Raw genomic sequence first — 137,755 nt, 5'->3', positions numbered from 1 at the left:
TATTATAGTGAAATGATACCAGTTTGAATCAGCAAAGGGAAAGGTACAAAGAGATGAGTCCAGAAGAGACCAGGCAAGAGTGGAAGAAACACGGACAATGCTTAATTCTCCCATCAATTACACATGACCACATGCATGAAGTATTGCCAACGAGGGAGGCTCCCTGGGACCTTGATGGCCAAGGTTTTTATTGATCACTCACCCACATGGCTGACTTCAGCAGATCACGCTGACACCATGTCACCATAGCTGTTACCACAAACCACATGGTTACACTAAGCATCCTGGAGAGGCCTAGATGCCCAGGCAAACAAAGACACTCTTCTCAGGTGGGATGTTCTAAGGACTCAGAGGTCACCTCCCTGAGGATGTACAAGGGCCAGATCTTTTTTTTTAAGAATGTGCAGGGTGTGGACAGCCCAGGCCTGCTGAGTTAACTGTGTACCACATAGTTGTGTTGTGGGATTGTTTATTCGCTGAGACGCAAGTGCTCTAAACATCAGGAACGTCCCTCCTGATCATGGTGGTGATGATGATGGTGATGATGGTGGTGATGATGATGGTGATGATGGTGGTGATGATGATGGTGATGATGGTGGTGATGATGATGGTGATGATGGTGGTGATGATCATGGTGATGGTGGTGATGATGGTGGTGGTGATGATGGTGGTGATGGTGATGATGATGTGATGGTGGTGATGATGGTGGTGACGATGATGGTGATGGTGGTGAGATGATGGTGGTGATGATGATGGTGATGATGGTGATGACGATGATGATGGTGATGATGGTGGTGATGATGATGGTGATGGTGGTGACGATGGTGGTGATGACGGTGGTGATAGTGGTGATGGTGGTGATGATGGTGATGATGGTGGTGATGAAGATGGTGATGATGGTGGTGATGATGGTGGCGATGATGGTGATGATGATGGTGATGGCGGTGACGATGGTGGTGACGATGATGGTGATGATGGTGGCGATGATGGTGATGATGATGGTGATGGTGGTGACGATGGTGGTGACGATGATGGTGATGATGGTGGTGATGATGATGGTGATGGTGGTGATGATGGTGATGGTGGTGACGACGGTGGTGATAGTGGTGATGGTGGTGATGATGGTGGTGATGGTGGTGATGATGATGGTGATGATGATGGTGATGATGGTGATGATGATGGTGGTGATGATGGTGGTGATGATGGTGGTGATGAAGATGGTGATGATGGTGGTGATGATGGTGGTGATGATGGTGGTGATGGTGGTGATGACGATGATGGTGGTGATGATGATGGTGATGGTGGTGACGATGGTGATGGTGGTGATGACGGTGGCGATGATGGTGGCGATAATGGTGGCGATGATGGTGGCAATGATGATGGTGATGATGGTGGTGATGATGGTGGTGATGGTGATGGTGGTGATGATGGTGGTGATGATGATGGTGATGGTGGTGATGATAAGTCAGAAAGAAACTCACAATGGACCATACACCACTGAGTCACTCAGTGCTCCCCCTTGATTCAGATCCTGACATCCAACTCCCTGCTGGATGCCCCCATCTGAAGTTTCCACCATGAAGCCACTAAACATGGCACAACTGGACCCAGCATCTCCTATTCCCACTCTGCCCCCTTCATGGGCTCCTCCTATTTCTCCAACTCTGGGAAGGCACCAACATTCTGGCATTTTCTCAGTCCTGAAACCCAGTTAGCAGGGGCACCTCCACCTGTCTGCACCCACAGCATCCAGTCACGGTGGTCTCCTGGACATTCTGTCTGCATCTCATTGTGCACAGAGGTCTTCTCCTATTCTAGAAATTCTTCTGCTTCTGGGATTCCTGAGACTGCAAATGAGGGAGGGGGGTTCTCCTGTGGCCACCTGCACCACGCAACACCCCGTCAACACTGTTGACGCACCAGGCCATAGGTGGCCCATCCCAACCCATGGCTGCTGTCAGGGTGGCCTTGGAGCCCAACCTCCATTTGAGTATTTCTTCTCATGAGAAGGTATCTGTAGCTTCCTGTGATGCTCGGATGCCCAAGAGCTCCCACTCTGAGCTCTAATCCTCCACTGAGACTTAGCACATCCTCTGTGGTCCAGATCAAACGCAGCCTTTTCCCCAGCCTGCCCCCACCCATAACCATGTGAGAAGGCCCCTCCCCGGGGGAACCCTGGATGATGCCCTGGCCTCCGTTGCTTTCCTACTCAGCCTGTCCTGCTGTGAGCTGCAAATCTGCCTCCTACCCTCTCTGCAATCCCTTGGGTGCTTAGTGAAGGTCTGATGAAGGGAACTGAACAGTAGTGGCCCTAAGTTGGAAGTGAGCCACAAGGTATGTGCCACTGAAGCCAGGAAGACCCACAATGGCACCCTGGCTGAGCAGCCTCAGTGAGTGTATCTGGTTGAACTCTTGGGAAGATAAAATTCTCTAAACCGATGGTGGAAGTCAGCAACTGATATGCACCATTAGGGGCAAGAAGACCCAGCATGGTGCCCAGACCGAGCAGCCACAGTGAGTGCATCTGGTTGAACTCTTGGGAAGATAAATTTCTCTCATCAGTGGTGGAAGTCAGCAACTGATATGCACCATTGGGGGCAAGAAGACCCACCATGGTGCCCAGGCCGAGCAGCCACAGTGAGTGCATCTGGTTGAACTCTTGGGAAGATAAACTTCTCTACAATGATGGTGGAAGTCAGCAACTCATATGCACCAGTAGGGGCAAGAAGACCCACCATGGTGCCCAGACCAAGCAGCCACAGTGAGTGCATCTGGTTGAACTCTTGGGAAGATAAACTTCTCTCATCAGTGGTGGAAGTCAGCAACTGATATGCACCATTGGGGGCAAGAAGACCCACCATGGTGCCCAGGCCGAGCAGCCACAGTGAGTGCATCTGGTTGAACTCTTGGGAAGATAAACTTCTCTACAATGATGGTAGAAGTCAGCAACTGATATGCACCATTGGGGGCAAGAAGACCCACCATGGTGCCCAGGCCGAGCAGCCACAGTGAGTGCATCTGGTTGAACTCTTGGGAAGATAAACTTCTCTACAATGATGGTGGAAGTCAGCAACTCATATGCACCAGTAGGGGCAAGAAGACCCAGCATGGTGCCCAGGCTGGGCAGCCTCAGAGAGCACATCTGGTTGAACTCCTGGGACGATGACTTTCCCTAATCAATGCTGGAGAGAAGCCGCTTGCTACTGTTTGGCTATGTTTCTTGGGCTCTGCCAAGTGTCATGCTGAAACTTGATGCCCAATGTTGGCTGTGGGGCCCCGTGGGAGGTGTGCGGGTCACGGGGGCGGACCCCTCATAAGTAGCTTCCTGCAATTCTCCAGGGAGGGAGTGAGCTCTCGCCCTTGGTTTCCACAAGCACTGGTTGTTGGAAAGAACCTGGCGCCTCCCACTTCTCTCTCTGGTTTCTCTGTGGCCACGGCACCTCTGAGCGTGCCGTCTCTCGTTCCCCTTGTGCTGTGAGTGGGGACGGCCGGGGTCCCTCGCCAGAAGCAGACGCTAGCGCCACACCTTTTGCGCAGCCTGCGGAATGGTGAGCTGAATAAACCTCTTTCCTTCCTCTAGTACCCAGCCTTGGGTATTCGCTTATAGCAACACGAGTGGTCTAAGACACAGCTCCTTCAGGGATTAGGACGCTGGAGGTGACATAGTCTGTGCAGCCGCCTTTTCCCTCAGCTGTTGTCACTGTCCCGGCATCATCTTCGAGCATGTGTCCACGGAGCCCTGTGCTTTGTATAGGTGTCAACTGTTTGCATGTCAACACACCTCTGCTTGGTTCTTCTTGGCACTTTGTAGACAGCACAGGAGGCTGTGTGTGGTTCACACTTGAGCTTTGCGATGGGCACTCTTGGGAGCAGACGCTGAGACCATGAACTTGCTGGTCATGGATTTCTCAATGTTATGTAAAATGAGGAAGCGCGAGGTTAGGAGGGGGAATTCAAGGAAAAAGGGAAGGGCCCGGCCTGAGACTCTGCAGCCCTGGAATCAGTGTGCTCACTTTCCGGGGAGGGAGAGCGTCCGAAAGGAGGGCGTGTGGATGCCGGCGAGTCGGGCAAAGGAGGGAAGAAAAGTGAGTTGACGGCGGGCGGACGGATGCCGCCGCGGGGTAAGCCGCTTCCTTGATTCTGTGGCCCATGAACATGCTGAGTCGCGGTGGTGGGTCTTTCTGCTCCGGCGGGTCCGTGGGGACCGGAGGGTGGGAAACTCGAATCGCAGCAGGAACAGGGTCCGCACAGGGATGTCATGGGGGAGCTGTCTGCTAAGGTCCGTGTCAGCCACGGGAAGGAGCCGGCTGGCACCTGGGGGTGACGCCAGGCACCGTGACGTGGCCTCGTGTGTTGTCCGAGTTCAGCAAGCGGGTGCCTCCCCCAGACCTCAGGGAGCCCCACCACCCACTCCCCAGGGGGTCGGCCCGCAGGCCAGCTGCGCCCGGAGCATTTCAGAAATGACACATTTCAGCTCCGACCTGTACCGTCCGAGTCAAGATCTGCTCTGGAACCGTCCGTCGGGGGTTTCCTGTGTGTGTCCCGTTGAGGAGCTCAGTCGTTCAGTCTTCGCTTTGAATCTGAGAAGCCGTGAATCAGACGTGCTCCGAACCTGCACGAACTCGGCAGCTCCTACCGTCAGGGGAACCGGAGTCTGTAGAAAGGGGACAAGAAAACTCAGGCTGTGGAAACTGAAAGAACAGAAAGCAGGCGGGGTGTGGATAAAAAGGCCAGAATATCATATGATTCTGTATTTGTATAAAACATCTAAAACTGGTAACGCCATAGAGACAGAAAGCAGATCAGCGAAACTATTGTGCATGCCTCCTTTGGGCTGTGGATGATGGCGTTGGGTTTCAGGGTTTTTTTTTTTGTTTTTTTTTTTGTCAAGTTTAAAGAAGCGTGTGGTGTTGCACCATCACAATAACAAGAAGGAGGCCAGTGGGCGCTCGGTTCTGAGGAAGCGAAATGGGGAACTCTCTATCTTAACAAATTTAGAGAGTCACAGTCCCCCTAAAGGGGGCCCATCTGCCGGCACCAGCTCCACACCCAGCCCTGAAGCAGCGTGGACGGGGCGTCCGCAAGGAAGGGAGATGAGCTCGTGAAACGGCACGGCGAGGACACGGGTCTTCTCCTTCCAGTCTTCTGGCGTTTGCTGGCTGCAGCCCCTGTGACAAGAGGCGGATGAACAAGAGAAGAACAAGCTCACGTGTGGGAACGGGCGTAGGAACCCTCACGTATGGGTAGGAGTTGCCCAGAGAAGAGTGAGTGGGGCTCAAAGCCAAGGCTTGGAACTGAGGATTGAATATCGTCTGCAGCTGGAACCGAAAACAAGGGTGTGGGAAGGTCCGGCCACGGGGAGGTGACCGGGAAAATCGAGGTACACTCCGGTGAAGTTTGAGATCCAGATTCAAGCCAGCGCCTTGTCCGTTGGTTGCAGCCTGCCATGAATTAGAGATGCCTTAATCGGGGTGCAGAGCGGGAGGCGATCTTGGAAGTGGAGGTTCCCTTGACAGACGACAGTGTCTCTTGTATGAGACGGTTACATCAACGCAGTGTTTGGATATGTTTTTAAATGATCAGCTCAAAATAATCCACATGCCAACGGGGTGTGTTTTGGGGCGGTGTGTTCTGGTCTCGTGGTCACATTTGGGGTGGCGTATTCTACTCTCCCACAGTTGTATTTGGGGTGGAATATTCTAGTCTCATAGTCATACTTGGGGTGGTGCATTCAGTTCTCAGAGCCTCATTTGGGGCGCTGTGTTCTGGCCTCCTATAAACCGTACAGCAGAGCTGGAAAGACAAGGAGAGGAGGCGCAGAAACCGCAAACACCTAAGGCGTCTCGCACTGTGACCCGTGCCTACCCCACCTGCCCACTCCCTGCTGAGTGGCAGCTCAGCTCCAAAGCACCGAGGGCCCCTGGACACGTCACAGACATCAGCAGTGTGGCAGGTGCATGGTGCAAAGAGAGGGGAGGAAACCACTCGGTCAGGCTCCGGCAAGGAAGCACCTTCCCCTGGAGCCTCCGGCGGGAGCGCGGCCCTGCCCGCACCTTGATCTCTGACGTCTGGTCTCCAGGACCAGGAGAGGAGAAACGCCTGTAGTTTTAAGTCCCCAGTTTGCGGTACTTTGTCATGGCAGCCCCAGGACACTCACACGCTAGGTGACGGTGGGAGAAGAAGTCAGCCCCAAGAAGAACGTCATTGCCCAAAACGCTGAACGGCCCAGCGGAGAGGGCTAGCGAGACCCAGTGGGGTTCTGCACCTGTCACAGTCACCTGGGGCCCCACTGCATCTGCAGCCCAGGCTGCACCAGGCAGACCGAGCGTCTCTTGGGTGCAGTGTGGGAGCACCGCTCCCCACCCCCCAACCCCCAGAGCAGAGAAAGTCTGGAAAGACCCAGATGAAGTCTCAAGGGACCTGGATGGAGTGAGATCCAGCCCTCAGGAGGGGGAAGCTGGGCTCATCCCTGTTGCACGCACACGGGCTCAAGGTGGGTGGGGAAGACACAGGTCTGGCCCAGTGGCTTTTACTTCCCTTCCACGGCAAGTGAGGCTCCTGCAGACAGTGACAGCTCAGGGAGGTGCAACCTCTGATAGAACGTCGAGTGCATGGACCTCAGGTGGGCGGACGGTTCCCCCAGGTGCACCCCACGGCCCAGGTGTGCGCACCTGAGGCTCAGAGTTGGCCGCCGTACTGTGGGGCGGATGTAGAGGAGATGAGGTCACAACGGTCGCAGCCCACTGGGGCTTGGGGAGGTCTCCCAACTAGACACATTCAAACCTGCCCTTAAAAAAAAAAAAATACAAACTGTAAGTCTTCATTTATTTTTGTTTTGGGAGGGCAGTTTTATGTTTACAGAAAAATACAGCGTTCTTACATGCACGCAGTTTCGGTTAGCATGTCGCACTGGTGCGCTACATCGTTACAAGGGCCGAGCCTGTGTCGCACTGGTGTGCTACATCGTTGCAAGGGCCGAGCCTGTGTCGCACTGGTGCGCTACAGTGTTGCAAGGGCTGAGCCTATGTCCTATTGGTGCGCTACATCGTTGCAAGGGCCGAGCCCGTGTCCTATTGGTGCGCTACATCGTTGCAAGGGCCGAGCCCGTGTCCTATTGGTGCGCTACATCGTTGCAAGGGCCGAGCCCATGTCCTATTGGTGCGCTACATTGTTGCAAGGGCCGGGCTTGTGCTGACACATTGTTACTAAGTAAAGGAACAGTTTACACTGGGGTTTACGCTGGTTTTGTGCATTCTACAGGATTGTCCAAATGTCTAATGACAGGGACCCACCCCTACAGTGTCACACAGCAGTTTCACTACCCCAAACGTCCTCCGTCCTCTGCCTGATCATCCCTCCCACCCCGTAATTCCTGGCAACCTCTGACCTCTTGATGTCTCTATCACTTTTGCCTTTTCCGGAATGTCCCCATGTTGCAGTCATGCAACGTGTAGACTTTTCACCCTGGCTTCTTTCCTGCAGCAATATGATTTGAACACAGGGACTGCCACACTGGAAAAAAAAATAATTTTTTTTCCCTGGGGCCATGGTGTCTTATTAAAACAAAACGATCCTTTCTAATTTGTTATTTTTTCTTGTTTTCTGTGAGTCAGTTCTATGCAAAGCAGTCCATGTTTTTAGAATGAAATTGTCAATATTCACGGGGACAATAAGAACATCACAAGTAAGATTTCCACCAAAGAGCAGCAGGGTTTGCTTCATACGGCCCCGGGTTGGAAACCAGCCCCAGTTAAATACAATTCACACAGCAGTCAGTGTGCTAAGGTGCCCCTGTGGTTTTTAGGTACTTACCCCTCTTATTCTTCCTCTTCCTTTTTTCACTTACCCTTTTTCATTATAGCAAAACTCAAGGTAAAAAAAAAAAAAAAAAAAAAAAAAAAAAAAAGGCCGGGCGCAGTGGCTCACGTCTGTAATCCTAGCACTCTGGGAGGCCGAGGCGGGAGGATCACTCCAGGTCAGGAGTTCGAGACCAGCCTGAGCAACACCGAGACCCCGCCTCTACTAAAAATAGAAAGAAATTAGCTGGACAACTAAAAATGTATAGAAAAAATCAGCCGGGCATGGTGGTACCTATAGTCCCAGGTACTCGGGAGGCTGAGGCAGGAGGATCGCTTGAGCCCAGGAGTTGGAGGTTGCTGTGAGCTAGGCTGATGCCACGGCACTCTAGCCCCGGCAACAGAGTGAGACTCTGTCAAAGAAAAAAAAAAAAAAAAAACTTATTATCAAAATGGAAACGTGACCCATCATTTCTCATTCTATTCTCCCCAAATCCACAGTAATTATTAAGAGAAAGTGGAAGCAGTGAGAAACTAATGCGAGCCATGGCAGTTTGCCCAGAGCACCTTGGGGTCAGCATTTTGCATCATCTGTGGCCTTGGGGTCACCTGCACCAGGAAGTAGCAAAGGTTCACATAAGTCAACCATCTTGAGACCCCAAAGATGTCCACGTCCTAATCCCATGTGGGAGACAGAATAATGTCCCCAAAGATGTCCATGCCCTAATCTCATGTGGTAGATAGAATAATGTCCCCAAAGACATCCATGTCCTAATCCCATGTGGGAGACAGAATAATGTCCCCAGAGATGTCCACGTCCTAATCCCATGTGGGAGACAGAATAATGTCCCCAAAGATGTCCATGTCCTAATCCCATGTGGTAGACAGAATAATGTCCCCAAAGATGTCCATGTCCTAATCCCATGTGGTAGACAGAATAATATCCCCAAAGATGTCCACGTCCTACTTCCATGTGGGAGACAGAATAATGTCCCCAAAGATGTCCCCTTCTTGATCCCATGGGTCACATAGATTGACGTTTCTGTGGACCCTCTGCAGCCAGTGTTGGTCCCCCGGTGACAGGTCACCCCCTGACCACCCCCCTGGGTTTGTTTCTCTGGACCATGTCCCTGGAGGAGCACCCCATGTGGCCCCCTGCCAGGAGTCCCCTGGCAGAGCTGATTCTCAGCCCGTGACACTGTCTCTCTGCAGCGCATCCCTGTCCCGTGGGCAGCCCCATGGTTCTCCTGCCGATGGCCCTTCTACTCTCCGAGCTGCTGGCCCCGGCCTTCCTGCTGACTCTGGAGCACCTGGGTGAGTGTGGGGACTTCGTTGACACTTCACCATGGGCTCCATGTAGATGTCCGTCGTGTCTGGGGCCATATCCCGATGCCTGGGTCCAATTTCATTTCACCCCAAAGTTTATTGGGGACCCGGTGTGCCCCAGGTGGCCTGCTAGAAGCCTCAGGGCTCCTGCTGTCCTCTCCCCCTTTGGCGCTGTGAATGCCCATGCACCCATCCTACAGATGAGAAAACTGAGGCTCTGACATCTGCATGGTTTAACCCAATAACCACCCGGCAAGTGATGGGGCCGGGATCAAGACCTGGGTCTGCACAGCATTTCCGTGTTTCAATCCCACGCCGTCATCGTCACCCACACTAGAAGCACAATGCGCTTTGTGGGCACTCCCTGCGGGTGAAGGGACATGGAAGGTCTGTCCGGCAGGGAGTACTGGATGGCGAGCACATCCTCTCACTGCAGACACCCATGGAGGGGCGGCCCCGGCATAGCCGTGTGGCTCCTGTGCCCGGCACGAGGCAGCTCTTCCCGGGCTGCAGCTGGAGCCTTGGTTCCGAGGGTCACAGCCACCCACGGCTGTGTCCACAGCCTGGACAGTGGCTTCTGCTCCTTGTGCTCCTGACATGGAGTGAGGACAACAGCCTGGAAGCCCCCAGGGCCCCTCCGTGGGGAGCAGCTTCAGGGCCACCTGCTCGGAGGGGGAGGCCAGGCAGGTTCAGGGCGCTGGTGGCAGGGAGGGGGCAGAGGTGAACCGGGTCACAGCTGAGTGTTGGCTTGAGTCCTAGGGAGGAGATGTATCTTGGAGACCCCTCCTGTCCTGACGATCTCAGGAACCTAAAAAGACCAGAGCGTGCGTCGCCCGGGGGTGAAAGGATGCTGCTACGAGCCATGCACGTCCTGTTCCCGGATGCAGAGAGGGGCTGGGGTGTTACCGTCCGCATCAGGGTGGCACGGCGAGGCACGGTGTGCGTGTGCGTGTGTGAGAGACCGGGTGTGAGTGTGCAGGATTGCTTCTGGGAGAGTATATTGGTGTGTGTTTGTGAGGAGGTGTCCTCAGGGGCATGAGAGTGTGTGACAGTGTGTGCTGCATGTGTGTGTATGAGCAGGTGTGCTCACGTGTGGGACTGTGTGGGCTGATGAGTGCGTGTGAACGAGCTGTGTCTCCACGGTCAGGGTGGACCAGGTGTGTCCCCAGGGTGAGGGTGGACCAGGTGTGTCTCCACGGTCAGGGTGGACCAGGTGTGTCTCCACGGTGAGGGTGGACCTGGTGGGTCTCCACGGTGAGGGTGGACCAGGTGTGTCTCCAGGGTGAGGGTGGACCAGGTGGGTCTCCAGGGTGAGGGTGGACCAGGTGGGTCTCCACGGTCAGGGTGGACCAGGTGGGTCTCCAGGGTGAGGGTGGACCAGGTGTGTCTCCAGGGTGAGGGTGGACCAGGTGTGTCTCCAGGGTGAGGGTGGACCAGGTGTGTCTCCAGGGTGAGAGTGGACCAGGTGTGTCTCCACGGTCAGGGTGGACCAGGTGGGTCTCCAGGGTGAGGGTGGACCAGGTGTGTCTCCAGGGTGAGGGTGGACCAGGTGTGTCTCCACGGTGAGGGTGGACCAGGTGGGTCTCCACGGTGAGGGTGGACCAGGTGGGTCTGCATGGTGAGGGTGGACCAGGTGGATCTCCGTGGTCAGGGTGGACCAGGTGGGTCTCCAGGGTGAGGGTGGACCAGGTGTGTCTCCACGGTCAGGGTGGACCAGGTGTGTCTCCAGGGTGAGGGTGGACCAGGTGTGTCTCCAGGGTGAGGGTGGACCAGGTGTGTCTCCACGGTCAGGGTGGACCAGGTGGGTCTCCAGGGTGAGGGTGGACCAGGTGTGTCTCCAGGGTGAGGGTGGACCAGGTGTGTCTCCACGGTGAGGGTGGACCAGGTGTGTCTCCACGGTGAGGGTGGACCAGGTGGGTCTCCACGGTGAGGGTGGACCAGGTGGGTCTCCACGGTGAGGGTGGACCAGGTGGGTCTCCACGGTGAGGGTGGACCAGGTGGATCTCCGTGGTCAGGGTGGACCAGGTGTGTCTCCAGGGTGAGGGTGGACCAGGTGTGTCTCCACGGTCAGGGTGGACCAGGTGTGTCTCCAGGGTGAGGGTGGACCAGGTGTGTCTCCAGGGTGAGGGTGGACCAGGTGTGTCTCCACGGTCAGGGTGGACCAGGTGGGTCTCCAGGGTGAGGGTGGACCAGGTGTGTCTCCAGGGTGAGGGTGGACCAGGTGTGTCTCCACGGTGAGGGTGGACCAGGTGGGTCTCCATGGTGAGGGTGGACCAGGTGGGTCTCCATGGTGAGGGTGGACCAGGTGTGTCTCCAGGGTGAGGGTGGACCAGGTGTGTCTCCACGGTGAGGGTGGACCAGGTGGGTCTCCAGGGTGAGGGTGGACCAGGTGTGTCTCCACGGTCAGGGTGGACCAGGTGTGTCTCCAGGGTGAGGGTGGACCAGGTGTGTCTCCAGGGTGAGGGTGGACCAGGTGTGTCTCCACGGTGAGGGTGGACCAGGTGGGTCTCCATGGTGAGGGTGGACCAGGTGGATCTCCGTGGTCAGGGTGGACCAGGTGTGTCTCCAGGGTGAGGGTGGACCAGGTGTGTCTCCAGGGTGAGGGTGGACCAGGTGGGTCTCCAGGGTGAGGGTGGACCAGGTGTGTCTCCAGGGTGAGGGTGGACCAGGTGTGTCTCCACGGTCAGGGTGGACCAGGTGTGTCTCCAGGGTGAGGGTGGACCAGGTGTGTCTCCAGGGTGAGGGTGGACCAGGTGTGTCTCCAGGGTGAGGGTGGAACAGGTGTGTCTCCACGGTCAGGGTGGACCAGGTGTGTCTCCAGGGTGAGGGTGGACCAGGTGGATCTCCATGGTGAGGGTGGACCAGGTAGGTCTCCATGGTGAGGGTGGACCAGGTGGATCTCCAAGGTGAGGGTGGACCAGGTGGGTCTCCAGGGTGAGGGTGGACCAGGTGTGTCTCCAGGGTGAGGGTGGACCAGGTGGGTCTCCAGGGTGAGGGTGGACCAGGTGTGTTCCCATGGTGAGGGTGGACCAGGTGGATCTCCATGGTGAGGGTGGACCAGGTGGGTCTCCAGGGTCCAGACAAGCCTCTCCAAGAGCTGAGGGCTGGCGCATGTTGGCTGACGTCCCTGAAGACACCTATGTGTTAGCCCCCTAAGCACATAGCATCCCAACCCTCACATCCTCGTCACACACCCTCAAATTCACAAGTGTGGGGACACGACCAGAGCAGTGCAGCAACCTGCCCCAGGCAGCACAGCCCCTCGGCCACAGCAGGGCTGAAAACCTCAGTCTGGCAGCTCGGAAGCCGTTCTCTCTCCCTGGCATGCTGCGTGAGGAGGTTTAGGGCTATGACATCGCAGCCAGAGACAGAATGAATGAGGTGACGCCATGTGACATTGGTTCCAAAGCACCGGAACGTGCTAAATACCCTGTTAATTAGCAACAGCTGTTCAGGATTTCAAACCATCACTGTACCACCTGTGCACGTTGGGCATCAGCCTACTGCCATTTGGGGAAGGTTACAGGTAAAATAACACACTTAGGTCTCAAGGAAACACGGTAGGGGCCTTGGGTGTAGGTGACCTGGTTCTGGCGTGTTCTCTGGGCTATGAGTGGGAAACCGACGCTGTCAGATGTTGCTCTAGGTTGAACTCACCTGGCCCCAGGCCGGCCAGGTACAGAAAGCTCCCTGGTTCCCGGGCCTGGACAAGGAAGACCTTGTCAACCGCCTCCGCCCTCCCCAAGAACGGTTCTCAGGGGCCCCTAGGGGTGTCTGAAAACCACTTTTGAAAACTGCCCAAGTCCAGTTTGCTTTTGAGGCTTGTAACCAACCTTCTGAGGGTGGAGACGTCTAGGGATCAGAGAGGTGAAGCCATTTGCAGAACGTCACACAGCTGGAGGGCGGCAGCGCTGAGACTCAAGGCTGCCTTTGCGTTTCTGAAAGTCACTGTGATTTGCAAAGAGGGTGGGGACAAAGCCCTGGGTTTGCCCAGGCCACAGGGGGCAGCGGGTCCCTCTGTCCACAACACTAGGATCCTGTGAATGGCTCAGCTGGCACGAGGTCTATGCCGCGTCCAGCCTGGCCTTTCTCTTGCGGGCTGCCCGTGGACCAGCATGGATTTCTCTCGCCCTGGGGTTCCTGGGTCCATTGAAGGCTGAAGCCGGAACATTGTCCCAATGAGGAGACGTCTTCTCCGTGGAGCTGTCCCGGGGTGGCCTGCAGCACAGTGGAGAGTCCACCACCTGCAGCCCCGAACCTCACCTGCCAGTTGTTTGGGTAAAGAGTCATTTCTGAACGCAGTGGCCACTCCTTGCAGATGTGCCGACCCCGGAACCGGAGCCCGCTCTCAATGTGAAGTTCGACCCCAAGAACATGAAACTGACCTGGGACTGCAAAGAAAACACCACTAGCATCATGTGTGCCCTGGTCCCCAAGGAGGGAGACCGCGCCGTGAAAAAGGTGAGCCGGCTTCACACGCTCAGCACCGTCTGTCGGGCGGCCCTCTGCAAAGCTGGAGAAGGGCAGAGATGAGTTGAAGGCACACAGATGGCATTTGGAGAGACGCAGGATGGGACGCTGGGGGGACCGGGGCGGTGCCGGCTCCTGGGCCAGGCGTGTCGGAGGCCTGATCCCGTGGGGCAGGAGCGTGCTGTAGCTAAGGGGAAACTGATCCCGGCAGGTGCACGTGGACGGGGGCCTGGGTCCGTGGAGAAAGGGGAGGAGCAGTGGGGTGGCGTTATCTTTGTCACTGTGTCCTCCCCCTCCGTGGACTCAATGTCAGGTTTAGGGGGAAGGAGGGTGGCAGAGATGGAAGAGTGGAGGGGAGGAGGGAGAGGAGGAGGGAGGGGAGGAGGGAGGGAAACGCAGATGATAGACAGATACATACAGGATATGTGTATAGTGACCCTGGGATCATCCCGGCCCAGCTCTCAGGGTCCCCTGTGCAGACCAAGGGCCCCAGGCGTCCACAACAGGGGAGAAGCTCCCAGCCGGGGCCATCTGCAGCCTCAAAGCCAGCAGGGCTGCCCAGAGCCACGGGGGACTCAGGACCCCAGCAGGACCTTGGGGACATCCAGGAAGGGGACCTGTGGCAGGCTGGCCAGACGGGGAGACAGGCACAGGTGGCAGAGTCCCGTAGGCATCCAAAACCTCCCAGAATTTCTAGGGATGACTTTTGAGGGGAGTAAATGTCCACCAACAGCCATAGGGAAGATGTCAGTTCTACTGTGTGACTTTCGAACTTGGGGAGTCCTTGAGGCAGGTGTCGCTTGGAGAAACCTCCGTCCCTTCCTGTACGGAGCGACAGCCTTTTGCTTGTTCGATCCATGTGAGAGGGTCCAAATGGTAGACTTAGTCCCATCATCAGCATTGGCTGTAGTCCCAGCTACTCGGGAGGCTGAGGCAGGAGGATCGCTAGAGCCCAGGAGTTTGAGACCAGCCTGGGCAGCATAGCAAGACCCCATCTCTACAACACAGAAAAATTAGCTGGTGTGCTGGGCGTGCACCTATAATCCCAGCACTTTGGGAGGCTGAGGTGGGAGGATTGCTTGAGCCCAGGAGTTTGAGGCTGCAGTGAGCTGTGATGACGCCACTGCACTCTAGTCTGGGCAAAAGAGTAAGAGTCTGTGTCAAAAACAGGTTCCCCTGTGTCTCTGTCCCCTATAAAATGACCCAGGAGGTTGCAACTTTTTTCAGCCCAGGACGAAGGAATGTTGGTGCAACTTTGAGGACACTTCTGTGCATCGAGGCGTCCTGCTGGAGGTGCAAGTCAACACCAGCGAACGATCGTTTCGGGAAAAAGTGCTCTATACTAACCCAGGTAGGGAGGGCAGCGTGGGGACCCCCTGAGACCACCCACCATCCACCAGCATCAACGTCCACCCCCTTTTTATCGTCGAGTGAAAGTTATCTTGCATCTGCGTCTTCCCAGGTGGGGAGGGCACAGCTGCCCACAACTTCTCCTGTTTCATCTACGACGTGGATTTCATGAACTGCACCTGGGTGAAGGGTCCCGTGGCCCCGGGTGACGTCCAGTATTTTTTGTACATACGAGACTCAAAGTAAGTGTTGACTTCATCTGCAATGTGACTATCGGGGAGGCAGTGAAGGTGGCAAGCGAATAATGCTGATATTTTTTTCCCCTGGTTGTGTCTCTGAACACGCTGGACTCTTCCAGGAGAAAAAGGGAGCGAGAATGTCCTCATTACATCCAACACTTGGGGACCCACGTGGGCTGCCACCTGGACAGCCTCTTGGGGCTGACTTTTCGCAACTACTTTCTGGTCAACGGGACCAGCCGAGCCGCGGGGATCCAGTTCTTCGATTCCGTTTTGTCCACGAAGGAGATAGGTGAGAACACACCTGTGGCTTCTCTGTGGTTTATTAGTCAAACAGAATTGGCGTGGAAATCCGAGTAAGTGTCCCGGGCTGCCTGTGTGACAAATTAGCACAGACTCAGCCCATTTAATGCTTACACACACACACACATATATATATATAAAATATAATCTGCATCACGGCGGTGAATGAGATAGTTTATATAGTGTCTGTTCTGAGCTTCCAAATCCAGCGTGCATTTCTCAGTCAGACAGGACCCCCGGCTGATCCAGCATCTCACTCCGGGGTATTTACCCAAAGGAAAGAAATCAGTGTATCAAAGAGATATATGGTCTATGTACACCATGCAGTTCTACTCAGCCACAAAAAACAATCTGGCACCTCTCGGATTATCCTGGATGGAGCTGGAGCCCATTCTGCTAAGTGAAGTGTCACAAGAATGGAAAAACAAGCACCACATGGACTCACCATCGAATTGGTACTAACTGACCAACACTTAAGTGCACATATGGAAGTAACATTCATGGGGTGTCGGGCAGGTGGGAGGGGAGGAGGGGATGGGTATATTCACACCTGACGCGTGTGATGTGCACCGTCTGGGGGATGGACACGCTTGAAGTTCTGCCTCAAGGGGGGCAAAGGCAATTTATGGAACCTAAACATCTGTACCCCCAGTATAAGTTGAAATATAAGAAAACATTAAAAAGAGAGACACCTGCACCCCACGGTCATGGCAGTGCTATTCGCAACAGCCACGATGTGGAATCCACCTGGTGTCCGTCAACAGGTAAATGCATGAAGCAAATTCAGTACATGCACAGCAGAACACTATTCAGCCGTAAAAAAAAAGCATGAAATCCCATCATTTGTGGCCTCACAGATGGAACGGGAGGACATTATGGGATGTTAAATAGGCCAGGCACAAATTTTGCACGTCCTCAGTCATGCGTGGGAGCTAAAATAGTGGATGTCATAGAAGTAAAACATAGACCATGGGGTCCCGGAGGCTGGGAAGGGTAGGGGGAGGGGACTTGTTAAAGGAGGTAAAATCACAGCCAGACGGGAGGGTGAGCTCTGGCCTCCTACAGCACTGAGGGACGGCTGTGGTTCACCCACGATAACCCGTTACATAGTTTCAAACAGCTACAGCGAGGACGTTGGATGTTCCCCACCCAAAGACATGATAAGTGTTTGAGACGATGGGTGTGGTCATTACCCTGAGCCGATCACCAGGCATTAATACGTATCCAGACGTCACTATGGGCCACGTAGATAGGTACAGTCATTTGGTGTCAGTTTAAAGAGATAAAATTTAAACATCTTTTTAAAGAAAAGAAAGTTAAATGGGATCAGATATGCAGGCAGATTTGATGAGATTTATAGTAGCAAGAGAAGTCTCACGCCGACCAGTTGTCCAGACATACCTTAGGCCTTCCCTCCTTCCTTCCCTCCCTTCCTCCTTCTTTCCCCCTTCCTTGTTTCCTTCCCTCCTTCCTTCCCTCCCTCCCTCCTTCCTTGTTTCCTTCCCTTCTTCCTCCTTCTCTCCCTCCCTCCCTCCCTCCTTTCTTCCCTCCCTCCTTCCTTCCCTCCCTTTCTCCTTCTTCCCCCCTTCCTTGTTTCCTTCCCTCCTTCCTTCCCTCCCTCTTTCCTTCCCTCCCTCCCTCCTTCCTCCCTCTTTCCTTGTTTCCTTCCCTCCTTCCTCCTTCCCTCCCTCCCTCCTTCCCTCCCTCCCTCCCTCCCTCCCTCCTTCTCTCCTTCCTTCTCTCCCTCCCTCCCTCCCTCCTTCCCTCCCTCCCTCCTTCCTTCCCTCCCTCCTTCCATGCCCAGGCGAGACACACACTCAGTCAAACAGCAGACCCTGCCCTGAAGGCGCAGGGGTGAGACCCGCAGGTCACGACAGGGCCAGGCAGGGAGAGCTCAGGTCGCAGCCCTGCCCGGGACAGGGCAGGCCTGTGGGTCCCTCAGGTTCAGCTGTGTCCTGCGTCCTTGTCACAGAGAGGTACAGCCCGCCGGCCAACATCACCATCCGCTGCAACGCCTCGCACTGCCTCATCCGCTGGGACAAGCCCAGGACCAGACGGGCCCTGTCCCACAGCGAGTTCCAGTACCAGCTGGACATCCAGAGGAAGGTGAGCGGGCCCTGCCCTGCGCCGCCCACAGAGCCTCGGGGCCCGGGACACGCCCTGGTGGCAGCTGAGAGACCCCGGGCATGAGACTCAGGGGGTCCACATGGGAGGGGGACGGAGGCGGGATGAGCAGAGCTGAGGGAGGAGAAGCCCCAAGAAGGTTGCAGGGAACATGCACACACACACACACACACACACGCACGCGCACACACACACACACAGTCACACAAACACACACACATGCACGCACACACAGTCACACACACACACGCGCACACACATGCAGTCACACACACACGCCCACACGCACACACGCACAGTCACACACACACACACACGCCCACACGCACACACACACAGTCACACACACACACACACAGTCACACACACGCCCACACACGTGCGCACACACACACAGTCACACACACCCACACGCGCACATACACACAGTCACACACGTGCGCACACACACAGTCACACACACGCGTACACACACATGCACACAGTCACACACACATGCATGCACACACACAGTCACACACGCACACATGCACATAGTCACATGCACACACACACACAGTCACACACGCACACACACACACAGTCACACACATGCACACATGCACACACACAGAGTCACACACACGCACACACGCAGTCACACACACACATGCACACACGCACAGTCACACACACATGCACACACGCACACACACACAGTCACACACACACGCACACACACAGTCACACACACGCACACATGCACACACACACAGTCACACACACGCCCACACGCACACACACACAGTCACACACACAGTCACACACACACGCACACACACAGTCACACACACATGTGCGCACACACACAGTCACACACACACACGCACACACACACGTGCACATACACACACGCACACAGTCACACACACGCACACACGCACACAGTCACACACACATGCACACAGTCACACACATGCACACACACACAGTCACACACACACGCACACACGCACACACACACACGTGCACATACACACACGCACACAGTCACACACATGCACACACACACAGTCACACACACGCACACACGCACACAGTCACATGCACACACATGGGACAGTGCGGATGAAACTTCTGAGAATCCTTAGAAATGGAGAAACATGAACCGTCTATCTTGTTTTGTTTTGTTTTTCCCTAGAGCATCCCACCTGTCAGTACAAATCCACTGGTGAGTTCAGCCCCTGCCCCTATTGGAACAGCTTCAGTCGCCCTACCGTGTGGGTGCCGGGGACGCTCGCTGTGTCCCAGGGTGGCCCATGGTGGCCAGGATGGGACGGGACCCTGGAACCAGAGGGCAGACATCTCCGAGTCCTGGGTGCTCCCCTGAGCACTCCCTGGCAGGGTCCACTCTGGGCTTCAGCGCTCAAGTCCCAACTGTTGGGCTATTCATCTTCATTACATTCTATTCCTCTCTGTTGGTTAAGAAAATATCCCACAGAATGTTTTAGATGATTTTTCCCTCTAACATGCCCCCTAGAGTTATAACTTTAAAGTATGTTTGTGCCATATTTTCCGAGTCTACCTGCCACTCTGAGCCTCAGTATCCTCTTCTGTCCAAGGAGTTAGCTGGACTCGGGGATTTCCATATGTCCCTTGTAGAAGGGGGATTTCCATATGTCCCTTGTAGAAGCGTCCGTGTCTGGGTCTGTGGATACCTGTTCTTGCTCCTGAACACTCTCTACATCTATATATATACAGGTGTGAGTTCCAGGAGCAGTGATTCAGGGAACCAATCACTCACTGACCTATCACTCAAGTAAGCGTGCATGCAGCGTTCTCAGCATGGAAAGATACACGTTAACTTTAAAAACCACTTTGTTCCAAACTGCGCTCATAGTATGCTGATTAAATGGTTTTCATTCTGCAACACAATCGCCCCTTCTTTCTATGATTTTCATGCCTGCGTTGAGCCAGCGCGGTTTCCAAGCTTTCCTTAATTTCACAGTTTAAAAGGCAATTTTTATCTTTTTATTCTTTCTAAGCCTACGGCACCTGGTATTCCCAGGCTGGTCTCCCATCCAACTACTAAGCGGGCTCGACCCTGCTTAGCTTCCGAGATCAAAGGAGACAGGGTGTGTTCTGGGTGGGATCAACCACAACAACGACAACAAAAAAAACTTAAAAAAAAATGACAATTTCTTTCCTGGACGCGGATGGCAACTCTCTCTAACATTCTCGTTTTCTCCCAAGATTGACGTGTCCGGCGATTTGGAAAATCAGTACCACTTTCCGAGCTCTGAGCCCAGAGCTAAACACGTGGTCAAGATCCGAGCCGCGGACGCCCGTATCCCACAGTGGAGTGCGTGGAGCGAGCCCGTGGAGTTCGGTGAGTGCTCCCAGGGCGCAGTCCGTCGGCCGTTGTGCGGCAAGGGCTGTGCCGCCAGGCAGATATACGGGACGTTGGTGGCCGGGCGCCGTGCCTCATACCTGTCATCCCAGCATTCTGGGAGGCTGAGGCGGGAGGATCGGTCTAGGTCAGGAGTTCGAGACCAGCCTGAGCAAGAGCGAGACCCCGTCTCCACTAAAAAATAGAAAGAAATTATATGGACAGCTAAAAATATATATAGAAAACATTAGCCGGGCATGGTGGCACATGCCTGTAGTCCCAGCTACTCGGGAGGCTGAGGCAGGAGGATCACTTGAGCCCAGGAGTTGGAGGTTGCTGTGAGCTAGGCTGACGCCAGGACGATCTAGCCTGGGCAACAGAGTGAGACTCTGTCTCAAAAAATAATAATAATAATAATAATAAATAAATAAGGGACATTGGTGACATGCGATGCCACCCAGGAGGGGACACAGATGCCAGCTGCTTTCTCCTGGGTGCTGAGTTTTGCATTTAGAGCATCGCTAGGGATATCATCACATCCCGACCGTGTCCCTGAGCCATCCCAGCAAGCTCAGAAGATGGAGGTGATGTCATAAATGGGCTCCACGATGTCACTCTGCCCGATGCCCAGTGGTGGAGAAAGGACACATTTAAAGGCCCCCCTGTGCCCCGCCAGGAAATGACCACTCCCTCTTGGCTCCAGCTCAGGGGAAGCTTCTGTGAAAACTACACCCGTTTCCTCCTAACCGGGACAAAACCATCCCAGGCAACTAAATTCCCAACACACCCAACAGACGCTTTCCCTCCAACCTTTATTTGTTGGCGAGAGTTTAACGTTTTGGCCCTAAAGCCAATTTGATTCTTAAAAAGTCTAGCTTTTTCCCCGCAAACATTTACAAACATTTCAGCATTTTTATGCAGAAAGCAGTTTTTTTTTTTTTTTTTTTGTCTTTTCTAAGATCAATGACTTTTACTCTTGTAACTTCCAGTATAGAATTTGCATGAAATATTTATTCAGTAGTCTGGCATAAGTGGAAAGGGACAACCGTGGACAGAACGCGATTAGTTTACAATCTTGGGTTTGGGCCCTGGGGTCTCAGCAATGCCACAAAAGGCAGCAACAACAGAAGAAGCTGTAAGTAAACGGGACCTCAGCAAAATTAAAACCCTGCATGTGTGCATCCAAGAACACCAGGAAGAAAATGAAAGACACACTCTCAGGATGGGAGAAAGTATTTGCAAGTCATATACCTGACAAGTATTTAATACTCCGATATCCAAGACGTATATAAAGTACACAACGGCAGAAACACAAATAACCTAATTTAAAAATGGGTTTCAAAAAAAAATGGGCAGAAAGGAAAGATAGACGTTTGCAGGCATCCAATTTTAAACAAAGTTGACTCACATCTGTTTGGTTCTTTTAGTCATACTTACTCTCTGGAATAAGCACTTTTTACAATAAATGTATATATATATATATATTGTAACCTGACACATCTTACCTTGTTAATAAAACTTAAAAAAAAAATCTCAACATGGTGGGCGTTAAATTTGGGTAGGATAATCATGATAGAATTGGGTTTTTTTAAAACTGGATTTCCAAATATTAGCAGATCAAATGTGCTGTATTCTAAAAAAAAAAACTAAATTTATTGTATAAAAGCACTTATTCCAGATATTGAGCAAAACTAAAAGCTGAGTAGATGTGAGCCAATTGTGTTTAAAACCGTGTGTTTAGAAGATCTAGCCCACACGTGGAATCTAAAAAAGCTGAACTCACAAGAGCAGAGAGTTGAACAGCGATTGGTTTCCCAGTTTCAGGTGACAGGAGGAGGAATAGGTCTAGTGACCTATGACGCAGCTTGGTGACATAGTCATGATAACATACTGCCTATTTCAAAATTGCTAAAAGAGTCATTTTATTTTTTTAATTAAAAAATTATTACTATATGTAGTTATTTTTTTAAATAAAAAAGAGGTTTATTTACTGTAAAAGAGTCATTTTAAACAATCTGACCACACACACACACACACACACACACACAGTAAGTAGACAGGTGAGGGTGTGTGAATTCACTGTTTAATCACTCCACAGTGCGCGCCTACATGAAAATATCCCACTTCACCCCATAAATACTCTCGGTTATATTTGCCAATTAAAAATAAAACTTTAAAAATCATCCTCAAGAATAAAAAACGCCAAAAAAAAAAACTGCTGGCTTCAAAATGTCTACTCAAATTTTTTTTGCCCGTTTTTTTTTCCCCTGTTTTTTTTTTTTTTTTTTTTTTTTTTTCCTTGACAGAACTTTGAGTTGCTGTGAAGGGTTTTTTTGCCCATTTTTAGCCCCATTTTCGAGCGGTGTTGTTTGTCTTTCTGTTGTCGAGCTCGGAGTACTGGGTGTGTTTCGGATGCTCACACCCGCCGGGTCCCCAAGAGTGTGGGCGTGGCCCTTTCCTTCGGCAGCAGGGACACCTCCCGTTTTTCCTAGCCGTGGTTGGGAGAGGGAAGAACTGGCCGCGTGTGGCCAATTCCCCGCAGACGAGAGCCTGTCGTGTCCATCTCTCTGCAGGGTCTGAAGGTGTGGGCGGCAGCCTCGTGCACGTGTACCTGCTGGCAGTGCTGGTGACCCTCCTCTGCGCCCTGGGACTCGGCTTCTTCTTTAAAAGGTAATGCCCGGAGCACCCTGGCGTCCCCGGGGGGCACACAGCGCCAGGCACCGGGAACCCGCTTCCTCCAACCTCTGTCTGTCTCCCTCACAAAGACAAAGTCAACCTGCACCGACACCTGGCGGTCACGTGGGTGGGTCCGCAGACACGGAGGACTTGTTTGGGGCAGTGTCCGGTGTGGGGACCAGGTGTGGATTCCCCACATTCTCTGGTTCTGGGTTCCCGAGACTGGAGACTGGTTGCTGGTGCCATGTTGACGGAGCAAATGAGCAGACCAAGCACACACAAGCAGGCAAAGTGCCCAAGTTTACTGAAGCATAGAACATTCCAGAGAAGGAGCGGGTCAACCCCTGCAAGAGGAGGAGACCCTGAGTTTAAAGACAGAGGATAGGAAGTGCAGGACACTCTCCAAGCCAACAGAAAGCGGACTGCTCCAATAAGGAACCGTCACCCCAGGGTTAGGAATGTCTTTTATGCTAATCCCTAATACTATGTTAAGTGGGGGATGGAATATTCATGGTTTTTCTTGGAACGGGGTGGAGAATTCCTGGAACTGGGAATCCTCCTCATTTTTCACCTCGTAAGGCAATTTCCGGGGTTGCCATGGTTATTTGTAAACTGTCATGGTGTGGGTGGGTGTGATTTTGACTGTGTTAATGAGGGAAGGTCACTTGAGGACTCTGTCACCTTGCTTGTGTGCATGCTCCAGAGACTTTCATTTGTGGCCTTGGTCATATCTCCACGTTGTGGCCTTTCTGCCTCTTCCTGGTTGGTCATTTCTTGGAGACCCCGTGTGGCAGACCAGACATCTGTTCCTGCTTGGAAGCCCCCTCTGGTCAGCTTGTTCCTCCTGTCGTAGACGGAGCATCTCCTAGTGCCACCTGCCCCTCAGTGGACACCCCTAGACACAGCACCTGCTCCCTTTCCTCCTCCTCCCAGCCTAGCATCGGCGAAGGCAGACGCAGAGCTGTAAAACACACGCGTACAGAAGTGTGAACGGCGGTGAGTAGCTCAGGAAGAGCTGGGAGCCCGTGGACGGCACACGCCGTGGATCCCACGCGTTGGAGGTGGTCATGCGGCTTCATCGTGGCCTCGGACGGACGCCCCAGGACGCTTGCTCAGGGAGGCTTCAAATTCTCCCAGCCGAGCTGACTGCACAGTTCCGCCGGACGCGAGACTTCCGCAGGGCTCAACGGCACCCACCGAGGCGCTGTCTTCCTGCCGCAAGACGCTCGCTCTTTCCGGAATGTCCCCCACCGCCAGTCACTCTCAGCCTGCAGGCTCCAACCAAGCCCACCCCGCCCCTCGGATCCCTCAGTCCTGCAGTCAGTGGCAACATTGCACACCAGGCTGCGCAAAGTGCAGCGAGTTTTGCAGCTGTCGGCTCCCCCGGGGATGTGGAAACCTTGTCAACATCTACCTGTGGCCCGTCCCGATGGCCCCGTCCAGGTTTGGCATCCTGTGCTTATTTTGGTCAGGAATTTATTCTTCCCCAGCCCCGGAGCCCAGGAGTGTGAGACGCAGGTGTCTCGGGGCCGTGCTCCCTCCGCAGGCTCCAGGGGAGGCTCCTTCCTGCCTCTTCCAGCTCCTGGGGGCTCCAGGCGTCCCTGGCTTGTGGCCGCGTCACTCCGGTCCCTGCCTCCGTCTCCACGTGGCGTCTCCTCTGCATCTGTGTCTCCTCTGCTGTCTCTTAGAGGACACTGTCGTTGGATTCAGGCCCTCCCTAATCCAGGATGGTCTCATCTCGAGATCCATATCTTAATGACATCTGCAGAGACCCAAATGAGTCCCCAGCCCCAGACACTGCAAGTTGGGACGTGGACAGGTCTTTTGCAGACGCTGCAGAGCCTGGAACAAACACCTGCTGCCCACACTGCGGAACTGGAGGGGCTTTCTCCGCAGAAAGAAAGAAACTAAACGCCCTGTTCAAAATGCAACAAGGTTTCTTCTAGTTACAGGCTTCTTGCAAAAAAGAAAAGAAAGAATTAAAAAAAATTTTTTTAATTGCAACAAGACTGTGATATTGGCAAAAAATAAAGTGTCCTGGTTGAATAACGATACTTAAATTATAGGACAACACAGCAACACAGAAAACAGGAACAAAAAACTGCCAAGCCGGAAACCCACGCTCTTCAAGGTTGGGCGGGAGCAGGGGAGACGCTTGTCTTACGGGGCCCCGGACTATCAACATCAGGGTCCCCGGATGCCCCCGAAGCTGCCCGTGTGCACCCCAGGGGGGGAGATTCTAGAAAGATTTTTCCTTGGCATGACTGCTCCTGCAGCATCTCCTGTTTTCTCAGTCCCTGGGTGATTCTACGCAGAGTCGTTCCGGAGAGTTGAGCACAGGTGCTATGAACACGGCTGTGCCACGCGGGTGCGGGAAGCTATTTCGGCAGCAGCGACTTCACGCTCTCTCTCTGTCTCTACAGGTTCCTGGGGCTGCACAGGCTGTTCCCCCAAGTTCCGCAGATCAAAGACAAATTGAGCGATAACCACCAGGTAGGTGACCCCGTGGGGCAGAGGAGAGCCCCAGGGGATGGTGGGGGCCAGGGAGGTGGGGGCATCCCAAAATCTCCTGCATCTCCACCCCGTGGGACCACAGAGCCATCGCAGGGAGTGGCTGGATCCGTGTCCTGCTCACTGCGCTTCCCCTGGTCCCTCACCCCCATCCTAGACTCAGCATCTCTCATTCCATCATCACCCACCCACAGACCAGCCTCCTCCTGCCCTCTGACCCCCCGCTCCCCTCTGACCCCCACTGTGTCCAGGCACCAGGACAAGATGCCTCTGTCTTCCTTTCCCTGCTCCTCTGAACTCCGTCCAGCCCCAGGGCCTTTGCACATGCCATGCTCAACTGGGGATCCACACTCTCAACTCCCCAAGGCCCCCCGCTCACTCTCCAACCACAAATCCACACACACGCTGACCCCGTGTCACATGATCCCATCCCAGGAGCAGCAACCCACACATACACAGGCCACACGGAAACCCGACACTCACGGCTCTCGTCTCCTCCTCAGGTCACCTGGGAGGAATTCACACCAGGGGCAGGAAAAGGGGACACGGAGGAGGTCTTGACCGTAGAAGAAGTCACAGGAGCCGTGGAGGGCATGTGAAGTGCACAGACGCATCTCTCCACACCCAAGACATTCTGGAAGTTTTTTTTTTTGTTGTTGTTGTTAATGCTGTGAGCCTTTATAGAGTTTTCTATATTTTTTTATTTTTAAAAAAACGTGATATGTGGCTGAGATGCTTGCAGTCCAAGGGGTGGCTCCCTCCCCTCCAAATGTGATCATGGAAGGTGCTGTCCAGGCTGCTCCGTAAACAATGACCTTTGTTGAAGTATTTCAGGTGTGTGTCCTCCCTGATGGCACCCACATGGCATTTAGACATGGACATCTTTGGGGACATTATTCTGTCCCCACACGGCATTAGACATGGACATCTTTAGGGACATTATTCTCTCTACCACATGGGATTAGGATGTGGACCTCTTTGGGGACATTATTCTTTCTACCACATGGGATTAGGAGGTGGACATCTTTGGGGACATTCTGTCTACCACATGGGACTAAGATGTGGACATCTTTGGGGACACTATTCTGTCTACCACATGGGATTAGGACGTGGACATCTTGGGGACATTATTCTGTCTACCACATGGGATTAGGATGTGGACATCTTTGGGGACATCATTCTGTCTACCACATGGGATTAGGACGTGGACATCTTTGGGGACATTATTCTGTCTACCACATGGGGATTAGGATGTGGACATCTTGGGGACATTATTCTGTCTACCACATGGGATTAGGATGTGGACATCTTTGGGGACATTATTCTCTCTACCACATGGGGATTAGGATGTGGACCTCTTTGGGGACATGATTCTGTCTACCACATGGGATTAGGACGTGGACCTCTTTGGGGACATTATTCTGTCTCCCACATGGGATTAGGACGTGGACATCTCTGGGGACATTATTCTGTCTCCCACATGGGATTAGGACATGGACATCTCTGGGGACATTATTCTGTCTCCCACATGGGGATTAGGACATGGACATCTTTGGGGACACTATTCTGTGTCCCACATGGGACAGAGTCCCAAGGCAGTACAGGCGTCACGTGGGGAGGGGCTGACGTGCTTGCTCCAGTCTATCTTCCTCCTCGTATAAAGCCACCAGTTCCTACCCTGTGACAGCCCATTAATGTGTTAATCCCTGAGTGGATTAATCCATTCATGAGGGCAGACGCCTCTTCACCCAGGCACCTCATAGAGGCCCTGTGTCTCAATACTGCCTTTTGGGCACTGAGTTTCAATGTGAGTTTTGTGGGGGACAGACATTCAAACTAGAGCGGCAACTAATTCCTTAATGCCTTGATGCAAATTCCTCGGGATTCAGTCCACCTTCAGCTCACCCATGTGTCTCTAACAGCCTCTTGACAATTGCGTCTGTTTGCGTCAGGGGGCCCAAGAGGGTCCACGGGTTGCATTTGGTTCACTGTCTCTGGAATCTCTTTGATCCTTTCTAAAGGTTTTCTCTCCCCACCCCCCCAATTTTCATCCTGATGGCATCTATTTGATTAAATAAAACCAGGATCATTGGATGAATATTTGCATGATTTCGTGCACTGTCCCCGGGAAGTGACATTCAGCATGTTCCTCTATCTGCACTTCCCATGTCAGGCAGCTACATCCGGGGACTCGGTTAGATTCAGACACATTTCCTTTTTGCAAGGACGCTTCGCAAGTGAGGCTGCGAGTTTCCTGTCCTACCACACCCAGAGGCGAGGGTCATCCAGGAGCTCCACCGTCGGTGATGGTGGGGTAACTCCACGGGTTTAAGGTGCACTGGCAGAATGAACCCTCCTTATGAAGCTCTTCACCCAGGAGTTTCCATTGGCTGCTGTTGACGATGTTGGGCTAGATACAGGGTTACAGAGGGGAGGTGCAAAACGGTGGCTTTCAATTGAGGCCTTCTTTGTAGGGTGAGTGGCAGTCATTAGGAGCCCACTCTTTCAACTCTTTCTTTATTCTAAAGTGTAGCCTATATAGGAATGGCAGATAGACTCCAACTGTCTAGCTGTCATCTATGTATCTATCTGTCCATCCATCCATCATCCATCATCTCAGATACCTACCTATCCATCCATCATCTATGTATCTACCCATCCTCCATGTATCCATCCATCATCTGAGCTATCTACCTATGCAGCCATCATCTATGTATCTATCCATCCTCCATGTATCCATCCATCATCTCAGCTATCTACCTATGCAGCCATCATCTATGTATCTATCCATCCTCCATGTATCCATCCATCATCTCAGCTCTCAACCTACCTATCCATCCATCATCCATGTATCTACCCACCATCCATGTATCCATACATCATCTCAGCTATCTACCTACCTATCCATCCATCATCTATGTATCTACCCATCCTCCATCTATCCATCCATCATCTCAGCTATCTACCTACCTATCCATCCATCATCTATGTATCTATCCATCCTCCATCTATCCATACATCATCTCAGCTCTCAACCTACCTATCCATCCATCATCCATGTATCTATCCATCCTCCATCTATCCATCCATCATCTCAGCTATCTACCTATGCATCCATCATCTATGTATCTATCCATCCTCCATCTAGCCATCCATCATCTCAGCTATCTACCTATGCATCCATCATCTATGTATCTATTCATCCTCCATCTATCCATCCATCATCTCAGCTATCTACCTACCTACCCATCCATCATCTATGTATCTATCCATCCTCCATCTAGCCATCCATCATCTCAGCTATCTACCTACCTATCCATCCATCATCTATGTATCTATCCATCCTCCATCTAGCCATCCATCATCTCAGCTATCTACCTACCTATCCATCCATCATCTATGTATCTATCCATCCTCCATCTAGCCATCCATCATCTCAGCTATCTACCTACCTACCCATCCATCATCTATGTATCTATCCATCCTCCATCTAGCCATCCATCATCTCAGCTATCTACTTACCTATCCATCCATCATCCATCTGTCTATCCATCATCTCAGCTATCTACCTACCTATCCATCCATCATCTATGTATCTATCCATCATCCATCTATCCATCCATCATCTCAGCTCTCTACCTACCTATCCATCCATCATCCATCCATCATCTTACCTGTCTACCTACCTGTCCATCCATCATCCATCTATCCATCCATCATCTATGTATCTAGGTGACTAAACACAGCAGGTAAAACAGAAAAGTGACAGTTCAGGAAATGTCACTCGTGCATGGACCATGGGACAAATTGAGTCACCACGACTTGGAGATCCCCATGTTCCCAGGTCTTTCTCTCCCTCTCTCTGTCTCTGTGTCTCTCTCTGTCTCTGTGTGTCTTTTTGTCTCTCTGTCTCTCTCTGTCTCTGTCTCTGTGTCTCTCTCTGTCTCTGTGTCTCTGTCTCTGCATCTCTTTCTGTCTCTCTGTCACTGTCTCTGTCTCTGTGTCTCTCTGTCTCTGCATCTCTCTCTGTGTCTTTGTCGGTCTCTGTCTCTCTGTGTCTCTGTGCTCATGGCATCCCCAGCAGACAGTGGAAGGACTCGAGTCTCGGTCACCTCCCTGCTGCCTGCTGAAGCCCCCTGCAGTGTAGACGAGGTGGGTCTGACCGGCCCGCGGGTCCCCGGGAGCCCCCACGCCCAGCACCCCGACACGGAGGAGCCCCAGCCAGTGACTCCTGTTGCTCCTGGGGCCCACGCTGTGGTCCCAGGTCCTGCCATGGGCGGCCGGCAGGGGAACAGGATGTGGATCAGGCCAGCGGGGGAGGACGGAAATACTGAGTCATCGTCCCGTGTCTCAACCGCCTCTTCACCCTCCTGTGACTCAGCCCGAGTCCGGACCCCCTAGTCCTGCAGGGGCCGGGCCTGCCTCACAGAGTCAAGATCACCGATTAGAATTCCCAAGCTCTTTTGAAAATCCACCGTACTGAGGTGTGAGTCCCATATAATCCAAGGCACCCGTTTTAAGTGCACAGTGTGGGGAGTTTGGGCAAAAACATAATCCCGTGTATGCACCATCATGGCCAAAGAGTACATACGTCCACGGCTGGAGAAAGTTCCCTCGTGCCCGTCCCTGTCCATCCTCCTCCCCGCCCTCAGCCCAGGCAATGACAGGTCTCCGTGGCATCCTCTGTGACCCCTGGAGTGTCTCATAAAGGGAATGACACGCTGTCTTAGTCCACCCAGGCTGCTATAGTAAAACACCACAGAGACAGAGAGAGAGAGAGAGAGAGAGAGAGAGAACTGAATATCCTCATCTTCCGTCTGCTGGATCCAGCCACACCTGCAGCCGCTCGACACTGCCGCCCACATGGAGGGCAGGTCTTCCCCTTGCAGTGCACAGACCCACACGTCCTTCTCCTCTGGAAACGCCCTCCCAGGCATGTGCAGAAACAGCTGCACCGGCCATCTACCCACCCTCCATCCAGCCACGCTGAGCCCTGCTGCTAACCATGGCACAGACCACAGCTCACACGCTGAGTCCTTTTGAGCCTAGAGTTTTCAGCTCAGTGGTCTTTGCCACTCATCCATATCGTTGTGTGCATCAGGCACTCGTTCCTTTGTACAGTTGCGGAATATTCCATTGAATGCATATATCACAATTTTTTTTTTTTTTTAGAGACAGGGTCTTGCTCTGTTGCCCAGGCTGGACGGCAGTGGTGTGATCACAGCTCACTGCAGCCTCCAACTCCTGGGCTCAACGGATCCTCCTGCCTCAGCCTCCTGAGTAGCTGGGACTACAGGTGCACACCAGCACACTTGGCTAATTTTTGTAATAAATTGCTTTTTTTTTTTATAGATGGGGTCTTGCTATATTGCCCGGTCTCCTCTCCAACTCCTGGCCTAAAGCGATCCTCCTGCCTCAGCCTCCCACAGTGTGGAATTACAGGTGTGAGCCGCCAAGCCTGACCCCACAGTTTCTCCATTTTCCTATTGACGGATACATAAATCATTTCCAGTTTAGGGCTCCTATAAATAAAAGAAATAAAAATGCTCTGTAGCCGTCACCTGTAACAGGTCTTCCTGTGGACACAGATACTCCTTCCTCTTGGAGAATTATTGACTTTACAAATATCTGACTTTACAAGAGACCACGGAACCGATTTCCACGCAGCCGTCCTGCCGGCAGCTCCTACAGTCAGTGTTTGCGAGCTCCAATTCCTGCACCTCCTCCATGCAAGGCCGGGGAGAGGAGACTTTGGCGTCTACGAGCCAAGGAGACAAATTTCGGGAGGAGCCACCCTGCCGAGACCTTGATGTTGGGCCTCCAGCCTCCAGAACTGTCTTTCACATCTCGGGCACCACTGGGAACAAAACAGAGCCTCAGTCGTATGGCTGGAATTTATAAATCAATGCACAGCGGCACGAACTCAGGGCTCCGTCCTCCTTCGCCAAGCTGGTCTCCGATTCCGTTTTTCGGCCCCTCTGCTCGGAGCTCTTACTCTCCAACTCCCACGGATCTTCCTCTGGAGGGCAGCGCTCGGCGTCCACGTTCCTTTCCCGGCGGAAGGTGAGCGCAATCGCGGGAATCCGCAGTGACTAGCCGGTCGAGGCATCGTGTGAACGGCTGACAGCTTGGTCACACGCTCCCGGCCACGTGGGCATGGCAGGGACGGCGTTCAGAGCCACCCGCCCACGTCGCTGGGCGTGGGGAACCTCTGTCATCTGCACTAAAGGGTAAAACCACTTGTGACCGGAGCAGAGAAGCAGGTGAATCATATCCCGCAGGGAAAGTGCGCAAAGCTCGCTTTGTTCCTGCGGGAGGAGAAACCGGCACCAATGGTTGTCGCCCTTGTGGACGGCGGCGGGATGGGGGTCACCCAATGCTACGGGGGGGGGGGGGGTGTGACTGGTTCCTGAGCTGTCCTGCTCATTCTGCTCCCTCTGGTGCCAGGGAAGAGGGCCCCCGTGGCAGAAGGGAGACACACGTCCCACCCTGAGAGTGACTCTTTAGACCCACGAGGGAGGTTTGCGAGCGGGCCACGAAGAGCAGGTGCACGGACAGCTTTGCTGTCGCAGCCCAGAGGACACAGACCTGAGCAGGAGGACGCTCCACCTGCAGGAGAGCCTGACAACAGGAAGACGGCTTTGCCCCCTGTTGGGACGCAGGGTGGGTGGGCTGAGTGGGAGACGGGCAAGCTACGGGACGTGGGAGAAGAGCGGGGAGGCCGCAGCCGGCCGTGCCCGGAGAGCTCCCGCTGCAAAAAGAGGAAGCCCAGGCCGCCGGGACGCGGGGTCCCCAGCGCGCAGGGACACAGCTGTCGGGCGAAAACATTTCCTGTCCTCCACGGCGATAACAGCGGCCTGGCCGCGCATCGGGAAGGAAGACGCGATGGGTAGAAGATTAAGCCTGTCTCCCGCCGCCGGCCGCGGGGCAGGGTTCGCGGAAGAGCCAGGTGCAGACGGCAGCGTGAGCACCACCGAGCGCCCGGCCCCGCAGACCTTCCCCGTGACCGCGGGGCCCTGGGTGCTGGGTTCTGCCCGGCGGCGGCACCTCGAGCCCCCCGTGCACCCTCAGGGCAAGACGGCGCCCTCGGAAAGCACCCGGCCCGGCCCAAGAAGGAGCCGCAGAACTGACGGACGTGTAAGTTGACTTTTTCCCCATCCTCTGGGGCAGGGACATGTTAAGAATCATGTTAAGAACATGTTAAGAACACACCGTTGCCGGTGTGTTCAGGACAGGAGGGGAGTGCTGTGCCGGCTCGGGGTCCCTCCAGGGAAGGCGGGACGGCAGGTCGACGGGGAGGTTGGCTAAAAAGCTGCCGAATGATCAGGGAAGGGAAGAAACGTGGCTTCGGCAGAAGACGCCGTCTTGTCTAGCTTTGTGCGACCTAAGGCAGATCTGGTAGAATGTTCCTCGTGCAGAGTCTGGGCTGGTGTCTGTTCCGTGCTGTGCATAGGAAATATTTCTCTCTCTCTCTCTCGTTTTTAAAGTACTGAAGTTATTGGAGGCTGGTCTTTCCTCGGGGATTAGCAAAATGCTTTCAAAATCTCAGTACAGGGCCAGGCACAGTGGCTACCGTCTGTGATCCCAGCACCCTGCGAGGCTGAGGCTGGAGGATCAACTGAGGTCAGCAGCTCGAGACCAGCCTGGGCAACATAGCAAGACCCCACCTCTACACAAAGTATTTGAAAAATTAGCCAGGTGTGGTGCACACTTGTAGTCCCAGCTACTTGGGGGGCTGGGCTTGAGCCCAGGAGTTGGAGGCTGCAGAGAGCTGTGATCTCCTGTTTAGTTCTCTGTGTTGAGACCCAATCTGCTTCCGTCATGGCCACCACCTCCTCCCCACCACACCCTGGAACCCCACAGCCTGTCATCTGCCCCCGTTCACCAGAACTCTCTGAGCCAAGATCGTGCATGACCTCCTGCCGATGATGCTCGGGGCCCTCTCACCTCCTACCACACCTGGTCTCTCGGTTGCTTCATCCACGGGGTACCCCAACCCCACAAGGCTCCCTTCGCTCAGCTTCTGCAACCGGGCCACCTTCGCTGCTGCTCTGGGTCTCCCCACAGATGACTACCACCACCTGGACACTGCACACCGATGACCTCCCTAAGTCACGGTTTGTGCCCTAGGGTGATGCTGGGAGTGTCCCTACCTGCTGGGACCTTTGCAAGTAGAGGCAAATGGTGCAGCCAAGACGCTCAGTTCAGGGACGGGCACCCTGGCCTCATGACCCAAAGTGGCTGCTGCGGTCCGGCATCCTCATCACACATCCCTTCTTCTCCTCACACTGGGTTTCCTCCACCCATCAGCCACCAGCTACAATGGGGTCTCTCCCCAGCCCATGTCTCTGTGCCACGGGAACCTCTGGCCAGCATTGTGCTGACGATTCTAACCACCTGTGTTCCTCGAGTGTACCAAGTTCTCTCCCATCCAGCCACCCTCCTCCCCCAGTCCTGACCCCAGCTCACGTTCTGCCACCCCCTGGGGCTTGAAGCCAGGTCGGGCTGTCACTTTGGCCCTGCCACCCTCACATACCCCCCAGTTGGTTCATGAGTCCCCACCGGGGCCGTGGACTGGACCCCGGTGAGCTTTGGGGACATTGATGCCTCGTGTCACCCCAGAGGCGCTGGTTCCACTGGGCAGGGGTGAGACCTGGGTTTGGGGATGCCTTTAAGGCTCCAGGTGAGTCTGTGTGTCCAGGTGGAGAATCACTGTGGTGGGGACAGGATGGAGAGGGGGTCTCCAGGGGCATGGGGGGCTGTCTTTGGGTCTGGCAAACCTGGGCAGGGTTTCTCCAGAGTAGAAGTGGGACATCTGGGGTCCTCCACACTCTTCGTGAGGTACCTGGGGGCCTGTGAATTAAACTGATTATGGGAGGAGGATGCCTGGGTGGAAGAGAATTCTGTTTGGTGGAGGAACACAGGAGGTGGTTAGACTTATTGGCGTGATCCTGCACTCACATGTGGGTGGGCAGAGACCCTGTTGTAATGGGTGACTGAGGGGTGGGAGAAGCTCCCCGGGAGAAGAGGACAGGGGATGTGTCATGAGCATGCTGGTCCACAGCAGCCACTTTGGGCCATGAGGCCACTGTGCCCGTCCCTGAACTGAGCCCCTTGAGTGTGCCATTTTCGTCTACTCACGAAGCTCCCAGCAGATGTGGACACTCCCAGCATCAACCTAGAGCACAGACTGTGGTTTATGTACCTAAGCTACTAGGGAAAAGAAGAGAGGTGGGAGGAGCCTTCTATGGAAAGAACAAAAGGATTTCTAGAAGAATCAATGGGAAATAAGAAAGGTTGTGATGCTGCTTATCCACGCAGATGTGGGTGGAATTTCCACCTTCTACATGGCCATAAAGCTCCAGAGAGGGAATCTATACTAGGGGGAGATGTGTCTCCTTCCTGGGAGTGAAAGCCACCCCAAAGGGGGACGACATGGCAGCCTCATTTCCTAGAAGTTTCTGCTTTTAGTCAGATAAGAGAAGGTCCCCAAAAGCCTTCTTCCTGTACCTGCTGAATCCAAAATATCTTCAGTAATGGCCGAGAGGGGTGGTCTAGGAAAAGACATGGCCGGGTAGGACATCAGGAAATACTTCTTCTATTCTCAGTTTGCTGAGACTTGTCGGCACCGATGTGCATTCAATTTTGTCACACTTAAAAAAAAAATCTATGGGCCGGGCGCGGTGGCTCACGCCTGTAATCCTAGCACTCTGGGAGGCCGAGGTGGGCGGATCGTTTGAGCTCAGGAGTTCGAGACCAGCCTGAGCAAGAGCGAGACCCCACCTCTACTAAAAATAGAAAAGAAATTATATGGACAGCTAAAAATATATAGAAAAAATTAGCCGGGCATGGTGGTGCATGCCTGTAGTCCCAGCTACTCAGGAGGCTGAGACAGGAGGATCGCTTGAGCTCAGGAGTTTGAGGTTGCTGTGAGCTAGGCTGACGCCACGGCACTCACTCTAGCCTGGGCAACAGAGTGAGACTCTGTCTCAAAAAAAAAATCTATGGAGATATTCATAGTTGTTTTTTTTTTCCTTATGATGAATTACTGTGATTGGCTTGAAAAAGTTCAACCAGCTTGGCATTGCCCGCATAAGCCCTGTTTGGTCGTGATGTTCTGCTTTTTCTATATCACTAGATTTCATTTACTGACATTTAAGAATGTTTGCATCGGTGCATGTCTGGGATTTCGGTCTGCTGGTCTCTTTTTTGGAACTGATTTTTTTTTTTTTTTTCAATCTGGTTTTGGTGTCAGCGCAACGCTGACCTCTGAAAATACATTGGAAAGTACTGTGTCCTGTTCTGATTTCTGGAAGAGTTTGTATAGCATTGGCATTGTTATTTTTCTTCTCGTGCTTGGTTGAATTCACCGGTGAAGCCATCTGAGACTGTGGTTTTCTTGGCAAAAGGTTTTCAATGACAAATTCGATACCAGGTTATTTGAACTATCTGTTTCGTCTTGCGTGGCTTTCAACGCATTTATTCATCTCATCTCAGTCAACAGACTCTTGGCACCATTTCCGCTCATGTTTCCTTATTGCTAATGTCATCATCAAAGCTGTAGAATGTGCAATGCTGTTCCCGCTTCTGTTCGCGATATTCTAATTTCCATCTTCTTTCTTTATTAGTGGGAATTTCTTTATATAGCGGGAATTTCTAAGACGTAATCAGCAAAAATGACTCCGATGCTTTTGTTTTGTTTTGTTTTTGGATTTCCCAAACTCCTATATTAAATATGCATTATATTTTGCAACATAGATATCCACATCTTTAAAATGAACTATGATCAGACTGGTAGGATCCTTCCCAAGGTGAAAAATGTAAGGAGAGAGCAGATCAACTTCTCCCCGAAAGAGAGCTCTAGACACTGTCCTGAGAGGCTCTTCTGGTTCCAAACAGGTGGGAAAAGTGCACAGAGGAGGCAGCACTAAAGGCCAGGTGCGTTTCTGAGCGGAATGTGTTACCCACCACTCCAGCGGTGCGGAGTCCCGACGCGGACATGGCATTTTCATCTCCAAATCGGGCACAGGAAGCTCAACGGCCGCCGATACCCACACACAGTCAGGGCCCTCGATGCCGTCCCACAGCCCTTTTGCGCTCGTTAGAGGCTGACTCAAGCTGGTCCCCTCGGGGCCCGTGCTGAGGAGGGGGCTCCTGGCTCAGTGGGAGTCTGACCCCTGACCCTGCTGTCTGTCTTCTGCATGTCAAGGTGCAACCTCGAGGGCTGACTATGGTGGCCCTGGTGGAGTCGGTCTGGCTCTTGGTGCTTCTGACGCCAGCATGCCGCGGAGGAGACCCGGACCCAGGTAGGTACCGACAGCTGCTCCTGGGTGGGGCGGATCTGCCGGGTCAGCCACGCCTGGAAGGCTGAAAGAACCGCGTGGATGGGAGAGAAGTTTCTACGAGGCAGGGCACCAGCCCCCTGACAGGGGAACGGGGGTCCCTGCACCCCAGGGTACAGGTGGAAGCATTTATCCTCCAACGGAGTCAGGTGAACCCAGCACCTGTTCAAAACCAAGACAGGGGCCGGGCGCGGTGGCTCACGCCTGTGATCCCAGCCCTCTGGGAGGCCAAGGTGGGAGGATCGCTGGAGGTCAGGAGTTCGAGACCAGCCTGAGCAAGAGCAAGACCCTGTCTCTACTACAAATAGAAAAATTAGCCAGGTGTGGTGGTGGTGCACACCTGTAGTCCCAGCTACTGGGGAGGCTGAGGCAGGAGGATCGCTTGAGCCCAGGAGTTGGAGGCTGCAGTGAGCTATCATGACACCATTGCTCTCCAGCCTGGGTGACAGAGCAAGACTCTGTCTCAAAAAAACAAATAAATAAATAAATAAATAAACAAGACAGGGTCGGGACCCCAATGCGAGGAGAAGTCGCGGGACTCTACCCCCAAACCCTGATCCCGACTGAGGAGTCAGAGGTCCTACACGTATTGTGGGAAAGTTGTTAAGAACAAAACCTCCTCCCAACCCAGAGAACCTATCTGTGCAGGTAGAAGAGAAAGAAAGCAGTTTTGCCGGGGCAGGAAGCATGCACCCAGAAATGGGGTGCACAGCACAGACACCCCGCTAAAGCGACCGCAGAGGCAGAAAGAATTACACCCTTTTAGAGAGCTAAGCGGAGACGTCCCGTGACCCTGGGTGGGCTTTGCAAGTTGCAGGCCCGCGACAGCTGACGTTAATGTCTTCCTCGGCGATCCCATTTCAAAGGGACAGTTCCTGGTTCTTTAGGAAACCTTCCTGAGTCGTCAGCCTGGCCAGGGGCTTGTTTAAAAAGATTTATGTATGTTGGAAAAAGACAGAGAAAGAATCTGCAATGACCAGTTTTCTACAGTAAATAAATGCTTGGAAAAAATAGGAAGGCAGGGGTGGGAGGGGGTGGGCTGGGGGACATCTGCTCCCGTATTTTCAACAGGGGATTAAACCTCTTATTTCTAATTGGTGTTTGCCGTCCCCTATGGCAGGCCTTTATGGGCTATACACGAAAGCACCTTCTCCCTCCCAGCCCCCGTCCACCTCTGAGGTGCAGTACCAGGGGCCTGCAAATTAAAGTGACAAAACAAAAGGACAGACCCGCAATCACATCCCTCTCCCGCCTCCCCAATGCCTGGACCCGGAAGGTGGCTGATTAAATCAAAACATAATGACGCATTTCACATTCCCACCAGGAATATACAGAGGGTTTCAATTTCCCCACATCCTCTCCAGCAACTGTGATCCTTCTTTTTTTCCCCCTTTTTAAATTTATCATAGCCAGCCTAATAGATGTGAAGTGGTCTCTCCTTGTGATTTTGATTTGCGTTTTCTTAACGACTAACAACACTGACCATCTTGTGGTGTGTGTGTGTGTAAAGGGCACTGCAGTGTTCGCCTTAAAACAGCTAATTGTACGATATGCGAATGTCACCTCAATTAAAAAAAAAAAATACAACGTAATCCACCCCCGATGTTTGCAAACTGTCTCCCCGTCGAGAGTAACTACCATGTCAACAACTGGGGGTCCTGGCCCTCAGAAAGTGTGCATCTTTTTAAATGACAGCCCCGGATAATGTGTCTCCGATTATGAACCTGAAGCTAGATTCAAGGAAAAAAACGTTAACCTGGAATTACAGGAGAGACGTGTCTCAGCAGAACTGCAGCATCCAGACCCCGGTGAATCCTGACATCAGCACTGTGCCACGGGTAAGTGCCCACGGCTGGGCCCTTCTGGACTTGCTTCCCATAAATCTCAGATTTTCCTGTGAGATCCCCACTCCTGTGGCTGTTGGAGGGGAAGAAAAAAAGTTTTCCTCTAACTCTTAGGTGCAGTGCCGGGGGCCTGCAAATTAAGCTGACGAAAGAAAGGTTAACAGGAGAAAAGGCATGTACATTCTATTGATGTTAATATTTTGACGTGTACATACCACATTCCCAGTGGGAAATTTATGCCCTGCTTGTAGGCAGATAAAGGATTCTCAATACTGTCAGTTCAAAGCATCCTTATGCTAAAGTGATGGATTTTGGGATGGCACTATCTGGACCCATTTACTCTGCTGTATAGCGGAGGTAGAATTTACACACTAAACCACATGTGTGTGAACGCATGCAACATCTGTCTTTACAGCACATGCTTTCATTTCAACTTTTCCGCTTCTAGGAGGGAAGAGAGGGGAAGATGTAAACTGGCTGATCAGACTTGCTTCTACCTGTTCCTCTTTAAAACAGTCCTCCCGGATGAACTCCATCTATTTTTGAGTACCGTTCATTCATTCATTAAATAGTTCACCATGGTTCAGCTCTTCTCTCATTTTGAGGATGTCAAGAAAGAAACACTTTTCTCCTCCGCTGTTAGGTTCTGTCATGGGGGATTGCAAATTAAACTGACAAAAGACAAATTAACAAAGGAAAGAAATTATTCACGTGCATATGGGAGCTTACATAAGAGATAGCTCACTACATGGTTGAGGTCAGAGGTTTGTATGCCTAACTTAGTAGGGAAACAAGGCAGGGAGAAAAGGTCTTCACAGGAAAAACAAATCGGTTTCTAGAAGAATAAGGGAAGACAGGAAAGTTTGGAATGATGCTTGTTCATGCAGGTGCAAGCGATCTTTCTCGTGGCCATAAAACTTCCGAGAGCGGATGTGTGGTAGGTTTACTCTTGGTATCCACCCTGGGAGGAAAACTCACCCCAAAGAGGGAATTTACGGCAGGCTCAGAAGTTTCTGTTTTGTAAGTCCGGTAAGGGAAGCTCCGAGAAAACCTCTTTCTGCATCTGTTGAATCTCCACTGTTTTCAGCTTAAAACGATCGTCCTATGATCTCTGGGGTTCTGAGTCGGTCCTCACTAGGAGGTGGTGGGTGACGCTCTGGCCGGACAGGGCAGCGGGAGAGAACGCACCACCTCTGTCTCCGCACAGCACAGCTGAAAACACCTGCCCTGGGGGCACCGTTGCTCCCTCAGGACGTCGCCTCTCTGTGGAAAGAAAGACCCAGAGAGACACACGGGAGACTGAGCCACAAAAGCTGAACACGAAGATCCAAGCGTTCCTGGAAAATTTGAGAGGGCAGAGTCAAAATGCAGGCTGTGCTCCTATTTTCTACAAATGCTTCTGTCCCCCCTACTCCCCCTGACCCCCCGTTTTGTACCTTTGCTTTTGAAGTGCTTCCGTGAGCTTCAATTTCACTAAAATTTCTCAGGCAAAAAAAAAAAAACCCACAAATCTTACCTATGAGGAAAAGTGCGTGAACGAAATGGGGTTTTCTGGCCCCGGTGGGGAGGAAGTGGGAAGGGAGACCCCACATGGGCTCACGGACGCACAGTTTGGGGCATCACCAGGCATCTGTGCTAAAATAAAGGGAAAAAAGAAAGAGAAAAGAAAGAAAGGAAGGGAGGGAGGCAGGGAGGGAAGGAAGGAAGGAAGGGGGAGAGAGAGAGAGAAAGAAAAAGAGAGAGAGAGAGAGGGAGGAAGAAAAAAAAGCAAAAAATTATGAAAAATTTGAATATGTTTCTCTGCTTAAAACGTTAAAATCCACTTCTTAGAGAATAATGTCCAAACTTCTAAGGAGGCCAAACATTCCCTCACAGGACGGCCAGCGCCATGTGGTCCCTCCCCGCCGGCCCCTCTGGTGTCCCGGTCTCTGCCCGGCCGTGCCCGGCGCCCGCCTGTCTGCAACGTGGGCAGTGGCCCTGGTGGACGAGGTCGCTGTGTGAGGACAGACCAGCAAATCCAATGAGGCCAGGACCTCCTCCCTCCCTAGTCTAGTTTTGCGTGAACAAGAACAACAACAGAAACAATTAACAACATAACACTACTTTTATTCTGTTGATCCGTCAGATACACAGTAGCATCTTTGTTTTTTAATTCCTCCTAAAACTGATGCTTCAGAATTTTTGTCGGAACTATGATAAACCTAGAAATCCATTAGAAAACATTTGAAATCCTAGTGTTCAATCTTTTCACGGAAAACATCTCTCTCCCTCTTTCTCTGCCTTTCTTCAAATTGATTCTGTCTCGTCCTAAGGTTTTGCTGCATCTTTTAGGCACGAGTAATTTCCAGGGATTGTGGAGCTTCCTGTTGCTTTAGGGTTTGAGTTTATCCTCCAAGCTTATCTTTGCTGTTCATTGTCGGTGTAAAAAAAAAACTGTTAATTTTGTTATGCATGTACTCAGGGCTCTCCCTAATGTTTCCGTAAATGTGATGTGTTTTGGGGAGAGCCGTTGGTTTTGCAAATATTGTCAAATCATTTAGGAATAATGATAATTTATGATGCTTCTGTTTTCGTTGTCTCATATTTTCTTTGGGCTTCACTTTGCCCTGGGAATTCCAAGAGAACTTTGAAAACATCGCCAAGTGGTCTGGTGACCCTGAACATTCTTGGCTTGTTCCGGGGCTCAGTGGATTTGCTGTTTCTGCATTAACTATGATCCTACCAGTTGATGTGGGGAAAAAAAGACCCTCTTTGTCATGTTAAGGAGGCTCAATTCAGGTCCTGCTGTCCTCAGCTGTCACTTCTGGGTGTTTGTGCAGTGCAGAATTTGCATAACCTTGAACGTTTGTTTGTGACATCTCTTGCGATGACCATTTTTTTTTCTCTGTGGCTTCATTAACGCGTTATAATTTTCACATCTCCTATCATCCTTGCCTTCCCAAAACAAACTTCGGACCATCTTCGTGGATTTTTTTTTTAAACCAAATGATGTTGCATTCAGTTTGTGAGTCTGATGTTTTGAGTTTTTCTATGCTTTTAAGTAAAAAGTGTTTTCTTTTTTTTTATTTTTTAAAATATCATCTCGATGTCCTTACGTCGGAGTTCAGCTACTAAAGTCGAGCCTCTACTTATAATTTCCTATTTGCTGCAGTGTGCATCCTTGTTAACAGCGCTGGTCTCTCTTTTCTGTTTTGCTAATCTCTGGTCCCGTTCCTTTCCTTGCTACTGCTCTCAAATGTGTTTCCAAATTCTTCTGGAGGGAAGAAGAAAATGCCAGTTATTTGTGGGAGGGAGACATTCTAATCTTTCAAATGAAACGGCCTGTGGATTACCCCAACCCCATGCTTATTTAATAATGAGGCACTTCCTGAATACAGCTCCGCCCGCCGCCTGGTGGGACCGTTGCCTTTAAAAAAAATCATCTGCAAAGCGCTTCAGATTTTTCTTCTTTTCCGGAGAGTTTATTGCGAGGAACCGACTTCCCTTCTGTAGTCTTTAAATGTTAATGGACTGCTTTTCTACTGAATCGTTCACTTTATTGATTGATCGATTGATTGATTATAGACAACAAAAAAAATGTGCCTGTGGGATTTGTTTGAGCTTGAGATCTGGATTTGGGGTTTCTATGAGACCTGATTCAAGATAAATATATTTTGCAAAGGCTAAAAAAAAAAGCTACTTTTACTTTCTAGACGAGACACATGGCATACATGGGCGTCCCTGGGTTTTTTATCTCTCATTCCTGGAGCATATACTAAAGCGGAGGGGCCTGCGTGCATTGTGTGTTTCTCTCTGTCTCTTCTCCTCTGTGTAGCTGCCAGCACCATGACTGTGTTCCCGAGTCCCAAGCCGTTGCAGGCAGGGATTTGTGGGGTGTTAGGGACACGGAGCGCCCTGATGTCCACCGGAGGGGCTTTCTGCCTTGCCATAATTTCTGACTGTGCTGAGCTTTTGATCTTGCAAAACAGTGAGGGTTAAGAAATCCCCCCCCACACACACACACACCCCCTTTGTGTTCCAGGAAAGGGTTGGTGCAGAAAAGCCCCCGCCCCGTGACTCAGGAGCCTGGCAGCGCCCACACCTACTCTCCGCCCTGGACACGGTGAGCGGGACTGTCTGGCTCCGGGGGCCAAAGGGTTCAGCGTCTCTCGTTCCCCCAGATCCCTGGCCTTGGCCCAGCCCGAGCCGGGACGTGTCCTCCGCTGAGGGGCAGGAAAGAAAGGCCTTCAAGCTGGGCACCCGTCTCCCCGTGGGAGTGTCCCCCAGCAGGTGCCTTCTCCTTTCCTGACAATCCTCTTCAACAGAGTCTCCTGCTTAGTCCTCAGTCCACACTGGCGGCTCACTCCACCTCCTAGCCCCCTGGCGTCCTCACCAGCCTCTCAGTTTCAGGAGGGCTCCAGCTTTTCATTTTTTTATTTTATTTTATTTATTTTTTTGAGACAGGGTCTTCCTGGGTCACCTGGGCTAGAGTACAGTGGCATCATGATAACTCACTGCAGCCTCCAACTCGTGGGCTCAAGCCATCCTCCTGCCTCAGCCTCCTGGGTAGCTGGGACTACCAGTGCACTTCACCATGCCAGCTAGTATTTTAATTTTTTTGTAGAGAGGGGGTCTCACTATGTTGGCCAGGCTGGTCTCGAACTCCTGATGCACTAGAGTGCCGTGGCGTCAGCCTAGCTCACAGCAACCTCAGACTCCTGGGCTCAAGTGATCCTCCTGCCTCAGCCTCCCAAGTAGCTGGGACTGCAGGCATGTGCTACCACACCTGGCTAATTTTTTCTCTATATATTTTTAGTTGTCCAGCTAATTTCTTTCTATTTTTAGTAGAGACGGGGTCTCGCTCTTGCTCAGGCTGGTCTCGAACTCCTGACCTCGAGCGATCCTCCCACCTCGGCCTCCAACAGTGCTGGGATCACAGGCACCCGCGGTTCCAGCTTTATCTAAAGCATTCCCCGTGGGCTTACATTTCTAATGACTTTTCAGAGTCTTTATTAATTGAACCGATTGATCTGATTGGCAAAACCAACCCATTTGATCCTTTTTCCGGGACACTGTGTCGTGCATTCTCACGTTTCATGTTTTCAGTTTCTTTTTGTCTCCTGCTACCCGGATTATTTCCTTGGCCTGAATTTTTCCCACTGGTTTGCTGCATATACGACATGCTTTAATGCTGTTCGTATTTCTCTTACTGTTTAACAAGAAATCCACGTTTCATCTCAGTCTCCAACTCCAGGCAGCGTCCCAGGGGCCCTCAGTTCTGTGCTGGGGGAGGGGAGTCCACATCTCCCCCACCCCACGGGGCTTCCTTTGTCCACCTAATCTGGGATTTTAGAAACAAAATTCTGTTGTGTTGATTTTTTTTTTTTTTTTTTTTTTTTTGCATATAATGTATTGTTTTCTCAAGTTGACCCTAAAACTTTGTGTTTGGTGGTGTCACCGTGTCTGTGATGGTGAATCTTTGGCATGTGCTGAACACGTCCAGGGCTCAGCAGAACCTGTTGTTCCCAGTGTAAGTAGGAATTTGGGGGCAAGGTACTGTTGAGGCAATAGAATTTAAAATAAACTCTCCCATTCAGCCACGAAAATGAACGAAGCTCTGGCCGGGCGTGGTGGCTCACGCCTGTAATCCTAGCACTCTGGGAGGCCGAGGTGGGCGGATCGTTTGAGCTCAGGAGTTCGAGACCAGCCTGAGCAAGTGCGAGACCCCGTCTCTACTAAAAATCGAAAGAAATTATATGGACAACTAAAATATATATATACAAAAAATTAGCCGGACATGGTGGTGCATGCCTGTAGTCCCAGCTACTCGGGAGGCTGAGACAGGAGGATCGCTTGAGCTCAGGAGTTTGAGGTTGCTGTGAGCTAGGCTGACGCCACGGCACTCACTCTAGCCTGGGCCACAGAGTGAGACTCTGTCTCAAAAAAAAAAAAAAGAAAAGAAAATGAACGAAGCTCTGACATCTGCCACAACGTGGACAGGCTTTGAAGACGTGACCCTCAGTGAGAGAAGCCACACACGAAAGGCCACGTATTGCAGGGTTCCATGGATACATAATGTCCAGAACAGGACGACAAGCCTAGGCGCAGTGGCTCACACCGCCTGTGATCCCAGCACTCTGGGAGGCTTAGGTGGGAGGATGTATTGAGGCCAGGAGTCCGAGACCACCCTGGACAGTATAGCAAGACCCCATCTTTAAAAAAAAATTAAAAATTAGCCAAGCTTGGTGGTTCGAGCCTGTGGTCCCAGCTACTGGGGAGGCTGAGGCAGGAGGATCACTTGAGCCCAGCAGTTGGAGGCTGCAGTGAGCTATGATGACATCACTGCACTCCAGCCTGGGCAACAGGGCGAGACCCTGTCTCAAAAAAAAAGAAAATACAAGAAAAGCATCAAACCAGACTGTGATGCCCACGGCAGGCGACCTGCTAAAGAGATTGCAAAGACAGAAAGAAATCTCACCCTTTTGTAGCCAGGTGGATACAACTCTACGTACACGCTAGCTGTCTTTATCCAAAGGAAAAGTGAAACTTCTTGCATCTTTTCAACCAGCTCTTGGAGCAAAACTTCCAGAGACAGGGAGACAGGGGGCCCCTTCTTGGCGCTCACATTGCAAAGAGGGTTCTGAGTCCAAGAAGGACATTCTTGGGCTGCACAGCCGTGCAGAGGCTCCTGCAGGTTAGGGTTAGGGTTAGGGGTCACGGTTAGGGGTTAGGGTTGGGGGTCACGGTTAGGGGTAGGGTTAGGGTCAGGGTTTGCCTACATCCCAGGGAAATTTTCTTTTAGAAAAAGATTTATATATGTCCTTACAATACAGAGCTGGGAAATTTTTGCGAGCCTTCGTTTACCCAACTGTGGTTATGAACATTCCCGGCTGTATTTAAACGTCCTTAAGACATTTCCCTGTAAAAACTTTGCAGAAGTTCCCCTCTCCAGCTCATGGTGGGTGTTAAAAGGCCATAAACAAACCTGATTTTTATGTCAGTAACTGTTTCCAATCTGGGTGTTTTAAGAAATTCTTTGTTTTCAGGAACAATTCTGTTTGGAATGAGTCACATTCCAGCCACCTCCCTGATTTTTGTTTTGTGTTGTTTTTTGTCACATCTCTGATTCCTTCTTTGCAAACCCATCTTTCTTTTGCCTTTAGGATTTCAAAGCAATTCTGTTTTCATTTTTGTTTCTCCTAGACCGCATGCTTGTCACGAGAATGCGTTGCTATGGAGATAGAAATAGAATGCATGTCTATGTCTCGCTTTAGAAAAACAATCGCTTCTTTCCTAGGGTAGGATCTTATTTCTGGGTCATTGTGTTCACACCAGGGGAACCGCCTCATGCCTGGTGTTTCACGAGGACGAGAGTCTGCGAGTCCCTGATCTCCCCTTGGTCACCGGGTGCTTCTAGAATCCACTTGCAGAAGGGAAACGGGGAGGGCAGCGTCCTAAACCCAGGCTGGACTTTCACGGGATGGGGTAGCTCATCTAATCCCCGCCAGGGTCCCCATTCCGGCATCCTCTGCCACAGCCCAGCACTGCCGGGAAAACGGGATTCAACACGCAGCCTCCTGCCAACCCAGAAAGTCCCTCCACAGTGGTGGAAAGAGAAAGCGAAGGATTTTATTACTGAGTGAGCGTGAAACCTGCGGAAGTAGAGGAAGACCACCCATGTGAGGACAAGCGACGACCATTTACTCGGAGCTTGTTCTAGTAGGGAGTCAGCCACCCATGTCCCTGCCGCTTGGGAGAGACTCAAAGGCGGGCAGAGGAGGGGAAGGGTCTGTAGGGGGAAAAGGGAAGGCTGGGGAGAGCCCTAAGTTAGGGTTGTTGGCGTGGGGGAAGCTCGAGGTGGCTCAGTGGAAGCCGGGCGTCCCACGAGACTGATTAGGGTTAGGGTTAGGGTCCGGGCTTGGGTTAGGGTTAGGGTTAAGGTTAGGGTCAGGGTTTGGGTTAGGGGGCCAGGGTTAGGGTGAGGGTTAGGGCTAGGGTTAGGGTCAGGGTTAGGGTTGGGGCCGTGCTTGGCTTCCACTAGTTGGAATTTGAAAGCAGCAGCCAAAGTTTCGGAAGCTGCCACTTATTCACCAAGTCCCTGCTACTTGGATTGTCACAGGAGGTATTGGGTGGCTTTCTGCAGTAGCAGCAGAGATTGCCATCTGACTTCCTGCTTCCTGGAGGGTGACTGTATATCCCGGGCTGGTTGCTGCCGGCGAGAGGTCAGAATTTTCTATTTATACACGGTCTGGGCAAGGCATGTTCGTACATTCAGCCTCTCACACCAAGAACTGGCCGGGCGCGGTGGCTCAGGCCTGTGATCCCAGCACTCTGGGAGGCCGAGGCGGGAGGATGGCTTGAGGTCGGGAGTTCGAGACCAACCTGAGCAAGAGAGAGACCCCGTCTCTGCTAAAAATAAAAAAAGTTAGTCGGGTGTGGTGGTGCACGCCTGTAGTCCCAGCTATTCAGGGGGCTGAGGCAGGAGGATCGCTTGAGCCCAGGAGTTGGAGGTTGCAGTGAGCTAAGATGACGCCACTGCACTCCAGCCCGGGGGAAAAAGCGAGACTCTGTCTCAAAATAAAAAAAAAAAAAAAAAGAAAACGCAACACAACACAACAGAAAAGCAAGAACCCATCAGCTAAGCGATTGCAAAGACAGAAAAAGGAACCTTACTCCTGTATGGTAGCAAAGCAGATACAACCCGCCGCATTCAGGTGGTCAAGATAAAATTGTTAACTCTCTCGTCTGTGTTGGACCGGAGGTAGACGGTGCAGTCTGGAGTCAGGCGACAGGTAAAGTCAGGCCGTCTCCACCCACAGGAGCGGGAAATGATGTTCTCTTCCTTAATGATCCCATTTCAAGGAGATGTTTCCTCCCGGGTCCGGGAGACGGGAATCATCCCGGGCTGTGAAATTGGAAAGAGGCTTGTTCAGTGCAGGAAAAAGGAAAATCTTTTCTCACCCGTCTAAGGCGCCTAGAACCAAAGAGAGATTAACAAGAGGAAAACATACACGTGTATGTAGCAGCTGTTTGCCGTGGCACAGCCGCCTTCAGAAATGAGACCCACGGAAACAGGGACAGTGTGTGTTATGTGCTCAGGGTGACAGAGCTCAGACGGTCTTGCAGCAGTGGGATTACACACGGGGTGTCTGATCTCACGGGAAGGACCTGGGGGACCCGGCCAGGCCTGTGTGTACAGATTCTCCGGTGTCCTTTGTCCCCAGAGATGAGGACGTGCCTTCCCTCCGGGGGCAGCTCTCGCAGCCTGGCTTCAGTGTGGTCTGTCTGAAGAGACAGAATCAGGCGTTCGTATTACCTGGCTTAGAGCTTCCTCCGTAATGGTAACGTGCAAACGCATCCCCAGATGTCTCTAGCTGAAGGTAGACGCCAGTTCCGTGGGGCTGGGTGCAACACCGAGGAAAAATTGCACCAGGGAAGCTAAGCCTGGTGCCAGAAAGCCTTTATTCAAGACTATTGCAATTGCTGTCAAGACAATTCCAGTCGGGAGAGAGGTTGAACTTGAGTTCAAAAGCAACAGGAAAAGCTCAGGATTTGTAGTCAACAGCCAGGGTAAAGGGAGTCGGTGGATGGAAAATTACTGAGAAGAACTTGGTTAGGTATTGTAGAGGAAGGGAAAATCTTTTTTCTCTACACTTTTACGTTCTGTGCCGGGGCCCTGCAAATTAAACCAACAAAAGACAGACTCCCAGGAGAAAAGGGATACAATTTTATTTGATGATCACTTTTGTGTGTACGTGGACACCTGCCTGCAAAAATCGTGGAGACCCAAAGACGCAGCTAGAATGGAATTTGGATCTTGTATGACATTGTGGGCTTGCATGCCATTTTAAACAACAATGAGAAAATGATACATTTGTAAAGATGTCAGAACTAAGGAAAAGGAGTTTAGGCTTTTTGGGGTGGCAAACTGTGGGAACATAAATATATGGAAGAAACTAGTAGAAGATAAGGGGTGATTTAGTAAAGTTTGTTATGTATTGATAGATTCCTCATGGCACCTGTCTGGGCTGATAAGCTCCTAGACTTGGTGACTCAAAGTCCTTCCTCCCTTGCTGGTATGAGACAGGGAAGGAAACACCCTCGCCAAGGGCAAGGTGAGCCCTGCTTTTAGACCAAGAACAGAGCTCAGAGCCGCCCAACCAAAGTCCCATCGAGGCCGGAGTCCTCACCCCTCCTGGAACTGCCGCTGGGGGGAATGGGGTCGAGGGGGGCTCCCAGCACAGGTGACGTCTTTGCCTCCCACCGTGTCTTCTCCAGGTGCGTGAGGACGACACCTACTTTTGCACCTTTCCGAATGCCGTGCTGCACAGAGGGGCCACCCTGAGGGTGCGAGTCATCTCCGACGGGGACGCGTTTCAGGAAGTCCTGACCTTTAATAACTCAGGTGATAACATCTTACCGGGTGCCACCGCCGGGGGCGCCGCTGCTGCCGGCTCAGGTGGTGACGGTTTCTGGCGGCTGTCTCCGCAGGCACGGAAGGCACCGGGGCCGTGAACTTCTCCTGCCTCATCTACGACGTCCGCTTCATGAACTGCAGCTGGGCTCCCGGCCCGGCCGCGCCCGCGGACGTCCAGTATCGGCTCTACTCCTGGGTCTCCGCGTAAGCCGGGCGGCCTGCCGGGCTGCGGCCGCGTGCGGGGGAGGAAGGTTTCCGCAACCCTCGTAGGGCCTCCGTCTGGTCCTCAAACTCCAACGGACCCAGACGTGGCCGGGCGCGGTGGCTCACGCCTGCAATCCCAGCACTCTGGGAGGCCGAGGCGGGAGGATCGCTTGAGGCCAGGAGTTTGAGACCAGCCTGAGCAGGAGCGAGACCCCGTCTCTACTAAAAATAGAAAAATTAGCTGCGTGTCATGGTGCGCACCTGTAGCCCCAGGTACTTGGGAGGCTGAGGCAGGAGGATCGCTTGAGCCCAGGAGGTGGAGGCTGCAGTGAGCTGTGATGACGCCACTGCACTCCAGCCCGGGTGACAGAGAGAGACTCTGTCTCAAAAACAAATAAACAAATAAATAAAACTGAGCAAGCCAGATGAACAGGTGAACAGCATTTGAATTAATTTAATAAGTTTTACGGACATGGGAGCCTCCGTAGGGAAACGGAGACACAAAGAAACAGGATGTCTGTGTGTGTTCTATGCCAGGTTTAGGAAGAAGTGGATTGTTCTGCAGAGACATGGCCGGGAGGCAAGAGGGTGTGATCGAATGGTGATAATCCGGGGTGAACTTAGCAGGGTCTGTTCAGTGTCCACGAAATAGAAGCCAAACTCTGTAAAATAATTTAAGGAGGTTTATTCTGAGCCAAATTGGAGGACCATGACCCGGAGTCATGGCCAGGAAGCCTTGAGCAAGTGGACTGGCCGTGGCTGGGTCACAGTTTGGTTTTATATGTTTCAGAGACACAGGGGTCACAGGGCAAGTCATACATCAATACGTGGAAGGGGGACATTGGTTTGGCCTGAAAAGGTGGGACATCTCAAAGGGGGCGGGGCTTACAGGTGATAGGTGGGTTTAAAGACTCTCTGACTTATAATTGGTTTAAAAAATGAAGCTTTGTCTAAAGGCTTGGGATATTTTAAGATAAGGAGCTCTGTTAATCAGAGACAAGCTACTGGCCATGTATTTGTTGCGCAAACTGAGGACCTGCAGGTATGACTAGCACAGCCTCAGCCTGTCAGTGAGTCACAAAGGATGTCCCCAAGAAGGGAGAGGCTTGACGGGGCAGGTCTGACCTCCCTCCTCATGGCCAGCAACTCAGTTTTAGGGCGTCCCCTTGGCCAGGAGGGGCCCACTCAGTCAGCCAGTGGGCGGGGCCTTAAGGTCTTGTTTTAGTTCACATCAGATTCTTGTCTGCGTCCCTGTGTGTGACAGTCCTTCCCTCCAGCACCAGGCAGGACACCTGTCACACGAGGGTCTTCGGAGGAGATGAGGGGAGAGAGAAGTTCAGAGACACCTTCCTGCTTCTGTGGTTTTCTCAGTTTCTTTTGGCTTAACACGCTCAGTTAATGCACCATAGTCTACGCCGCAGCACAGGTGATTGTAAAGTCGAATACCGAAGCCACCTGTGGCCGGCGTCAGGGCTCAGGAATGTTTCCTGGAGAAAACACTGAAATGCAATTATCAAGGAAATTAAAGCCCCACCTCCCTGTTTCCTGGGAGGAGACAAACCTACTTAAATTGGATTCTGGCTCCAAGCCACAAACCCACCTCTGGGCATCAAGAGATGAGACAGATTAGTGGTTGTATCTTGAGAACTGTGCAGTGGGTTGTATCGTCTAAGGTCTATGCACGGGAGGGGATTTCTTTCTGTCCTTGCAATCTCTTTCACAGATCCATGGTCTGTGATGATAACATGGTTTCCTTTCGCTTCCACCCCTTTGTGGAGGGGTTTTTGGGGTTGGGGGAAGGTTTGTGTGTCGATGGTGCCTCCCTGAGGGGATACACCCATGGGCTGTTCCTGGGGTGTTCCAGGGACGATGAGGAGAAGGAATGCGTCCACTACGTCACAGATTCAACAGACACACGTGTGGGCTGCCACTTTGATCAGCTCGGGGAACCCAAGCGGACGGATAATTACTTCTTCTTGGTGAACGGAACCAGCAAAGACACGGCCGTCGAGTTCGTGGATTTTATCCCGTTTGTAGCTGTTAACATGGGTAAGATAATCTCCCAATGCACGATCCCTGCCGGGCAGCTGTCTTGCTGCACTGCACTGGGGTTTGTTCCAGGTGGGGTGCGACAGGGGTGCCAGGTGCAGGGCCAGCCTGAGAGGGTCTTGAATCGGGGTCTTGGATGTATCCACAGTAGCGAGGAAGAGAGGCCATGAGTCTCCCTTGGTATGGGAAAAAGGACAGGTATACGGCTCACAGCCTTCTTAGGAATGCAGGGCAGGGAGGGAGAAAACCGTCTTCTACACTCTTAGGTTCTGTACCTGGGACCTGCAAATTAAACTGACAAAAGACAGGTTAACGGAAGAAAGGTATACCCATTTAATTTTAATTCTTAATTTTTCCATGTGTGGTGGGCGCTTGATTAGAAAAGAAGTGAAAACACCCAGAGAAGTGGTTAGACGTGGGGCTTATATATCATTTTTAACAGAGGGCACTGAATTGTGGAGAAGTCACTAGACAAAAATAAAATGGAGTTGAGCTCCTAAGGGCAGTCAGTTGTGCAAAGGTAGATTTATGGGGGAAATTAATGGAAGATAAGAGCTATTGCAGTGAGGTTTGTTTGTGCAGATTCATCTCTGTGTGGTTGTGTCTTGTTGACGCCATAGAACTTCGCCAGAGAGGAGAATTATGGCAGTCCTCATTTCTGAGACGTTTCTGATTTTAGTCAGATAAGAGAAGTTCCAAGAAAGTTTCTTTGTGCACCTGTTGTTTCTCCACTGCCTCGGCACAAAGTAACCCACACGCCAACGTGGCATATGTGGGGTGGTGTATTCCTGTCCCGTATGAGAACAGGAGACAGCATTTCAGCACTGTGCTTGGCGGCAGCTTAAACAACGACGTCGTCAATGAAAAGCCTATAAATATGAAAAAGGTAGAACGAGAAAGGCGCCACCCAATAAAGGACCCTCCTTTTCACATCCTGGGCTGGGCCGGGGGCCCTGGCAGGTGCATGAGCAACTTCCTCAACCTGCTAAACTTGCAGCGGTCCCCGACCTTTTGGGCACTGGGGACCCTTTCCATGGAAGACAGGACATTGTCGCGTATTAACAACTCAGGACCTTGTTCGTGGTTTTGTCCTAGAGAAGTACAACCCCCCAGCAAACATCACGGTCCGCTACAACGGCTCAAACCATATCATCCGGTGGGACAATCCCGTGATCAGATTCGACCTCGCGAGTCACATCTTGTATTACGAGCTGGACATGCAGAGAAAGGTCAGTGTCCGACCCCACACCTGTGCGGGGCCCGCACACCGGGTCCCCTCCCTGTGCGCTGTGGGGCGGCTCATCCGCACCGACCACACTGTAGCTATTTTCTCCAGAGAATTATTCTACGTTTCTTCTCTTCGCTTTGCCACGTGAGTGCCGTGGACTTACAATACTTCTGATAAGACCCTTAGACTTATAATACTTTTGATGAAGTCCCATTGGCCTATTTTTCCCTTGTTACCTCTGTTTGGGGTGTCACACCTGGGACTCCGCTGCCTAATGCAGGGTGTAAAAATTACCCCCACGCCTGGGTTCTTGTGTAGGAGTCCCCCAGTCTCAACTCTTCCGTTTAGGTCTTCGATCCATTTTGAGTTCACCGCCTCACCCCGCCTTGATTTCTTCCCAGCCCTGATCTGAAATGGTCGCTGCCTGAAACATTCTTGCTCGCGTAGGTTTAATTTCTTTATTTTCCGTCTCTCACCTCGGGAAGCCAAGTTCTCTGGGAGCAGGGATTTGTCGGTTGGTTCACACGGAGCCTGCATCGCTGGCTAGCACATAGTAGGTGCTCAGTAAATACGTGTGGATGCTGGCTAGCACGTAGTAGGTGCTCAGTAAATACCTGTGGATGCTGGCCAGCATGTAGTAGGTGCTCAGTAAATACGTGTGGATGCTGGCTAGCACATAGTAGGTGCTCAGTAAATACGTGTGGATGCTGGCTAGCACGTAGTAGGTGCTCAGTAAATACCTGTGGATGCTGGCCAGCACGTAGTAGGTGCTCAGTAAATACCTGTGGATGCTGGCCAGCACGTAGTAGGTGCTCAGTAAATACCTGTGGATGCTGGCCAGCACGTAGTAGGTGCTCAGTAAATACCTGTGGATGCTGGCCAGCACGTAGTAGGTGCTCAGTAAATACCTGTGGATGCTGGCCAGCACGTAGTAGGTGCTCAGTAAATACCTGTGGATGCTGGCTAGCACGTAGTAGGTGCTCAGTAAATACCTGTGGATGCTGGCCAGCACGTAGTAGGTGCTCAGTAAATACGTGTGGCTGAATGAATGGATGTTAATAATGTCCACGAGTGTCCCTGTTGGGGGCCGGTCCCCCAGCAGGTACGGGGGAGTCCTAGCTCTCCTCCCCTCTCTCCCTGTCACCGGGCCGTGTCCTGGGGTTCAGGCTCTGCCATCCTGAACCCCTCTCTGACTGCCCACAATGCTGCCTCCCACACCTCTCAGGGCGCAGCACCCCCAGGCCCCTCCCCACACCCCAAAGACCTTTAAAGCATGACGGGGTGTCCCGGAAGCCCCGCAAGGAGCCCAGAGCCCGCTCAGGTGTGGCCCCTCAGCCGCTCGGAGCTTTTGACACAGAAATTAGGTCGTGTCCCTCCCGTGCTTAAAGCCCTTCCGAGAGGTTTGGTTTGGGGCTTGGGTTACAGTCCAGAGCCCTGAACCTGGTGGCCTCCAGGAACCTGTATCCGGCCCCGCCCACGGGATACTGTCTTCATCCTCCCTCACACAGGTGATAACACAGGTGACCTCAGACAGGTCACTACACACATGTGACCTTACACAGAGGCTTACATACACGTGAACTCACACAGGCCATTACACACAGGTGACCTCATACTGGCTCTTCACGGGTAACCCACACAGAGGTGATGACACAGGTACCATAGACAGGTAACTTCACACAGGTCTTTCATACACATGACCTTACACACACGACCACACGTGCAACCCCACACAGGTGACCCCACACAGGTGACCTCACACAGGTGACCTCACACAGGTGATCTCACGTAGGTCCCTCACACAGGTGACTACACACAGGTGAGCTCACACAGGTCCCTCACACAGGTGATCCTCTGTCAGCTCCTCACCTGAGCCACCTTGGTTCTGCCCACCCTGCTGTCCACACTCCAGCTCCACGGCCTCCCCAGTGTCACCCCCCAGTGCCCGTCCCAGCTGAGATCCTCAGCTTAGGGGACACACGTCCCTGGAGCCTCCCCCTTGTGGCCAGGGCTCTACCCATAGCGGATGTGTTGGACGGTCGTCCTCCTTGTCCAGGACGCCCCAGGTGTGCAGGGCACTGTCCGGCCCCCAGAGACCAGGAGCACCAGGTGCAGCTCCTCTGCGACAGAAAGCTCCAACGGAGCTGTCTACACGGGCCTCACACACAAATTCAGTAAATCCACGGTACAGAGTGACCGAGGGTCAATCTGAGCTGTTCACTCCTTACTAGACATTGGAAAGTTCCCTGATGCAGAAGGAAATGCAATCATGACTCTGTGTCTCCGTCACCCATCAATATCCCCAGAGCAAATCTGCCAATGAGAGGCAAATTCACCAGAAAAGAACCTTGGATCTGGGAGAAAAAGCTTTTGTCTACCCTCTTCAGTTCTGTGATGGAGGGCTGTGAATTAAACCGACGAAAGGCAGATTAGCAAGAGAGAAAAACCCACCGAGTTCATTCGTATGTATACAGGAGTTCACAAAAGAAGTGGCCCCTTAAATGGCCAAAGGTAGGGGCTTATATAATTTACTTAATAGGGGAAGAGACGGAGGAGAGAGAGCTTGTGTACAGGAAGAATTAACAGGTTTCTTTAGGAAAGAAATAAATCTCTAGCAGAACAAATGGGAGATGAGAAAGTTTGTGATGATGTTTGTTCATGGCCTTTTCTATGTTTTTCATGACCATAAAACTCGCCTGGGGCTGGAATTTGAGGTAGTTTCACTCCTTCCTGGGAGTGAGGTCGTCCCAAAGAGGGGCTGGATGGCCTCCTCATTCCCAACAGTTTTCTGCTTTTATTCAGACAAAGGAAGCTCCAAGAAGGTTTCTTTCTGCATCTGTCGAATATCAAATGTTTTCAGTGTCAAACGACCTTCATGCTAACTCTGGGGTGCTGAGCGCCCCCCTCCCCCCCCCCCCACATTTTGCACGCAATGCCGAAAAACCAGTCACCTACCATCTTAATTTTGCTGTCTTTTTTTTACAGGGTGGCTCCCCAAAGAAAGACCCCGTAAGTATCTCTTTCCTTCTGTGACATCCCGTGCCTGAGCCGTGAGTCCCCTCAAAGTTCCGCCCCCACCTAGAGCTGCTCAGCCGGGGGTCCTACGGAGCCCTGAGCAGGCACCAGGCACCTGGCTGAGAAGCGGTGGTTTCTTGAATGCCCGTGACTCAGCTTACCTTGGGGGTCACCGTCTACACGTTGGGTACGGCAACGTCCTTCCCCCACACTGGCCATTCGGACCATTTCGGCTCAAACGGTGTGGTGGGTTTCACGTCGTGTCCCCACGAAATTCACGTCCACCTGGACCCTCAGAATGGGGCCTTCTTGGGAAGCAGGGTCTATGCAGACATGGTCAAGCGAAGGATCTCAAAATGAGAGCAGCCCGGATGTAGGGTAGACCCCACATCTAACGATGCCGTCCTCCCGGACTCCAAAACTGGGAAAACAGCCAATTCCTGTGAATTCCAGTTTGTGGCCTTTTATTGGGGTGGCCCCGGGAGACGCCTAAGGGGGTGACCACCCCGGCGGCCACTGGGGGGCAGCAGCGATCTCCGCCTGCAGGTGCGGGGTGATCCGGCCCCGGGGACGTGCGTCTCAGGACTGGGAGAGGGGGCACGCACCTGCCACCTGGTCCCGGGTGCTGGGGGGGCTGCTTCTGCCCTGTGGGCCACACCCGGGGTGGCCGGAGAAGTGACAGGGCGTTAGGAGCCGTCTGTCTGAAGGCAGCGTTGGAGGCGGCGTTGGGGAGACACCTGTCCTCTCTGGGCCTCACTCTGCGCCCCCTCTGATGTCTCAGCTAGTGCCCAGCGCCGATGTCGCGCCCCCGGGAGGGGGGCGGTCTCTCCTTTGGGGCCAGTGGCATCTCTGCCCTGTGTCTCAGCTTCTGTCTCCACCGGTGGCCCCGCAGCCCCCAGCCCACCTCTGGCCCCAGGGAGCCGCCCCGGGGTGGTCGCTTGAGATTCGCAGAGTCTCCGGGAGAAGCCGTGGTTAGGCGAGACGGGATTTTACACAGGCGGAGGCTCCGCCGGCAGAAACTGCGCTCCGGGCGGGTGGTGCCCCGCGGCCCGGCGTCCTCTGTGGAGCATCAGAGCCGCCACGGGGCCTGCCAGGGCGCGGGCGCGGCCCCAGAGGTGGGCGCACGCAGGAGCAGCGGTGGGCATCTCACAACCGCGACGACGTCCTCACCGTCCTCACCCCGGGGGGCCCGGAGAGAGGGAGGCGGCGGCGCGGTCCCACCCAGGTGTCGCCCCCCGTGCCTGCGTCCGAGGGCCGGAGCGCTCGGAGGCCACCGCGCGGCTGGGCTTCCCTGCCGTCTCCCCAGCGCTGGTCCCCAACGCCAGGTCCTCTCTCTTCTTTTAAAGGTTTTCCAGAGAGGACGGGAGCGGAACGTGTACCTGGTGCCCGGCTCCGAGGCGAAAATGCAGAACACCTTGCGGATGCGAGTCCGGCACCTGCGCAACGAGATCTGGAGCGAATGGACCGAGCCAGTGCCCTTTGGTGAGTGCCGTCTCCCCGAAATATGCCTGGGGGGACGCGGACACTCAGGCGGGGCTGGGGCAGGCGAGGGGAACCCCTGTTTCAATCTTCCACCTGACTCCCGTCATGCTGCCAAACGTCGCAGAGGGGTTTGTGCTCCACACGCACGGGTGGGTCGTCCGTTCCCAGCTCTGGGTTCCGCGAGGCCGCATCGCCTTCCCAGTTGCCCAGGCCACCTATGAGGAGTCGCATGGCCCCTGTGTCACCCTTGCTTCGACTCCACTGGGGTGTCCCCCCATCGATCGCTGAGATGTCACCCCCAAGGGCCAGCCGGGACACCCCTGCTCCTCTGCGCTCCCTGCAAGTACAGCGTGTGGCGTCCTCTGGACGCCCTGTAGGGTCCCCTCCTCCTTCATGGGGCAGGGACCTCGGACCCCAGTGGCTGCGAAGGGGACACTTTCAAATGCTGTTCAACCGCCCCCCGCCCTTGTGCATGGTCCCTTAATGACAGACCTGGAAGTCGGGGTGCAGAGCCAGGCTCTCCGCCATGGGGTGGGCAGGACGCGGGTCCCAGTGCAGGTGGTGGCTTTATAGGCTGCTCAGGTGACAAAGCCACCGCAGGGTTCGGGCTAGGAGAAGCTCCCCCACCCCACGGTCAGCCCCTCCTCCCCAGGGAGGGCCCAGGAAAGCAGACGCGGAGATTCTGCAGCACTCCGCTTCCCGGCCGCATCTAGGGGTTCCTCCTTACCTGCAAGGGCACCTGTGAGGGTCACCTGGGGGAGGTTACCTGTTGGGTCACCTGTGTGGGTCGCCTGTATGGGTCACCAGTACGAGGTTACCTGTGTGGGTCACCTGTATGGGTTACCTGTGGGACGTTGCCTGTGTGAATCACCTGTGTGGGTCACCTGTATGGGGGTCACCTGTGTGGATCTCCTGTGTGAGGCATCTGTCTGACATCACCTATGTGATCAACTATGTGAGGATCACCTATCCGATGTCCCCTGTGCTACCATCTGGGTGAGGTTATCAGTGTGAGATCTCCTGTGACATCACCCGTGTCTGGGTCACCTGGGAGGAACCAATATGAGATCACCTGTGTGTAGTCACCTGTGTGAGGTCACCTGTGGGTGGTACCTGAATTGTCACCTGTGTGAGATCACCTGTGTGGTCATGCCACCATGCCCCTCACCCCGTCATCTGATAACAGGGGCTCATTCATGCTTGTGTAACTGACCTTCGGGTCCCTCCTGACCCTCTGATCTTCTTCTGCATCAGGCATCCCAGAAGAGGGTGACGGCACCACTGTGTCCCTGGACATGCTGGTGGTGGTGGCGGCGGCCCTGCCTGCCATGCTCATGTTCTTCTGTAAAAGGTGAGTTCCCCGCCTTTCTTTTAAAATTGAAAAATTTTTAAAAATGAAAAAGGTAACACTTGCCGTCCTCCCGCATGCAGGGCTGACGTGTGAAGCTTTATAGGGACCATCGTCCTAACCACCTTTCCTGTGGTTAGGACGTCTTTCCTGTGTGCCAAGACATAGATACATGTCACCTTCTTTTTTGTGTGCTTGTGGGTTGCACTCATAACCCATGCTGGAAGCATTAATTGTACCTTAATGTGAAGATGCAGGTGGGCACGGTGGCACACAGCTGTAAGCCCAGCACTTTGGGAGGCTGAGGCGGGAGAATCGCATGAGGCCAGGAGTTCGAGACCAGCCTGAGCAACATAGTGAGACCCCGTCTCTATAAAACATAAGTGTGAGGAATACTCTTGGGCACACGTTGGCCTTCCAGTCTGTCAGGGAGAGTGATGAACAAGCTCTCTGCCCATGACAGGGTCATGGGTATGACAGTCAGGGCCTCTGCCAATTCCCCACAGGGGAAACTGAGGCACAGGGGCTAGATCTTGGTCCCAAATGGCAGAGCTGGGGTTGAACCTGGCAAACCTGGGTGCAGAGCTGGGCTCTCCCCTCTCTGCGGTGCTGTCCTACCTCACGCACGCACCTGTGCCCCATCTGGCATCACGGCCTAGGGATGCCCAGAGCCGGGGGCTCCCTAGACAGACCCCAGCACAGAGCTGGTCAGTGGGTTCCCGGGTGGGGACATTCCTCCTCCTCTAGGGACCTCTGGACCGTTTGGTAAGGAAAGACCAAAATCCAAATGCTGGGCAGTCCTGGGGTCCATAGAGGTTCCTGGGGTGCATGGAGAGTGCTGCGGTTCCTTGGAGATTCTTAGAGGTGCTTGGACAGTCTTGGGGTGCATGGAGAGTGTGGGCGTGCTTGGAGAGCTGTGGGTTCATTGGAAATCCTAGAGGGGCTTGGACAGTCTTGGGGTGCATGGAGAGTGCTGGGTTACTTGGAGAGCTGTGGGTTCATTGGAAATCCTAGAGGGGCTTGGACAGTCTTGGGGTGCATGGAGAGTGCTGGGGTACTTGGAAAGCTGTGGGTTCATTGGAAATCCTAGAGGGGCTTGGACAGTCTTGGGGTGCATGGAGAGTGCTGGGGTACTTGGAGAAGCTGGGGTTCTTTGGAGATTCCTACAGGTGCTTGGACAGTCTTGGGGTGCATGGAGAGTGCTGGGGTACTTGGAGAGCCCTGGGGCTCCTTGGAGAATCCCAGGGGTGCTTGGACAGTCTTGGGGTGAGTGAAGAGTACCGGGGATGCTCGGAGAGTCCTGGGGTTCCTTGGAGAATCCTAGAGGGGCTTAGACAGTCTTGGGGCACATGGAGAGTTCTTGGGGTGCTTAGAGAGCCCTGAGGTTCCTTGGAAAATCCTGGAGGTGCTTGGACAGTCTTGGGGTACATGGAGAGTTCTTGGGGGTACTTGGAGAGCCCCACAGTTCCTTGAAGATTGCTAGAGGTGCTTGGATATTTTAGCAGTGCTGGGAGAGCGCTGGGGTGCTTGGCTCTGTGGCTCACCCATAGACAGGGCTGAGGCCGACTCATCAGCTCCATGGGGGTGCTGCACCCCAGAATCCACCTCACTGTGCCCCACTCTGGTTCTGTGCCAGCCGTGTGGGCGCCCGTGTCCTCCCCACACCAAGCGTCCCCAGGACACCGGCGTGTCACCCCCCTCTGCACCCCATGCACAGTGTCTCTGGATGCGGTCAATCCCAGCCGGGCTGAATGCGAACCAGCTGGGTGCAGATCCCTGTGGGTGAGGGTCCATCGCCACGGCCCACACCGGCCACCGCGCGCAGGCTGCGAAGCGTGTCCACCTCATGGGCTCTTTCGTCACCAGGTACTCCCTCCGGCAGAGGCTGTTCCCTCCCATCCCGCAGGTGAAAGGGGAATTAATTGGCATCTTCCTTCCAAACCCCCAGGTGAGAGATTCCACCCTCGACCTCAGTCTCTGAGTTCCCCAGGTATGAGGTGGGGCTGTCTCCAGGCTCCGTGTGCCACCCTGGGGGGGCTCCTTCCTCCCCCAGCGGGGCTGACGCTTGCACTAGGGCCAGGTGAGGGGTGGTTTGGTCACCCACAAGGGCTGGGCAGAGAGAGCGACAAGCTGTCCTCGGGTGCCCTAAACTGGGGACTTAAAACAACAGAGTTTCATCCTCCCCCAGTCCCAGAGCCCAGGAGTGTGAGACGCAGGTGTCTCGGGGCCGTGCTCCCTCCGCAGGCTCCAGGGGAGGCTCCTTCCTGCCTCTTCCGGCTCCTGGGGGCTCCAGGCGTCCCTGGGCTTGTGGCTGCGTCACTCCGGTCTCTGCCTCCGTCTCCACGTGGCTTTTCCTCTGCATCTGTGTCTCCTCTGCTGTCACCTGTCATTGGGTTTAGGGACCTCCCTAATCCAGGATGGTCTTGTTTTGCGATGCTTAATTTGAGGACATTTGCAGGAACCCTATTTCCAAACACATCCCCGGGTGCTGGGTGGACGTATCTCTTTTGGGGGACACCAGCCTGTCCGAGGCAGCCGGTTCCCACTGTGGACCACCAGGCCTTGCCCCACTGCCGGGTCCTTGGGGGGCTGCAGAGTCCCCCAGCTCAGTGTCACTCTGTAGGTGTGTGGAGGGAGGAGCTGGCGTTTTTATCCACCTGCCCCTGCCCTGGTGGGTCGAGGGGCGTTTCTGGGGCATTAATGTCTGTCCCTTCTAACCTGCCCTAGAGCATGGGCCATGCCTGCTCCCTGTCATGAACAGGCAGACACCCCCAGAACAGCAGCTCCAGGTTTTAGCTTGAAGATGTCGGGGCTCAGAAAACAGCACCCCAAAATGAGGTCCTCAGCGGCAGCCTAAGAGCAAAGTGTCTCTCTGACCTTCTCCTGCCCTCCTGTCTCTGTCCCATCCTCCCCCGAGGTAACCATGGAAACTAGAATCCCTCTTCCCCAAGGCGGGTCTCAGAAACCAGAGCCCCTTTTCCCCAAATCCAGCCGTAAACCCTAAAGGTATGACTCCAACTTTCCCTCCACCTTTCTGTGTGAAACTGGCCATAAGGCGATTCTCTGACTGCCTGTCTGGCTGTAGGTCATGAGACCCCCACTCCAGAGAGGGTCCCGCCCCTCACCCAGGAGGAAGGAGGCTGCTCAGAGAGGCCAAGAAGGGTCTAGACAGACAGGCCTTGCTGGGTTCCCCACTCGGTCCGTCAGCATCAGATCAGGCCCTTTTGTCCCATCGTATTTCTGCACGGCCGCCCACGCTGAGCTGAACCTGAGCACAAACATGGACAGTTTCCCCTGTGTCTTTGGGTCTCCGTTCTGAAGGCTCCTGTGGGCACACGTTAAATACATGTGTGTGCCTTTCTCCTATTAACCAATTTCCCTCATGTCAGGGAATTTTTGACAAACATTTAGGGGGCCGGGGGCCTTGGTCCCTACAGAGAGGGTTCCTGGGAAGCCCTCCCTGGCTGCCCATGTTGGGCTCCTCAGGGCATCCGTGAAGCCAGCTCTGTGTGGTCCCAGAAGAGTTTAGGGTTCATCAATCATCTGGGAGCATCACTGAGGGTTGCTTTGACCTGGAACGTTATTGTAGAGTTGAAGAGAGGAAGATACAGAAGGTCCGAGTCGACCCCTTCCAGAAGGGCCCTCCCACCCAAAGCTCTGGCTGTGCCCTGCACAGGGGGCCTCCAGGTTCCTTCTGGGGCTCCCCGTCTCAAATGTGGGGCCCAGGAAATGCCACTCTGCAGGCGGCCAGGACTGGTAGGCGGTGGCACGAACAAAGCTCTGGTGAGTGCACAAGCCCAGCCCCTGTTCTCCTCAGCCCGGCCAGATCACTCCTGCTTAATCTCAGGGTGGCCTCCCTGAGTTCTGCAACCACCACCTGCCCCACTCCCCACGGCCAGCCCTGAGGGTTCAAGGAAGCTGCTGGTGTCTCCTCTCTGATCATCTCCAGCCCAATTTCTCGGGAGACACTTTGTGTCCCGGGGCCTGGGGCTGTCCTCGGGGATCCCTGAGGGTGCAGGATCCTGGAGCCATTGAGTCCAGCAGGAACAAGAATTCCACCCCAGGGTCTGAGGAGAGGGGGTGCCCCAGTGTGTGCATTAAAGTCTGTGTGTGCTCAGTTGGGGGACATCTGTCTGCCTGTCCCCAGGAGAGGGCTCCTGCTGTCTCTCCCTCCCAGCCGGCAGGCCCCTCAGACACAAATCTTTCCCTGATCTATTGATTTCTTAAGCAGCTTTATTGAGATACAATTCCCATGTCAGATAATTCGCCCATTTAAATCATGCAATTTAGGGGTATTTAGCATATTCACGATGTGCTACAGCCACAACCTTTGTCTAATTTCAGAATATTTTATCTCCCCTGAAGGAGACCCCGTACCCACCAAGCACTCGTTCTCCATTCTGTCCCCAGTAATCGACTTTCTGTCTCTATAGATTTTCCTGTTGTAGATATTTGATGGACTAGAATCATATAATACGTGGTCTTTTGTGTCTGGCGTCTCCCACGGAGCATGAGGTTCTCAGTGTCCCTCCATGTCGTAGCAGGTGTCAGAGCCTCATTCTTTTTCATGGCTGTGTAATATTCCACCATGTGGATGGGCCACGTTCGGTTTATCCATCCCTCTGCCGATGGACGCTCGGGTGGTTCCCACAGTTTGGCTGTTGTGAATCGTGTTGGTCTTTGTGTAAGTTTCCTTAATAGGAGAACCAGGCAGTCGGCAGCGAGCTGTCTCAGTGGTGCCGTTTCTTCTCTCTCAGGTCACCTGGGAAGGGATCCACCTGCCGTCAGACTCGCAGGAACCCGAGGACATTCTCACGGTGGAGGAGATGCCGTAATTTTTGAGTGGACGAGCAGAGATTCAGGCCTCGGCACCATCCTCCTCGTCTCAAAAATATCCTTTCTGTATGTCGTTAACTTGAGCGACTGTCACAAATTGTGCCGTTGGTGAACGATTCCCACCTCGATGTGCAACAACAAAACTCCACGTGCAACAATGGAACTCGATTGCAACAATGTAACTCCATGTGCAATAATGTTACTCGACGTGCAACAATGAAACTCCATTTGCAACATCAAAACTCCACGTGCAACAATGAAACTCTGTGTGCAACAACAGAAGCTGCCACCGAAGGTGACTGGCACACATATCGGTGGAAGAGATGTCATGAAATTGGCCAGACGTTGCCCTCCAAGTGCAAAGCCTGGTCGGACATCCGCCCACGGGCAATGGTCGGTCAGAGACCCGCATTGAAACGCCAACGTGTCTACCGCTTCGATTCTGCTGAGTCTCTGGTCGCTGTTGGCCGGAGTGCGTGGGCACGAGCCCCTGCGGGCTGCCGGGGCATGTCCTCGTGGTCAGACGCTCTGAAACACCTGGCGAGCTGTATCTGCACGTTAGCGGTTTGCAACTGTGTGCCAGAATCTTGCTTTTTCACTGTGGAAAGGATCAGAAATGAGGGCAAGCATCTTCCCACCGACTCATCTCCAATCGCAGTGACTTGTGAAGAACTGACAGAAAGGAAATGGCTAGATAATTGGATTGTCCGTCCCGATGGGGTATCTTGCAGCAACCCAAAACCCACGTAATGAAATCTAGAGACCATCGGGTACCGGAACAGCCTAAAAGTCATTCTCCTTTGTGCACACATCTGCGTTAGAAATTCCTGCACAGTGCTCTCGGGAGCAGTGGTTTGGGGCGTGGAGGAGCAGGTGTTTCCTGGTGGCTGGGGGTATGTGTTATGTTATTTTTACATGCTTGTGTGACTTTCTTAGCAAGGAGGGTCTGTCTTAGCAATGGGAACATAGTCTGCGGGCAGACGCTTTGCTGGGAAGTCACACGGCACCGTGGCTATTTCACCAACCAGACACTGGAACAGCCATAAAAAAAATAATAATAATAAAACAAAGCAAGTAGAAAACAAAAGGGGACATGGGAAATCAGGCGACACCATTGTGTATTACCAGCTGGTGAAATAGCTCAACCCCTTATCGGATACTTGATATTGTCAGAAATAAGCTGTTGGCACTTGCTTCTAGGAATCAACCCAGCAGATTGGATGCAATGGGCAGCAAGGGTGCAGTGACGCATTTGTTCACAAGAGTATTGTGTGCAATGCTTTAAAAAAAACATGGAAAAACACCTAGATGTTTATTCACAGGACACATGTTTTAAAATTATGCTGACACATAGAAATTTTGAAATGTTCTATTCATGAGGAAAGATAGTCACAGTGTTTTATAGTAAAATGGAGAAGATATAACCCAACACATGGGGTAAGATTCCTTGCAGGAGAAATTGTGTGTGTGTGCATGAATGCACACGTGTGTCTGTGTGCAGCTGTGTGTGTACGTACATGTGTGCAAGTCTATGTGGAACTCAACACCACCATATCAGGAATGGTTATCTTCAAACTTCAGATGTTTGTTCCATTTTTAAAAAATGTTTTTATAGAGACAGGGTCTCACTATGCTGCCCAGACTGGTCTCAAACTCCCAGCCTCAAGCGATCCTCCCTCCTCAGCCTCCCAAACTGCTGGGATTATAGGCGTGATCCACCACACTGGGCCTTCTTTTTCCTTTTTTATGATTGTATGATTGCATTTATGACTCAAAAAAAAAAAAAGAAACCCATGTTTTTACAATGAAAATAAAATATTTCACTTCCCAAAAATCAGGAATTAGAAGCCAGTTGTGATGTGGGAAAACACCAGCAATAAGATGTTAAGTGAGGCTCACGCCTGTAATCCTAGCACTCTGGGAGGCCGAGGTAGGTGGATCGCTTGAGGTCAGGAGTTCGAGACCAGCCTGAGCAAGAGTGAGACCCCGTCTCTACTAAAATAGAAAGAAATTATATGGACAACTAAAATCCATACAGAAAAAATTAGCCAGGCATGGTGGCATGTCCCTGTAGTCCCAGCTACTCGGGAGGCTGAGGCAGGAGGATCACTTGAGCCCAGGAGTTTGAGGTTGCAGTGAGCTAGGATGATGCCACGGCACTCTAGCCCGGGCAACAGAGTCAGACTCTGCCTCAAAAAAAAAAAAAAAAAAAAAAAAAAAATGTTAAGTGAGAATAAGCAAAGACAGGCTGTGTTTCGGTACAGTCTGAGTGTTTGCAAACCACGAATATGCCTGCGTCAGTTTCTTGGTGTTGGAATTATTGAGGACGTTTTATGCTACCTGGTGTTCTCCAGTTTTCCAAAATGTGTGTAATGAACTTGCATTGCTCTTACTGGGGCTGATTTTCTATTCATCCCATTGCTATTAAATAAATTATACTTCAGAGAATTTTGTTCCTTAAAGAGATTTGGCACAGCCAGCCAGCCGTACTGAGAAAGTCATGGCAGGGCACAGGAAGTAGGTTTTAGAAGTAGCTAAGTTCCGTGGTGGCAACCCTCCCACCTGTGTGGGCAGCGGGAACGCAGGCAGGGCAAGGGTGGGTTTCCCTGGAACACAGAGACCCTGTCCTGCCTCCGTCCAGGGAGAGGACGGGGCTCTGGTCCTTAATCCTAGAGCGTTTGCACTCACGGCTTTGCGGCTCCACACCAGGTGGAGCTGGCCAGGAGGTGAACCTGGCTCTGAGGGAGGGAGCCATTTCCTTCCCCAGGTGCTGTGGTCTGAATGTCTGTGTCACCCCGAAATTCCCAGGTTGCAACCCTCTCCCCAAAGAGATGGGGTTAGCAGGTGGGGGCTTTGGGAGGTGATGAGGTCCTCAGGGTGGACCCCCATGGATGGGATCAGTGTCCTTATAAAAGGGACCCCAGAGAGCTCCCTCGCCCCTTCCACCACGTGAGGACACAGCGAGAAGGCGCCATCTATGAACCAGGAAGTGAGTCCCCACCAGACTCAGCCTCTGCCACGCCGGGATCTTGGACTTCCAGCCTCCAGAGCTGTGAGCAATCAATACCTATTGTTTATAAGTCACCCAGGCTGTGAGGTTTTGTTCTAGCAGCTCAAATGGACTTAGACAGCCTGGTGGGCAGAGTGACGCCCCCACAGAGCAGCGATTCCGCTGCAGCCACCCAGACCCCACCACTCCCAGCTGCTGGTCCTGGTGAGGTTCTTCCTTCAGATCAGCCCCGCCAGCCCCTCGCGATTCCCAGAGCTGCCCCTTCTGCCGTGGCCGCTCTGCAGCCAGAGAGCCGAGGGCTTCCCAGGAACTCCATCAGTAGCGCCTGCTTCCTGAGGAAGCTCTGATGGAAACTTCCAGACTTTCCGCAGTTCTGAGAGGTGGGGCAGAGGGAGGCCTGTGTCCAGGGTCATCAGTACACAGAATGGATTCCGTCAAGGGCCTGGGGGACATTCTCAGTCTTGTCCCCAGAAATATTCCTGCAGAAAGCAGAGTCAGGACTTTCTGCCATCTCCCTGGATCCTCTCTCTCTCTCTCTCTCTCTGTCTTGTCTGTCTTCATTGGAATAAAATACATATAACATAAAATTTACCACGACTGCCATTTATCATGTTCACACAATGCTGTGCCACCACCGCCTCTGTCTAGTTCCAGAACATTCTCATCACCCCAAAAGGAGACTCCATCCTCATTAGCAGTCACTCCCCGTCCCCTCCCCAGCCCCTGGTAATCACTAGTTTACTTTCTGACTCTCTAGATTTGCCAGTTCTGGACGTTTCCTAGAAACGGAGCCCTGTGATATCTGGTCTTTCGTGCCAGCTTCTCTCACTGGGCATCCTGTCTTCAAGGTCCATCCGAGCCGTAGCAGGTGTCAGAGCCTTGCTCCTTGTCATGGCTGTGTAATATTCCACTGCGTGGACAGACCACGCTCTGTGTATCCACTCACCCGTCAGTGGGGGCTTGGGCTGATTTCACCTTTTGTTTCTCTCCTTTTAAGATAGAGCTTTGAAGAGGAGGAAAGAGCTTCTGGGGGGACAGGAAACAGCCCTGGGGGGGGGGTCTGACACCAAGGCAGCTGGCAGGATTGAAGCCAAGTGACACAGACGCCACCTCCGCTCGCTAACTATAGAGTCCGGGGTTAAAGGGCTTCGGGAGGAAAGCAGCGAGGTCGAGCTGAATTCAGCACCACACTTTCCCGTTCCGGTTCGCTGCAACCACGCATTAAACACCCGGGCTGGGCTCTGGCCATTTAAAAAGGAGAAAACCAGCTGCCCAGGCCGGGTGCATCGGAGCCGCTGGGGAGAAAAAGTAAAAACAGCCGTCGGAGGCTCCCGACACAGGTGCCACCCCGGCCGGAACAGGGTGACCGGGTCACGGTCAAAGCTATGTAGAAATAGCTCGTTTCATAACACACCGTTGGTGGCTGATAAGATTTTTTCATTTCCAAACCCGCACGTCGCTGGTCGCGGCGGGGCGAGATAAACGGCGCCAACAGCAAGCGTCTTTCGAAAGACGTGGCTTGCGTGGGAGAACGTGTCGTGAACGAAGGCCTCCCTCGGTCCCTATCACTGCGGCCAGCCGGGGCCCGGGGGGCCGGGGACAGAGATATACGGTGTCGCAAGGCCGGCGGGTCCGGCTGCCGTCCGCGATAACCCGCCAGGCCAGCGCGGCGCCCAGATTACGGGCAGGCGACAGCAGCTTCGGCGGCGACAGCCTCTGAGCTGGAGAGACGAGCTCCGCTGGGAAACACCAGCTCCAGCTCCAGGGACGACCTCACACCCCGGGGGACTTCTGATTCGGGGGGAGGGATGGAAATTCAAACTCGGAACCCGGGAAGCCAGGCCCAGGCCACAATCAGAGGCGTCTGGCTCGGGCGGCGGCGGGGCCGTATTTGGGGCGCCTCCCCCCGCCCGCGCCCCCCACGCAGCCACCGCCCCTCCCCATGTCCCGCTTTCTGTTCCTCCCGACCTGCGCGTACCCCGACCTGCCGAGGCCGCTCCCCCTCCCTCCGGCCTCTGGGGTCCCCAGCCCCTCGCTCCTCAGCCGGGGGCCGAAGGGGGCGTTTAACGACGACCCCCGTCCCCAAAGACGCAAGGGACAGGGCAGGGGCAGGTCGTAGAAGGGCCATTCAGGAACTGTTTCAGGCGTGATGAGATTACTCAGAACTGGGTACTGTAACGCTGGGAAAATCTGAATAACATTGCATCGCGGCAACACCCCAATTGCAACATTGTATTCTCCTTCTGCAACACGTTACCACGGAAGGGAACCGGCCGTGTGGGCGCCCACGGTCTTTGGATTATTAGTATTTTCCACCACTGCGTGGGCATCTGCAATCATCTCAAATTAATGTTTAACTTTTTTTTTCAATGACTGCACGCCCCGCACCCAAGCTGTCCCCACTACCTGGGGTCCTCACTTACCTGACACCGAGGCGCCCACCTGTCCCGGCTGCCGGATCTCGTTTCTCAGCTGCCCGGCGGAGGTTTCAGGCCGTGGGGACGGCCAGTGGCTCCTCAGGTCCCTGTGGTCAGTTTCCTGGATGTCACACCGTGCTGCTGGGCTTGACGGGGAGAGGAGAAACCCTCGTCGTGCCCTGCACCTGAAAACCAAGCGGTTCTGTTGGGTATCACGCGCCCAGCAGGTAGCAGCCGTGTCTTTGGGCACTGGCTTCGAAGCTTGTTGGTTTGCACAAGCTGAGGAATGTCAAGCTCTGTTTCTCAATATCTTTAGCAGTCTGGCCGGGAGAAGTGACGTCTACGAAGGCTGGCCTTGGGGGACCCCCAGGGGGGCTGATGGATGAGGGGCGTCCACTCCGGGGGCAGGACAGACGACATGCGCCACTCCAAGGCATCTTGCTCACCAGCACTGTCGAGAGAAAAGAACACAACTGACAAAGCTTGGGCTCAGCTGAGGACAGGTGACAATTCCAAGCGGACAGCTGGCATGGCGGGGCTCAGGGAAGCTGCCCGGAGAGACGGAGACATCAGCCACAGGCTGGAAAAGGCATGTGTAGGGGACATAGCAGTTATGTCCCCTGGCCCAGATGGGCTGATGGTTCTGTGGCCACATGTGGGCGAGTGGTCGGCAAGGCTTCGGGACCTCAGCTCCCTCCTCCTCCTCCTCCTCCTCCCCCCACTCCTCCTCCTCCTCCTCCTCCTCCTCCTCCTCCTCCTCCTCCTCGGTGCAAGATCAGATTAGGAGCTCTGGAATTCCCTCCCTCCCAGGGCACAGCAGGGAATGTGTGTCCGCTCAACTGTGACCCACCAGAGGTGCCCCGGGTGGTAAGGAATGCAGCAATCTCTCCCCAGTCACATGTGCGTGACTTTCACGGCCCAGTGGCATTTTCTAGGGTCCCCCCCAGAAGATACAAACACAAAATGACACAGTGCTGAGGACGTGCACTGTCTGGGAGCCTCGTGGTGCAGCCACAGGCTGGAATGCTGGGCACTGCAGGACAGGAGGGCTTGTGCCAGGGACAGGGGTGCTGGTTTCTGTGATGTATGTTGTATATGTCATGTTATGCAAATGCTACATGTTGTGTTGGTCAGCTCGGGTGGCCACAGTGGAGTCCCATGGACCGGGCGGCTTAAACCACAGACATTTGTTCTCTCCCGTCCTGGAGGCTGGAAGTCCCAGATCCAGGTGTCTCAGGGCTGGTCCCTCCTGAGGCCTCTCTCCTGGGCGTGTAGACGCCATCTTCTCCCTGTGTCCTCATGGGGTTGTCCCTCTGTGCGTGTCTGTGTCCTCATCTCCTCTGCTTATAAGGACACCAGTCCTGTTGGATCAGGGCCCACCCTAGTGCCTCAGTTTACCTTAATCGCCTCTTTAAAGACCCATCTCCAAACACAGCCCCAGTCTGAAGTCCTGGGGCTCAGGGCTCTGACGGATGAATTTGAGGGGACACCACTCAGCTCATATCAGAACCCCACATCTAAATTGCCAAGAGAGGTGCCCCGAGAGACACCAGGGAGGAGCTCAGTCCCCCAAATACACCTCAAGAAAGGGTGAGAGCCCAGGGACAAGGAAAACAGAAAAGATGCCCCTTTGTGAAGCCCCGTGCATCCTGCTGACCGAGGCGTGGGCACAGGTGCAGAGGGCGCCAGGAGGTCCAAGGCAGCCGCTGTCCTCAGGTTGTTTGAAATCGCCAGGTACTGGGGGGACATTGACCGGATAACTCACAGCATGAGGCGGGAAGGATGCCCAGGAGGGTGGGGTGACCCCGGACCCGGCTTGGACGGAGCAGGCTGTCCCCGAAAGGCAGAAAAGCATCGAAAGCTGCCCCTGCCGCGGGGGCCTGGGGGCCGTGGTCTTGGTTCCCGCTTTCTCCCTGGAGGGGAACTTTCTGGTGAAACAGCTCAGGGGCCCAAACAGAGAGCCCGGGGCTCATCGGTGAGCCATCTGCACCTGGATGCCACCCTCTGTCCCCAAACCCCACAGGGGCCCAGAGACCCTGGATGCCCCACCCCGAGAACCAGAGGAGAAGGTGGCACCTGTCCCACATGGAAATCCAGGTGGCTGCCTTCAAAATTCACCCCGGGCCTGGGCACGGTGGCTCATGCCAGTAATCCCAGCACTCTGGGAGGCTGAGTTGGGAGGATCGCTTGAAGCCAGGAGTTCAAGACCAGCCTGGGCAATAGCGAGGCCCCATCTCTACTAAAAATAGAAAAATTATCTGGGCATGGTGGTGCACACCTGTCGTCCCAGCTACTCGGGAGGCTGAGGCAGGAGGATCGCTGGAGCCCAGGAGTTGGAGGTTGCTGTGAGCTATGATGACGCCACGGCACTCTAGCCTGGCTGACAGAGTGAGACTCTGTCTCCAAAAAAAAAAAAAAAAAGGCCTTGAATGCAACCCCTGCCCCGCACCCCAGGGTGAGGGTGTGGTCCCAGCCTTTCCCCAGCCCCCGGCCCAGCCTCAGCCTGCTTGCCTGAGAGATGGGCTCGACACAGAACCAGACCCGGCCGGCACCTGCTCTTACCGCCTCCAACGGCTCCTCAGAGGAGACAACCTTCTTGCAACGGGGCCCGGAGGGACCTGGTCCCGATGGCATCCCCGTCCCCACTGGGCACCCCTCTGCAGGTACAAGCACCCCACCCTGACCCGAAAGCCCAATACAGACCCCAGAATAGGAATCTATTACTGTTATTACTATTACACTATTGCAGGTATTTCAAGGCACTGTCTTCTAATCTCCCATGTTGTTTTGCTTGTTCTCTTTGGAAGTTTGTCACCTCTCCAGGGGTCCCCTGGGCTCTGAAGTGCCACAGCCAAGTGGTCTCACCTCCATCGGGAGCTCCTGTCCTCCAGGTTTGAGAAACTCTCTGACTTAATTACGAAAGATTCGTTCCCATCCGTTCTCTTCTAATTTCTCTCTGGAGCCCTCGTCGTGCGAATACTGGGCCGTGTAGATCTGTCCGCGTGTTTTCCTGCTATTTCCATTTCCTTGTCTTTTTTGTTTTCGAGGCGTTTCTCCCAGTGTTTATCTTTCCACACATCCACTGGGTTTTTGTCACTTTTACAATGGTATTTTTAATTCCTTTCTGTTTTTCTTAACATGCCTTTCCTCCCCCACCCTGGTCCTGTTCTTTTTTTATAATGAGTATTAACAATTTTTTTAAAAAAATCTTCTATCCCCTGATTAGTCATTTTCCCAGGAGTTGATTTTCTACCCTGTTTGCTTTTGGTGTTTGGTGTTTGGGAATTTGGCCATCTTTGGTTGTCTGCTCACGTTCAGGAGTGACAGAGGAGGGTCTCGCCATGCACATGAAAATGTGGCCATCTCAGTGCTGGGAGCCCTGGTCAGAGACCCCACCCCCACCCCACCCCAGTGACCAACGCTCGAGTCTCCCTGGGTCCCTGCAGGCAGCAGCAGTCGGGGCAGGGGGAGCAGGTTGGACGTGGTCACACAGGTGTGGCCAGGCTCCTGCTGTCAGGCCTGCCACCCCCACACGCAGAGACCCCGGGGGTCCCCATCCCTCAGCCTCTGCAGCGTGTGCCGGTGCTTCTGGGTCACCCCTGCCAGGCAGGGCTGTACTTCTTGGATCAAGGGTCAGTGAGAGCTTCCCCCGGGTGCCCACATGCTTTTCTGTTGTCTCTCTCTCTCTCTCTCTTTTACTTTTTGCCTTAAAAGAAAGGGGAAAAAAGGAGACAAAGAGAGAGGTTGAGAGGGAAGGAGGGAAGGAAGGAAGGAGGTACGAAGGAAGGAAGGAGGGAAGCGGGAAGGAGGGAGGGAGGGAGGGAGGGAAGGAGAGAGGGAGAGAGGGAGGGAGGGAAGAGGGAAGGAGGGGGAAGGGAAGGCCGGCTCACAGCCCCTGTCTCCCGTTGCTGCTGTTGTGGGACCAGGGCATGTCTGTGTCTTTACCGGAAGCACCACCCGACCCACTTCTCAGCCGACCACACCTCCCCCCCTCGGGTCTGGGGATCCGGGAGGTCCCCTCCCTCCGGCGTGACATCCTGAGGTTGGCTCTGTCCTGAGCACAGCCTGGGACATCCCACAGCCCTGACATTTCCCCTCTGCCCTCTCCTGGCCTCTGTCTGAACCCTGCCCTTTGGTGACAGGTTTTTGGCCCGGGACCCAGTGGGAAATGCCCCAGACGTGTGCATCAGACGGGATCTGCCTCACGGCTTCACCCGGGCGTCGGCTGCAGCCTGCGGTCTAGGGGGGCCGCCTCCCCTGCCCAGGACTCGGCCGGACCTGGGGTCCCGCGGCCGAGTCCTCCTCAAGCCCACCCACCAGCCCTGCGAACCTGGAACACCCGCCGTGCTCCCAAGGGAGCCAGACCTCAAGGGACGCCGGGGCAAGCTCTCTGCAGAGGGAACACACGGCACGTCCTACTATTGCCCCGACCCCTGATAAGACGTGCACCACCCTGTAGGACACATGACAGGAGAGGGGACCCAGGTCTTCTCTGGGCGGTAAAAGGACTTTCATCTCCAGACAGTCTGGTCGGCGGCATAGACACAGGGTCCAGGGCAGGTGGCGGTTGGCGCAGCAGTCTACTGGGGCCCCCAAAACAAGGAACCACAAACTCGGGGGCTTCAAACAACAGAGATTCATCCTCCCCCAGTCCCGGAGCCCAGGAGTGTGAGACGCAGGTGTCTCGGGGCCGCGCTCCCTCCGCAGGCTCCAGGGGAGGCTCCTTCCTGCCTCTTCCAGCTCCTGGGGGCTCCAGGCGTCCCTGGGCTTGTGGCTGCGTCACTCCAGTCTCTGCCTCCGTCTCCACGTGGCTTCTCCTCTGCGTCTGTGTCTCCTCTGCTGTCTCTTAGGAGGACACCTGTCACCTCTCCTTAGGAGGACTGGGGCCAGCCTAATCCGGGATGATCTTGCCTTAACGAATTCTACCAGCAACACCCCTTTTTCCTAATCAGGCCTGGAATCATGAGGTTGCAGGTGGACATACATTTCGGGGCCGGGAGGAGGAGAGACACAACAGTCAGCCCACAACAGCTGGGGACACAAAGTGAGCCGGGCTCAGGGTGGAGGCTGCAGGGAGGGGGTGGGCTTGGGCTGGCAGCTGGGGGCAGAGGTGGGAAATGTGGAGGCGGGTGGGGGTCTGTGAGAGCGGCTTCTTCGCTGTGCAAACAGAAATAACAGATTCCAGCTTTGGGAAGTTGCCGTTGGGGGCAGCTCGCTGGAAGGCTTGGACGTGACCCTATAAACTATATGCGGCTACTTCATCCAGGACACGGGTCACCTCCCCGTCCCGGAGGGTCTTTCTGATGGGCCCTGGCACCCCCGTGCCTGCCGGGCGGGCTCCACACATGGTCGCAGGAAGTTGCACAACCGCACTCGAGTGCTAAGCAGTAATTATAATTACCAGAAAGAGGAACGGTGCCAGAAAAATTAGAACAGGAAAGTGACACTTTACAAAAAAAGGAGAGTTTGCTCCGGGCAGGGCAGATGCAGTTCCCCACGTGGCTGACACCGGAGTCCCAGCCCGACGGGGAGAGATAAGGGGTCCCCGATGGGCACCGGCCACGCCAGACCTCAGTGGGTGGGACTTTTGGGGGTGGGGCAGCATCTGCCGGCCATAAAACAGCTGAATACGGACAACGAGCTTTCATTTCTCTTTGGGGCGACTTCCTCCGGCACCGACGGGAAAACAGCTGAAACGCCCGAGACCAGGGACATCGTGTGGCGGGAACCCCCGGACCCAGTGGACTGGAGCCAGGATGGACGTGTCTCCCGCGCTGGGCTTTCGCCTGCAGTCGAGGTGGGGTCCCCGTCCCGGCGGGATGAGGGAGGAAGGCAGACAGCGAGGCGACATGCCTGTAGACTCCAGCCGGCCACTACCCAGGCACCGGCCACGGGAGGCCACGGGGCATTTGTACGGCTGGGACGTGCCATCCGTGGGCAACACACACACGCCAGATGCAAAGAGCTGGCACCCAATGACGATGCTCAATATCTCTCTAGCAATTTTCTTGTTGATTAGAAGCTGCGGGTGATCCTATTTGGGGGCGTTGGGTTAAACAGCATATAGGATTGGAATTAATTTCACTGTTTTTTTGGGGGGGTTTCTTTTGCCTTTTTAAATGTGCCTCCCAGAAAAGGTTGACACGCACGGTGGCTGCGGTTGTATTTTTGTCAGACGCTGCTGGTCTGTGACGCCCAGGGCTGCCGGCCAGGGCGCTGCTTTGGGGCTGGGACCCCAGCCTGGGCACAGTGTTTGTTCGTGGCTCTCAAAGGCTAGTGAGATGCAAAATGCCCCAGACGGCCGGTCAGAGCACCGGCCCCTCGTCACAGTCTGGTTGATGGTAGCCACAAATCGGGCGCAGCCCAAATGAGCATGAGTACTTGTAGCGGTCCGGCTATACACTGGAATAGTATTCAGCCATGAAAAGGAATGCGATTCCGGCACATGCTGTGACAGGCAGATGAATGTTGACGTCACTGTTCTGAGTGACAGAAGCCAGACCTGAAAGGCCAGAGTGTGCAATGCTGTTTCTGGGATATGTCCAGAGGTAGGCACATCCGTACGGATGGAACGGAGGTTAGTGGCTGCCAGGGGTGGAGAATGGGGTGGGGAAACACCACTTCATGGATCTGGGGTCTCCTTCTAGGGGGACGAAAACGATCTGGAAGTTGGTAGAGGTGGCGGTTTTACAACACCTCCGCAAATGCACTACCTGCCCCTGAGGTGTACATTCTACGATGCAGAATTTTATGGGAGGTGAATTTCACATCAGTGAAAATATTTATCAATCAATTTTAGGCTAGGTCCAGTGGCTCACGCCCATAGTCCCAGCACTTTGGGAGGCTGAGGCAGGAGGATCGCTTGAGGCCAGGACTTTGAGACCAACCTGGGCAACATAGCAAGATCCCATCTTATTTATTTATTTATTTATTTTGAAACACAGTCTTGCTCTGTCACCCTGGGTAGAGTGCAATGGCGTCATCATAGCTCACTGCGGCCTCCAATTCCTGGGCTCAAGCGATCCTCCTGCCTCAGCCTCCCAAGTAGCTGGGACTACAGGTGCACCATCACACATGGCTAATTTTTTCTATTTTTAGTAGAGACGGGGTCTCGCTCTTGCTCAGGCTGGTCTCGAACTCCTGACCTCAAGCGATCCTCTCATCTCGGCCTCCCAGAGTGCTGGGATTACAGGTGCGAGCCACTGCGCCCGGTCACAAGAGCCCATCTTTACAAAAATAGAAACAGTAGGCAGGCGTGGTGGAACACCCCTGTAGTTCTAGCTACGAGGGAGGCCGAGGCAGGAGGATCACTTGAGGCCAGGAGTTCCCTTCCATCCATAATTTGGGGACAAGCTGGATACAGTGCTGTGAACAAAGCAATTTGGTTCCTTAAAGCATGTTAATCTCTTCAAGTGACGAAACACGCCTTGCCATGCAAGTCTGACTATGCAGGGGCGTCTGTACGTTTCGGGAGCTCGGTTTACCTGAGTGGAGGCCAGGAGCAGGCAGCCCGTAAAGCCCCCGATGGCCAGCCTGAGCCGCCGCTGGGTCTGTCCGCACTAAATCAGGGTGAATCCCGGGCCGTTCTCATCTTGCCTTTGTTTACAATTTTGACATTTCTCTCACCATGGATGTGTCGCTTTGGTCTTTTTAAAATATTGCATTAAAATTTTATTTATGGCGACAAGGCTTTTTGGGGTGGCCTCTTACATTTGGCAGCTGCCTGCCCCACCCTCCTTCCTCACCCGAGTCCCTGTGTGACAAGCTGATTGTGCGGCCTGATGAGGAATTCTGGGACTCACCCATTGGGGGACGGGCCCCTTGTTCTGTAAGGGGCAGTCTGGGTGTCAGCACACAATGTCCCGTGTGTGAAAGTCGGTCCCTGTGGGAACCCTGGCTGCTTCCGCTGTTGAGACACTAAACCTCCCGGGAGCCCCAGGAATGAAGAGCCCCCACGGAGACCCTCGGCGTGGCAGAGGCTGGGCAGGGAGAGCCGCAGCCCAGGCACTTGGTCCTGAGCCCGGTGCCCCAAGGCAGGCTCCCGGTGCAGTTGGCCACCTGTGTGGCAGCCCCGAGCTGGCCACCACCCCCGGGCACCGCGACCCAGCAGGGGGGACCCAGGCATTGCTCTGCTTCTGCTATCAGGGCAAAGGGGTACCCGAGGGTGATAACAACGTTTGCAAAAGATAACTGGGATGGGAGCCCATGGGAGACCCCGGAGACCCCCGCCCCAGTGGGCTCGGCCGGGCCACCCACGTGGAGGGCCCCCGAGAGCCAGCCTGCGGGCGAGGGTTTCGCAGGCCCTCGGGGGGAATTCCAGGCCGGGACGCTGAGATCTCACAATGCTCCGTTACTGTAACTGGGCCCATTTGGGAAGCTCCGCCTGCCTGGCTGTCACCGTTTTAATTAGGCTTTCCTGCCACTGTTTTGCCATGAGAGCGTTTCCTGGTGTGCCACGCGGTACGTGTTTTCCCGGCTTCTGGATGGGGCTGGAGCCAAGAGTGTGCTAAACGCCAGGGCGGGAGCTCTTTCAAAACAGGCTGATGCCCAGACACACACACATGCAGACACGTGCATGCTCACATACAATGCACACACCTGCACACATGTAAATGCATAGACGTGCACATACATAAATGCACATACATATGTGCACAAACATCCACACACTTGCATATCAATGCACACATGTGTGCCCACATGCACATAAGACACACACATATAGACAGGCACACACGTGGATCCACACACATGCATATTCACGTATACACGTGTGCACAGGAAGACACACAAATGCACTCAGATGCACACATGCACGGATGCAAGCACACATGCAGGTCGTTACAAACTGGTTTGCAAAGACACACATATAAATGCACATACATGAATTCACATGCACACATCCACACACTCGTGTGCACACATGCATGCACATGCAAACACAGAAATGCACAGTCACACACACATGTGTGCACATGGGCACACAATGCATACAAACATACACAGGCGTGTACACACACACATCCACACAATGCATGTTGATGTACATACATGTGTGCACATGGAGATACACAAACACACACATGCGCACATGCAAGCACACATGCAGACATTTATATACATGTTTGCAAAATACACATAAACACACACACTTACACACCCATGTGCACACATGCATACATGCGTGCATTTACACATACACACCCACACGGGCACATATGCACACATACACGTGCACATACAAACACACGCATGTATAAGTACGTGTGCGCGGTGCACATACACACACGTGTGCCCCTGCAAGGCAGCCTTCCCTGTGTCGGGCGCACTGGGCACCCCAAGCATCTCGCTCCCTAAGGAGTGCAGCCCCTGCCGCCCCCCCAGCAGCCCCGCCCCCGCCGCTCACTGGCTCCCTCTGCGTCCCCTGCAGCACACGCCTCCTGCCCGCGGGAGCTGCGTCCGCCGTGGCGGTCCTCTGGCTCACGACACTCCTGATGCCGGCGTCCTGCCTGCGGCCGCCCAGCCCAGGTAGGTACCGGAGGGAAAGTGCGCGTGGTCTGTGGGCCTGTCGTTCGCGCTGTCGTTCACGAAACTTGTGTCTGTTGAGGCCGTTGTAGATTCACATGCAGTTGTCGGGAATGAGCCAGAGACACCCTGTGCCCCTGGCCACGTTCCCTGCAGGGTAACGTGGTGCAAAGCTGCCCTACGGCGTCACAGCCAAGGTCTCCATCATGACGCAACACGGTGTCGGGGGTTTGGCTGTAGCCCAGGCAGCGGGACCCATCGCGCACCTCGCTTTACTGTTTCGTCTGGACGGGAAACTGTGCTCAGCGTGTATCAGGTTATTTCTGGGCAGGGTGACGAAAAGACCCTTGTCATGGTCTCAACTGTGTCTCCCCAAATCCCTGGGTGGATGTTCTAACCCCTGGCACATTCAAAGGCGACTTCATGTGGAAACAGGGTATTTGCAGATGTAGTTACTTAAGTTTTTTTGTTGTTGTTGTTTTGAGACAGAGTCTCACTCTGTCGCCCAGACTGGAGTGCAGTGGCGTCATCACAGCTCACTGCAGCCTCCAACTCCTGGGCTCAAGCGATCCTCCTGCCTCAGCCTCCTGAGTAGCTGGGACTACAGGCATGCGCCACCATGCCTGGCTAATTTTTTTCTATATAGATTTTTAGCTGTCCAAATCATTTCTTTCTATTCTTAGTAGAGACGGGGTCTCGCTCTTGCTCAGGCTGGTCTGGAACTCCTGACCTCAAGGGATCCTCCTGCCCTGGCCTCCTAGAGTGCTGGGATGACAGGCGTGAGCCACTGCGCCCGGCCAGTACTTAAGTTAAGATGATGTCATAGCAGACTAGGGTGGGACCGGAGTCCAACATGCCTCGTGTCCTCATAAAGAGAGGAAATTTAGACACAGACACGCAGGGAGGAGGCCCTGAGCAGGTGGAGGCAGAGACTGGTGGGATGTGGCCACAGCCAGGGGATAGCAGCATTGCCGGCAGCCAGCAGAACTCAGGAGGAGGGACGTGGGGCAGAAGGAGCCCCCAGAAGGAACCAGCCCTGCCTTGGTTTCAGACTTCTGGCTACCAGAGTCGCGAGAGAGGAAATTTTTGTTGTTTTAGGCCACCTAGTTTGTGCTGCTTTATCACGGAAACCAAGTAGCTCACAAATAAATGTCTTTGTTTTGCCAAAAGGGCACAGTCATGGGTTAGAGAGTGTTCTCAGAAATCATGTTGAAATCCCAATGCCCAGGACTTGTGAACGTGACCTTATTTGGAAATTGGGTCTTTGCAGATAAGCGGGTTAAGATAACATCGTTAGAGCGGGTCCTGAACCAACAGGATTGGCACCTGGGTCTTTGCAGACAATCAGGTTAAGACAGAATTATTAGGGTGACACACAATTATCATCCCTATTAGAAGGGAGAAATTTGGACACAGACACACACAGAAGCTCTGCCCCGTGAAGACAGGGGTAGAGATGGGGGCGATACGTCTAGAAGCCCCGGAATGCCAGAGAACGTCCACAACCACCAAACACTAGAAGGATATGGAACAGCGTCACCCCCGGAGCCTGCAGAAGGCACCAACCTTGCTGCTAGATTTCAGACCTCAGGCCTCAAGAACAGTGGGAACAGCAAAAGTCATGAACAGAAACTTTCCAAAAGGAGACAAGACCAATGGCCAAAAATCAGATGAAAATTTGCTCAATCATCTCTAATCATCAGGGAAATGCAAATCAAAACCACAATGAGATATCACTTAACTGCAGTGAGAATGGCTTTTATCAAAAAGTCTCAAAACAACAAATGTTGGTGTGGATGCCGAGAGATAGGAACACTCCTACACTACTGGTGGGACTGCAAACTAGTGCAACCCCTGTGGAAAGTAGTATGGAGATACCTTAAACAGATACCAGTAGAACTTCGTTGGATCCAGCAATCCCAGTACTGGAAATCTACCCAAAGGAACAAAAGACATTGTATGTTAAAGACATCTGCACTCGAATGTTTATAGCAACACAATTCACAATTGCAAAGATGTGGAAACAACCCAAGTGCCCATCAATGCATGAGTGGGTTAATAAAATGTGGTCTATGTACACCATGGAGTTCTACTCAGCCACAAAACACAGTGGTGATCTGGCACCTCTTGTATTATCCTGGATGGAGCTGGAGCCCATTCTACTAAGTGAAGTATCCCAAGAATGGAAAAACAAGCACCACATGGACTCACCATCAAATTGGCATTAACTGATCAACACTTATGTGCACACATCATAGTAACGTTCATCGGGTGTCGGGCAGGTGGGAGGGGAGGAGGGGATGGGTAAGCTCACAGCTAATGGGTACAATAACTTTGACTCAAATGGTACAAAAGCCACTTATATAACCAAAACGTTTGCACGCTCGTAATATTGTGAAATTTAAAAGAAGCAGAGCCGTGAGAACTGTGAAGCTGATGGCAGCTGTCTTCCCCTCGAGCTGGGAGACACACGTGGAGATGCCAGAGCGGAGGAGCCGGCTGCGTTCTCTGTGCCGGGACACAGCGCGGCTGAGGTCCTGCCCTGGCTGAGGTCCCCACCGTCAGGGGGACTGAGGCATCAGTCAATTGCCCAACACGCGTGTGCTCAGGCGACTGCACCTCCGCTGCTTAGAGCAGCCGCCGGCCAAGGGCGGGAGAGGTTCTCTCTGTGGTCCTCAGGGGCGTGCACACGCGTGCCCGGTGAGACAAGCAGCACGTCGTACACACCGCACGTCCGAGCCTGGGCGCGTCCAAGCCCCTGCTGCACTTGTTCACGTCTTGCTTTAACTGAGGCGGGAACCGTGCGGTTCCAATATCCTCAGGGGAGGGAGGGAAATTTTAAAACCTGAAAGACAACATATGTTTGGGGGCAACAATCACATCCTCTTTTATCTCTCTCTCTCTCTCTCTCTGTCTTGCGGGAGGTAGATTTATGCCAGGGGGCACAGCGGCCTCCCCTTGGCCTCTGCGCGGCTCCCGGAATGTTCCGTGATAATGACGGGTCCCGTGCGAGGGACACAGACACTCACTCCAGAACAGCAGCCGCAGCAAAGTGTCATCAAAAAACTGAGCGGCCCGGACGGCAGAAAGGCTGTTTGCTTCTCACGGTGCTGAGGGAGGAAGGGGCGCAGGTGTGGCCAGCGCCAGGGAAGGGGGTCCCGGCCTCTCTGCAGCCCCCGCTGCTCCCCTGGCTTGTAGCAGCAGGCGGTGGCCCTGGGTGTGTGTCTGTGTCCAAATCCCCCTTTGCACAAGGAGCCCGGTCACGCCGTATCAGGGGTCCGCCTGACTCCCATAGGGTGTCATCTCCCCTAATTCCCCCTGCCAGGACCCTGCTTCCAGGCAAGCTCCCGTTCTGACACGGTGGCGGTGCGGTGACAGTTGGGACTTTGACGTACAGATTTGCGGGGCGGGATCCAGCCCTCCACAGCTGCACCTGCTCTGCGCACGCCATCGGGGACCCGGGACCCTCAGGGGCAACGCTGTGGGTTTATCTGGGCCAGAACTGAAAGAGCCACGTGTCACTCGGTCCCTCAGTGGGCTGGAACTCAGCCACGTGGCTACGCCCACGACAAGAGCGGGTGGGGGCTTCTGCCACTTCCCAGCTGTCCCCGTGATGTGGCACGCCGGGGGCAGAGGCCACCCGGCCGCCTTTGTGGTCACTCACAGCCCGTGGGTGTTCTGGGGTCCCTGGCCGCAGGCAGGAAGCCTGTTTCCTCCTAGTAGCCCCGGACGCTGGAGGAAGCAGCCGGCACGCTCGAAAACGCTCACTTTTCTCCCCTCTGAGTCCCCTAAAAGTACCACCTCGGTGGCATGGCCCACCCCGCAAGGGCTGCTGATACCAGGCAACGTGGAATGAAAGTGTCCAAGCCAGACGGCCGTGTCCTCTTCCCAGACTGGCGGGGAAGCGTTTCGTCTCTGTAGCGCTATAGACGGCGTCCCCTCGGCTCTGGGCTTATTATCCAGTCTGACCGAGTTTTTGTTACAGTGTTTAGATTATTCACATGTCTATGATTTGGTGGGGATTCATTCTACCATTGCTTGCTACTTTTCTCATCTTTCCTTTGTTTCTGTTTCTGGGTTTTTTGTTGTTTTTTTTTTTTTTTTTTGCCCCTTATCGTGACGTCTTTTCAATGAATTACATATTTTTAGTGTTCTTTTTTTTTTTTTTTTTCCCCTCCACTAGTGGCTTTTGGCTTGGTGTCATCGATTTAGCGGTGACTCAGGGTCTAAAAGACGCATCATTAACATAGGTGAAAGTTGTCAGAATCATAATCGAGTCACTTGTATAAGAAAAAAAAACAAAAACCAAAACCTTGACAACAGAGGAGGGACAAGCCGTGGAGAGAGGGTTCTCACGTACCTGATAACAAAACCATCACCAAGGACACGGCAAAAGCCACAGCCTCGCCCAAAGGCCGTCACAACCTTCCACAAAAAATACCTCTGCAGGGACCTGTGCTCAGCCACTGTCTCTGCAGCCTCAGACTGGCACCGGCCTGGTTGTCAATCCCTGCAGCCAAAGAGGCTCATTTTAAAACAATTATGTGGTCAGGTGCAGTGACTCACGCCTGTAATCTCAGCACTCTGGGAGGCCGAGGCGGGAGGATCGCTTGAGCTCAGGAGTTCGAGACCAGCCTGAGCAAGAGTGAGACCCCCATCTCTACTAAAAGTAGAAAGAAATTAGCTGGGCAACTAAGACAGAAAAATTAGCCAGGTGTGGTGGTGCACACCTGTAATCCCAGCTACTCGGGAGGCTGAGGCAGGAGGATCACTTGAGCCCAGGAGTTGGAGGCTGCAGTGAGCTATGATGAGGCCAGCCTGGACAACATAGCAAGACACTATCTCAGAAAAAAAAATTATGAGACCTCCTGGTTTTCCCTTTAAAACCCTTTGTTTTCCTTCACCTCCCTGAATATGCATATAGTTTACTGTGATAATCTTGTTCTCACTGCAATGCCTATTGCTGAGTAAACGTCTTTTCTTTCAGAGAGACCCTCTCTTTGTGTTATTTAGGTCAACACCGATCATACGCTCTCTCCCAATAATAGTGTCTACTTCACAGGTAACGTGGGAGTATTGCAACAATGTATTTCTATTTGCCATCTAAACCTTTGCACTGTGCTGTACATTTCACTTTTACTTACATTATCAACCACACGACACACTGTGATAACTTTTGTTTTAAACAGGCAATTATATTTCTTAAATGTTAAAAGTGAGGAAAAGGTTTCCTAGGTTTACCTGCACGTGGACTATTTCTGGGACAGCCCGCTGTGAATTCCTTTTTATTTTTCTTTCCTGTTCTCTTGTGCGGATCTGAATTTCTGTCCGTGGTGTTTGCCTGCAACTGGAGGAAGCTCCTTGGACATTTCTTGTCCTCCTGGTCTTCTGGCAACAAATCCTTTGGGCTTTGTCAGTCTAAAAATGTCTTTATTTTATCTTCCTTTTTTGCTGGGTATAGAATTCTAGGTTAACAGGACTTTTTATTTTTAATTTCTTTTCAGACGTTAAAGAGATCTGTTATCTTCTGTCTTCCACTGTTTCTAATGAGGCATCAGCACTGACTTTTATCTTTGTTCTCTAATATGTAGTGTTGTGTGTTTTCCCTTCTGGGTGTTCTTAAGATTGTCCTTATACCACTGCTGTTGTTTTTGTGTTTTCTTTTTTTTTTTTTTTTTTTTTTTTTGAGACAGAGTTTCACTCTGTTGCCCGGGCTAGAGTGAGTACCGTGGTGTCAGCCTACCTCACTGCAGCCTCAAACTCCTGGGCTCAAGCGATCCTCCTGCCTCAGCCTCCCGAGTAGCTGGGACCACAGGCATGCGCCACCATGCCTGGCTAATTTTTTCTCTGTATATATTTTTTTAGTTGGCCAGATAATTTCTTTCTATTTTTAGTAGAGACGGGGTCTCGCTCTTGCTCAGGCTGGTCTCGAACTCCTGACCTCGACTGATCCTCCTGCCTCGGCCTCCCAGAGTGCTGGGATGACAGGCGTGAGCCACTGCGCCCGGCCTGTTTTGTTTTTTAAAGCGATGCAATGATGGCGTCCCTTGGAGATTTTGCTTTGTCTGTGGGTTGGTGCACGTGTGTCTGTGTGTGTCCTGCTTATGGTTTTTGAGTTTCTTGGATCTGGGGGTTTATAATGTTTGTTACATTTAGAAAATTTTCAGACACGATTTCTTCAAATATTTTTCTGACCCACTCCTTGGACTGTACATACATTTATGCTACTCCACTGTATACGATCACCCAAGACCCTATGCCTCTATTTTTCTAAGCCATTTTCTCTGGGTGTTTCTGCTTGGATTCTGTTTATTACGGCATTTTCAAGTTCCCCGAACTTTTTCTGGTTAGTGTCTTATTGGCCTTTAAGCCCATTCAGTGACTTTTTTCTTCACCTCAGGTTACGTTATGTTTATCTACACATAAGATAAAATATGCTAAAACAAATATTTGCTTCTCTGACACTCATTCTGTTTTAATGAGGTTTGACATGGTTTTAGCAGAAGTGAGTGTAAATTCTGAGGCATACGCATCCCCTAAAAGCTACATTTAAAATTCTTATGAGAATTTTCTCCAGGAGAGTTTTTTTTTTTTTTCAATTTAATTTTACAGAATCAAAGAGTCTAACAGTATATCTTGTTAGATACAGTATGTCCTCATAATGTATACATTATTTCTTGTACAATGATATGAAATAATATGGGAAATATTCATGATAAATTATTAAGTGAACAGTGCAAGTTAAAAACAATAGTTTCATATTTTTTCCCCACCCCCCCCTTTCCCGAGTCTTTTTTTTTTTTTTTTTAAGGAATAAATTACCCTTATAAGTTAAGAGAAAAAGGCCGGGCGCGGTGGCTCACGCCTGTAATCCCAGCACTCTGGGAGGCCGAGGCGGGAGGATTGCTCGAGGTCAGGAGTTTGAGACCAGCCTGAGCAAGAGCGAGACCCCGTCTCTACTAAAAATAGAAAGAAATTATATGGACAACTAAAAATATATATAGAAAAATTAGCCGGGCATAGTGGCGCATGCCTGTAGTCCCAGCTACTCGGGAGGCTGAGGCAGGAGGATCGCTTAAGCCCAGGAGTTTGAGGTTGCTGTGAGCTAGGCTGACGCCACGGCACTCTAGCCTGGGCAACAAAGTGAGACTCTGTCTCAAAAAAAAAAAAAAAAAAAAAAAGATAAGAGAAAAGAATGGCAGAGACCGAGACATTTATAGAGTTTGGTTCTTGCTTATAAAATCAAGGTTGTTGATCTTGACAAATAATCGTGATATGTATAGTTTATCAACAGGCATTGACTCTAAGTCCCCTGAGTGATGGATCACAGATAAAGGCTCAAGAGATAACTGCTGTATATCTATAGTTTTCAGTTATGGGCAAAATGCGATTGAATGTCATCTTTTACGTCTTTATATGCGAGTCATTAATGAAATACATTGAGCCCTGTGATTGCTGGGAGAGAACTTTGCATAGACGCTGTGGTGCCAACACAGACGCCTTGATTACACTTCAATATTTATTCAAATGCACATACTCCGGGAGGGTTTCCAAGAATAGTAGAATTGCTCAAACAGCCTGTGAACTGTGTAAGAAAATGCATGTCGTTGTGTAATGACCATGTCTTATCTTTTATGAAGTAAAGCAATATATACATAGCACTGTATATGTGTGCTAAAGCAGTATACATAGCACTATATGTGTGTTAAAGCAATGTATATACAGCACTATATATGTGCTAAAGAAATATACATAGCACTATATATGTGTGCTAAAGCAATATATATAGCCCTATATGTGTGTTAAAGTAATGTATATATAGCGCTAAATATATATGTGCTAAAGCAATATATATATTAGGACTATTAAATATGTGTATATATATAAAAATGACAATTTTTAAACTGCCATTCGAAAATCACAGTCTGTATAGGAGACTGAACCAAATTTCTGAGCCAGAATTTGTTCTCAGTTCTCTGTGAAAACAGCGCACCGTAAGATACCTGCGTATGAAAGGTGAATATCGCGCAGACAAGAACAGCACACTTGATGTGTTCCGCTGACTTTTTCCCCCCTACCGTTGGGAAGGTGATGACTCACCTTCATCGGGGAGAGTAAGGAGAGTGACCAGGTGCTATTGGTTCCTGGCTTGTGCCAGCTCCGGGCAGTCACCTGTCTGTGTGCAGCTCCACCTCCCAAAGGGATTGGCTGACTCAGTGGGGGTGGCGGAGGCAGTGCCCATCAAGATGGTATTTTAAGATTCGTATGTCTGTCTCCTAACTCCTAACGCTGATGTTAACTCTGTTAACATTTTAGATCCAAACCCACCGATCAAGAACTTAAGGATGGACCCAGAAAATAAACGGTTGACCTGGGACCTTAATGGAAATGTCACCAAAATTAGTTGCATCAAAGAATCAAGATCGCCCGTGCAGGTAAATCACATTCTCTCGGGTTGGCTCACTGAATATTTCTGTGTCGACCAGGGACCTGAGAATGAGTAGAGCCCAAAGGCTGAGTCCCTCTCTGGCATGACAGCCGTCTAGGTTGTACACCTAAGTCAGCCGTGGGATATGGGGTGAGTCGTTCAGAGCACGGAGGCTCCGGTCCGTCATCTGTAAGATATCGGAGCTGGTGCACGCTCGTAATCTGAGATATTACAGATACAGAAACAGACCACAAAAAATGGATACTTGGGAATCCTGGTCCTTACCCCCAATCCTTCCGAATCCTCCATCTTGTCATCTCTGGGTTTAGAGGGCTGGAGAATGGTGCTAGATCTCACGGTGAGAATCCAACTGTTCACAACTCAAGAGTGTCTCACAAGACAAGAGCAAGCTTCCCTGAGAATACATTTGGTCTCCTCAAATTAGTGTCTTGATTCAATACCATCCAAATCTCTACTTTTTATTAGTCAGTTTGGGCTGCCATAATAGAGTCCTACAGACTGGGTGGCTGAAACCACAGACATTTATCCTCTCATATCCTGGAGGCTGGAAGTCCCAGATCCAGGTGTCTCAGGGCTGGTTCTTCCTGAGGCCTCTCTGCTGGGTGTGTAGATGCCGTCTTCTCCCTGTGTTCTCATGGGGTCGTCCCTCTGTGCCTGTCTGTGTCCTCCTCTCCTCTTCTTATAAGGACACCAGTCCTGTTTGATCAGGACCCACCCTAGTGACCTCAGTTTACCTTAATCACCTCTTTAAAGACCCATCTCCAAACACAGCCACATTGAGGGTTAGGGCTTCAGTGTGTGGTTCTTCTGATGTTCCTTTTTCACAGTATCCTGTTCTTGTTTCATAGTTGAACTGTCTCTTCTTAGTGCTCTCAGAATCTCAGTGGTAAGTTTTATAGGTTTTCTTCTTGGTGCCTAATCTTCAGGTCCTTCCTTCTGATTTTGCTTTCATTCATTTGTTTTGGTCTCTCTCATATTGTGAGACTTTTCCCCAAAGTTTGATCATATTTGACTATCTGTTCATGTTAAGAGTGAGAACTAAAAATCTAACCACGCAAGTTCTGAGCAGGTGGGTGGGGTTTCAGGTCTGAGGACTTCACTCTTTGGTGATGTAGCTGAGTAATTATGGATGAACCTCTGACATCATATGAATCGTCGAAGAAAGTTTTATATCAGCCCCCCCAAAATGCACAAGTATGGCAGGTCCTCAAATGACACTGTTTCATTCCACGAGGTTTTGTTATAACATTGATGAGGAAAAAAAATGTCATTCCCGGTGGGGGCTGCTATCTGTGTGGGATTTGCATGTTCTACACCAGATTATGTGGGTTTTCTTGGGATACTCCGGTACCCTCCCACATCCCAAAGCTGTGCTGGTAGGTGAATTGCTGGGTCTACATGATTCCAGTCTGAGCGAGTGTGGGTGTGTCCGTGAAAACCCCTGTGATGGGATTGTGCCCTGAAGTGTGATATTGGTAAATACCTTACATGTTTTTATTAATCTCTCTTACGTGTATGTATAGCTCACATATATTTCAATGTTTAATATTAGAAGTGTTTTTGTCCTTATTTAGAAGTTTGGTGATTTTTGTTGTGACCAGAAATATGGTGGAGGAACTTAACTCTTGTTTATATCAAATAGCCTATGATGAAATGGATTTTATTGTACATCATTTGGCTTAAAGTTGAAGCTTCCGAGAACCTATAGACAACTTTAAATGAGGACTTACTATGTACACATTTTCTCATGGCTCATGTGCGTTTTTTCAATAGGTATTTAGTAACTTGTCCGGTTGAATCTTTTGTAGACTTGGCTAAATATATATAGTTCATGTTTGTTTATGGATTAGGGCTTTTGTCCATTAACCCATGCGGGACTTGATGTTCTGTATTTTATTACGCTATTATACAATGTAGGTACTGAGATTATATGTCATGATTTTGACAAATATTTTCTATGAGATTGTTTTCCTTTCATTTTCGCTTTTTGTATAAGTGTCAATTTTTGTTTCCCTCTCTTTCTATGTTTTTTCCGTTATTATTTATTTTATGACTCTATCCTTGAGAAAGTAACATTTCTCTATATTTAGTCTTAAATGGAATTATTTTTATACAACTTTATTTAAAAAAAAATCTAAATCTTAGTATCAAAGTATGTTCTGTAAACAATCGGCACATTCTTTTGTCTTTCTCAGGCAAGAAACAACAGGTATTGCTCCTTTGGACTGATTTCCCCATGCAAAGTCACAAACTACACCGTCACCGTGACCCATCCTCCATTCTCAACGTGGATCCTGTTCCCTGAGCCAGGTGACGGAAAATGCTTATTCTGTTGGCATTTTAATCAGCGTTTGGCGTTCTTAAGGTCCAAATACTCACTTATACCTTGGATGGCTCTCCAAGAATTCATGCCGAGTGGAGGAGGAAAAGAGAACTCCAGGCTGGGCGCGGTGGCTCACGCCTGTAATCCCAGCTCTCTGGGAGGCCGAGGTGGGAGGATCGCTCAAGGTCAGGAGTTCGAGACCAGCCTGAGCAAGAGCGAGACCCCATCTCTACTGAAAAAATAGAAAGAAATGATCTGGATCACTAAAAATATACATAGGAAAAATTAGCCGGGCATGGTGGTGCATGCCTGTAGTCCCAGCTACTCGGGAGGCTGAGACAGGAGGATCGCTTAAGCCCAGGAGTTTGAGGTTGCTGTGAGCTAGGCTGACGCCACGGCACTCACTCTAGCCCGGGCAACAGAGCGAGACTCTGTCTCAAAAAAAAAAAAAGAGAACTCCAGAGGGAGACACACAATGGGGACTCGCATATATGACCGCCTTGAAATGGCAACATTGTAGACATGAGAAACAGGCTCGCGAGTGGCCGGGGACGAGCTGGGGCAGGCGCCGGAGGGAGGGAGGGAGGTGTAGGTAAAACAGGGCACCTTGGGGAGATTGTGCAGGGATGAAATTGTCAATACCTTGAGCGTGTCCAGATCAGCTTCCCGGCTGAGCCATGACATTTAATGCCGCAGTATTGCAAGATGTTACCGGCACGGGCCACCGGGTGGAGGGTTTGCACGACCTCTCTGTGGTATTTCTTACAACCCAGGGATTGTAAGAAACCAACCTTACATTCTTACAACCAGGGATTGTGTGAATCCTCAGGGATCTCAGAATAAAAAGTGTGACTGTAACTTCAGTTAGTTACTCTCCATAGTGATTTGTTTTTGCTTTTCTCCTCGCAAGCCCAGACGGGACACCGGGCACAGCAGCTGAAAATCTGTCCTGCCGAGTTCACGACGTAGATGTCCTGACGTGCCATTGGACGGTGGGCCGGGCGGCCCCGGGCGACATCCAGTATCAGCTCTACTTGGAGCACGAGACGTAGGTGTGGCCTCAGGCACAGCCCGGCCGTGCGGGCCGCGGGCAGCCGCTGACTCACGCCTGGACCTGTCTACTTGCCACAGGACCCGCGCACGGCACAGGTGTCTGCGTTACAGAGCGGATGACCGCGGAACCCACGTCGGGTGTCGTTTCGATGGCATCTCTAGAGTGTCCGCATATCCTCACGGTTTCCAGGTCGTGGTGAACGGGACCAGTGAGAGAGCGCGTGTGCCCTGCACGGATATTTTCAGATATTTATCTACAATTGGTGAGTACGGACTTAGGGCGTTCCCTTCACACTTGCACCTTCAGCTTTGGGGTGCTGCTGTCTAAACTCAGCAAACACCGCAGACCGGGCGGGTTATAAACAGCAGACATTCATTGCTCACAGCCCTGCATGCTGGAAGTGCAAGATCCCGGCGTGGCAGAGGCTGTGTCTGGTGGGGACTCACTTCCTGGTTCATAGATGGCGCCTTCTCGCTGTGTCCTCACAGGGTGGGAGGGGCGAGGGAGCTCTCTGGGGTTCCTTTTATAAGGACACTGGTCCCATCCATGAGGCTCCACCCTCATGACCGCATCCCCTCCCCAAGACCCCACCTCCTACCACCATCCCCTTGGGGGGCGAGGCTTCATCATAGGAATTTTGGAGTGGGCACATTCAGCTTATAGAACTATCTTAGGAAACTTTTTTCTTTCTTCTGTTGTCTCTCTCTCTCCCCCCACCCCACCTCCATCTGTGTCTCCTCTTCTGTGTCTTACAGGGACACTGGGCACTCAGTTCAGGCCCCACCCTAATCCAGGATGATCTCATCTTGAGATCCCGCACTAATTGTCTCTGCAAAGATCCCTATTTCCAAATAAGGTCTCATTTTAGGTTCTGGGCATTAGAATGTGGGAATATCTTGGTCGGGAGGGGACCATTTGATCTACTACAATCGTATCCAGTTCTTTCCGGAGGCTCCAGGGGAGGCTCCTTCCTGCCTCTTCCAGCTCCCAGGGGCTCCAGGCGTCCCTGGGCTTGTGGCCGAGTCACTCCGGTCTCTGCCTCCGTCCCCACGTGGCTTCTCCTCTGCGTCTGTGTCTCTCATAAGGACACTGCTCGTTGGATTCAGGGCTTTCCCTGCTCCAGAATGGTCTTCTCTTAAGATCCTTAACTTAATTACGTCTACTACGACCCCTATTTCGAAATAAGGTCTGATTCACAGGTTCCAGGTGGGTGTATGTTTTGGGGATACCAATGCACCCCGCCACAGAACTGTGTGCAAAGCTGCTTGCTGGTCTCCCCTTGGTCCTGGACACCCGGTCACACAGAGCCACCGCCCTTGATGGGCCTCCAGGTCTGAAACCTGATTGGGGGTGTCACACGGTGGCCGGAGTCCCCTCAGCTGGCTGCAGGCAGGCAGGGCATGTGGTCTTCAGAGCCACCTTCACCCCCTCACTGCTGCAGGGGCTCCTGCTCGAGTCAGACCTGCATGTGCAGAACTGGGCGTGCTTCTGGGGAAACTGAGGCAGCCGTGGAATCAATGGTGCACGAATCAGCAAAACGGGGAAGGTGGTTGTTCTGGCAGCTGCCCGGTCAAGGAAGGAGTTGGCTGCACAGTTGGATGAAGCAAGCTTTTGGGGAGGGTGTCCTGGGGCAGCTGCGGGTGCCGGTGTCTAACGACCCCAACACGCTGTGTCCTGTGTCTCTATTAATGTTTCTATCCGTTCTGCCTCCCTGGAAATGCACCCTCCTCTCCGCCCACCACCCACCCCCAGATTCATAGGAGGCATATTTTAAAGTATCTCCAGGAAAAAAAAAAATTTTTTTTTTTTTTTGTTTTACTCATAGAAGTTTTTTCTTTCCCCCACCCCCAGAGAAATTAAGTGCGCCCAGCATCACTGTGAAGTGTAACAAAACGTATTCTTTCATGGAGTGGAAAATGTTAAGCCATTTCAATCACAAATTTAACTATGAACTTCAGATCCAAAAGGTAAAGTTTGGCCCCTGGGGGCAACCTCTGTTCTCAGCGCCCTGGGGTAGGGAAAGTCTCCTCAGATAGGACACAAAAAGCAGGAAATGTTAAGAAAAAGTTTTGTAAATGGGGCTTTAGGTAAATTAGAAATGTTGGCTGTTTGAAGATGCTATTAAGAAACCAAAAGGCCGGTTTTGCAAAACCAAATTCTTGCACTTTGGGAGGCTGAGGCAGGAGGATTGGTTGAGGCCAGGAATTTGAGGCAAGCCTGGGCAACGTAGTGAGACCCCAACTCTATGAAAAACTTTTTTTAAAGTGTCAAGGAAGAAAGGAAATTAAAAAGAAAGAAAGAAATCAAAAAGGCAAGCTGAAGAATGGAAGGAAATATGCAAAATATTAATATATACATCTGGCAAAGAACTTATATTTAGGAGGGAAAAATAGGCAATCCAGTTAAATGAGGTCCACAGGGGGAAAAAATGGACAAGTGGTTTAAACATATTTCTCCCACACCTCCAAACATTTTAATGGCCAATAAACACATGAACACATTCAACACCGTTAGTCATCAGAGACTCGAAAATCGAAGCCACAAGGAGATGCCACTGCACACTTGTTAGGTCGGGTGAAATGGAAAATACTGCCCAAAGGAAGTGTTGGGCAAGGACATGAGGGGGCTGGTGGGCTCATGGGCTGCGGCGGGGAATCCAAGATGGCGCCACCACCAAGGAAGACTCCTTGGCAGTATCTTACAAAGTCAGCGATTTCCTTGCTAGGATCAGCCCGAGAGGGATGAAAACACAAGCTCACCAAACACAAGTACATGAATGCTCACAGCAGCTGTGCTCACCGTCGTCAAAAAACAGGGAAAAGGATGAGCTCATCAAATCATACACTTTATTTTTAATTGTAATTTTAATTTCTTTTTGAGACAGAGGCTCACTCTGTCTCCTGGGCTAGAGTACTGTGGTGTCAGCCTAGCCCACTGCAGCCTCCAACTCCTGGACTCAAGCGATCCTCCTGCCTCAGCCTCTTGAGTAGCTGAGAATACAGGCATGCACCACCATGCCCAGCTGATTTTTCTATTTTTAGTAGAGACGCGGTTTCACTCTTGTTCAGGCTGGTCTCAAACTCTTGAGCTAAAGTGATCCTCCCGCCTCAGCCTCCCAGAGTGTTAGAATTACAGGCGTGAGCCACTGCGCCTGGCCCAAATCAAACACTTTAAATGTGTCATATTTTATGCAAATTATACCTAAGTAAAAAACTTTAAAAATATAAAAAATTATCAAGTAGTTTTGAGCTAATCAGAATTGTATACTGAATGGTTTATTTATTCATATATTACACTTATTCATTTATTATATTCAATTACTGACTTTTATACTCAATTTTTCCGTAAATCTAAAACTGCCCCCCAAAAAGTCTATTAATGTGAAGAAAAGCCCAAGGATTTTTGAGCTAATTGATATTTTATACTCATTTACATTTATCTATTATGTTTATATGTTTATTGCATTTACTTTTTATGTGCAATGTTTACTTTGTACTCAATGTTTCTGTAAATCTAAAATTGCTTTAAAAAACAGAGCCTATTAATTTTTAAAGAATGATCAGTTATTTTTAAGCTAATTGATATTTTATACTCAATTACTTATATTTATTACATTATTCATGTGTTACTATTATTACTTATGATTTATGCTTAGTTCCTATTTTATACTTAAATTTTTACTTTATTTCTTATTTTTACTTATGTCATATTTAGTTACTACTTATACTCAAATACTGATTATTTTATGCTTGATTTTTCTGTAAACATAAATCTACTAAAAGAAAGTCTGTTGATTTTTTTATATTAACAAATATTTTTTAGCTAATCCGTGTTTTTATACGTTTTTGGTTTTTGGATGAATAAGGTACAAACTTCTTTCTCTCTGTCACAGACCAGAGGCTGCAGGCATAGGTGCAGCCAGAGGCGGAGTGCTAGCCAGGCTTTAAGCCTGGCACAGCACCCGCCCTCCCTGCTGGCCCAGCGTGCGCTGCCTGTGGCCCCCGGCAGGTGCATTGGGAAGTATCTGGGCAAGACAGTGGTCTTCTTGGTCCACAGGCCCCTACAAAGTCCCCTCCCACAGGGACTTGCCGCAGAGGCCCATGACAAGCCTTTTTTGGGGCACCACCTGTCACCACTGCCCCAGGACCTTCCCAAAGCCCCCAGGGCTTTGCTGGTTTCCCGGGAGAGAAATCCAGGTGTGAGGAAGGGAGTCCGGAAGGAGACCAGGCCCTGAGAGGCTTGTGTGATTTTTGTCTTGCAGAGCACAGAGGCTGCAACCAAGGAAACAGTGAGTGTCCCCACCCCGCTGAATGTGGCTTCGCAAAGCGAGAGTGTGGCCGTGTTACTGTCTGTCGTCTCTGATGTGGCAGACCCCAAGCATGGGCGCCACTCACCCTGACCACAGCCCTGCACACTTGGCGTCCGTGTCCCCACGGGGAGGGACGGGGACACCGGGGGCTCAGAGATGCGGCCCCAGACGCTAGGGCTTGCCGGGCGCTGCCCAAACTGGCTCCCCCCGAGTCCCTCCTCCAGGCACAGGCAGCAGAAGCAAGTCGCCCGGTCGGGGCTCTGCCCTGCAAAGGCAAACGGTCACGTCCAGGTGACCACACATGGGGGGAGCACCCCAGGCCTGCCTGCAATGAGCCCCCGACAGCCCCTGCACTTCGGTGGAGGGGGGGGGGTGGAGACAAGTCTAGATAAAGGCTTTCCCTCTTTCTCTCTCCTTCTCTCTGTCTCTCTGTCTCTGTCGCCCCCCGCCCTCACACGCTCAGGAAGGAGGTGGCCGCTTGGGAGGTGAGCAGCTCTCCTGTCATTGCCCCTTGCGTGTGCTGTCACGCGGGCCTGGTCCCGTTTCCACATGACGTCCCAGGCGCCGGTTGTGCAGATCAGGATGTGGACTTATCTTTTAGGGAACCACAGTGGCTCCATTCACCGGAATTACATCCAGTTCTTTCTGGAGGCTCCTTCCTGCCTCTCCCAGCTCCTGGGGGCTCCAGGCGTCCCTGGGCTTGTGGCCGTGTCACTCCAGCCTCTGCCTCCGTCTCCACGTGGCTTCTCCTCTGTGTCTGTGTCTCCTCTGCTGTCCCTTAGGAGGACACCTGTCACTGGGTTTAGGGCCCATCCTAATCCAGGATGGGCTCATCTCGAGATCCTTAACTAATCTCATCTGCAGAGACCCTATTTGCAAATACCTTGGGACACATATTAGTGTCCTTGCTGTGGCCGGTTTAACAAACCACTGTAAAGCCTGCTGTCCGGGTGCCGGAGCCCAGGAGTGTGAGACGCAGGTGTCTCAGGGCCGCGCTCCCTCCGCAGGCTCCAGGGGAGGCTCCTTCCCGGGGCTGGCTGCAGTCTCTGTGGCGGGTCGCGGCAGTCTTCCGCCGTGCACACCTTTGTCTGATTCCCCTTAGTAAAGACACCAGTCAGATTAGATTCTACATGGCCTCATCCTAAGTAATTCCATCTGCAATCACCCAGTTTCCAAATAAGGCCTCATTCTAAGGTCCTGGGGGCCCAGGACTCCCAGGTGAATTTGGAGAGGGACGCGTTTCAGCCCGTACTCCTGCGCCCGCCAACTGGGAATGGCCTTTTCTGCTTTATTTTCTTTTAAGCTAAAGGTCCAAGAACACACCTCCTTCACGCTGCTCAATCCCGGCACCTACACCGTGAAAATAAGAGTGCAGGAAGTGTTCTACGGACTCCTGAGCGACTGGAGCGCGCCCCAGCGCGTGGGTGAGTGCGCGCCCCAACCCGCAGGCGCGGAAACACGGAGCCCCCTTGCGCGCTGCCTGGGGGGGGGTCGCCGGCTTCTCACTGCGTGTCGTCCGCACTCCAGAGGAGGGGGCCTCCCTTCCCCTGTGCCCCTGTGTCTGTGACCCAGAGAGGACCCTGAGTGTGACCGCGAGGCCGCGCCCCGCTCTTACTCCACGCGAGGGCCCAGGTGGGGAAACCAGCCCGGCCCTCTCGCTGCTCTGGCCGCCCCCCTGCCTGCTGGCTGTGGTGACCAGGTGAAGGCCAGGCCACTGACACACCCAGGGCCGTGCCGAGAGTTGCAGAGGGCATCAAAGCCCCTCCCTGTGCCTGGCGCTGGCCCAACAGAGTGACCGCGGTGGCCCTGCTGTCCCATCTCCCCCACCTGTCCTTCACGAGGACGGGGCTCTGCGCTGGGGGCGAGGGGTCACCGTGGGACGGATATTGCACGCGTCCGGCAGCGGTGGCCGCCATCCTGTGCAGGTGTCGCTCTGGGGTGTCACCCTAGCCGTGCAGCCCCCTCCGTCCCGGACCCGCCCACTCCCGGACACCCCCCCCCCCCGGGCGGCCCCGGACGTGACCTTTCCCCCCAGTGTGTGACCCGGAGGAGGACGTGCGTGCCGGCTCCTGGCTGACGTGGCTGCTGGCCGCGGTGGGCGCGCTGCTGGCCCTGCTGTTGGCGCTGCTGCTCTGCAGAAGGTGAGCGCCACGCCGGCCCCTGGCGTGGGGGTTCCCGGCCTTCCGCGGCGCCGCCCACGCTGCTGAGCATTGCCGCGACGCTGTGTGGCCGGCGCAGCCCACGACAGCAGAGGGGCCCCAAGCTGAGTACCTGGAGACCCAGAAGCTACAGGCGGGGACCGGGCCCGTGGGTGTCCCCAGGTGGAGGCACGGCCAGAGACGGTCTCATCTCTTGTCTGGGAGGGGCACCCGAGCTAAGGTCGTAGCCCCGCCAGAACATAGGAGCTGTCGGCGGGAGCAAGCAGGGGTGTCAGTCAGCACCCGGGTGACCCCAGGAGGGGCCGCCTCCCTGCTGCGCTTCCTGCTTGGTCAGCTGTGGAATGCGCTCAGTGGCTGAGGAACGGTGAGACCCTCCCCACCAGCTACTGATAACAGTGTTTATGCAAAAACACCGGGTACCGGCTCACCCTAACCCTAACAACCACCGGGTACTGGCTCACCCTAACCCTATGAGCACCGGGTTCCAGCTCACCTAACCTTAGCGACCACTGGGTTCCGGCTCACCCTAATCCTAACGACCACCGGGTTCCGGCTCACCTAACCCTAACGACCACCGGGTACCTGCTCACCCTAATCCTAACGACCACGGGGTACCAGCTCACCTAACCCTAACGACCACGGGGTATCAGCTCACCCAACCCTAACGACCATGGGGTACCAGCTCACCTAACCTTAACGACCACCGGGTTCCGGCTTACCTAACCCTAACGACCACCGGGTACCTGCTCACCCTAATCCTAACGACCACCGGGTACCAGCTCACCTAACCCTAACGACCACGGGGTATCAGCTCACCCAACCCTAACGACCATGGGGTACCAGCTCACCTAACCTTAGCGACCACCGGGTTCCGGCTCACCTAACCCTAACGACCACCGGGTACCGGCTCACCCTAACCCTGTGACGACCGGGTACCGGCTCACCCTAATCCTAACGACCACCGGGTACCAGCTCACCTAACCCTAAGGACCACTGGGTACCGGCTCACCTAACCTTAACGACCACGGGGTACCGGCTCACCCTAACCCTAAGGACCACCGGGTTCCGGCTCACCTAACCCTAACGACCACGGGGTACCAGCTCACCCGAACCCTGATGACCAGCAGGTACCAGCGCTGGCCCCTCCGGTGCCTGGCGCGCAGCGCTCTGCGCCTTGGGACCCCCAGGCTGCTCCCGCTGGGCCTCCCAGGAGTACGCGGGGCGCCCCGGGCCTTGGGGCGGGGCGACAGCGACCCCTCCCGCAGGGGTGGACTCTTTGGCCCGGCGCGGCCCGGGCGGAGGCTCTGCCGACACTGGGTGGCGGCTAGGTTCAGGGCACCGGAACGTCTTGCTCCCCCAGGTACTCGCTGATGAAGAAACTCTTGCCCCCCATCCCTCGCATAAAGGACCCCATCAGCGACGACTTCCCAAACGACAAGCTGGTACGCTGTGCTCTCTGCCGCCACGTGGTTCCGGGGAGCGGGAGGCTTGTCCGCCGGCCGTGGCGGGCGGCTGCGCAAGGCTGCAGGATGCGGGGCGCGTGACAGGCCAGGCTCCCCGCCTGTGACCACGGAGCGTCACCGGGGCCCTGCTCCCCCCGGGGGCGGCGCTGAGAACTCAGGCCAGACCGGCTCGGACGGCGTGGGGCCCTGCGGCTTTGGGGGAGGGAGTCGCCCCCCTGTCTGGGGCGCGGCGACTCACCGTGGCCCCCCTCGCTCCGCAGGTGCCCTGGGAGGCCGGCAGGGCGGACCCCGAGGACTGCGCGGTGGCCGAGGTGCAGCTGGTGAAGGAAACGTGACGCCGCCGCCGCGCTGCCTCCGTCTCGGGGCCCGCACGGCTGGGGCTGCGGAGGGGACGCCGGCAGAGGGTGGGGCCGTGGGACACGCCAGAGCCCTGCAGTCAGGAGCTGCCACGCGGAACAGAGACACTTTGGTGCTGTGGTTTCCCAAATAAAGCGCTTCTTACACACTCGCTGATCCTCCCGCCCCATCGCCCTCCGGAGCCACCGGACTGTTTCCACCACCATCGGCTGCGCCACGACGCGCCACTTGGCTTTGCCCTTTCCTGACGCCACGACGCGCCCTGCCTGGCGTTTCTGTGCTCCTTGCTGCCGTCTTTGCAGATACGCACGCTTACCGCATTTCTGTGAGCCCCCTGGCGTCACCTGCGTAGCCGGGACGGCGCTAATGTCCCTAAACGAGCTCTGTACGTGTAGGCGAGTCTCTACCCACCCGGACACGTGGACATCGGGCTCCTGCAGGTTGGAGCTGCCCGTGTCTGGCGGGGTCTCAGTGCGGTGGGGCTCTGCCCCTGCCTGGCCGCGCCTCTGCGGAGTCCCTGGGACAGGATTCCTGCCCCTTCCCGCAGAGATGGGAGAAACTGGCACTGACTTCCGACCCCCTCTGGGGGGCATTTCTCCCTCCCGCTGGTGGGCGTGGCCTGCACCTGCTACCCCGAGGAGGGGCCAACAGGGGGAGCGGCATTTGAGCTGCCTGTGGTGTGGGAGGGGGAGCCCAGTGGCCCCAACAGTGACTGTCTCCACAGGACCCCAGGAGCCCGTCTGCAGCCCCCTCACTCCCCCAGGGCTGACGGCTTTAACTACTAAAGCACAGAGCTGGCTGGAAGCCACAGGAACGGGTGATTTTGACAACACCCGGTCTGCAGGGGGCAGGGCTGCCCTTAAATCACCTCCCGCCCTACTGCTGCAAATCTCCTCACGAAGTCACCTAATTTCTAGCTTGCTCATTCTTTAGTTGGTGCAGGACAGAAACATCATCCCACGTTGCAGCTGCTAGTCTTTGAATGCCAACTTTTGAGAGCCACCCCCACCCCGCTGAATCAGTTACCAGGATTTGCAGAGTGCTCTACAAGGACAACGGGACTGGCACTAAGATTTTTAGTGAACTGTAAATTACACAAGGCCCTAACGACTAGGTTAAAATGGTTAACAGGAATGGAAATGTCTTAAGACTGAATTTGGCTGGGCGTGGTGGCTCACGCCTGTAATCCTGGCACTCTGGGAGGCCGAGGCGGGAGGATCCCTTGAGGTTGGGAGTTAGAGGCCAGCCAGAGCAAGAGCGAGACCCCCATCTCTACTAAAAATAGAAAAATTATCTGGACAACTGGAAATATATAGAGAAAAAATTAGCAGGGCATGATGGCACATGCCTGTAGTCCCAGCTACTTGGGAGGCTGAGGCAGGAGGATCCCTTGAGCCCAGAAGTTTGAGGTTGCTGTGAGCTAGGCTGACGCCACGGCACTCTAGCCTGGGCAACAGAGCAAGACAGTCTCAAAAAAAGAAAAGACTGAATTGCCCAGTTTCCACAGCTGCAGGCAGCTGAGAACCAAAATTCAAATCCTGGGGTCCAAGTGTGTCAGAGCCCGAGGTGTTGGGTTTGTCTGCAAAGCCCCGCTGGTCACTTACCCCCAGCATGAGCCCCACGGCCAAGCAGGACTTGAATTGCCTGCTCTCTAATCCAGCTTCATCAGGACAGAAATGAGGGCCTGTACTTGGCAGTCGGTGCCTTGAAAGATGGCTGATAAGATTCTGCTTTTACAGCCGGAATTTCTGGAAAGCCCAGGGGAGCAGGCTTGGGAATGCATGGCTGCTGTCCCACGCCCACGTCCCAAGAAACCCGAGGTTCAGTGTTCAGCCTGGGGCTGAATCCCAAAATGAGCTCCTCTCCTGTGATGAACAGTCTGCTGGCGTGGCCGACCCCTGTCACTTATGGGACCTGAACCACACTGGTAGCACTGGAACAGCTGGCAGACAGGGCCCAAGGAGCTACCAGCAGGCAGAACTTCCGGCACTAACGCTGAAACCATCAACCGTCTCGCTCAGGGTGATAGTGTCAGGTGGGGCCCTTGGCGGTGATGAGGCCCAGGGCTCTGCCCTTGTGAAGGGGGTCAGTGCCCTTACAAAGGGGACCAGAGAGCTCCCCCTCCCCTTACACCATGAGGACACACCGTGACCACAGACGCTACCGTGCCTCTAGAAATGTGACAAACAAATGTTTATAAGCACCAACGTCTGGTATTGCTATAGCTGCATATAGAATAGCACAGTGGTTTCCTGAAAAGACCACCTTCCGGAGCAGGGAGGCTCAGATGGAAACACAGAGCTCTGCTCTGGGCCTGGCTTCAACCCTGCCTCTTCCCAGCTGGGGACCCTTGGCCCTGTCTGCATCCCCAGGGCGATTAGAGGGGTGGCGCAGCAAGACTGAGAGCAGCCCCCTCACCCCAAGGCTGCGGCTCACACAGGGAGGCTGTGTCCTGTCTTTATTGTTTTGCAGAATGCCCGCGGAGAACATGATTGCAGACACTCGCCTGTGCAAAAGAGGAGCTCCTGCTCACGTACAAATGGAGACATGATTCTTTGTTAAATAAATACTTAAAAACAACACGGGGTCCTACAAGCATCTGGACTCTAGGTCTGAGTGGCCCACAACGATGTCAGGGTTCCCCTCCCCCCAGGAATCAATAACATGGAATCAGCTGCCAATGGTCAGCATGATCACAAGCCCCCTTCTAGAGCCTTCCCTGGCCCCTACAGACATGATCTGGCCAGGACAGGCGACTGGAATTTCTCGAAGGTTGATGGTCCGTCACAGGTAAGAATGCTACAAGACTCTCCTGGTCCCCACGCCCCATCGGGGACAGATGCCCTTAGATGACTTTCTTAAGCTCGTCGTACAAGACCAGCACGAAGGCGCCCCCCATGCCCCTGAGGACATTGGACCAGGCGCCCTTGAAGAAGGCTTTGCCACCTTCGTCTCTGAAGATCTTCCTCCAGCAGTCCAGGGTCCCCCTGTACATGATGTCAGCTGTGGGGAGGAGGAGAGAGTGGGACATTGCAGTTAAGTCCCTCAGCACACAGGTACGCACACCCGCCCCCCAGACATTTCACAGAAACACAAACCCAGTCAGTGATGTGAGTAACTAACAGTTTGAAGCAAGAGAGAAAATGAAGCTCTGGTGACCAACCACCCCTGGCTTGGGGCCTCCTACCATGCTCTCGTCAGAGAGCATGGGACAGGAGGCCCCAGCCGTGGTGGGACCTGGTTCCCACCCCTAGGCTCAGGCAGGGAGGCCAGGACTGAAGGTGCAGACCTGGTCAGGCACCCAGGTGGGGCCGAAGGTTCTGGGATGTGGAGATTTAGAGATTGTTGCCTGGACAACGCAAGCCTCAGAAAGAACAGAAGCCCATTCTCAAGGAAAATTCCTTCACACAGCCAGGTCAGGGTCAGGTCGCCGTGACAAAATGCTGCCTGGAACCGTTTGGGAGTGGCCTTCTGTGACTGCTGCACAGCTCCCGAGGGCTGAGGGCAGGGGCCCCCCAGGGCTGAGGGACAGGTACCTCCTTTGCGCCCAGACTGCATCATCATCCGCCGCCGCACGGTGTCGAAGGGGTAGGAGACCACGCCGGCCACGGCCGTCACGGTCTGGGCTATCATCCAGCTCACCACGATGTGCGTGTTCTTGGGGTCCGGAAGCATGCCTGCGGGGGCACCAGCCTGCGTTAGTCCCCAGCGCCCCCACGGCCACCTGAGAGAGGTGGGACTGAGTTCTTCCAAGATCAGAACTGCACCCTCCACGTGGCTGCATGCAGAGATCTCAGCACAGATGACCTTCACGGCATTGAAGGTCAGGACACGGTCAGTTAGAGTGAGGAAGGCAAAGCCACCCACGGTCCACTGCAGGGGGGGCCACAGTCCCAGAGGCTGGGGCTTGGGAGTGGCCTGTCTAGGGAGGAGGATGTCAGGGCGGCGTGGAGGTGGCATCTGAGTGTTTCTGCTGCAGAATGGCAGCCCGTTATGGGCCCCGGGATTTGGAACGGTTACTGTGGTAACAGGTTTGTATTATGTGGCCTCCAAAATTCACATGCCGAAGCCCCAACTCTCACTATCTCAGGTTACAGCAGCATTTGGAGTTAAAGAGACAAAGTAAAATGAGGTCACTAGGATGGGCCCTGATCCAACAGGACCGGTGTCCCTATAAGCAAACATGAGGACACAGACACGCACAGAGGGACGACCCCGTCAGGACACAGGGAGAAGACGGCGTCTACACGCCCAGGAGGAGGAATCAGCCCTGAGACCCCTTGATCTGGGACGTGCAGCCTCCAGGACGTGAGGATAACGGCCTGTCAGTTAGGTCCCGCCCGGCCGGGGGCAGCCCACACTTACCTTTAGCCGTGTCGTAGACGCCGAAGTAGGCCGCCCGGTAGATGATGATGCCCTGCACGGACACGTTGAAGCCCTGATACAGGCCCCGGATGCCGTCGGACTTGGTGATCTTCACCAGACAGTCTCCCAGGCCCTTGAACTCCCGCTCGGTGCCCGACTTGCCCACGTCGGCAGCCAGGCGGGTCCTGGCGAAATCCAGCGGGTACACGAAGCAGAGGGACGTGGCCCCGGCCGCCCCTCCGGACGCCAGGTTGCCGGCAAAATACCTCCAGAACTGCGTGTGCTTGTCCACGCCCCCCAGGAAGATCTGCTTGTACTTATCCTTGAAGGCGAAGTTGAGGGCTTGCGTGGGGAAGTAGCGGATCACGTTGGCCAGGTTGCCCCTCCAGAAGGACAGCACGCCCTGCTCCTTGGGGATGCGCACGATGCAGTCCACGATGCCCTTGTACTGCTTGTCGGCCGCGATCTGCTTGCTGGCGTGTTGCACCTGCAGGACGCAGAGGGGCCGTTCGGACGGGGGCCTGGGCCTCCCCACGCACAGACGCTCCCACCACAGAGCGCGTCGTCGCCAGAGAACTGGCTCACGGCTCCCCGGCGACCTGCCCTGACCACTTTCACCGCGACAAACCATCTCTTTAGAACCAAGACTGGTAGTGACTGTAACCAAAGTGCCACCTGTTGCATTGTAGCGTTACTAATGGCTGCCAAGCAACAATGTTGCCAGCGGGGCTGCTACCTCCGGTAACATTCCCACGAGAGCAACTAAAGCTCATTTCGGCTCAGACTGCATATGGGTCGGAGAAGGGGCCAAAACGCACCCGAGACTCGGCGTCTCGGCATCACAGGGCACCGGCAGGGAACGCGCGTGCGGGGTCGCTGGCCCCCAAGCAATGGAACCGAGCCGGTTACGCACGGCGGGTCGCGCAAAGGCGGGCACTGGTCAGGAAGTGGCCAGCACCAGGTGGTCTCAGCCCCCCGGCGGACCCGATCCAGGTCACCGCCCGGCCGCCGTCCACGCGCTCCGCCCCTGCGCATGCGCTTTCCGGCCGGCGAGCCTGCCTGCCCCGGGCTCCGGGCCCAGCGCGCTCGCGCACACGCCTCGCCGTGGCGCGGAGAGCCAGTGCGCAGGCGTGAGCCCGCCCGTGCGCACGCGGCGGCGCCCACGCGACGCGTCCCCGGAAACCGGCGCCGCGCGGACAAAGCGGCCGCGGCCTTCCACTTCCGGCGCCCGCCCGTCAGCTCGCCGGTCCGGTGCGGCTCCCCGCGCCCCGCTCTCCCGGCCCGGCCCGTCGCCCCCAGCGGCCGCGCCCGCGCCCCACCTGCAGCAGCAGCTTGACCCTCTCGATCGGGGCCACGGCCGTCTTGGAGATGGCGGCGGCGATGCCCCCGGCCAGGAAGTCCTTGGCGAAGGAGATGGCCTGTTCCGTCATGGTGGCGGAGAGGGCGGACAGCCGGAGCGCGGGCGCGGAGAGCGGAAGGAAGGCGCCGCTGGCTCAGCGATGCCGCCGCCGGGACCGAAAAGACAGGGCGGCCACCGCGCAGCCGCTAAGGCGCCGACGCCACGCTCACGCCCCGCCCCGCGCCCCCGCGCGCCGCGCCCATTGGCCGAGCCTCCCGCGCCGCGCCCCCGAGGGCTGCCGGGAACAGCGCGAGCTCCGCCCCACGCCCCCTCGCGCCGCGCCCATTGGCTGCGTCCTCGGCGGCGCCCCGGCCCGGCCCCTCGCCCCGAGGCATGCCGGGAGCCGGGCCCCGCCCATGCGCCATGCGGGCCGGGGGCTCGGCGGCCGCCTTGACCTTGAGAAGGTCACGCCGCCGCCCTGACCGGAGCGGACGGACGGGCGGGGGTCTGTCGGGCGAGGAGTGCCCACCCCTGAGGCCCCGTCCGCGCCGAGACGCGCGTCCCATTTATCCCGGAGGCCGCGCGCACACCCTGCCCGGATGCGGGACACGTGGTGCCCAGATCTCCGACCCTTGACCCCAGCCGGGCCCCAGGGATCCCCTAACCCTACAGCGTGGCCGGCTCTCGGGGCCCCCGCGCCCTTCCCGCGTTCCCCTGGAGAGCCCCGAGGCCTGCGGACGGCGCCCCTATGGAGGGAGGGATCTCCGGCCCCTGCCCTGACCCCGGGGACCCCCGCCGGGTGGTGTCGGGGCGGCCCTGGGCGCCCCCACCGTGGCCCGGCGGCCTCGGCCTCCTGTCCCCTCTGCCAGGCCGGGCGCCCAGGGGACCCCCGCCGGGAGCGCGGGAGATTTTTATTGACGTTTAACACAAGCTTCGTTGACATTGGACACTCGGCCCCAGGGGGCGCTTGGGGCCTTGGAGCGGGGGTGGGGGGGGGCGGTCAGGGACAGACCCTGGCGGCAAGGACACCACCTGGGCTCAACTTTCCCTCCCTCCCAACTTTCTGTTCTTTCTCTTTTTTTTTTTTTCTTTTTTTCCTTCTCTCCTTTTTTTTTTCTTTCCTTTCCTTTCCTTGGTTTTTCTCTTTGTCTTTTTTTTAATTTCCTCCCCTCCTCTCTTTTTCTTTTTCCTTGTCTGTTTCCCCATCTCCTTTTCTTACGTTTCTTTCTTGGGGCCGTGGCCTGTGTACCCAGAAAATAAGACCCCCTGGGACGGGATGTGGGGTGGGTTGTGAGCAGCCCTGGGGACCCGGGGTCACCGTGAGCCTGGGATGTCCCTGTGTCCTTCCCTCGCCCTTTCCTGCCCTGGGAGGAGGAGGGGAGGCAGGTGAACGGGAGGCCTGAAGGCTGGGCCGGTTCCAGGTGTGGCTGCTCTGGGGTGGGGGCCGCTGAGAAGTCTGGCTGGGCTGAGGAGGTCTGGCCTGGGGGGGTTGTGGCTGCGGGGAGGGCCTTGGACATTCCGGCACATTCCTGAGGCCTCCCGGGGAGGGCTGGAGACTGTCCCTGGGGGCCTGAGCCAGGCTCCCTCTGGAGTGGAGGGAGCTGAGGGCTGCACCTCATGTGAGACAAACTTCTCAGATGTCTTTTACGTCGCAGACTGGGCCGGCGTGGGCTGGAAGGGCCCCTGGTTATCCGTGCCCAGTGAGCAGGGCCCGGAGCTGCTCATTCCAGATCCAGCTGGTCGGCTTCTGGTCGGGCTGCGGCTTCAGGCCCAGGCCCTGGAATGCGTGTTCCTATTTCCAAGCCGGCTTCGTGGAACTGGAGCAGGTTCCCTTTGTGCAGGTGGGGGAGGTCACCATTCAGGGACCTGTCCCTGTCTCTGGCCACAGACAGGTTTCTGGTCCTGCCTGGCCTTGACACCCCCGGACGATGCCGTGCTCTGTTGTTCCCTCTTGGGGTGCTGCCCGGCCCAGCCCCGAGAGGTGCTTGGCCAATGTTCCTGGCATGAATAAATGAATGCGGCGTCCCCCTGTAACTGCTGACTGGGGTTCGCTTTTTCCGTGGAAGCTGTCCCACTGGGCAGTTAGACTTGGGACACTCACTCATTCACCCCCTGTGTTGGGGGGAGGGGACAGCCCCTGTGCCCTGCTAGGGCGAGACCTGGGAGGGCCTTGGGGCTGCATAGCCTGGAAAGAGGGCCCGGGGAGACCTCACACCTGGGAGTTGGGAATGAGAGAGACAAAAACAGAGAGAGGGGAGAGAGAGAGAGAGAGAGACATACACCAGCAGGTACGCCGATTGAATCTGCCCAGAAAGGACCTTGGTGGTCTGAGAAATGGTAGATTCATAAAGAAAGAAGCAGGGGTTTTTTGTTTGTTTGTTTTTCTTTTTTGAGACAGTGTCTCCCTCTGTTGCCTGGGCTAGAGTGCCGTGGGTTCAGCCTCGCTCACAGCAACCTCCAACTCCTGGGCTCAAGTGATCCTCCTGCCTCAGCCTCCTGAATAGCTGGGACTACAGCCATGTACCACCATGCCTGGCTAATTTCCTCTATATATTTTTAGCTGTCCAGCTAATTTCTTTCTATTTTTAGTAGAGACGGGATCTCGCTCTTGCTCAGGCTGGTCTTGAACTCCTGAGCTCAAGCGATCCTCCCGCCTCGGCCTCCCAGAGTGCTAGGATTGCAGGCATGAGCCACCTCGCCCGGCCAAGCAGGGGTGTTTAAAATCAGAGATTTCAGGTTTTCGCAGATGACAGCTTAGACTGAATCAGCACAGTCATGACATTTTTGACAAGGCCTGGGGAGGGGGCAGGTGACCTGAGCCAGGCCCCCTGTGAGGCTGTGAGGGGGATGCCAGTGTGCAATTTGAAATCCCATGCAGGGAAAGTACCCAAGAGAGAGAGAGAGAGAGAGACCCCTCCCTACAGAAGCCTGTCCTTGGGCGGGCCAGGTGCCCGGAAGCTGTTTCCTGCAGGACCGTGTGGGTATGCAGCTGGCGCTCAGATACCTCGGGATGAAGGAAGGGAGGAAGGAATGAGTGGACGGGTCACGCCACGCTGCTCTCTTACGGACTCGGTCCTTGTAATCCCCACTGGTTTCCAAATAATCGACGCCCTTCAGGGACAACTGCCCAGCACACACCACACCTCCTTCCCAGACGGCCTATCTAGAGAGAGATTTTTGCATAGTCCCCAAAAATAAAAAGACACGTCTATACATCATTATTTTCTCTTCCCACCATTTTAATTCTTTTGCTAAAGTTTTGACAGACAGGAAGGGGAGAGTGAGCAGAGCAGTGAGCCCGTCGGATGGGTCACCTGCCCTTGACACACCCTCCTGCGTGGGGGTCGCCCTCGGGTGGGTCCTTGGTTTCAGGGCTGAGCCAGGGGTGTGGGGGCCGCGGCTCAGGGGAGGCCACACTGAGGGACCGTGTAGCAGCCGGGACGAGGTGGGGGTCTGGGTCTGCTGAGGGGCCTCCCGCGCCAGCCCCTTCCTGCACCCTCTGCTCACCCTGTTCCCGGTGGGTGGGGCCTTTGCACGGCGGGGGTCCCGCATCCAGCCCCGCCCCCCCAGAGCAGGTGTGGGGTGTGTCCTGTCTGGAAGCTGCCTGTGACTCGTGAGGGGGCCCTGGCTTCCTGCTGTGAACGCAGGCGTCCTGCAGCCTCACGGGGACACCGTGCGGGCAGGAACAGCACCCGCTCTCCCAGACAGGACGGGGGAGCCTGGCTGCAGCAGCCCAAGGTGAGCAGGGCACTGTCACCCCAGCTCTGAGCCCTGCAGGGTGGGACAGATGGGGACGAGGGGGTGGAGCACTCACTGCACCCCAGGGCCGAGCACTGCTGTCTCCTGGCAGCTGCAGGGTCCCCGCCTGAGCCCATGCCAAGGCCGGAAGACAGAGGCACCTCAGAACCTTCTCCTTGTTGGTCCTGACAGGTGTGAGCTACAAGCACGCTCCACCCGGACACACACCCGCTTTACAATCAACGTTGACTTTTCTCCCTCCATCCCGGCCTCCCATGGAGACACAACTGTGTTTTTTGTTTGTTTGTTTGTTTTTTAAATTGGAGTCCATCCAAAATTATATAGAGCCATGCACCAAATAAGGATGTTCCTGACAAGGGCAGACTACATAGACAAAGGTGGGCCCGGCGGGGGTGGGGAAGAACCCGCGGCCTCCAGGCCACACGGGGCCTTCCGGAGCCCTGAGTGCAGCCTTTTGACTGAACCCAAGTTTTCCGGAACAGACCCAATGGAAGAGCACAGGTTTCCCTCCCCACTGTATGGAGCCCAGCTGTGTGGGGCGCTGTAGGTTTGCATAAGGACCCTCTGTGATGTTCACACAAGGGTGACATCGCCTAACGACCCATTTCTCAGAACATGTCCCTGTCGGGACGAGTGACTGTGTATGTGTGTGTAGGTGAGTGCGGATGGGACGGTGTGCACGTGTGTATACGCGCCCCTGTGCACACACACCTGTGCATTCCTGCAGAACACATGATTCACATATACTTATGTAAAATACACTGTACGGAGATAATTCCTGTGTACATATATATTTGGTAAGTTGAGTGTGTATCTAATATTCCATGGTGGTGTGAACTAAAATAAAATTTTAAGGCTCACCCCTGCCCCCACTGGCTGACTAATGGGACCCCCTCGTGGCCAAAACAAATACCCTAAAACTAAATTGCCTGCCAGGAGGAGGGAGGTCCGACAGGCCTTATCATGCCCCCTCCCGCCTTGGGGACATCCTCTGTAACCCATTAACAGGCCTAAGGGTTTGCAAGACCAACTTGCAGGTCCTCAGTTTACACCACAAATCCATGTCGGGTGGCTCGTCTCTGATAAACAGCAACTATGTTAAAGCATTCCAAGCCTTTAGACAAAGCTTCATGTCTTTAACCAATTACAAGCCAAAGAGTCTTTAAACCCACCTATTGCCTGTAAGCCCCCACTTCGAGATGGCCCACCTTTTTGGGCCAAACCAATGTCCACCTTCCATGTATTGATGTATGACTTTACCTGTATCCCCTGTCTCCCTGAAATGTATCACACCAAACTGTGACCCAGCCACAGCCAGTCCACTTGCTCAAGGCTTCCTGGGCGTGGCTCCGGGTCACGGTCCTCAAATTTGGCTCAGAATAAACCTCTTTAAAATTATTTTACAGAGTTTGGCTTTTTTTTCCCCTGTTGACAGTGGCTTTTAGCAAGAGCCACTCACGCCCACGGGGTGCCCTCTTTGGAGGCAGGGACTTTTTCCAGTTACAACGTACGTGTCTCCACGACAACCAACCTGTAGCTTGCTACATACTGACAGCTGCCGAACTGACGAAAGCGTTTGCACGCTCTTTGCTCTGTTAAGAAAACGTGCACATTGCTGAAATATGAAACGAGGTTAATCCCAGCCCTCTAATGGAGAAACTGGGAGCATTTGCAGTTAAAAAAAAAAAAAAAAAAAAAATCTCTTCCTGCCTTTTGATTCTACTGAAGTAGTAACATCAATGCCCCGTCGGGGTCAGTGGGGCTGAAGGCCTCGGGTGTAGACCAGGCTGGCCTTGGGTGTAGACCAGGCTGGCCCCGGGCGGCTCCAGGCAGCTCTTCTCCGAGCCCAGGCAGGACGGGGCACCCCAGGCCCCAGAGGGCCGGGCGAGGCCTCAGGGCTCAGGACACACCGGGCAGAGCAGGAAGCCCAGATGAGCTCAAGCTCTCGGGGCCTGCAGCGGGCGGTGCCGCGAGGGCCTGGGCTGCCCGAGCCCCGGTTTGTAAAGCCGAGTTTCAGCCACGCAGCGAGGCCACATCTGGGAGCCACCGCAGTCAGACACGGGAGGGGGAACCTGCCCTGAGGACCCGGCACTCACCGGCCCTTGGTACACGGCAGCTGTGAGTCGGAAGTAGGTGTCGGGGTTAGGACGTTGGAAGTAGGTGGCGGGGTTAGGACGTGCAGACCAGCGGCATCGAGGGAGACTGGGACGCCGTGGGACGGGGTCACGGCAGCCACACACGCCCAGGCTTTTGCTCGGTTTATTCTGCCGTCACGGCGATGTTCTCTCTCGCATTCACACTGTCTGCAGACCGGCGTCTGGGCCCGAGGCCTCCCTCAGCCTGGGGACAAGGTCCGCACGGTGTCTGCCCGCACCGCCCGGTCTCACGGGGCGACTCTGGTGCCCAACATCGCGGCCAGGCCGTGCCCCGCGGGGGCCACCTGCACGTCCCGGAAGCCGTGCTGCTCCAGCAGGCGCAGGTACTCGGCCAGGCTCCTCTCCCTGTCCCGGGGCCGCAGCAGCCCGTCCAGACAGCGCGACAGGCCGGCCCGCGCCTCTCTGTGCTCCGCGTCCCCGACGGCTTCCACCAGCAAGAGGCCGGCCCCTGGGGGGGAGATGCAGACAGCTGGACCGGGATGGAGGGGGACAGAGGGCGCTCGGGGACGGGTGGGACCCGCGTGGGGGACATGGCTACATAGATGACTCACGAACACAGACAGAGACCAGGCGGGGAGAGGGAGGAACAGACAGAGATTAGGTAGATCACGAAGGAAGGAGAGAGAGAGAGAGAGAGGACAGAGACGGTGACAGAATCAGAGGTCCCCAACCCACAGTGAGTTGCCTAATTATTCCAGTATACATTGCAATGTAATAATAACAGAAATAAAGCGCACGATCAGTGGAATGTGTTTGAATCATCCCAAACCCACCCCCCACCCCCGGTCCGTGGAAAGACTGTCTTCCATGAAAACGCTCCCTGGTGCCACAAAGGTTGGGGACGGCGCAGACAGATGGCAGAGGAGCTAGATAAAGAGGGAGGGAGAGAGAGAGAGACAGGGGGCGGACGTCCCGTGAGCCGCCGAGCCCAGGGCTGTCCTGGTGCCACGGGCAGGCACAGGGCTGTGGCCCGGCCGCTCCCTGGACGGAATTCACTGCGCTCGGCAAATATGCCGGGAATTCTTCCTGAAGCGCAACACGGCACCCGGGACGCAGCTGGGGAGAACACCTCCGAGGCGCCCCCAGGGACAGCACGTGCCACGTGGGGAACCGACTGGCGTCCCAGGCCCCAGCTGCCGGGGGCAGGGTCAACACCTGCCACCCCCAGCCCCGAGGACGGTTTGCATGAAGACGGGACAACGTCCCACTTTGAGCTGTGGGAAGTGTGTTCTCTGTGTGTGTCTCTACATGTATGTACACAGTTCAGCCAGGAGCAACACAGGTTCATTTATACCTGGATTTCCTTCCGCTTCTGCCACACCAGAGACAGCAAGGCCCACCGCTCCCCTTCTTCTTCCTCCTCCTCCTCCTCAGCCCACTCAGCGTGACAATGACAAGGACAGAGACCTTTATGGTGACCCACCTCCCCTTCATGAAGAGGACACATATTTCCTCTTGCTTATGGTTTTATAGCATTTTCTTTACCCTAGCTGACTTTACTGTAAGAATGCCGTATAGAATGCATCTCACGTACAAAGTATGTGTCACTCCACTATTTATGTCACCAGCGAGGCCGCCAGTCAGCGGTACGTGATTGACACTTCACCGCTGGGGGGTCAGAAGTTACACGGGGGTTTCTGACTGTGCCGGGGTCAAGGGTCGACTGTGTGTCTATATATTTCCTCCCAAAGGGATGTGCTTTGCTGGAGGGCACTGAGGTGTCCGCGGGCTCCGGCCACAGCCTTGAGCAGCTGTTTCACGAAGATCCTCAAACCTCACACACCACAAGGGGCCCCGGGTCTGGGTGGCTTTTTTGGCAGAATGAGGCGAGGGAGGTGATAGAGTGTGACAGACGGTGGGTAGACGGATACATGCGTGCACAGGTGACAGACGGGTGACCGATGGCTGGTACCTGATGGGTGAATACGGACCGACAGAGCCCAGGTGGGGAGAGGGAGGGAGGGAAGGAGGGAAGGGAGGGAGGCAAGGGAGGAGGGAGGGAGGGAGGAGGGAAGGGAGGAGGGAGGGAAGGGAGGAGGGAGGGAGGGAAGGAGGGAGGGAGGGAAGGAGGGAGGGAGGGAAGGGAGGAGGGAAGGAAAGAGGAAGGGAGGAGGGAGGGAAGGGAGGAGGGAAGGGAGGAGGGAAGGGAGGAGGGAGGGAAGGGAGGAGGGAGGGAGGGAAGGAGGGAGGGAGGGAAGGAGGGAGGGAGGGAAGGGAGGAGGGAAGGAGGGAAGGAGGGAGGGAGGGAAGGGAGGAGGGAGGGAGGGAAGGGAGGAGGGAGGGAAGGGAGGAGGGAGGGAGGAGGGAGGGAGGGAAGGAGGGAAGGGAGGAGGGAGGGAAGGGAGAAGGGAAGGGAGGAGGGAGGGAGGGAAGGAGGGAAGGGAGGAGGGAGGGAAGGGAGGAGGGAGGGAGGGAGGGAGGGAAGGAGGGAAGGGAGGAGGGAGGGAAGGGAGGAGGGAAGGGAGGAGGGAAGGGAGAAGGAAGGGAGGAGGGAGGGAAGGGAGGAGGGAGGGAGGGAAGGAGGGAAGGGAGGAAAGAGGGAAGGGAGGAGGGAGGGAAGGGAGGAGGAGGGACGGAAGGGAGGAGGGAGACAGAGAGAAACAGACCCCAGGCCCCGTTGAGCCGACAATCGCATTGAGAACCGGTGGAGGAGAATCCACATCACGGGAAGAAAGTAACTTTGGGACAGCGAGGGACAGGGGCGGGAGGTGGTTTACATTTGCGCTTTCCTCTTGTTCGGATTAACCGGCGCGATCCCAGGGACGAGGGCTGCAGAGACAGTGAACCAGCAGCAGAGTTTTCCGCGCCGAGTCTGATTTCCGTCCCAGGCATGTAAGTAAATGCGCAGTGAGCGAAACCGGGATGGCGGCGTGTGCGCTGTTCATTCCTAAGTCGATTTCCAGGTCGTGGGCGCGGAGCCCACGGACTCGGAAGGCTTGTAGTGAAAAGCAGAATCTCCCGTCTGGAAAGCGACGCCGCGGTGGGCTGTGGCCGTCGGGCCCGCCTGGGGGGTCTGCCCGTCCCTGCGGCGTCAAGGCTCCTGGCTCTCCACCAACCCGTGTGTGTCTGCGGCCAATTCCCGGCGTGCGACGTGGCTTCTGGCCTCTTGGTCCTGGCCTCCCCGACGTGCCGGCTGCTCCCTGCACCCCGGTTTGCCGCAGTGCCGGCCTGGCGCCCGCCGCGGGCTGAAGGGCGTCCGCGCTCCGGCTCTGCGGGGTCACGTTCAGGGCTCAGGGCAGCGTCCCCTGAGGGGCTCGTCTTGCCCCCGACGTCACTCTTCCCCCTCGACTGTGTCCTCCGATCCTTCTATTTCTGACTGCTGATTTCATTTCCAACGCCTCGTTTCTCCCTTTTCTCTTTCTGCCCGAGTTAAGCTTCCGTCCCGTCTGCGCCATTCGGCCCAACGCCTCTCTGCATTTTTCTCTTCTGTCGCCAACCAGCTGTGTCCTGGACGGACACCCAGACTCCGCCTTCCGCTCTCGCCGGACGTGTCCGTTCCTGTTCTCACGAATTGTCGCTTTTTTTCTCAGACTTCTGTCCGCTTGACCTTGGCCTGGGTCGGCTCCTTGGAGACGTTTCTGCACGTCCTGTAAGTCCTGGACGTTGGAGCCGTGGGGACTCGGACTTCGCGGCTGCTGGTGTCTCGGACGTGGAACCCCGTCCCCGTCGGCAGGGGGGGACCCGGGGCTTTTGTCCTGAGCCGGGAGCCTGCGGTGGCTCCCAAGCCGCCCCGCCCGGCCCTGTCATGGGTTGCGGCCCGTGGGCAGGGCCGGAGTCCGGCAGATTTCACGTGGCCATGTGTCTGGGCCACGGCACCCTGAGATGTGCTCAGACGTTCACCTGAGAAGGTGCGTTTTGGACAAGATGAGGGTTCCGATCCGTAGACTTGGAGTAAGGCGGTTTCCCGTCCAGGAGAGGTGGCCCGCGTGTCACCGGGGCAGGGAAGGCCGGGACGCACACCGGCCATGGGGTCCTCCCTCCTGCCCGTCTGGTGTCCCGCCTGCTCTGGCCCACGGGGTGACGCTTTCTCTTCCTGTCCTTCACCTGCCCAGCCTGAGGAGGGGGCGGAGGGGGCTGGGCCAGCCGGACGCCCCACTGTGCACCCTCTCCGACCCGCCTGACTCAGGCGACCTCCCGCCCCGGCCCCTGGGCAGCCGGCCTTGCTCGTGGGGAGGGACGGCTCAGACCACAGGAGGGACGGGAAGGGACGTCTGCGTCCCCGTGGGAGATGCTTTAGGACAACTGCCGACGTCCAGGGACAGACGAAGACACTGAGTAACCGCGTCCGGCCCAGCCTGGGCCTGTGCGAGGGACCCGGCCCCCGGTCGCCCTGTCTGGGCTCCTCAGGCAGCAGGCGCAGGGCAGCCGGGACAGTGGCCTTCGGGGAGGCAAAACGTGCCACATGCCCCGTCCCCAAGTGGCCTCGCCCCCCCCCCCCCAACACACACGTCCCCCTGTGCTAGGACAACCGGCCGACGTCTCCTTGGGAGGGAAATGGGAACAGACAGCGTCTCACTGTGTGTCCCCTCGGCGCAGGGAGCTACTGCTGACTCACGGCTGGAAGTACACATGTCCCCAAACGTCCCCCAGTCCCTGCAAAACCACCGCACACGGCGTTTCGCCCTCGCTCTGCAGTGCGGTGGCGAAGCTTCCCCGGAGCAGCGGGGGACGGAGACAGCACTGTGGTGTCCGACACGGACCCTGAATTGCGGAACAGTCAACGCCCGGAGCCACCTGGGGACCCAGGCACAGAACATTGTCACCAGCATCCTTGACTCAAGTGCCGGCTAAGCCGAACGACGCTCTTTTTAAAATTCACTCTCTGGCTTTTGTTTCATCGAAAACCCTCTTGATGGTTTTTTTTTTTTTTTTTTTCAAAGAAAGGGAAAAGGAACAAGAGGGGCGTGTTCTCACCTGGCGCGGCGGCGTCCGCGACCCGGTGGAGCAGCGTGTGGACACCGTCGTCCGGCCACCCGTGCAGGACCCCCGACAGGACGTACAGCTCGGCCCTGGGCAGGCTGTCCCTGAAGACGTCACCTGGTGGGAAACAGAAGGGGACAAAGCTGTCAGGTGCGGGAGCCGAGGTCCTCGCCTGACAGAACGGGGGACGGCGCCCCAAGACCTCCATTCGGAAGGTGGACGAGGGACTCCGGACGGAGGCGGGAGAGGCAGGAGGAGCCCCCGGCCAGGCGGGCAGGGCCATGACACGGGGTGTCCTGCTGCAGGGGAGCCTGGCCGGCACCGTTCACGGCACCCACTTCCGGCTCTGTGTAAGGGAGCATCAGCCAGGGGGGTCCCCGGGAGTCCCGGATTCGGGCAGCATCGGAGAGCTGCCTTGGGGTGGGGTCTGTTCGCACCACCTTCTAGAACTGCTGAAATAAAATGATGCCCTGCCACGGTGGGGGAACTGTGTCCCCAAAAAAAGACACATTCAGGTGTGAGCCCTTGTACCTGTGAATGGGGCCTCATTTGGAAACAGAGTCTCTGCAGATGTAATTAGTTAAGAATTGAGATGAGACCCTCGTGGAGTAGGGAGGGCCTTAAACCCAATGACAGTGTCCTCCTAAGAGACAGCAGAGGAGACACAGACGCAGAGCAGAAGCCACGTGGAGACGGAGGCAGAGGCTGGAGTGACGCGGCCACAAGCCCAGGGACGCCTGGAGCCCCCAGGAGCTGGAAGAGGCAGGAAGGAGCCTCCCCTGGAGCCTGCGGAGGGAGCGCGGCCCCGAGACACCTGCGTCTCACACTCCTGGGCTCCGGGACTGGGAGGGGACACATTCCTGTTGTTCTAGAAATTGCTGTGAGGCCCCGGTGTGTGGGGCTTTGTCAGGGCCGCCCCGGGAAACCGAGGCACATACCGAGTGCTGGTAGGCACCTGCGGACACAGAAACCTGTCTGTTTATTCCTGTCCCTGCTTTGTTCAGGAAAGGGTCGGATGCAGCTCAGGGAGGAACCCAAAGCGGAAAGAGAAAGGAAACCGTGAGATGCGGGAAAGGAAAGTGGGGACGGGGAGCGCACAGAGCCGGGTCTGCCGTGCACCCCGACAGCTGCAAGGGGCGTCTGTGTCTTTAAACTCCAGCATTTGTGTTCCCGCACACCCGGCAAAGCAAAGCACCGCTGGTCCCCGTGCTGCTGGCCTGGAAGCGTTCGGGTGGCTGCCGGTTCATTTCAACTGGGCAGGTGTGCAGAAGGCTTGGGGGGACACAGGGACCCCCGCACTTCTGCCCGTGGGCAGCGCCATGGGCTGAAGGCGCCAACTCCAGGAGGTCAGGTCCGTCCTGTCAGTCCATGCCGGCATCGACCGCTGATGCCAGGAAGTTCTTCCTTGAGTCTAACCTGACGCCTCCCTGTTACAGCTCTTGAGTCACTTCCTTTTGTGGCCGTGGTCAGTCACAGATCTCAACTGTCCCCCATCCACACAGCCCTCCAGACTCAGTACTGTGAGTGCCCACACACACAGACACGCACACGCAGACACACGCATGACACGCACATGCATACCCACACAGATACACAAAACACATGTATACCGACACAGATACAGAGACATACACATACAAACACACCAGACAGACGAACATGCATGCGGAGATACGTGCACACATAGAAACATACACAGACATACATACACACACGTACAGACTGAGACATAGGCAGAGACAGACACACAGACACACACCACACACAGACATGCACACACAGATGCAGACATACCACGCACAGACGCACACGAGGTACATACGTGCACAGACATGTGCATGCACACACGCACACAAACACACACACACAGAGCCAGGCACCCCACACACAGAGACGAACGAGCCAGGCACAGCGTCAATACGCAAAGACAAAGCACAATTTACCCGCCAGGAAGCTGATCCGCGCCGTCTCGGGCCCGCCGGGTTGAAAGCGGGAGGCGTGCTCGATGACGCCCGGGAGGTCGAACACGGTCACCTGCAGACGCGGGTACTCGCGGGCCAGCTCTCGGGCCAGGGCGCCCGTGCAGCCTGCGGGGAAGCAGACACGCTCTGCGGGAGGGTCCTGCCGGCGCTCACAGGGCCCCGAGGAATCCCCAGGGTCCAACGCAGCACAGCCGACATGCTGTTCAGGGCCAGGCGCTGACGCCCGTGCCGGACAGGGAAGCCAGCCGGTGGGGAGACCTCGGGTGTCCCAGAGTTGAGACCGTGTGAGCCGGTGCTGGCGCGTGTGGGTGGGTGGGGGCAGACGTGCAGGGGAATCATTACAGCCCAGGGCTGGGGAGCTGTTCTCCTTCCTTCTGCAGAATGCAGACGCAATGGCCGGTGCTGCAGCAGCTACTTTGCCTCATGAGGACAAATGCCGTGCAGCGGATGGGGACATACAGCTGGCAGCGTGAGAGCCCTCTCAAATCCCTGATCCCATTGTCTCCGACCCAGGGAAGGCACCCTGCTTCTCCAACCACTGTCCAAGGGGTGGGGCCTGGGCTGGGGCGCGTGGGAGGGTGAGTGGGGCATGAGACCTGCTGAGAGGAGCACAGGGGCTCCACGGTCCTCTCCCCCCTCATTGGCTGCCAGAAAGGGCCCTATAAACTCTAGGGGCTCCCAGGCCATCCCCAGGAACCTGCCGGAACGTGGGAACATGTGCCCAAGACCTGGGACTCACCCTGGCCCAACTTAGGTCCTTACGTGTCCTGCACACAGACAAAGGCGATTCACGCGTTGCACGAGCGGGTCAGATGCCCGTGGCTTAGTAAAAGGAAAGACACGCACGGAGCTGTTTGCACCTGGGTCCTGGTGGGAGCTACACACCTCCCAGGTGGCAGGCGGAGGAGAATCGGGACAGGTCGAAGGCCGTGGCCGCGGGGCGCGCGGTCAGCGTGGCGAGGCCGTGCGTGGCCCCCGTGAGCCGCAGCTGGTCCTCCTTGCTCTGCGGGGGGGCGTCCTGCAAGAGACCCGGGTCTGAGCAGGTGCCGGAGCAGGCCCGGGCGTCCCACAGCCCCCGGGGGCAGCTCTGTGAGGCCCTAAGATGTGAGGCCACGGCGGGCACGGGAGGGTAGGGGCTGTGGGGCACAGGTGCGGCAAGCACCGCTGTCTGTGAGGGGTGGGCCGGCCGGGCAAACCGGACCACGAAGCCGTGGGCGTCTCCCGGGCAAACCGGACCACGAAGCCGTGGGCGTCTCCCGGGCAAACCGGACCACGAAGCCGTGGGCGTCTCCCGGGCAAACCGGACCACGAAGCCGTGGGCGTCTCCCGGGCAAACCGGACCACGAAGCCGTGGGCGTCTCCCGGGCAAACCGGACCACGAAGCCGTGGGCGTCTCCCGGGCAAACCGGACCACGAAGCCGTGGGCGTCTCCCGGGCAAACCGGACCACGAAGCCGTGGGCGTCTCCCGGGCAAACCGGACCACGAAGCCGTGGGCGTCTCCCGGGCAAACCGGACCACGAAGCCGTGGGCGTCTCCCTTGCGATGGCCCAGTCTGCCCCGTACCGTGAGCTGCAGCGGTCTGAGTGTCCCAGACACAGGGACGCTCACCCTGGGTGCTCCCGGCTGCCCACAGACAGCTCACGGGAGGGAAGCCGGGGACAGGGACCACAAAGTCTCCCCAGACACCCTGCTTGGCTGTCGCCACGCTGCCCTGGGGGGGGGGGTCTCAGTGGCCGGCTCCCCTGAGCTATGCCAACCCCCCCCAACCCCCGGCTGGCATCACCTGGCTCCCGGGGAGCTCAGCCCCATCCTGCCCCAGGGCTGCCGCCAGCCGGGTCCGCCCCCGAGGCTGCCCCTGCGCACACGGTCTGTCTCCAGCAGGTCCATCTGGAGCCAGTCTCAGCTGTCTCTGTCTCTCGCTCTGTCTCTGTCTCTCCCTCTGTTTCTCTGTCTCTGTCTCCCTGTCCCCCGACACACACACCTGCCTGAAGCCCCCCCCCTCCCCCGGCCTCATTTCTGCCCCAGGTCACACACGATCTGACTCAGCGCTCAGCCCCCCACGTGCCGGGCAAACGCTGCCTGGGAGGAGCGAGGCTGTGCCCACCAGGAGTCCCACCCAGGCCCCTCGGGCACAGCCCTGCAGACCCAGACCCGCCGCCTGCATAGGGCCCCAGAGGACACAGGGCAGTCTCCGCGTGTCACCCTCAACACGCTCCTCCCCAAGGAACAGGCGGGAGAGGAGAGGCGTAGAAAGCGCTTTGCAAACCGTGGCCCTGAGTAAGCCAGCGTCTCTTCCGTTTCCACTTAGGGGAAATGGCATGAATTCCAGGCAACCAGCTGAACCCCTTTCTAGGAGGAAATTCTTTTTGTGGGTGCCACGGGATGACAGTGGGGACCGCCAACCCCGAGCTGTCCCAGAACAGAGCGAAGCAACAGCCGCCCGGCGTGAGATCCGAGCGTTTCATGCCCAGAGCCGGGCGGCCAGATTCAGGTGCGTTTGACCACGAGGGCGAAATGCCCTGACTTTGCTGAACCTGACACTGATGTGGAAATGGGGACGGTGACAGTGTCCCCCCAGCCCCCGTAGGGCCGTGATGCAGAGTGGGAGGAGGGAGCCCAGGCTGGTGCTGTCTGCCAGCCCCTCATAAAGTGACCAGAGCTGTGGCCAGTCAGCCCCACTCCTGACCCCCAATGTCCCCCCACCCAGACCAGCCATCTGGGATCCCCCCTGAGGACTCTCGGCATCGTAAGGCAAATGCTCAGTGGCTTTCTAAGTGGCTCGAGTCATCCTCAGGCCAGAGACGGATTCATCAGTTACCCACAGAGCCATCTGCCCACGTGCTGCAGCAAAGGCGTGCCGGGGAAAGGGAATCTCGGGACGCACACTACCTGGAACAGATCTGGCGCCTTCCTTCCCAAAGCCCCGTGGTGTTGGTCAGTTCCCTCTCGAATGGCCAACTCCAGGTGCGTAAAGAGATTCCAGGTGTGCTGGTCGTTGTACATGATGAAGTCATGCAGGGAGTGTTCACCGTCTGATACCAGGTACAGATTCGAGGAGTCTGTGTTACGGTAACCTGAGGAAACAGGGATGGTCAGGTGATTTCCTAAAAAGAACACCCACGCACACCTGACCGAAAGGGTAAGAAACTGCCCAGCATCATTGACATGTCAAAATAAACATCATCTATCTGACTACAGCAAACTGTACAATTGAGTTGGCTTGATGGGGAAACAGCACCGACCCAGCCCTAGCTGCCGACGGCTATGACTGTTCCCCAAAGAGGCTGCATTGGCCACGTGGTCAGTGGCCACGCTACAGTTCCCAGTTCTTCCATCGAACACCAGCTGAGGTGTTGCCATGGAGGCGTTTTGTAGGTGTGGCTAGCACCTACGTCAGTATGACTTTAAGTAAAGGGGATAAACTTCCGTAACGTGGGAGGGCCTCGTCCAACCCACTGAAAACCCTAAAAGCAAAGACTGAGGTTTCCTAGAGAAGAAATTCCATCTCCAAGATGGCAGCCCCGCTCCTGCCTGAGTTCTCAGCCTGCTGGCCTGCCCGGTACATGGTGGACTGCCACCATCGTGTGAATCCTTCAAATAAATCTCCCAGTGTGTATCTTAGGGGTTCTGTCACTTGGGAGAGCCCACACTGATGCAGGGGTCTTCCCCCTCCACCCACTTCACACCCAGCTCAGCTGTCCATGGGACGCAGCCCCCAGCCTCCCTTCCAGAACGCCCCCTCCTACAGAATCGGAGGCTGGGAGTTACAGGTCTTGGTGGTAGAGACCCACAGCTGTAAACAGATGGCCTCACTCAAGTACAGTCATCAGAAGTAAGAAATGGCCCTGTGTCGTGTTAATGAAGAAACAGTATCACATCTACTGAGGGGCAGAAGAGCCCGTGTAGACATGTGGGAACTGTCCCAGGGCTCAAGTGGACAAAGCATTTGCAAAAGGAGTCAGAAAAAAGCTTCCAAGGTGGCAGTGGTGGGATCCATCCATCTATGCATCTACCTATCCATCCACCCATCCATCCATTCATCGACCCATTTATGCAACCATTCACCCATCCATGCTATCATCTATCCATCCATCCACCCATCCGACTATCCACTCTCCCATCCATTCATCCATTCACTCATCCATCCATCTATCCATCCTTCCACCCATCTACCCCTCCATCCTTCCACTCACCCATCCATCAATCTATCACCTACAAATCCATTCATTCATCCATCCATTCATCCTTTCACCCATCTATCCTTTCTCCCCTCCACCCACCCATCCATCTATGTACCCATCCATCCATCCACTCACCCACCCACATCCACCCCATCCATCCTTTCACCCTCTACCCATCAAACCATCCATCCATCTACCCATCCACCTACTCATCCATCCATCCATCCATACATATATACTTTCACCCAAACGTTCATCCATCCACCCATCTATCCTTTCACCCATCCAGCCACCAATCCATCTATCCACCCACCCATCTATCCATCCATCCACCCATCCATCCATCTTTCCACCCACCCATCCATCCATCCACATATCCATTCATCCATCCATCCATCCATCCACCTATCCATCCATCTACACATCCATTCATCCACACACCCATTCATCCTTTTTCCCATCCACCCACCCATACATTCATCTACGCATCCATCCATCCATCCATTCACCCACCCACATCCACCCCATTGATCCTTTCACCCTTCTACCCATCAAACCATCCATCCATACATACATACATACTTTCACCCATCCATTTGTCCATCCACCTGTCCATCCTTTCACCCATCTATCCACCCACCCATCTATGCATCCATCCTTTCATCCTTCTATTCATCCATCCATCACTCTATGCATGTATCCACCATCCACCTGCCTACATACCATCCATCCATCTACCTACCCACCCATCCACCCACCCATCCATCTCTCCACCTATTCACCCACCCATCTCACCATCCATCTATCTGTGTATCTATAAGCTCTATTGATTATTGATCTATGAATCTATCACCTATCAATGGCAGTGGTTCCTAACTGGGCGATTTTGCCCCCGGGAACACTTGGCAAATTCTAGAAACACCTGTGGTTGCTATGATTAGGCGGCAGGTGCTCCTGTTACCTGCTGGTTAGAGCCCAGCGATGCTGCGCAACACCCCACAGTGCACAAGACACCCCACCACAGAGCGTCATCCAGCCTGAAATGTCACTTGTGCTGACGTTGAAAAGGCTGCCTTGGCATGGAAGAGTCTTGTCACCTCTGTGTCCATCACCTGTCATCTCTGTCATCCACCTACATCGATATATCTATGCATTTACCATGTCTGAATCTGCCCATCCACCCATCACATGTCTATCAAAATACATAAGTAAATGGCCAAACATGTATGTTTGTGTGTGTGTCCTGTTGGCTCTGACTCTCTGAGAACCCACTCTGAGAGCAGCGCCCGTGGTCGGGTCTCTCTCTCACCATCCTCTGCCTCTCACCCTTTTGGGGAAGAAACATTCCCAATGGGTGGACGGTCTGGCCACCCCACCCTTGCCTGCCTCCATGCCAGGCCACCCTCACTTGGTGACTTCCTCCCGCCTGCAAAGAGTGTTGCAGATACTGCCACACCCTGTCACCTTGCTCGGACTTCTGCAGGAGCCCCAGGGTGGTGCAGACGTCCAGGAGCCTTTCGGTCCCGCACACAGAGGCGTCCACTTTGCTGGCAATGTCCACAGCCTTCCGGGGTGCCTCGTCCTTCAAGAAGTCAAACAGCTTCAGTTTGCAGGCGGTGAACAGGGCCTGTGTGTGAGACACGAGGGCGGTGAGACTCGTGCGGGGACCTGTCAGGTCCTCCTTTCTCCCACGGACCCCGGACCGGAGGCCCAAACTGTCAGAAGCATTTAAGTTGTCAACTGAGCCTTCTTCTGCAGAGGACAGTGTGGAGCCACAGGGTCTGGTCCTCGGGGAAAACAAGGCATACACAAGGTAAGAGCTCATGAGTGAATACCACGCAGGAAAATGGCGCCTTGGGAGAAAAACCCACGTGCTGCTCTTACGGGCTGAATCATGTCTCTTCCCAGAACCGTGTGCTGAAACCCTGACCCCCAGGACCTCAGACTGTGGCTGTGTTCGGAGATGGGTCTATATAAAGAGGTGCTTAACTTAAAATGAGGCTTCTAGGGTGGGCTCTGATCCAATAGGACTGGTGTCCTTCCAAGAGCAGATTAGGGGCTCCCAGCCCCTTCTAGGAGCCCGTCCCCAGGCACATGGAGTCCCCACGCCACTCAGCACACCTGCCCTCCCATGACAGCAAAAACCTTCACGCCTGCTCTTGCCCTGAGACACAAAAGCCTCCTCTGACGCCTGCGGGCTACGTGAAAGGCCCAGTGCTGGGCCGTGTGTGCTCCACGCGAGAGGTGACGGCAGGTCCTGGGGCTGCCCGGGCTCCACCTGTCCCCAGGTTCTGTGGCATCCGAACCTGGCTGCCGGGACTGCTGCGTGGTCGGCCCTGCAGGCCAGGTGGGAGCACAGAACTGCTCAGCCTGTCAGACAGCAGTGTCGTGGGCTACAGGGGAACCACTGAATTACGACTTTTAGGGAAATTAGAGAAATTGAGGTGCAATGTGCCCTGACTGCTTTATACCACCTCGTCACTAGCTGTTGTGTCTCCTGATGGTGAGACCAGGGAGAGTGGCCCTGCTACCCCGTGTCCCCTGGCCTGTGCCCCCCGCACCACGCACCCTACCTCTGCTCCCCGAGAGACACCCCTGCACAGCCCCCAGCAGGGAGAGCCGCACCCCTCCTCCATCTGCCCCCGGGAGCCCAGAGCTACAGGAGGAGGAAGAGGAAGAGGAGGAGATGAAGGAGGACCAGAGATTGAGTGCCCACCGGATATAGGGGCCCATCGAGCAGCCACTGCCCGGCGACCCCAGGGCGGAGAAGGCACAGGCCACCTGTGTGGACAGGCTCTGACACGATCTGCTCCCCAGCCTGGCCAGGCTGCCTGGGCACTGCTCGGACGTGTCAGTAACCGGCTGCCCGTGAGGGATGGACCAGATGGGAACAGGCGCCCGGGAGCTCCAGGCTGGGCCTGCTGGTTCCTGCTGCACCCAGGATGCCCTCCTGCTCGGACAGCTGCCCGGGGTCATGGGGTCATGAGGTCACAGGGCATGAGGACACACACCCTGACCCTGTCTGCTCTCCAGTCACGTGGTGACCGAGGTGAAGTCCACCTGCTGTCCAGCCAGCGGGCATCAGGGCACCCCGAGGTTGACGTGCCGTCAGCAATGCAGCGTGGACCCCGCTAGGGTCATCTGAGACCTGGGTACCCTCAGAATCACAGTGGCACTGTGGCCAGGCACCCACCGCGCCCCCATCACACAGCGTGGCCACACACGCTGGTAGGAACCTAAGCACAGAAGTCGCTCTCTCTGCACGAAGCCACTTAGTGAAGGGAGGTCCCTGACCCCAATGACAGGTGTCCTCATAAGAGACAGCAGAGGAGACACAGACGCAGAGGAGAAGCCATGTGGAGATGGAGGCAGAGACTGGAGTGAGGCGGCCACAAGCCCAGGGACGCCTGGAGCCCCCAGGAGCTGGAAGAGGCAGGAAGGAGCCTCCCCTGGAGCCTGCGGAGGGAGCGCAGCCCCGAGACACCTGCGTCTCACACTCCTGGGCTCCGGGACTGGGAAGCAATGAATCCCTGTTGTTTTAAGTCACCAGGTCTTGGTCATTTGCTATGGTGGGCCCAGGGACGGACACGGGTACCTTTGATGCTTTGAAGCCGTCTATCAGCTCTAGAAGGTCCGCTGGGAATGGGGGTGGTTCCGCCATCCTGTAACCATCTGCCTTGGGTGCGCCCCCTGCCTGCTGGTCACCGCCGGCCGCAGCCCCGTCCTGGCCTCTGCCCGCCTGCCTCTGCGTGGGCTCCGAGCCGCCGGCTTCCACGTCGCTCAGGTTCTCGAAGGTGTCCACGGGCGGGATGGAGTCCTGCCTGGCCCGCTGCAGGTCCTCCCGGCGGGGCGGGTAGTACAGCTCCACCAGCTTCTTGCAGAAGTGGTTCAGCGGGAAGCCCACCACGTTCAGGAAGTCGCCGCGGATGTACTCCACCAGCATGCCGCCCAGCGCCTGGATCCCGTAGCCGCCAGCCTTGTCCCTGGGCGGGAGACGGCAGGGTCAGAACCGGCTTCCTCCGATGGGGCGTCCTAGGGCTGGGGCTACACGATCGATCAGACGGATGTCACGATTACAGCGGATCCGGCCAGTGCTATCCCTAGGTGGCTTCATATCGAGGAGGTCGGTGCCAGGCTGAAGGTCAACTTTATGTATACATTTAACGTGTGTGACATTTTGATAGACATGCACACTGTGGAATGATTCCATCAAGCCCCTCACCCTATTCCTAACATCGCATCAATACCTTTTTTTTTGTAGTAAGAACACTTATGATCTGCTCACTCAACCATTTTCTTTTTTTTTTTTCTTTTTTTTTTTTTTGAGACAGAGTCTTGCTCTGTCACCCAGCCTAGAGTGCCATGGAGTCAGCCTAGCTCACTGCAGCCTCCAACTCCTGGACTCAAGCCATCCTCCTGCCTCAGCCTCCCCAGCAGCTGAGACTACAGGAGCGCACCACCATACCCAGCTAATTTTTCTATTTTTAGTAGAGACAGGGTCTTGCTCTTGCTCAGGCTGGTCTCGAACTCCTGACCTCAAGCAATAATCCTCCCCCCTCAGCCTCCCAGAGTGCTGGGATCACAGGCAGGAACCACCGTGCCCGGCCTCAATCATTTGCAAGAACACAATGCATCTTTATTAATTACGGTCGCCAGGCTGTACGATACATCTCCTGAACATCTTCTTCCTAACTGAAATGTTGCAGGCTTTGGCCAACATGTCCCCAACCCCGCCACCCCCTGCCACACTAGTCTACTCTCTGTTTCTGAGAGATCAACTTTTTTAGATTCCACATAGAAGGGAGACCATGGGGCACTGGTCTTTCTGTGCTGGGCTTATTTTGCTGAATGTACCCTGGGTTCATCCATGCTGTCACAAATGACAGGATTTGCCTTTTATCTTGAAGGCTGAGAGTGCCCCGCCGTGCGCATGTGGCCGGGGTCCCACATGTGGCCGGGGGTCCCACACGTGGTTGGGGTCCCACACGTGGCCGGGGCCCCACACGTGGCCGGGGTCCCACACGTGGTTGGGGTCCCACATGTGGCCGGGGTCCCACACGTGGCCGGGGTCCCACCCGCGGCCCTGAGACTCACATGGGCTCCCCGCTGTGGATGTACTCCCAGAGCAGCTCCTCGGACAGCTCCGAGAACTTCACCCTCGTTTCCTCGTAGAATTCGGAGACCTCGGCGTCCAGCTGGCCGTCTGCAAGAACAAAGTCCTGGAGGTGAGGACACACCTGGAGGTGGGTCTGCGGGGACAGCACCCCACACCAGCTGTCCTGGGCTGCAGTGTCTCCCCCAGATTCGCATCCACCTGGAACCTGGGAAAGGGAGGTCGTTTGGAAAGAGGGTCTTTGCAGATGTAGCTGAGAGAAGAGTCTTGAGAGACACCATCCTGGATTAGGAGGTCCTTAAACCCAGTGACAAGTGTCCTCCTAAGAGACAGCAGAGGAGACACAGACGCAGAGGAGAAGCCACGTGCGGACAGAGGCAGAGACTGGAGTGACGCGGCCACAAGCCCAGGGACGCCTGGAGCCCCCAGGAGCTGGGAGAGGCAGGAAGGAGCCTCCCCTGGAGCCTGCGGAGGGAGCGTGGCCCCGAGACACCTGCGTCTCACACTCCTGGGCTCCGGGACTGGGGGAGGGTGAATCTCTGTTGTTTAAGCCCCCAGTTTGTGGTCATTTGTGTGGGGCTCCCGGGACACCCACACGGCAGCCAGGTGTTAGAAAGGTCTGAGCTGTGGGTGGGACATGAGAGAAAAGTGGGAAGTGAAGCGTCCAGTGGCCCTGCATTCACCGCGCGGCAGGTGTTTTCTCCCCCAAAAGGCCCAGCACGGACCAGAGAGGGTCCCGGTACCCCGACATCTGCCGCCCACGGCGGCCGTGACATAGGAACAGCAGGGCCAGGTGCTCAGAATGTCTCAGCGTCCTACCCCAGACTTCAACATCTCTCAAAGTCGCTTTAAAGACAGTTCCTCAGTATTTTTGTTCCTTTTTCAAAAAACTCTTTTGTTGTGGCATAACCTACTCACAGCCACAGGCGTCCAAAAGGTCTCAAAAGAAATATGTGGAAGGGTCACGTGGGACGGACTTTTTAAAACTGACATATAATAATTGTACACCAGGTTGGTGTCAGAAGCATCCTGTGCGAGTCTCAGGTAAACTGCATGTTTTCATCTTACCTGGACGCGTCTAGGTCAGACGACAACTTTCCCCGGTAGGACATGAGCGAAGCGCCCAGTGTGGGGGGGCGATCGGACTCCGACGAAGCCCCAGGGTCCCCCCCAGTCCCCCGCGTGCCCCGGTCCCTGGGGCGGGCGCAGGTGAATCCCGCGGGCGGCGCCGGTTACCTTTGCTGCTGCAGTGCACGATGGCCACACCTGTGAACACGCTGTGCTCCTTCCCGCTCAGCCTGCAAGACACAACCGCGCCGTCTCTCGTGGGCGCTATAAAGAGAGTTCCTGGAAGGGGAGGAGGCCGGGCCTTTCCGGTAGGGGTCTGCTGTGTGTCCTGGGACCAAACGAGATGCCAGCTCTGCACAGCCGGGAGGACGGGGCAATGTCCGGCGGCACCAAAGGTCGGGTACGGGCGTGGGGCACTCGGGGGTCAGTGCCGTGGAACCCCGGCTGAGCACCACCTCCCTGCTCCGTGAGCACGAGCTCGGCTGCACGGAGCTCCCCCCGGGGAGGTGGCCGGACGCGACGGCTGCTCTGGGGCCCAGAAGACAGGAGACAGGAGTGAGCAGGACACAGAGTGCAGATGGCTGAGGACGGGGGTCAAGGCTCATGGCCGGCCAGCTCCATCCTCATGTCCCTGGGAAGCAGGACCTGCAGCCCACCCCTCCGCCCCCCCCCCCAGGTGTCTCAGCCCAGAACTGTGGCAGGAAGGCCCCGAGGCCAACATGGGTGCCCACCTGGACAGCATCCTGTAGGCGTCCTGCTTGTCCACCGGCTTCTCCAGGATGAGCCCCGACACGGCCTGGGGGACGACAGGTCCGCAGCGCGTCGGTCCCCACCCCCCCAGGCCACACCTGTCACAGCCCCGCCGGCCACTTTTAAGAAGTCACTTCTGCCGTGGACGTGGAGTCCACACAACACGCACCTCGCCAGCTATTTTAAAGTGAGCAATTCAGGGGCATTCACCGTGTCGTGCGACCCCCACCTCTGTCTACTTCTAGAATGTTCTCAGCACCCCAAAGGGAGACCCTGTACCCATGAGCACTCCCTCCCCAGCCCCTGGTGACGCTGAATCCACTTTCTGTCTCGGTGCAGTTGCCCGGTGGGGACATTTCACGTAAATAGCGTCATAGAGGGTGTTTCGGGGCCGGCGTCTCTCACGGAGCTTCACGTCTGCAAGCTTTATGCACGTTATAGCCGGAGCCGGAGCCTCACTCCTTTTCTGTAATGTTCCATCGTGTGGACAGGCCACATCCCGGTCCTCCACTCACCTGGGTGGACACGGGGGTGTGGCAGCTTTGGGCTGCTGTGGACAAGTTTTTGTTTGAACTCCTGCGGTCAGTTCTTTTGGGTTTATGCCTAGGAGTGGATGAGGCATCTGCTCGGGCGGCCGTAACAGGGTCCCACAGACCGGGCGGCTTAAACCACAGACATTTGTCCTCTCCCGTCCTGGAGGCTGGAAGTCCCAGATCCAGGGGTCTCAGGGCTGGTTCCCCCTGAGGCCTCTCTCCTGGGCGTGTAGACGCCGTCTTCTCCCTGTGTCCTCACGGGGTCGTCCCTCTGTGCCTGTCTGTGTCCTCATCTCCTCTGCTTAGAAGGACACCAGTCCTGTTGGATCAGGGCCCACCCTAGCAACCTCAGTTTACCTTAATCATCTCTTTAAAGACCCGTCTCCAAGCACAGCCCCAGTCTGAGGTCCCAGGGCTCCGGGCCTCAACAATTCCAGTCATAACGGCAGAATTGCTGGGTCACAAGGTAATTCCATATTTAAGCTTTTGAAGAACCCGCATTTTCACTTTTTAGCTTCCATAGAGCCAGGTGTGGTGGCACGTGCCTGTAGTCCCAGCTACTGGGGAGGCTGAGGCAGGAGGACCGCTTGAGCCCAGGAGTTGGAGGCAGTGAGCTATATGATTGCACCACCGCACTCCAGCCTGGGCAGCAGAGCAAGACCCTGTCTCTAAAGAAAGAAAGAACTCTCATGGAGACTTCTTCCCCCATTAGCTAGAAACAGAGTTTCCTTCCTGCCGGCAGGCACACGGGTACCTCAGACTTTAGCCACACAGAGCAAGGTGGAGCTCGAATCACCCCATCCAGTGTTTCCTGCCCCTGCACTGCTTGAAATGTTCAAATGTGCCGCCCTTTGCAGTGGAGCCCGACCCCCCCGGGCCAGGCTTGCCGTAAACTGGCTGGGAGAGCAGCTTGGAGGAAGGTGGCTCCAGCTCCGCAGAGAAGCGGCAGGGCGGCTCCCACGCACAGCACGCTCCTCAGCGTCCAAACACACCCTGCAAGTAGCATCGCGCCTTGCAGATGCTACGTCCGAGAGGTAACCCCTGGCACCTGGGACCACGGCCTTACTTGGAAACGGGGTCTCTGCAGATATCATTAGTTACAGTGAGGTCAGACGGGAGCAGGGTGGGCTCCAGAGCCACCGAGGGGCAGCCGTATCAGAAGAGGGAAGTTTGGACACAGACACACACAGGGGAGAGAAGACTACATAAAGATGGGGGGCAGAGACTGGGGTCATGCGGCGGCCACCAGCCAAGGATTGCCGGAAGCCATCGGAAACGGGAGAGAGGTCTGGAACAGACTGCCTCCCAGAGCCCCGGGAAGGACGCAGGAGCCCTGCTGACATGTGAATTTCGGACTTCTGTCCCCCTCCGACACTCCGAGAGAGCCCATTTCTGTTGTTGGAGCTACCCGGTGAGTGCCACTGTGCCGTGCCGTCTCCGGGAAAGGCGACACCCCAAGCACACAGGCAAAGTGCATCCCGTTCCCCGGGGGGTACCGGCTCCTCGAGGCCGCGCTGCCTCGGTGAGGATCTGAAACAAGCTTCCCCCGCCCCCCGCCAAGAACACGCAAACCAAACTGGAGGCTGCGCAGGAGGAAGACTTACCACGATGGTGTCTGCGCCGATGACCACGTCAGGGGTCCGGAGGTCTTTCTGCAAGACAGCCACACTCAGACTCAGAAGGGAGGTCCCCGTGCATCCCACACACACACTGTCACTTCACACTACGGGCGTGGAAAAGCATCGCCGGGACTTTGGGACGGGCTGACCTCGGAAAGCCATTCTGGGAGCTGTGAGTGCCCCGGCAGGGACATGAGTGTGTCTCCGCGGCGGCCACCGCCCCGCAGGCACCAGAGCGGGGCCAGAGCGTGCGCGAGGCCGGGGCCTGCTGGGGCTGGCTGCGTGGTCAAGCGTCGGGGACGGTGACCTGCCTGGCACTCCCCGGAGCAGCCAGTCGGCCCCGCTGGGAACTGTTCACACTTGTTCCGGGGTGTGGCTGGTACAGTTCCAGGTAACGCTGATCTGGGGCCCAAACCCTCCCCTGAGCGATCCTGAATTATGGCCAAGAGGTTTTGACCCGCTCAATGTACCAGCCAAAGGTACTTAAGATGATAAAACAAATCCAAGTTGAAAATTCAACCCTGGGGCCGAACGCACTCGTGTGAAACATGCACCCCACTTTGGCCTTGCTTTGCCCCTAAATATGCGTCTTACCAAGTACGCCATCACCAAAAACCAACCATCGCTACTCATTTATCCATAACGATACTTACATTGTAGCATTAACTCTAATGTATCTATTATGTGAATCGCAATGCTATGTCACATGGTAGCGCACAGTTACAGATGAGCTACGTTAATCCTACACCCTAAATCAGGGGCGCCCAACCTGCGGTGAGTTGTATCATTATATGTTACAATGTAGTAACAAAAGAAATAAAGTGCATGATAAATGTAATGCGCTTGAATCATCCTGAAACCACCCCCGTGCTCCCTGGTCCCTGGAAAAACTGTCTCCCATGAAAACGGTTCCTGGTGCCAAAAAGGCTGGGGATCTTTTAGGGCCACTGCCGTAAATGATACTATGAACAATGTATCACATTAGAACAAATAGTGACATTAATATATAAGATACATTAATTCTACATTTTAACTGATATTATGTTAATTGCAATAGTATATTACAAAACACATAGTAATGGATAAGCTACATTAATGCTATACCCCAAATGACAGTCCTATATTAATTATAAGAGTATGTTACATGGTAGCATATGGTAACCGATAAGCTAAGTAATTCTATAATTGATACTATTGCATTAATTGCAATAATATATTGCATAGTCACACACAGTAATAAGCCATAGTAATTCTACATCATAAACGATACTATATATTACATTATAACACCCAGTAATAGATAAGGCCCATTAATTCTATGTTGTAAATAATACTATTACATTAATTAAAATAGTATATTACATTATAACGTAAGCAGCATTAATTGCATATTATAACTGACATTTACTTATAGACTTTATATTAAAAACCTGGACTGGGCGCAGTGGCTCACGCCTGTCATCCTAGCACCCTGGGAGGCTGAGGCGGGAGGATCACTCGAGGTCAGGAATTCGAGACCAGCCTGAGCAAGAGCGAGACCCCATCTCTACTAAAAATAGAAAGAAATGATCTGGACAGCTAAAAACATATACAGAAAAAAATTAGCTGGGCATGGTGGCGCATGCCTGTAGTCCCAGCTACTCGGGAGGCTGAGGCAGGAGGATCGCTTGAGCCCAGGGGTCTGACGTTGCTGTGAGCTAGGCTGACGCCACGGCACTCCAGCCTGAGCAATGGAGCGAGACTCTGTGTCAAAAAAAAAAAAAAGAAAAAAAAAAACCCTGAAAACCCTCTCGTAGCAAAAGAACTTTGGAGGAAGAGGGTCCCTTGCCTGGTGCATCCTATTGGCCACCTCCAGGGCCTTCTGCCTGGCGGTCTCCACGGCGTACGCATACGGGGTGGAGAACGAGGCTTTGTCCAGCTTCTCTTTAAACCTGGAAGGAACCACTTCAAACCTCAGACCCTGCAAGAGAAGAAAAGGGGTCTAGCAGGGTGACACAAGAACCCAAGAGCACTGAAGGGAAGGTGCAACATTTGCAGAAAATATGATTTTTCCTACACTCTCGCGCCCTCCCCCTGGCAGCGACCAGGTCCGTCAGCTTGGCTTTTACTACGTGCCCACACCCGGTTAGGGGCTGGCCAGGGACTGACCCTGGGCCCAGCCCCCGTAGACCCGCAGGGAGGAGGCCGGGAACCAAGAGGCTGCAGGGGAGTATTGATTGGGGTAAGGGGCACAGCGCCAGGGAGGTCAGAGGGCTCCCGGGGGGCACGGAAGGTCAGGGCAGCCAACAAAAGGGCCCTGCACACGCAAAATTCAACAGAATTCCAGAAATGGTGGTGTCATCATGGTCCACTGATACACAGGGGAGAGACAACAGCTCCTGGGGAGGCCTGTGTGAGTCTGGGGTACAGGAAGGCAGACCTCAGCCATGGTGGGGTAATAGCACCAGTGAGGGCCCCCACCCCCCACCAGCACCTCAGGTGGGGGTCTGTGCCTGCGTGTCACTAGGTCCCTGGGACCCCATTCCCTGGACCCCAAATCACATAGACCCCTTCCCTACAGCCCCGAGATCACCTGAAGCCCTTCCTAACAGCTGGCAGACCCCCACCCCAGCTAGGCCCCAGTCGCTAGGCCCCCACCCGGGCCACCAGGTCTGTTCTGGTCACTAGTGGTCACTAGGTCCCTCCACCCTGGTCACTAGTGCTCACTAGGTCCCCATGCTGGTCACTAGCAGTCACTCGGCCCCCAGGCTGGACACTTGTGGTCACTAGGTCCCTCCACCCCGGTCACCAGTGGTCACTAGGTCCCCATGCTGGTCACTTGTGGTCACTAGGCCCCCACCTGGTCACTAGCAGTCACTCGGCCCCCAGGGTGGTCACTTGTGGTCACTAGGCCCCCACCCCGGTCAGCATGCCCCCACCCGGGTCACTAGGTCTCCCCTGGTCCCTAGCGGTCACCAGGTCCCTCCACCTGGTCACTTGTGGTCACCAGGCCCCCACCCGGGTCACTAAGCACTCACCCCGGTTACTAGGTCTCTCCCGGTCACTAGCGGTCCCTAGGTCCCTCTACCCTGGTCACTAGCAGTCACCAGGCCCCCCACCCCGGTCACTCTGCCCACACCCCGGTCACCAGCGGTCACTGTCCCCCATCCCGGCCCGCCCCCGCCCCCGCCCCCGCCCCCGCCCCCGCCCGCGCACCGCGTTGCTGAGGATCTCGCGGCGGCGCGGGGACGCGCTGGCCAGCACCACGCGCTTCTGCAGCAGCTTCCCGATCACCGGGCACAGCGCCATGGCAACCCGGACCCAGACACTCAGAGACCCCCGACCGGCGCGCGGCGCAGGCGCACTGCCGCTCGCGCAGGAAGGAAGGGGCGGGGGGCGGGGCTTCCACGGGGCGGGGCGGGCCTCCGCGGCCGGGCCACGCCCATCCCAGGACACGCCCCTGCCTCGTCCTTCCTCCGCGGGGAAGCCCCGCCCCGCCCCATCGAAGCCCCGCCCACCGCCCTTCTTCCCTCGCCCCGCCCACGAGGCCGCCGCTCTCCCGCCTTGTCCGCCGGGACGTTCTGCGCCTGCGGGGCTGGGAGGGGACTCGGGCGGGTTCCCGAGCTCGCGGGGACACACGCGCAGAGGTGGGGGGCCCCGTGGGCGTGGTGGGAGTGCAGACATGGGGTTCCCTGCGTGCGCAGTGGGGGGCTCAGATATGGGGGTCCCCGCGGTTGGTGGGGAAGCAGACATGGGGGTCCCTGCAGGAGTTGGGGGTGCACACATGGGGGTCCCCGTGGGGGCCGTATGGGGTGCAGATTGCAGGGTTCTCGGGGGCGCTGTGTGAGGAACGCAGACCTGGGGGTCCCCGCTGGCGCAGTGGGGAGCCCATACTTTGGGGTCCCCCAGGAGGTGCAGGGCGCAGACATGGCGGATCCCCGTGGACAGTGGGGAAGCAAACATGCGGGGGTCCCCGCGGGAGTTGGGGTGCAGACCTGGGGGCTCTTGTGGGCGCTGTGGGGGGTGCAGACATAGGACTCTCTGCAGGTGGTAGGGGGCGCTGACATGGGGGGATCCCCTCGCGTGCAGTGGGGGGGGTCACTGACATGGGGGTTCCCGGGGGAGTTGGGGGCACAGTCCTGGGGGGCTCCTGTGGGCGCTGTGGGGGGCACAGACATGGGGGTCCGTGCAGGTGGTAGGGGGCGCGGACATGGGGCATCCCCGCGGGCACAGTGAGTCCGGGGCGTCCGGGTGGTCTCGCCTGCACCCCAGTCCCACAGACGCCCACGCGTCCCGGGCCGGGGGGCGGGGACCCCTTCCTGCGCGCTGCGGGCTGTGGGGGGTGCGGACCGCGGTGACAACTGCGATCAGATCAAACTCCGCGTGCTCTGGGTAAGCCCGGGGTGGCCTGGCGATTCCAGACACCACTTTCCCAGCCTTTCTGAATCCAATGATTTCTAATAAGATGTTTACAAACTGTGCCCAGAAGTAAATCTAACAAACCATGAGCAACACTTTATGGGGAAAAGGAAAAACGGTACTGGGAGAAGCTAGAGTCAAATAAATGGGAAAAACAAAAACAAAAACAAAAAACCTCAAGCCTTTGACATCTATATTTCAATACTGAGAGTTTAAAAAAAAAAAAAATGAAAAAAATCCTGACAGCACAGAGACTGAGAGTTCAGATATTTGGAGGAATAACTCTTTTAGTTTTGAAGCCTTAGAGGGAGACCACAATTGGACAGACTGGACCATATGTCAAAAAAACGTCATGCAGGTAAATTGTTAAACCATAAAGAATGACAGCAAAGGAAATTGTCATTCTCCATGGAAGACCAAAGGTGAGGACACTAATTTCCTAGACAGGCACAAGCATGGCAGGAGTGTACAACCCCAGGGTGGGATTGTTGGTAGCAAGCCCCACAAATCAGGGGGCTTAAAACCACAGGAACTTACCCTCTCCCAGTCCCGGAGCGCAGGAGTGTGAGACGCAGGTGTCTTGGGGCCGCGCTCCCTCCGCAGGCTCCAGGGGAGGCTCCTTCCTGCCTCTTCCAGCTCCTGGGGGCTCCAGGCATCCCTGGGCTCGTGGCCGTGTCACTCCAGCCTCTGCCTCCGTCCCCACGTGGCTTCTCCTCTGCGTCTGTGTCTGCTCTGCTGTCTCTTAGGAGGACACCTGTCATTGGGTTTAGGGTCCTCCCTAATCCAGGATGGTCTCATTTCGAGATCCTTAATTATATCATGAAGACCCTATTTCCAAACAAGGCCCCATACCCAGGTTCTGGGGGGACATGGAGAAGTTAACCCACTCCCTATCCCAGCATTCTGGAATGAGCCTTACGTGAGGCATGGTCCAGTCACCTTGAACACCTTTGTATTTTTCTCTGCAACTTGTCCCTTTTATTAAGGCCACGTTCTTGAAAACCCACTGGGCACGGCTCTAACTCATCCTTCCTGTGAGCTCCAGAGCACAGACTCCGGCAGCCTCCTGGTCTCTGTGCACCTTCCCGCAGTTTTCTGATGTCTTTTTTTCCTTACAAATGGTGCGGCGATAAACATCCTATTTCTGGGGTGGATTCGCAGAAGGAGAGCCCGGGGGCAGGAGGGTAGCGTGTCTGTGGCTTTGCTTGTCATAGGTTTGCCAGGTTGGCTCTGAGGGCTTTCGCAAGTGGCATTCCTTGGAGCCTTGGATGAGGAGTGTAGTTACCTGTGGGATGAGGAGCTCGGTCTCACGGTGGCTTCCTGGAGAACTTTCCTCTCCAGGAGGGACACTGGCCGTGCTCCTACAAGTCTCCTGAGCACCCGGGCTGTCCCCTCCCCTACTGTGCACTTTACTCTCTTGAGTGCACGCTCTGTTTTCTTATTGTTTCTATTTTTTCCAAGAGGAACTTTGGTCCACTCTCTGACTTAACTCTAAACAGGTGTCTGTCATTTGTCTTGTGACTTTGTTCATATCTTTATATTATCCAGGGTTTTCAGAGAAACAAAACCGAAAATATATATATACACGCACACATATATATGTAACATAAAAGAAACTTATAATATAAAATTATAAATGATATAAATATTATATATAATTTATGTATGATGTAGTGATATATACATAAAACAGATTTGGGCCGGGCACGGTGGCTCACGCCTGTAATCCCAGCACTCTGGGAGGCCAAGGCAGGAGGATCCCTTGAGGTCAGGAGTTCGAGACCAGCCTGAGCAAGTGCGAGACCCCGTCTCTACTAAAAATAGAAAAATTAGCCGGGCATGGTGGCACATGCCTATAGTCCCAGCTACTCAGGAGGCTGAGGCAGGAGGATCGCTTGAGCCCAGGAGTTGGAGGTTGCTGTGAGCTACGCTGATGCCACGGCACTCTAGCCCGGGCAACAGAGCAAGACTGTCTACAAACAAAAAAAAAATAAAAAATGAAAAACAGAAAGAGAGATTTAAATACAATATAAAACTATAAATTATATATAGTATAAATAGTGTTATATGTTATATATACTATAAATTCAGTCTGCAAATAGCTAACCTCTTCCAGAAATGCCCCTTCGGGAACACCCAGCAATAATATTTCACCAAACCTATGGGCACCCGGTGACCCAGTGAAGCTGACTCACAATATTCCCCACTGAAATCTCCCGCCATGCAATGAAAAGCTATTTTCACCGTCTGGAGTGTGTATTTCATTTCCTTCTGAAGCTACGGGGTGACTTGTCCTGTGTAGTGGGCGAGCTAAGCTCCCCCGAAAGGCCGGTTTATAAAAATATTGTCTCCGATGTCCTTCCTCTCTTGCAGGCGTTTATTTATAGAGCAGTTTTTCCTGATGCCGTGGGAGTTCCCAGAGATCTCTCTTTCCTATTTCTTTATTTCATTCCCAGCGTCTGCGTGCGACCAGAGACTAACGAATGGTGGACAGAAACAAAGGCAGCACAGCGCCTTCCTCCCGGCCGGGTTGCAGCCTCAGGAAGTCCCCCCGGCCCGCTGAGCACTCCGCAGCCAGGAAGCCCAGGGGACCAGACGGGAAATGCTGTTTTCCCAGGCACCAGGAGCCACGGTGACTCTTACCCCAGAAATGCACGTTCAGATCCGAAAATAGCCTTCTTTGCTAACCGCTGGCCTGGCCGGCAGTGAGGATCGTTGACATCAGATTGCCTTTTCATAGCACGTGTTTTGCCGGTTAAAGGCACATTGTAAGGAGAAAACACGTTTGAGGTAGGAAGGGTCACACTTCGGTGGGTTAAAATTGCTCACGAGGTTTCGGGCTGTCCAGCCGTGCTGTGCGTGGAGTTTGTGGCCAAGACCGGACGTGCTGCTCTCGGTAGAGAAATGGGGGACCCGGGGGTCCGCACATGCTGGGGGGAAGATCCATGATCTTTGGCCACTGAAGGCTGTTTGTGAACCTGTTGACTTTTGTGCAGATGTTCTTGAGCATCGAAAGCTCATCTCCCTTTGGCCTGTCATCTGTGCAGTAAGAGAAACTGGCTTTGCCGTGACCAGACGTTTATCCGAGCAGGTGGGACCCCACGGAGCCCCTTGGGTGTGTCGCGAATTGTTTCCTCGGACTCGTCGAACAGGGGGGCACACGGGCATGACCCTCTGCTCGGGTGAGAGGCCGCCTTGGGGGTTTCTTGTTGGTTGCCGTGAACAGGGGCGTGGGGAGCAGTTTCAGGGTCTGAGCTGTGTTCGCAGCACGTCCGCCGTGAGGATTCGGAGTGGGGTAAACCGGCCACTGCCCCGTAGGCTCCAGGAGGTTCCGCAGGACGGAGGGTGTGAAAGGGTGCATTGGGCGTGGTCCCTGCTCACGTGGGCCTGTTGTCCCTTTAGACCAGGGGTTCTTAATCTCGGCACTGAGGACATCGGGGGCTGGGGGACTGTCTGACTGGGCCGTCCTGTGCACCGTGGGGTATAGAGCAGCGTCCCTGGGCCCCATCCATCAGGTGTCAGCAGCACCCACTGCAGCTGTGACAGCCAGAGAGGTCTGCAGACGTCACCCAGTGTCCCCTGGGAGGCAGGGTCGCCC

General features: G+C 54.7%; 4 protein-coding genes across 5 annotated transcripts; 2 read left to right on the top strand and 2 right to left on the bottom strand.

The window, feature by feature from the left end:
* The first annotated feature begins 4,054 nt into the window (after positions 1-4,054).
* On the top strand, positions 4,055-25,818 carry CSF2RA (colony stimulating factor 2 receptor subunit alpha). The gene is made up of 12 exons (XM_069463393.1): positions 4,055-4,085; positions 9,009-9,110; positions 13,441-13,583; positions 14,820-14,943; positions 15,055-15,184; positions 15,301-15,473; positions 17,457-17,590; positions 18,789-18,818; positions 19,841-19,976; positions 22,550-22,646; positions 25,076-25,145; positions 25,667-25,818. The coding sequence occupies exons 2-12, from the start codon at positions 9,035-9,037 to the stop codon at positions 25,760-25,762; spliced, it is 1,209 nt and encodes a 402-aa protein (XP_069319494.1). The 5' UTR covers positions 4,055-4,085; positions 9,009-9,034; the 3' UTR covers positions 25,763-25,818.
* Positions 25,819-73,882: 48,064 nt separating this feature from the next.
* On the top strand, positions 73,883-97,951 carry IL3RA (interleukin 3 receptor subunit alpha). The gene is made up of 12 exons (XM_069464324.1): positions 73,883-74,096; positions 77,719-77,862; positions 86,176-86,294; positions 88,504-88,618; positions 89,547-89,679; positions 89,763-89,947; positions 91,537-91,652; positions 93,947-93,973; positions 95,298-95,418; positions 96,030-96,135; positions 97,514-97,595; positions 97,877-97,951. The coding sequence occupies exons 1-12, from the start codon at positions 73,883-73,885 to the stop codon at positions 97,949-97,951; spliced, it is 1,437 nt and encodes a 478-aa protein (XP_069320425.1).
* A 2,562-nt stretch (positions 97,952-100,513) lies between these two features.
* Positions 100,514-103,865, bottom strand: SLC25A6 (solute carrier family 25 member 6). Its single transcript, XM_069462785.1, has 4 exons — positions 103,658-103,865; positions 102,339-102,825; positions 101,510-101,650; positions 100,514-100,976 (listed from the first exon to the last, which is right to left on the bottom strand). The coding sequence occupies exons 1-4, from the start codon at positions 103,766-103,768 to the stop codon at positions 100,819-100,821; spliced, it is 897 nt and encodes a 298-aa protein (XP_069318886.1). The 5' UTR covers positions 103,769-103,865; the 3' UTR covers positions 100,514-100,818.
* Positions 103,866-109,605: 5,740 nt separating this feature from the next.
* ASMTL (acetylserotonin O-methyltransferase like) lies at positions 109,606-133,102 on the bottom strand. 2 transcript variants are annotated; one of them, XM_069463209.1, is made up of 13 exons: positions 132,955-133,102; positions 131,588-131,719; positions 129,745-129,792; positions 127,589-127,653; positions 127,026-127,087; positions 125,771-125,879; positions 124,272-124,659; positions 122,141-122,303; positions 119,385-119,569; positions 117,380-117,512; positions 116,456-116,599; positions 114,507-114,629; positions 109,606-110,040 (listed from the first exon to the last, which is right to left on the bottom strand). In XM_069463209.1, the coding sequence occupies exons 1-13, from the start codon at positions 133,045-133,047 to the stop codon at positions 109,820-109,822; spliced, it is 1,866 nt and encodes a 621-aa protein (XP_069319310.1). In that variant the 5' UTR covers positions 133,048-133,102; the 3' UTR covers positions 109,606-109,819. The 2 variants fall into 2 exon arrangements, with proteins under 2 accessions (XP_069319310.1, XP_069319311.1); XM_069463210.1 differs by lacking the exon at positions 129,745-129,792.
* Between the last annotated feature and the right edge of the window lie 4,653 nt (positions 133,103-137,755).

Source organism: Eulemur rufifrons, chromosome 30 (genome assembly GCF_041146395.1).
Source record: "Eulemur rufifrons isolate Redbay chromosome 30, OSU_ERuf_1, whole genome shotgun sequence".
Classification (NCBI taxonomy): Eukaryota; Metazoa; Chordata; class Mammalia; order Primates; family Lemuridae; genus Eulemur; species Eulemur rufifrons.
This window is presented reverse-complemented; position numbering and strand designations above follow the sequence as displayed.

Coding starts and splice junctions, on each gene's coding strand:
- IL3RA (XM_069464324.1), top strand. CDS start 73,883: ATGGGCACCGGCCACGCCAGACCTCAGTGGGTGGGACTTTTGGGGGTG. Junction 93,974..95,297: donor AGGCTGCAACCAAGGAAACA/GTGAGTGTCCCC, acceptor TTTTCTTTTAAG/CTAAAGGTCCAAGAACACAC. Junction 95,419..96,029: donor GAGCGCGCCCCAGCGCGTGG/GTGAGTGCGCGC, acceptor CTTTCCCCCCAG/TGTGTGACCCGGAGGAGGAC.
- ASMTL (XM_069463209.1), bottom strand. CDS start 133,047: ATGGCGCTGTGCCCGGTGATCGGGAAGCTGCTGCAGAAGCGCGTGGTG. Junction 127,654..129,744: donor TCGGCGCAGACACCATCGTG/GTAAGTCTTCCT, acceptor GTCGTCCCCCAG/GCCGTGTCGGGGCTCATCCT. Junction 122,304..124,271: donor ACGGCTTCAAAGCATCAAAG/GTACCCGTGTCC, acceptor TCTCACACACAG/GCCCTGTTCACCGCCTGCAA.
- SLC25A6 (XM_069462785.1), bottom strand. CDS start 103,768: ATGACGGAACAGGCCATCTCCTTCGCCAAGGACTTCCTGGCCGGGGGC. Junction 102,826..103,657: donor GGGTCAAGCTGCTGCTGCAG/GTGGGGCGCGGG, acceptor TGCGTCCTGCAG/GTGCAACACGCCAGCAAGCA. Junction 100,977..101,509: donor GCAGTCTGGGCGCAAAGGAG/GTACCTGTCCCT, acceptor TCCTCCCCACAG/CTGACATCATGTACAGGGGG.
- CSF2RA (XM_069463393.1), top strand. CDS start 9,035: ATGGTTCTCCTGCCGATGGCCCTTCTACTCTCCGAGCTGCTGGCCCCG. Junction 9,111..13,440: donor GCTGACTCTGGAGCACCTGG/GTGAGTGTGGGG, acceptor CACTCCTTGCAG/ATGTGCCGACCCCGGAACCG. Junction 14,944..15,054: donor AGTGCTCTATACTAACCCAG/GTAGGGAGGGCA, acceptor GCGTCTTCCCAG/GTGGGGAGGGCACAGCTGCC.